The sequence below is a fragment of the Erythrolamprus reginae genome, chromosome 1 (assembly GCF_031021105.1).
Source record: "Erythrolamprus reginae isolate rEryReg1 chromosome 1, rEryReg1.hap1, whole genome shotgun sequence".
Taxonomy (NCBI): Eukaryota; Metazoa; Chordata; class Lepidosauria; order Squamata; family Dipsadidae; genus Erythrolamprus; species Erythrolamprus reginae.
Genome location: NC_091950.1, coordinates 382113885 through 382258063, shown reverse-complemented (window position 1 = coordinate 382258063; position 144179 = coordinate 382113885). Strand labels below are relative to the sequence as shown.

Here is a 144179-nt window from a genome sequence, read left to right as displayed (position 1 = left end):
AAATTCACTTAGGGATAATTTCTCAGTGTCTAATCTCTATGTGGAAGATAGGGTTTTCCTATCTACCAAATGCATAAAATTGAAACTGCCCAGTAAAAAGTTTTTAGGACCTTTCTCAATAGTAAAAGTAATTAACCCAGTTACAGTTCAGCTTAACACATACTAAGGAAAGTGCATCCTGTCTTTCACTGCAGTCTAGTAAAACAGGCAAACAGATGGAGATTAAGGCTACAGGACTGACTGGCACCCAAGCCTATAGTGCAGTGATGGCGAACCTATGGCACATATACCACAGGTGGCACATGGAGCCATATCTGCTGGCACATGAGTCGTTGCCCTAGTTCAGTTCCAACATGCATGTGTGTGCCAGCCAGCTGATTTTTTGCTCACACAGAAGCTCTGGGAGGGCATTTTTAGCTTCCAGAGAGCCTCTGGGGGTATGGAGGAGGGCGCTTTTACCCTCCCCTGGTTCCAGGGAAGTCTTGGGAGCCTGGGGAGGGTGAGACATGAGCCTACTAGGCCCACCAGAAGTTGGGAAACAGGCTGTTTCCGGCCTCCAGAGGGCCTCCGAGGGGCAGGGGAAGCTGTTTTTGCCCTCTCCATGCATTGAGTTATGGATGTGGCACTCGCACATGTGCGATAGCACACATGCACACTCTTTCGGCACCTGAGGAAAAAAATGTTTGCCATCACTGCTATAGTGGCACAAGGGGAGACTCATTATTAGATTTAGAGAACCCTTGTATAAAGGGCAATTACGATATTTAATTCATTGGAAAGGGTACCCTTTGTCTGAAGCTACTTGGGTCAAGAGCTGGGATGTGAAGGTAGAAACAATTTCATGATAAATTCCCTAATAAGCCAAAGGGTCTCCCCCTGGGGGTGGAGGTGGTTAGGGAATATGGTATCAACCCCCTATGTGTCTGGATATATGCAGAGTAATGCAGGATGACTAGATAAGATACCAGAATATATTGTGGCAATTAATGAACCAGATAAATGATGAAGAAGTACAAGTAATTACTCAACCAATCCAGGTTACAAGTAGATACTAAACCAAGCCAGGTTTCTAGTAGATACTAAACCAAGTCAGGTTTATTTGTATCACCATTCTACTCAATATTTAACTCACCTCAAACTGCTCCAGCCAGCCACCTAACAATCACCATCAGCAGCAAACAGCAGATATGGCTCTGGGTGCCACCTATGGCACCCATGCCATAGGTTCACCATCGCTACTCTAGGCCTTTCTTGATCCATTGTAAACCTTCTGTAACTCTCTATGGGCCTCCCTGCAAGGGGCAACCAATGCTAACAATCCCAGAGCAGCAGGATTGTGGGAGGAACAGGTGCTCTAGTTGGTTTCTGCTGGGTCTCCTGTTGTGTAAAGAGCTTAAGTGGCACTGCTGATACTTCCCCAACAATCTTTAATCAAGTCACCTACTTCTTGAAGTTTGACTCTTGGATTCTCTTATGACTGTGGGCTTGGTTTTACATTCTGGGAATATTATGTACCTTCAAATAAGGTTGAAAGGCCACTTATAAGAGTTTAATCCCATTGCTAATATGATTTATGTATGTTATGATTGAGTTGTATGGTTATTTTAATGATATGGGCTTTTAAATGTCTTTTTAAGCATTGGATTTGTTACATTGTTTATTATTATTGTCAGCTGCTCCGAGTCTTTGGAGAAGGGCGGCATACAAATCTAATATATTATTATTATTATTATTATTGTTGTTGTTGTTGTTGTTGTTGTTGTTGTTAATTTTGCTAGTGTTGCTCAAGGAACAATGCCATGTTCCCCACTCAGGAATCAGTAGTGCATGTCAATATTCATATAGTGTATTAATCTTTCGCAAAGCTTCTTCTGAGATTCAACACTTTTAGCAGCAAAGGCAAACTGAGCTGTTGAATAATCCTTCATTCTAAAAGAAACTCCTTACATAAGGAAAAATAACATTTTGGAGGAAAAGGTATTATGAATAGAAAACCCCACCCTCCCGGAAAGGCAAGTTGAAGTCATCTTAGGTCAGAACTGTCAAACCCATGGCCCGCAGGCCAGATGCATTATGTGCTAGCCACATCCATGCCCAATTTAATGAAGGGGGGAAAGCCCCAATACATCGTATGATGCTGCCATGATGCCACAAGTTTGACACCCCTGTCCTAGGTGATGGACCTGGAAACGCCAACACCAACCCAGCTATTGAGTCAAGGACCTCAGACAGGAAGTTTGCTGGAGTAGCAACAGTTCCAAATGATCCTTAGCTTAATAATTATAGAATCATGACCCAGAAGGAGTATGGTGGCATAGTGGTTAGAATGCGGTATTGCAGGCTAACTCTGACCACAGCCAGGAGTTCAGTGCATTTCTTGAGAATAGGCAAACTCCTGTCTTCTATTATATCTCACACTACCTAGCACAATAAAGATAGGTAAGATTAGATATGAATATCGCCTCCTGCTCCCTTCCAGAGACATCTTTTCTTCCTTGCTCCAATTGGTTCATATCCAGGCCCACACTAAATTTATTTATTTATTTATCTATCTATCTATCTATCTATCTATCCATCCATCCATCTATCTATCTATTTGTATGCCGCTCCTCTCCGTAGACTCGGGGCTGCTCACAGCAATAACAAAGACAATATAAAAACAAATCTAATAATTTAAAAAACACTAAAAAACCCATTATTAAAAGCAAACACACACACAAACATACCATGTATAAACTGTATGGGCCTGGGGGAGATGTCTCAGTTCCCCCATGCCTGATGGCAGAGATGGGTCTTAAGAAGTTTACGAAAGGCAAGGAGGGTGGGGGCAGTTCTAATCTCCAGGGGGAGCTGGTTCCAGAGGGTCGGGGCCGCCCCAGAGAAGGCTCTTCCCCTGAGTCCCCCCAAACGACATTGTTTAGTCGACGGGACCCAGAGAAGGCCAACTCTGTGAGACCTAACCGGTCGCTGGGATTCGTTTACTCATGCAAGCAACAATCAATCATAGGGCTCCCTAAGATCTGAGTCACTTCTGCAAATCACTCAGTGTTACAAGCTGACCAGAGGCCTTCCCTCTAACTCAATCTTTCATACAATGTCTTCAATAAATTTCCTCTCACTGGTAGATATCCAATCAGGCTCAACTCCAGGATATCTTAATTCTTAAAAGGATTGCATTCACAAGTGCTACTCTTCATAAGGTTAAGTGATTTTGAATGACTAAGAACAAATGTAGCAATTAATAAACTGTAGTGACCATTTGCAATCTAGTTCTATTTAGCCACATAGTCATAGGAGAAAAATTTTATATTCATGGAGCTACATGTTCCATATTTGGGTATTATAATCAATAGCATAACAGGGAGGACAAAGAAATAATATTTTTGTGCTTTCATTTGCAACTAATCAAAAATCTTGGATTAAATTTGAGTGGGCTGTGTTCCTTTATGAAGTTATTAAGGAAAATATGACTGTATAGAAAAATTGCTGGTCAAGCTAGCATAGATTTGAATGCATTCTAAAAAAATGTTTCCTATCCAAGTTGCTACGATCTTCTTACAGGGTCACATTGTGGCTGTAGTCTTGATTCCTCTGTCTCTGTGCATATGAACATACAGTAAACATATTTACAGCAGGCTTTCAAAACCCATATTCTCATCTTTTGTCCACTCTGGGATGAGCTGAGCTTGTCTGTTCCCATTACAATCACAAATGTGCCTTTAGGCATTTGCAGAGGCCCTTCCGTGTCTCACTCAGGGTAACTTGGCAACCTATTCTGCCCTAGGCTCAAAAACATTTCTCAGTGTTGACTTCTTCTGAAGTTTCTGAGAAGAAGAGCTATCAGATCACCTTAAAAACAGTACTATGCATTAGAAATTATTTGCGCCGGATGTGGAGTGAGAACACAGAGACCATAGCTAGATTTAAAATGGGTCACTTTATTAAGTTGAATAAAAACTTAATTAACAACAAATAACTGGGACCAGCAAAGGTCACTAAAACTTTTGGGGTGGAAATGATTTAATAAAACATGACTTAGCAACTATGGGCGTAGCTCCTTACTAATCCAGGTGAAGGGGACCATGCCCCCACCTGGATCCTAGCCATGCTATGCATGTGGGGAGACTCGTCATCCAATCCACATCCGGTTATTGGATAGGGTGAGACCCCTCCCCAATCGCTCAGGCCAGTGAGACACAATGAGCTCCTGCCCATCATCTTCAAAGATGCCCAAAGGAGAACATGCAGTTGCTAACCACCGCCCAATTTCCACCCCTAACCTGCCAGGAGGGGGGCCAGATATCTATCTTGGCACCCTGACTCCCCACTCAACCTGTGCCAGCTCCTGCAGGCACCTCTGCACGTCTTGCAGGAAGATGGCTTTGCCTTCTTCAAACAGGTGAACGCCATCGGCACAATAAAGCCATGGCTTGTCAATGCTAATATGGGGATGTGGAACAATAATGCCCACTAACTCTAAAACAATTTTGCCTATTGCCTTATTCACCTTCCTTCTAACCTTGTGAATAGCCCTCGGGGAGATGGCGTCCTTCCAAACAATCCTAGGTAGGATTTCAGATCATACCACTTGCGTGGATGACCAGACATCACAGAGAGCCTGCAGGTCTTCACGGGCCTGGAATCTCTGCCCCCGGAATCTCTTCATGGGAAGGATTCCCCAGCTCCTTCAAAGGGACGTTTTTTCATGTAATTTTTTTTTTTTTTTTACAAAAAAAGGACGCAGCAGCGGTGCCGCAAGCAAAGGGAGGTCTTTTCATGTAAAAATAAAAGTTTTTATTTTCACGTGAAAGGACCTCCCTTTGCTTCCGGCATCGCTGCGGTGTCCTTTTTTATAAAAATTAAAAAAAATTTAAAATCCATAAAAATAAAAAATGATGGGATTCCAGGGGTGGAGCTTTGGTGCCACGAACCGTTCGGGTTCGGCCGAATTTTGTGCAAAGTTCATCCAAACTTGCCGAACCTGAATACCATTGGGTTCACCCATCACTACTCGGGGCAGCTTACAACATTTTATAGTCAAAAGACCTCGAGGGGTTCTTGGTGCTGTCTAAACTTGTTGGGTTTTTTTGCAGATGTTTCATTACCCAAACTAGGTAACATCATCAGTGCTAGTAAGGAGTGGGATTTGCTCTCAGTTTAAATTCTTGTGTCTTGCCCTGCCGGAGTTGGTTGTGGTGGTCTCAGTTCTTTTGTTGGGCTGTTTACTTATTGGCTTGTTTGGCAGTTCTTTGATTTGAGTATCATTTACTTGGGAGCAAACTCCACTCCTTACTGATGATGTTACCTAGTTGGGGTAAAAGAAATATGTGCAACAAAATAACCAAGCTCAGAGAGAACCAAGGGCCCCTAGTTTCAACCCTGAGCTACAAATACTGTATTACCTTTTATTGGTAACAGCAACCTCACCAGAGAAATTGACTTGAGAGAGTGACTAATCCAAAGACTCCCAGTGAACTTCCATAACTGAGGAGTCTAAACCTGAGTCTCCTGTTCCTACTGTCAAACTTTTACCACAATATTCTACTAACTTGCTAAGTTTTAGCTTACTAAACTTAAGTGAATTCAGACAATGAGGTTTACAAGCCATCATTCATAATTTAGTGCAAGCTTGAACACTGTGAATTTACTAACCAAAATGGCTTCTATTACATACACTAAGTCCCATTTTATGAAAAAAAAAATTGTGAACACTCAATTCTTCCAGTTAGGGCATTATGCCACTTTTAGGGAGGACTTTCAATAATTGCTTTATCTGAATATTTGAAACCACGTTTTCTTCTAAGACCACAAGAAGCTATCAAAAAAAATTCTTCTAAATTGCTTATTTGCCAGATTCAACAGTGCAAGCAGATAGTCCTTCACCTTCAACCTTCATTTTCCTGACAAACTTTCTAAAACTTACAGGGGGGAAAATGGATTTTTTGTATATTTTTGAAGAATTGCTATTCACTTTGTAGTGGTGAGAGTGGGAAAGAATATGTTGTTGAACAAGCTATAATTCAAATAGCAAGATTCTTTTTTAGAAATATTTTGATTGTATACATTTCAATATTTTTAAAATAAGATTTTGGGGGAATTACTTTTACCTTACATTTGGTTATTCTAAATGAAAAGCCAAAGTTTGCTCAGAAATATACTGCCCTTTTGTCCTGTTTTCTTTCCAGTATTTTGGGAGTCAGGCACTTATCCTTTCTTAGAGTCAGTCACTGAACTGCCTCTTGCAATGCGATAAAGTAACTTCTATTCACTCCCTTCTGTTTAGCAGATTGCAGACCAGAACAAGGGGCAGGGGAGGATCCCGAAGCTTTGACAGATGGCCCTGAGTGCTTGACTCCTGCTGGGCCCAGCAGGGCCTGAGCTTTAGGATGGTCGGAAGGAGTTCTGCTTATGAAGTGAATAACAAATGTAGTCCGCCAGACTTTTTCATATAGAAAGCCTTGCATTGGACATGTCACTCCTGAGGTTTCTTCTGTGTAATTGGAAGAGCTTAGGAAACTTCCAAAAGCATCCGGCTGCCCTACACAGTGGCCAGAGGCTTTGCTGCCAGAGAAATAAGTAGGAAATTGAAAAAAAGGAAGCCAGTGTGCTTAGAAATAATAAAGGTTTGCTCTTTGGTAAGCACCTGGGAGTGAAGACTACAGAGGATTCCATTTCAGCGAAAACCTACTAGCAAAATAGCTGTTGTCTAGTTTTTCATTTTTATTTTGGGGAATGGCCTTACCAAAAGCTAGCATTTTGACTATAAAATGCCACAGGTGAATTTTTCCTCTTTACTTCTCAGCTGGAAACCTATTGATATTTTTCCCTTTCTCTATAAGCCATGCTCCCTCCACTGCCCCCCCCACCTGTTAATCCATGGCTACATTTGAATCCAAGAGCATTACAAACAAATCTTTTCCGGTAAGTGTAACACTTTTTGTTATCTGCTAATAATTATTTGTAAACCACTGGCAGTTATTTTTGTAATTTTGTAAATGCTGATTGCACTATGCTTGAAAGTATGAGCTGTTGGTCCCAAATGTGTGTTATATTTGGCATCCAACAAACAGGGAAGTTTGTACAGATTTGAGAATGCTGGCAATCCCAACTGACTCAATGAGGCTGCCTACAGATTTGATGGGTTGTGTGTATGCATGCACACACATCTGCACGCTCACTGAATGGGGGGGAGATACTAAGAACTGTTATTAATCTCAGATATATGTAACATTTGGAACATTCACAAGATTCATCAAGGATTGCCAACACATTTGACAATTAGAACATTAAAGACCAAATTACATAATGCTAACTCATGAGAAAAATATTACTTTGCTTACTCTCTTAATTTTTGTTCGGCTTTACTGGTATTTCTTTTACTTCCGTGTCTACAGGTTTAGCAAAAAAAGATGACAAACTGCTTAAATTAAACAAAAGTTTAAATACTGTACAGTGAATGAGAACTGTGTCATTGAAAACAAAGAGAAAAACTAATTTAAAGTTGATATACAACCCCACCGGTTTCAATGGGACTATTCTAAGTAAGCTAAATTCCAATCAACAATTCATAGCTTGTTTTATTAATTTCAACAAATGTATTGTAGCGTTTAAGATGAGATGTAATTTAGCATATGTTATGTAGGAATGGAGTCAATGGAGGAATGAAGACATCATTTCTTGAATTTTTCTTATTCAAGAGTTTTAAAACAGAATCAAAATAAAATAGTAGCAGTGAAAAACAAATGATAATTAGGCCTTAGAATTCTTATGGAATTAAAAAAAAAACAAATATGAAAATTCAATGTGTAAAAGGCAAGAACTATTTCTACAACTGTTTCTACAATATGTCATTTATTGACATTAATTTTAAAGTTAATTTTTAAAAAGCAATATTATATACCAAATGTAGAATCCTTCAACAATTAAATGCTCCATGGAGGCCATCTGGTGGCAGCAGGGCAAGTTTAAGAGGGGGGGGTGGGTTCTCTCTTTTATGCAAGAGATCAGCCTTAGTAGTTTTGTGATGAAACTCAAGGGTTCCCAAACTTAGCAACTTTAAGACTTATGGACTTCAATTCCCATAATTCTCTAGACAGCTAAGCCCACCAGTCTTAAAGTTGCCAAGTTTGAAGATCTTTGCTCTTGTGGATAGCAAGCTCAAGTTTGATTTGCAGCTTTGTCTGATGAAAAAAAAGTTCCTGGCAGCCAGGGAGAAAACTATTTTTTCTTTGAGATTCTGCTGAAGACTGAAAAGGGCTTCTGCATCATTTCGGATTCTGTTGGAAAGATCGTGATGTCTAATAATTGCATTGTTACTGCTTAAAACTTTTTAATGTATAAACCTTTTTGTAAAATGATTGATTATGGATATTTTAATTAATGTGGAGTAATCAGAAAGTCTTTTAATTTATCTATCAAAAACCAGAGACACGATTGACGGAAAGATGGGAAAAGTCTTTTGGCTGGCTATTCCCTAGGGCTGCAAATTCAGAAATGTTATTGATTTGATGCTCTGAGTCAAATTGGGTGCATTTGAATTGATTCCCCAGTTTGATGAGCTTCTGTATATGTGCTCTTTACGTTTCTTTGTCAAATCATCTATCAAATCAGTGATTGAAACTGGCAAATAGTGATTTGAGTCAGATTTCGTTACCATTCTCATAACCCCAGGAAAATAAGTTTTCCTACATCAGCCCTCTATTGGTTCCTTCTTAATCAATAGGTACCCAAATATTCTAGTCTTTGACATCAGACTGTCTTGTATGAGGGGTGACTTCCTCCCCATTCAGACCGGATCTCCTGAATCATTAGTGACCCACTGGTGATATCATGATGGCATCACGGATCCATTTTGTTCGGTGCCAGTCTGTGGGCGTCACCATATTTTTGGAGAGGGGATCTATTGGAAGTTTTTTCCTCTGCTACTACTTGAAGAAGGGTCTTCTCACCCGCCCCCAGATTTATACTTACCTTTATTCCTTCGCCCAAGACACAGCTGATCAACTCAGCTGTGTTTTGATCTGATTGTAGTTACTGAGCATGTGCAGAAGCAGAATTGCACAAGGGGATGTGCAGATATGCATGAGTGTATGGAGTGCATGCACCTGAAATGTCAAGATGCGAAGCGGTGGCAAAGGTAACGTGGAACCCATCTCTGTCTTGTACATAGGCTTCAAAAATAGTTGATGAGGTTTGGAATTAGCACATGTGTGAAACACAGAGGATCATATCACTGTCTGCTAATTATTGAAGGGTGGTTTTTTCCAGGCTTCCATGCAGCTGGTTTAAAAATGTGATTTAGAATTACTGTAATTCTTTAAAAAGTTGCATCTTCTTTCAGATTCCCAGAGGAGGCTGAAAAAGATACCCTTCTTCAATAAATAAAAGAGAGGTGTTAAAGTTGGCCAAGTTTTGAAGCAATGTTAGCAAATCATTGTCAAAGAATGGACTTCCTGTTGCTCTGTCTTATATCCAGACAACATCAAATCCATGTAAACTCACAGAGTTTAACAAGTTTATGAAAGCCTATCTGTATTCTAGATCACAGGTGAGTCCTTCCCAGTTCAGACCGCTGGTGATATCACAATGATGTTGTGGTTCGGTTGATGCTGGTCCATGGGCATCGCCATCTTTTTTTTAGGATTTGTTTTTTAATTCCCAGGGTTTTTTTCCCTTCTGTGCATACACAGAAGCCAAGTTTCTGACACTGTGCATGCATTGCCATCTTGGTTTTGGCTTTGGGCGGGGGATTTGGGGGGATTTTTTTGCCACTGTGCATGCATGGCCCTCGGAGAGGGATGGCATACAAATAAAATATAAAATAAAATAAAATAAAATAAAATATAAAAAATAAAATAAAATAAAATAAAATAAAATAAAATAAAAAATAAAATAAAATAAAATAAAATAAAATAAATAAAATAAAATAAAATAAAATAAAATAAAATAAAATAAAATAAAATAAAATAAAATAAAATAAAATAAAATAAAATAAAATAAAATAAAATAAAATAAAATAAAATAAAATAAAATAAAATAAAATAAAATAAAATAAAATAAAATAAAATAAAATAAAATAAAATAAAATAAAATAAAATAAAATAAAATAAAATAATAGAATAGAATAGAATAGAATAGAATAGAATAAAATAAAATAAAATAGTGCACGCACTCATGTGGTGCAGGAGAAACCAAAGCAGCAGCAAGGTAAGTTAGAATCCATCCCTGTTTTAGATCCAATTGAGGCTGTGATTTGGATATCAAAAACATGTATGGCCTGCACCCTGAAGGATCTTAAGGAAGACATTCAAGAATCTTCGGAGTCTTCGGAGAGGGGCAGCATACAAATCTAATATATTATTATTATTATTATTATTATTATTATTATTATTATTATTAGTATTAGTATTATTATTATTAATCTCAGCATTAAAAAAAACCCTAAAGCTAGCTCAATTCCCAAGAAAGCCAAGATCTGTTCTCCACTGGCTTTTTTTTAAGGATAGATGACAAGTTTTTAAGCCAGTGGGATATATGAGAACCAGAGACTTTCCTTATCATGTAGCCTAAAATACTCAAATTTTTGTTGCTATAATCTTTTCTGTTTATAGTTTAAGTTACAGGAAATTACCGGATAAATTTCAATTGGAAAAGTAGTGGTGCATAAATATAAATATTGTCAATATTGTAATTAATAACAACCCTCAATGCTGGAAAATATTTTTGCTTTATGTTACTTTTAGCTTATTGCAACCTTATGCACCAAGACAAATTCCTTGTATGTCCAATCACACTTGGCCAATAAAATTCTATTCTATTCTATTCTATTCTACTCTATTCTATTCTATTCTAATATTTGTTGTATAATTGAACACCTATGGTTGTAGAAGATTGTGGTTTCAGGTTGTAGAAAGTTGATTTTGATAATAATGGTACATATGAATATAAATTAATCAAATTATTCTTGAGTTCAACTTCACTTTTATTTGAGAATAAATAGCAGGTACATGGAGTTATAAGGGAACATATATTTATAATAGTTCGTAACTGACCAACTCCCCATTACTCTTCATTTTATAATATTATTGAATTTATATTGGTTTAACAATATATCCATTTTTGGGAGGAATGGATCAATTTTCATTGTTGTTAAGAAATAAACAATTTTAATAAATAGTGACCAATGAGATATATTTATTTTATTTTATTTTATTTTATTTGTTTTGTTTTGTCAAGTACGTAAACATACCTGAAAAAAAGATTGGAAGAACATTAGAAATAATAGCATTCATATACATGGTGATAGTAAGATAGAGGCAACATTAGGACAGGGGACGGAAGGCACGTTGGTGCACTTATGCACGCCCCTTACTGGCCTCTTAGGAATCTGGAGAGGTCAACAGTGGACAGTCTAAGGGTAAAGTTTTGGGGGTTAGGAGATGATACAACAGAGTCAGGTAGTGAGTTCCAAGCTTCAACAACTTGATTACTAAAGTCATACTTTTTGCAGTCGAGTTTGGAGCGGTTTACATTAAGTTTGAATCTGTTGTGTGCTCGTGTGTTGTTGAGGTTGAAGGTGAAGTAGTCATTGACCGGAAGGATGTTGTAGCATATAATTTTATGGGAGTTGCTTAGGTAATGTTTGAGGTGATGAAATCTAAGCTCTCAAGACCCAGGATTGTGAGTCTAGTCTCGTATTTATTCATTTATTTAATTAGATTTCTATGCCGCCCTTCTCTAAGCGACTCAGGGTGGCGTATGGTATTCTGTTGCGAGTGGAGGAGTGAAGGGTAAAAAAATCTTCTGTTAAAAAATCTTTGGACATTTTCAAGGGTGTTTATGTCCCAGATGCGATGAGGGTTCCAGACTAAAGAGCTGTATTCAAGAATAGGTCTAGCGAAAGTTTTGTGACCTCTGGTTAGACCATTCAGTAACACAGTCTAGGTCTTTTTGGAGAGTAGCTGTGTTATCTGTAGTGTTGAAGAGTTTTACATCATCAGCAAAGAGAACACAGTTGCTTGTAATGTGATCACAAAGGTCATCAATGTAGAGTATGAAGAGTGTTGGGCCGAGTATCCTGTCTTGGGAGACGCTGCTCTTGACAGGAACAGGGTTGGATATGGCACTCCCTAATTTGACAACTTGTTGTCTGTTAGATAGGAACGCTTTAATCAAGCTATGGAGGTATTCTGAGCTGTAATCCAGCTGTGGAGGTATCCTGAGATGCCATAAGATTTGAGTTTTAGAAGAAGCTTGTCATGAACCACTGAGTGCTTTTGACCATAGCTTAGGTAGTGAGTTAGTTCTAAAGCATTTTCAAAGATTATGCTCAGTGATTCAGCTATAAATGTGGAGAGCTTTTTTAGGAAGTAAGCACATAAACCATCTGGTCCAATTGATAGAGAGGGTTTGAGGTCTCATAATGCTTTTTCAACACGGTTTTCAGTGAGGTCTATTTGGGTTAGGTCAATTGAGGTGCGACTTGGAAATTTAGGGGTCAGTTCATGCGTGCCACCATCTTTTAAAAATAATTATCAGCAATTTTTGTGGGCTTTGGGTGGTTTCTCCTCATCCTGTGAAAAAAGCCCCCCCACTCACCCACGGGTTAATACCGACCTCTATTTCATCGCCTGAGCAGCTCCTCAGCTGTGTTTTGGGCTGAAACCACCTTCTAAGCATGCACAGAAGTGCATTTGCACCAAGAAACATCACAATGTGAACCAGTGGCAAATGTAAGTGGAATCCACCCCTAATATGTGTTGTAGTTGGCTCTGGCCCAGCTCCTGCCCCAAGGAATGTGGAGGTGGATGCAGGGGAAACATCAACATGTTATAGGCCTGTTTTATTGCCGACAGAGTCAGGTAGTGCAGTTTCCCCAGACGAAGAAGAAGGTGGGGTAACTTGGAAGAGGGGGGGTTGGCACACAGCCCAGGAAGCCAATCTCCATTATCTTCGGTCGATTCAGATGAGGAAGTGTTAGACCCACGCATGCGCAGAATTATGCATAGAAGAGACCAATTGAAGAAATATTACAGGAGATAAGGGAGGCCACCTGTGTTTAGATGGGGCTACAGTAATTAGAGCTGCTTATATAAATAGCAGCGTGCTGGCTTGGCCATTGTGGAAGATTATCTGATCGTTGTTTCTTCAGGACCGTGCCTTGCTGTTTCCGAACTTTGTTTGTTGATTTTTCATGACTTGGAAACCAAAGCAGAGCAAAGTGTGTGTGTCTCACTTCGTGGAAGAAGGAGGGCTGTGATGTTTCTTCACAGCTGTTACCTAAGTACTTAAGGACTGATTAAGGGGATTGTACAGCCTACAAGTTTGTTTTGGGACTATTGCTCTTTGCAATACAAAAAGGGTGCTTTGTTTCTTTTGAATTTTGTGATAAAGAACATTGTTTTTGAACTTTCAAGTGTGTGTGTGTGTGTGTGTGTGTGTGTGTGTGTGTGTGTGTGTGTCTGAAATTTTTACCTTTGAATTTTCAGGAAACTCATACCATAGAGCCTGGCAGAACAATATGAATGGGTCACTTGCCTTTAGACTCTATCAAAGAATCCTCTATAAAATATAAATGCTTTTTTCTGAGCAGTTTAACTTTTTTAGTTTAAAAAAACCTTGTTTTACTTCCAACATTAAGCTACAGTTTTCTCCTACAGAAAAAAGGAAAAGTTAGCTTTATGGGAAGATTTGTGTACAAGTTACACAAATGGTAGTATTGCTCAACAGTATGAGCAAATACTTGCATTTTTCATCTTCTTTGGGAAGTTCTGTCTGTCTTTCTGAGCTACTTTCAGACAATGCAGCTCTGGATTTAGCAAGAAACAATGAAAAATCCCTAAATCTAAAGTTTGTTGACCATTCTTGAAGTCTATAATGAGCTTTTCTCAGATATTGTAAAAGAATAAATGAATTCCTCAAACTGGACAGCAGGAGACGCTGTCTACTCACTTCAATATTGTATGAGTTACCTTCCTATGTCTTTCTGTTAACAATAATCTTATAACCTAGCACATTTTCCACCATAGTGAGTTCAAAGCAGATCACAGAACAGTTAATTTTTTTTAAATTTATTTATTCTTTGTCCAATTTAAATAAATTAGTTGACTGTGACAAATAAAATTTTACTACAATATGCCAGCATCTGTTTTCATGCTATACTTAATCATGTTAGATAAATACTTAGATTTATTTTCACAACAAGCTATGCTTTGATAAGATTAATTTTGATTAGTTTTGCTTATATTTTAGCATTTTCTGCCAATCAGGGCCATTTGATAAGTTTATGGTTCAAAGTATTGCATGAATCCAGAAAAGAATTAATTCAGTAACTGAGTTAAATATATTATGCACCTGAGCCATTAGATTTCAGTATTTATATTTGAAACCTACCCAGTATAGTATAGAATAGAATAGAATAGAATTTTATTGGCCAAGGATGATTGGACACACAAGGAATTTGTCTTGGTGCATATGCTCTCAGCGTACATAAAAGAAAAAGATACATTTGTCAAGAATCATGTGGTACAACACTTAATGATTGTCATAGGGGTCAAATAAGCAATGAAGAAACTATCAATATTAATAAAAATCTTAGGATACAAGATTTTTGAATGAATGAACCATTTCAATGGGATCTAGGGATGCTCAGTTTCAAACACTTCTGCATTATAGCCACACTAAGGTAGTGACTGGGCAATTCATATGAAGAGACCCAGCAGTAAAAGAGCTGAGCCACACCAAAGCATCACAAAAGAGGACCAGATTCCATCATTACCTACAACCTAGGTGAAAGGTCCCGTTAAAGTCTTTTTTGCCAGAAAAGACTGGTCCAACTCTACGGTGAGTGAGTGAAATAGCTTCTTCATGTAATTGGTTTGAGTCAGGGACTCAGGGGTAAAATGCTGCTGGTTCGCTCATTGTTGGTGGTCAAAGAGCCAGTTGTGAAGGGAGCGTGATCATCTCCTCAAATGATTCTGGAACTCACGTCAGGACCTAAGGAGATTGTTTTTAAAATCTGGAGAGCAGAGTATTTAAAACTTGTGGCAATCAGAGTATTTGGCAGCTTTAAGATGTACGGACTTTAATTCCCAGAATGCTGGTTGGGGAATTCTGGGAGTTGAAGTCCATAAATTTTAAAGCCAGTGAAAGGCTACCAAAAATTTTATTATCACACTGTGGGCGTGGCTTATGCAAGACGCCCTGCATTTTCTTTCAACATCTTTCAGTGCAAATTGGGTGCTCTAGGGTGGAGCTCCTTTTTCACTACCCCACTGCGTTCCTCCCACCCCCCACCCTCCCACCTTGCTCCGGGCAGTAGCCTTCCTCTGTTTACAGCTGTCACATTTGAAAAACACTGATGCAAAGTCTTACAAATGTACTTTAAAGGGGGAGGAGACTTGACTGTTCATCCCAGTATTTGTCCAAGAGTGAAAAATAACTGAAAAATAAACGGTGAATCCTGTAATTTATAAATTACTATCATTAGGATGGCAGTGTTACTCTTGTCATCTTATTGGTACCAATAGATCATGATAAATTTACTTTACTAAACATGGTAGTAACAGTTTACTTTACTAAACTTTACTGCAGCTTTTCAATTCTCAGTTTGCTATTTTGTTTTGGTTTCCATGTTATTGATGTTAGAAGTTTTTAAAATGAAATTGCAATATGCATAGACACAGCTGGAAAAACATAAATAATTATTTTGAAAATGATTTGCAATAGTTATGATCATGAAATGTAAAAGTTCCACTGTTTGAAAATGTGGATATGATGGCAATAAAAGTGACTTCCCAGCCTCTCTTATCATGAAATAGCCTAGTCTTGTGTATCACTTTTTGTTGAATTGTGACCAATTACTTTCAAAAGAGATTCCAACTATGCGCTGCAGCTGTCTCCTCAGTGACTTATAGTAAGAATTGCTTAATCGGTTTGGGAAAAAAAGAAAATGTTTTTGTCCCCCAATTTGTTGCAACATCTGAAAAGATCACGAGGTTATGACCCCTCTTTGCGAACGGCCTCCCACCATTTGCAAATACCCCAGGAAAAACAGTGGAACAATCGAACACGTGCTGACTCACTGTTGCCAAAGCAACGGTTATGGTTCACCCCGAGGTGGTCTTCAGCTCCACCACAGCTCTGTCAGAAAAGAACACGAGCCAGCTGTTACCAAATAGCCGTTGTGGAAAATACTGTGACATAATGGTTGTAAGTTCACAGAGAAACTCTCCACCCCACCCAATTCCCCCCCCCCAATACAAAAAGAGCTGTTTCATGTAAAAACTCCTTTTTTGTATACCACGCAGAATAATAAATAATTCATTTAGTAGAATGGAACTCTGATTCACCATGAGTTATTTAAGGCTACTTTTATTGGTGTACAAATTATAGCAATACATTAAGACCTCACCTATCGCTGGTGTTACGTTCCAGACCCGGCCGCGATAGGTGAAATCCGTGATGGAGAATTTATCGACTGATAGTACTTATTTAAGTATTTATATTGTAATTGTTTGGTAAGTTTTCATTGTTTTAAGTGTTTATAAACCCTTCCCACACAGTATTTATTTTAGATACAGTATTTAAATACAGTATTTACAATTTTAGATATATATTTTTTGAAAAACCTGCCGATCGAGTTCCGCGGGCTGTTTAAATCTGCCGATCGACTTCCTCAGAAACCCGCGAACCAGCGAAGATCCGCGAATGATTTTTCTCATTAATATTTCTTGAAAACCCGCGATGAAGTGAAGCCGCAGTAGGTGAAGCGCGGTATAGCGAGGGACTACTGTATGCATTTCTGCAGTCCCTTTTCAGTAATGTTGGAGAGGAAGGCCCACTTCACCTCCATGATTGTCCTCTCTGGAAACTGGGTAGTAGGAAGGAGATAAGTTCCCAACTGTTCCTGAGCTCTACCCCAGTGATGGCAAACTTTTTTTCCCTTGGGTGCCAAAAGAGTGTGCGTACGTATTATCACGCAGGCGCGAGTGCCAACACTTATAATTCAATGCTTGGGAAGGGCAAAAACAGCTTCCCCCACCTCTCAGAGGTTCTCTGGAGGCCAGAAGTGGCCTGTTTCCTAGTTTCTGGTGGACCCAGTTGGCTCGTGTTTCAGCCTCCCCAGGCTCCAAAGGATTCCCTGGAGATGGGGGGGGTAAAAATGCCCTCCCTCACCTCCCTGGAGGTTCTCTGGAAGCTAAAGATGCCCTCCCTGAGCTTCTGTGTGAGCTAAAAATCAGCTGGTGGGCACACACATGTATGTTGGAGTTGAGCTAAGGCAACAGCTCATGTGCCAGCAGATATGGCTCCGTGTGCCACCTGTGGCACCCGTGCCAGAGGTTCGCCATCACTGCTCTACCCATTCAACTAATAATAAGGGTCTCTGTTTCATAGAGAAAATGTATTTGTAGAAAACTCTTGTGCATTTGATGAAATGAAGTTACTGATCATGCCTCCCAACAGCACAGTAGCTTAGGAGTTTTAGTACTGTATGTCTTGTTTTTGAAAATTGACATATAATTCCTTTGGTGAAGGAAAAATACTGAAATGCCAGGAAAAGCTTATTTGGCTTACAATGAATACATTAATAAATTAAAACATCTCTCAGACTAGATATCAGTCCCAGATTGAGAAATCTCTGCAGGCAAATGTGATGTCAAGATTGCAGTTTCACAGTTACCAGTAGAGGTTCTGCAATCTGGAACGCTACCACACTGGTGGCAGAAGCCGCCTATGGAAATTCTTACTTTATTTCTGATGAAACTTCAAGGATGGCATTGTTAACTTCCTGTTGACTCCAGGAACTTCCTGTTGACTCCAGGAAAGAGTATAGAGTTTTCCATCCCTTCCTTGCTGTCTCAACTTGAAGAACTTCCTTCTCCCAGACTTCAAGGTTGTCATCAGCAGCGTCCCTTACCTTTCCTTCTTTCCCAGTTATGTAGAGTAGGAATACAGGTTGCACTGAAGTGAGGCACTCAAAACGTAGAGGTGACTTTAGACAAGTGAATGTTGGCAGAAAAAAGTTGCTTGGTCGTATACTGATGGCAAGCAGTTGAATCATGCTTTTCTGGTGTCGCATCACCCCATCTTAATTTGGAAGATACTTTTTTCCATCAATAAAAGCTCATGCGAAATGGCAAAAATTTTATAGCACAATCTATGAGCACATGCCGCACTTACATGCCGTTTACACAGAGAATTGAAAAGAAGTTGAGGCTAGACTTGTGCAAAACCCTTGAAAGAAGTGTTTATTCTTTTTTTTTAATAATATTTTTTATTGAATGTTTGACATTTTAAAAATATTACATTTTGATTTATGGACAATTGTCCCACTTTCATTTACAATCTTTGCTTATTCATTTGTCTCTCTTTGGTATTTGTAACAAACAAGCATAATGTATTTACACATAATATATACATATATACATAGTTCCACATTACCTTACAATAAAAAGAAGTGTTTATTCAAGTGTGCTAGCTTTAGCAATGATTGTACGGTGCCTTCATAGAATGATCTGCAAACAGAAAATTTGTGCAAAAAATAAATTAATATGGCAGCATAATGATTTTGGATACAAGGGTTGGGCAGGATTTTTTATTTGATTTTCAAAGGACCTTTCTGGAATGCAAGTACCTAGGAGCCTCGCAAAATTTGTTTTTCAAAATGGGTCTCCAACCTTGGCAGCTTTAAGACATGGGGACTTCAACTCTGAGGAATTCTGGGAGTTGAGTCCAAAGACAGGCTACAAAAACGGTGGAAGGTCTGAAGCATAAAATGTATCAGGAAAGACGTAATGAACTCAATCTGTATAGTCTGGAGGACAGAAGGGAAAGGGGGGACATGATTGAAACATTTAAATATGTTAAAGGGTTAAATAAGGTTCAGGAGGGAAGTGTTTTTAAAAGGAAAGTGAACACAAGAACAAGGTGGCACAATCTGAGGTTAGTTGGGGGAAAGATCAGAAGCAACGTGAGAAAATATTATTTTACTAAAAGAGTAGTAGATGCTTGGAACAAACTTCCAGCAGACATGGTTGGTAAATCCACAGTAACTGAATTTAAACATGCCTGGGATAAACATACATCCATCCTAAGACAAAATACAGGAAATAGTATAAAGGCAGACTAGATGGACCATGAGGTTTTTTCTGCCGTCAATCTTCTATGTTTCTTTGAGTTGAAGTCCCAAGTCTTAAAGCTGCCAAGGTTAGAGCCCCCTGTTTTAAAAAGCCAAAGTGACAAAGGTCAAAACTCTGCACATTTTGATACAGGTAGTCCTTGACAGACAGACAGACAGAAAGAAAGAAAGAAAGAAAGAAAGAAAGAAAGAAAGAAAGAAAGAAAGAAAGAAAGAGCTGAAAAGAGCAACAAATATGTTTATTTATTTTTTTATATCATGTTTTTATTATTTTTCTTCAAGACAAACAATACATACAACATTTAACATTTAAGGAGCTACCATCGCTCCGCTAATCATAGAAGTCTAAATAATACAGAAAAAAAACTGGCTATGTTCAGATCAGTACAGAAATACAGTTTATAATACTATGCTATTTTCCAAAGCACCTGAGGGTAGAACAAGAAACAATGGGTGGATACTAATCAAGGAGAGAAGCAACTTAAAACTATGGAGAAATTTCATGACAAAGCAATTAATCAGTGGAACAACTTGCCTCCAGAAGTTGTGAATGCTCCAACACTGAAAATTTTAAAGAAAATGTTGGATAACCATTTGTCTGAAGTAGTGAAGGGTTTCCTGCCTAAGCAGGAGGTTGGACTAGGAAGACCTCCAAGGTCCCTTCCAACTCTGTTGTTGTTGTTAAATGTAACTATTGCCTATAACACCTTGACACAATTGTGGTTCCAGGATCACCCACTGTGGCCAGCTGCTTGCCCCACAATACTGGAAAAAAGCACAGATGCTTTATGAAGTTGCAGTCTTTGTCCTTCTGCACCTGCCAAATTTCTAGTGATCAAATCTGAACTGCTGCCCAGCCCTGCTGATATAATCTTTAATTAGTGGGGGAAATTATTTTGGTGTTGAATGTTGAACCCTCAGTCTTATATTACCATGTTAATTTTGTGCTGCATTTCTGATCTATCCTGTGCTTAAAATAAGCATATCTTTATCAATTAGGAAAAGGATAAAAAATGGTGCCATCCACCCTTCAGCAAGTAATCAGTAGATATGTGAATAGCCAGCTTCCTGCAGCAATATTACTATATGTATAATTTAATTATGTTAATGTGGACATTAAATTTACACAAACATTTCTTCCAGTTGTGAACAAAAATGATTGTACTAAATAAGGAACAAAAGCCCATGTGGTATGGTTAGCTTTGACTATGATCATCTTATGCGAATCCAGCTATTTTGCCTTGAACAAATCAGGATCAAGGAAACCATGTTTTAATATAACAGACAAAGTAAATTTATTTCTTCTTTATTTCTCTGTTTTGTTTTGCTGACATCGTTACTGTAGTTGCCTTCATTCTCTAGGGCTGTTAAGTCTTTAAAAAAAACAAGAAAACACCACCATCCCAAATTGGCTTGAAGACCTAAATAGGAGGATTCAGTTCTGTTGATTTTGTCACATAAAACTGAAATATCCAAATGAATTACAAACATTTGGCACTAAGCTGTAAATAAAAATCCCTCATATTACTCAGGGTTGCTAAAAAGGCATAACTGTCTTTGGCAATGTGCACCATATTGATGTAGTAAAGCTAAGGATGTGGAACCAAAAAAATAATCCTATTTTTATGTTCCTTGCCCTCCCAGGTTGAAGTTCAGGGGAACAGCTGGAGATATTTGTTCACGCCAGCTCTGGTGCTGGAGCACAGCTGTGGCTTGTCCAGCATTTAAACTCCTTCCATTAAACTCTTGTAGCCTTCAAGCAACACATATTTTCTGCCAGAAATTACTAATGGTAGGATTCAAGAAGACATTTTGAAAGCCGTTATCAAATCTCAAAATCTAATAATACAATAAAAAGATACAGAGTTGCATGTTACCCTGCCATTTACACATCTGTGGAAGTGAACTCCCTTTCGCTGGATATAATCAAATGGAAGCTGGATGAACATCTGTTGAGGGTGCTGTAATTTGCACAGAGCAGAGTTGGATTGGATCATCTAAATGTCCCCTTCCAAGCTTGATGATTCTATTGAGCCAGCACTGACTTTAATTTGACAAAGCCCTCAGAAAAGGGTCTTCTGGAGGCCATATCATTTAACTGCTCGAGGGCAAGGGGAGGGAACCCTGGTAACGTGTTAATGCAAAACCTATGTAGAAATATCAGGCCTTTATTATGTTTTTCTTCAAACTCATTATGTTTTTCTTCAAACACTGGACAAAGTCTAGGTTTTACTATAGGAGTGAGTTATTGGCAGGGAGAGCTACCATAAATGTTCTATTTAATTTTATATGTGAGGAGTATCCAGTAACTCCTGGACACACTTATGGACAGTAGTCTGTCCATGGACAATGTTATTGGTACTTCCTAGGTTCTTTTATTTTTATCTCAAAAATTGCTTTAGTTGAAACAAATAGAAAATTACCAGGATATAAAGCTATGTATAGTCTGAAATTCCTGCAATGCCTCCAGTCATACCCTGTTTTCCCGAAAATAAGTCACCCCGAAAGTAAGACGTAGGAGACGTTTCGTGTTGCAGCATTCCCGAACAGAACATATATAACACTGCTGTCCATAAATTGCATCCCAAAACACTGCATCAATCAGATTTAAAACACATCCAACATGCAGCTGTGTGTTTGGATGCATTTTTGCTGCAGCAGGATACAGGATACAATCCATTGAAAAAACAATAAGACATCCCCTGAAAAAAAGACTTAGCACATCTTTGGGAGCAAAAATGAATATAAGACGCTGTCTTATTTTCAGGAAAACACGGTATGTAGACTCACAGATATTATTTTTTGAAACAGTTGCAGCCCAAGGCTTTGTTCGGAAATATGCCTGCCTATACACCAAAAAAGAGGCAAACTGAGGCAAGGACAAACATCTTAGGTGTTTTAGAGATCTGGTAGTGGATGACTTCACCATGAACTTAAAGATTGCAACTTGTAGCAGCCAACAGCCTCTTGTGAAATGGGCAGATCTCTGAGAGGGGATGATTGTTTTGTATTGCAGCCTGCACCGAAAGCACCATCAGCCCTAACTAGGCTCTTAATTAGTTCGATTCAATTGGCAAAGCCTCTTGATGGCTTACTCAACTATAACTCTGTTCTAATGGAATGAATAAGAGAATAACAGAATTGGAAGGAACCTTAGAGGTCTTCTAGTCCAACCCCTGCACAAGTATGAAGTCCTATATTATTCCAGACAAGTGTCTGTCCAGTCTCTTTTTGAAAACCTTCAGTAATTGAGCACCCACAACTTCTGAAGTGAAGAGATGGGTGTTTCTCAGATAAATTTGCCAGAGGGCCTTGCAATTGTACTATATCAGAACCATTGGAGAAAAAATGATAGCTGAGCACTACAAAAAGAAAGATTTCAAGGAAGGGTGTTAGAGCTCCATAGCTGTACAAAGAGATAACATGCCAAGTGAACTGATCTAGTTTTGTCTGTATGTCAGTGATTTACTTTTTAAAATATCTGATGCATAAAAAGAGGCTGAAATTTAGCCTGATCTGATATTTGCATTTAAGATGAAATGAAGTTCTTCATCCCTCGGTTGCCAACCAGATAATAGCCTGAAAATCCCTGTGAACAGAAAATATGCTCTCTCTAATTAGCCATACCCACAGCAGTGATGGGTTCTAAATTCCATTGCTACTGGTTTGCGCATGCACAGAAGTGTCCGGGGAGGGTGGGTGGAACCTACCACCACCACTAGTAGTTTGTAGAATCGGACTGGATCGGCTGACCAGACTATTGCCTTCTGCTAATATGATACCCGGTACTAAATAAATCTCACTGGGTGAGATCATTCAATGTCATGAGATGAGGTATCATTAGTATGCTGATGATACCCAGTTATACATCTCTACCCCATGCCAATTCAGTGAAGCGGTTGATGTGATGTGCCGGTGCCTGGAAGCTGTAAGGGTCTGGATGGGAGCTAACAGGCTCAAGCTCAACCCATATAAAGACCGAGTGGCTCTGCACATTTCCTCCAAAGAACCACTCATCTGTCTGTCCATTGTTCTGGGGAGGACTTTGACCCCCTCAGACAAATTCCACAACTTGGGTGTCTTGCTGGATCCACAACTGAGCCTTGATTACCATCTCTCAGCTGTGGCCAGGGGGACTTTTGGCCAGGTTTGCCTGGTATACCAGTTGCGGCCCTATTTGGACCAGGAGGCTTTGCTCACAGTCCCTCAGGCCCTCACCACCTCCCGCCTTGATTACTGCAATGTGTTCTACATAGGGCTACCCTTGAAGAATGTGTTCTACATTGCAATGTGTTCTACATGGGGCTACCCTTGAAGAATGTTCATAGACTGCAGATAGTCCAGAATGCAGCCACACATGCCGTCATGGGTGTACCAAGGTACACCCATATAACACTGGCTACCAATTAAGTCTCCGATCACAATTCAAGGTGTTGGTTATCACCTATAAAGCCCTACATTGCTTAGGACCAGACTATTTACAGGACCGTATCCTGCCACATAGCTCCCAGAGACCAATAAGATCACACAGGATTGGCCTTCTCCAGGTCCTGTCGATGCAGGTTGGCGGGACCACAGGGGAGAGTCTTCTCTGTGGCTGCCCTGGCTCTATATAACCAATTCATCCGTACTGCTCCCACCCTACTGGCCTTCTGAAAGGCTGTGAAGGCTTGGCTTTGCAGGCAGACCTGGGGGCTGTGAATATTTACATCTGTCATGGCCAAATTGTGTTTGACTGGTATGCATGTGTCTTTTGATTGGACTGCTTGCTTTTTGACTTTTTATAATAGGGTTTTTATTGTTTTAGTATTTAATATTTGACTTATTTTCATTATTGTACTGTATTATTTATATTTGCTGTAAGCTGCCCTTAGTCCCATTGGGATTGGACGGCATAGAAGTCAAAATAAATAAATAAATAAATTAATTAATAAATACATGCATACATACATACATACATACTGTACATACTGACTTTGAATCAACATACCATATAGCATATTTAGTTTTGCTAAAACTTTCCAAAGAAAAACATAGAACTGCAGGTGTATGAATGGATTCTGCTATTAAAATGATGTTCAAGCTGCCAGAACAGAAAGCAGAACTAAGGCACTACTGAAAGTTATACACTAATAAATGATTGCACTGCAATCATTTGGAAGTGGGGATAGAGATTAGATTTTTCTGAACCAATCCCAAATTGTCTTTGTTCGGCTTTGCTTTTTGTTTTTCCCTTCATATTTGCTCTGTTCATTTTGTTCCTTGAACTTTAGCCTGCCCACCCATCTTACACAAGATAATAGCAATTTGGGATTAATTAAAGTGAAATGTAACAGGAACCACGGCTATTGTCCCTTTTCCATTCATGTAAACCTTTTCCAATATCTCTAGTTCAATATTTTGCTCAATGTTGCATTTCATTGCATTCCTTATTACCCAAGATGAACTAAATATGCCATTAGGGAGGAACAAGTTATTCTTTTAGCAGTTTTACTGCTCCATATATGCCAAGTATCACTGGAAGTTAAATTTCAGCACTGCAAAGGGAGATGTTTGACATTCACAACAACCTCTGCTTTCCATCTTCACAATTTATTTTCTTCTTTTTCATGAAATGCTCTTCTTATTGACATCAGCTGTTCTGAATACTAAAATTGGCTGCTCTGAGCCCCGCAAGAAGGCTTTCACCTCTCAGTGTGAGGTTTAAAGATCTAAAAGAGCCAAGGTAGTGGATGTGTTCAGATATAGCATCTTAAGGCATTGTTTAATTTAATGATAATATCCATCTGTGGACATTGGCTTCGCCTGTCCTTGATGGGTTGACAGAGTTCCACTGAACAATTTAGAAACTTCAGCTTCTGTTTTAGACTAACCATGTTTTCCTTTATCATTCAAATGTGTGGTTTTTTAAAAATTCATGATGCTTGAAAGTTAAATCAGTTTCAATTAATAATTAACTAATTTGTATTACTGGTTGATTACAGTTTTGTGACTAAATATTAAGTTATATTTAATCTAAAGTGGAATCAGAGGGAAAGTAGGGAGATCCTAAAGTTTGTCCTGGGACATCTTCAAAAATAAAACAAAAGCAAAGCGGTAGCTAAATTTGACAAGTAAACAGAAGCAAGCAACCATATCACACATGTAGAGTTGAAAAGAACTATTATATTGTATTCTACCTGTAATATAGGAATCTCACCAGACTTCTTCCCTTGCTTTGAGAAGAGACAGATAAGGTTCCATGGAACCTAGGGGGGAGGGGGAGATCAGTCCTATATCTCTTGCAGCTGCACAATGATTTAAGACTAATTCCCCATATGAGTCCTCCTCCCTTTGTTTGACTGGGCGTTTTCCAACAGTCTACATACTGGTAACATCTAGAAGGAGGGATATAAAAGTGAACTAAAGCTGTGAAATTAATATTGAGCAATTCATTGGCAAATTTAATATCATAAACAAAACTATTACAAAAGTTATAGGGAACATGTGTTTTTGGCATGAATACTTTTACAATGCTTGCTTCTGCCAAAGTAGTTTATTTTTGTGCAAATATTATAAAGTCTCCTGTCACCCCAAAACTCAGTGGATTACATTAGACAAGTCTTTATTTTCCTAAGCGTAACCTGTATATAAGGTTGCTGCATATAAATTTGAAGGTCAAGATGTTATCAGTTGTCCTAGAACTCCTTGAAGGAAAAATAAGATCAAAACGTAATGATATCCTCACACTGATTTGGCCTGATCTCATCCAGAACATCTTCAGGATGTCATATTATATGCATTTGGGGGGAAAGGAAAGCCATATAGCACTAGCAGTGACCCTCAAGCAATATAAATCCAATCCTAGGTCTTCCATAGATGGCTGTGAATTGGTTTAATCTCAGCTGGCAACTGTGAGCAGTTAATAAATCCTCTCACAGTGGTATCTGGGATTATGCTAAACACAGCAATTTCCGTGCTTTTATGGATCAATGCACCTGCCAAAATCACAGTGCCAAAGAGAGTCTCTTGCATGAAAACTGCTTCTCATAAATGCACACTTTAACCGCTGACCTTACTGACTGTTGCACATTATAAAGCGTTCTGTATAAACATGGCAGCTACCACAGATAATAATTCATTCCATTCTTACAGCATATTGGAAATGTATTTAGTCAACTCAGCTGGTACATACTCAGCAGTTTGTGTTGTCCAAAGAATCCCCTTGAGAACAGAGAGCTCCATTCCACAGAGAACAAAGCATGACCAGGTTCTCACACAATAGTAAGCCATAAAGTAGTTTCTCTGCTTTCAGTTTAGCAAGTTACGTGAATCCATCCACAGTCATCTAACTTCAGGCATAAACTGGGCTACTATGACTTGCTCAACAAACCATGGAGTAAAATATTTTATTCATTTGACTTGACTTATTTTTATTTTGATTTATGATTAGTGCATCCAGCCATCTTATAAATTGCTGGCTGGCTGACATTAGTTGTATATGTTATGTTACACAACATACAGTGGTACCTCTACCTACACACACCTCTACTTACAAACTTTTCTAGATAAGAACCGGGTGTTCCAAGATTTTTTTGCCTCTACACAAGAACCATTTTCCACGAACCTCCAAAACTGTAACCAGAAAAGGCAGGGAGAAGCCTCCGTGAGGCCTCTCTAGGAATTTCCTGGGAGGAAACAGGACCAGAAAAGGCGGGGAGAAGCTTCTGTGGGACCTCTCTAGGAATCTCCTGGGAGGAAACAGGGCTGGAATAGGCAGGGAGAAGCCTCTGTGGGGCCTCTCTAGCAATCTCCTGGGAGGAAACAGGGTCTCCACCCTCCCTGTGGTTTCCCCAATCACACACATTATTTGCTTTTACATTGATTCCTACGGGAAAAATTGCTTCTTCTTACAAACGTTTCTACTGGTCATGGAATGAATTAAGTTCGTAAGTAGAGGTACCACTGTGTAGGTTGTGTATGTTTTGTATATGTTTATGAAAACCTCCTTTAGAGGCTCACATGTTATATGAAGGTGTGTAAGTATTCCTTGCTGAGGAAGGATGGATGAGGAAGGTTTCATAATAAAATGGGGGTGGGTTTACTGAAAAAGGCAAAACCTAGTACCTGCCTATTTATATTGTATCAGGAAATCAGTCCATATGCTTCATGCACAGATGCCAGGGAAGAAAGACAGAAAGATATTACCTCAGATTAGCAACCTTTAGACATACAGATTCTTGAACAAATTCCCATTTCAAATACTCGTTTCATATCTCACGTCATTCCATTTCAACCACAGGCCCTGAACGAAATTTTATATCTTGTTGTAGAAGTTTATTAAATCCCCTTATGTAATCCCCAATAAAATGAGTAGACTTTTTAATAGTTTTTCACAGAAGCTATATCTGCTAAATTTAGTAAATTACTAAATATCATGTAAATTTTCTTGTCTATTAGGCTATGTTGTACTAGAGAAGAGGTTCCAATCCAAATTAATAGTGCAACAGCATACATTATTCCCAAAAGGAACAATCACCACAAAGTAGCTCCTAAGTCTAGATCATGATGAAAATGTAATGCTTTAATCTATTCTTCAAGGGATAGAGGGATACATTCATAAACAGTATGCCAAGCTTGAGCCATACATTTTCCAGTTAAAAGGCAAAAGTCTGTGAAATTGTTTGGGGATGTTTTGAAGTAGGGCAGGGGAAGAGAAAGAGAAAGGAGAAGAAAAATAAGTTATAGAAAAAAGAAGAAAAGGGAGAAGGAGAGAGACAGACAAAGAGAAAGAAAAGAGAGAGAGAGAAAGAGAGAAAGAAAGAAAGAAAGAAAGAAAGAAAACAATGTAACAAAGAAAGAGAGAGAGATTTGGATTCTTGAGAATGGGACAGAGATTATCATTATCATTCTATGTCATGGGTGTCAAATTCAAGGCCCACGGGGTGTTTAGATCTGGCCCACAGGGCTACCCTGGAAACAGTGAAGGACTGGCCCACAGTGACAACAAAAACAGCAAAGGCAAGAAGACATCACAGCTGAAAACAGAGCTCACAAGGGCTGCAGGCGGCACTCCCAAGCTCCATTTTCCACTGGCACAGAGTCAACCTTGAACTGGTGGTGAGATTTGAACTGCTGAACTATAGCTAACAGTTAACTGAAGTAGCCTGCAGTACTACACACTAACCACTGCGCCACCCCGGCTCTATTGCCACTTTCTACGATATTTTGGATATACCCTGCCTTCAATTTTGCTGTTGTACTTTTTGTATTTCCAATCTAAAGCTCTGAACACTTTCTAGTGTTGCTCAAGCAAATGCCATTCAAAGTCTATAGTGTTTTCAGATTCTCCCACAACTGGCTGTTAACTATTGGCATGGCTGAAGTAGCCTTGATCCCTTTGTCAGTGAAATACAATATCCATAGATACTGTACTTCAGTATCTATACTGGAAAATATAGATATCCATAGATGTTCCACTACTCTTTTATGAAGTCCCTTAACAGAACTCGCCTACCACAATTTGATAAGGGCTGATATTCAGGACATTTAAGAATTAGTCATAAAGATGTACAGGCATTTAAATCGTTCAACTGACTTTTTAACTGGAGTGGTCACTTCACTGTCTTAAAATTAATAGTACAGGTGTGCCCACTGTAATTGCTGCAGTTGGGACCTGAAAATTCTCTGCTTAAATCCAGGGAGCTGGTTTTTTTCAAATAACTGAAATGGCATGAATGAAATGCTAGATGTTTTCATATTACATATCTGTTTTACTTTACCAGCATAACATTGTCCTTCAGCCAAAAAATAATAAACTTTTTCTTGTTGAAATGTACAATGTTGCTTTCTTCTATCAAAAATTATTTTGGAGCAGTCTTTCATGAGAAGAATTTCTATCCCTATTCCTTCAAAAGATTTCCAGGTATTGCCCAGCTGGTACAGCCATGTCCTGAATCTCTCGATTTCTGAAGTAAACCCAAAGCAAACCAGAATGCCAATTACTGTTGTACTGTATTTATCAGAAGAATGTTTTTAAGGTAAAGAAATTATAAAACGCATTCTGTTTCCTGCAGAAGGTTTTGAGGAGGCTTGGCAATTGGATAGGTCTGTGATCTAAAAAAAAAGAGTCTTAATATTTTTGAGGTTGCATATGTAGGTGGTGTTCACATGTTTTATTAGATCAGACAAAGAATTAGCAGCTGAATTCACATGAACTTGGTTATTAGTAATCTTCTAAAGTTTTCTTTTGGATTAACTTGTTGCTCAAATCTAGTTTGTTGTAGGAAAATAAGTTTCTTCTATAATCAGATTAAACATAGTACATGAACATAATCACATCCCACACTCCATCCAGAAATGCCCCCTTTTACTTCAAGGTTTTACTTCCAAACTTTGCAAATTAAGTTTTACTTCTTGCAATAAATATGATCATTTTTGCTCTCAAACAGAGCTAGCATGGCTGGAGTATAAAAATCCGGGCAAACACTAGATGTCTGCAAAGAGGTACAGATAACTCTTTTTTTCCCCTCCCTTTGGCAAAAGTACTTTGTTGTAAATCAGAATCATTTTTTCTTTGATTAAACCTCTCATACACTCTCTTTCTTTCCATCTCTGTTTCTGTCACACTTCAAGCATTCCTAGGATTTGCAAACACACCCTGCAGATACGAACATCATTTCCTGTCTTTCGGTAACTACATTTGAAAGAAGCTGAACATTTGCTGACTAATATGCCCCAGTTCATTTATTCCACCCACATACACACATTCAGTGAGAACTCAACAGAGCTGCTAGAAATCTTTAGCCAGGGAGATTGTTCCAACAACAAAATTAAGTTACTGCATTGTTTTAAAGATGGGATGATCTTATGTTTTGGCATGCATTTATGCAGGCAATAGACTGAGAAAGTAATGAGTATTAGAGATATGTATGCATCCCTTTCTTTTCCCCAAAAAGTTCAAGAGTTCTCATGAGAACTCAAAACAATAAAATTTTCCTAGTAGATTCCTGCAAAATTCATTACCTTTTTTTATCAGTGACCTCTAAGAACCTCAAAATATATCTGGGGCATAAAGAGAAGGAGGCAGAATAACAGAGTTTGAAGGAACCTTGGAGGTCTTCTAATCTAACCCCATAGTCAAGCAGAAAACCATATACCATTTCAGACAAATAGTTGTCCAATCTCATCTTAAAAACTTCCAGTGTTGGAGCACCCAAAACGTCTGGAGGCAAGTCTTTCCACTTATTAATTGTTTTAACTGCCAGGAAATTTCTCCTTAGTTTTACATTGGTTCCCTCCTTGATTAGTTCCCATCCATTGTTTAGGTTTGATTTGATTTGATTTGATTTGATTTGATTTGATTTGATTTGATTTGATTTGATTTGATTTGATTTGATTTGATTTGATTTGATTTGATTTGATTTGATTTGATTTGATTTGATTTGATTTGATTTGATTTGATTTGATTTGATTTCCGCCCCTCTCTGAGGATTCGGGGCGGCTCACAACATAATAAAAACAGTATACCATATCAAGTCTCAAATCCAATTAATATAATTAACTACTCTAAAAACCTGGAACGATTAAAAAAATCATTCATTCACTTTCAACAACAAGCATACTTCGCACTCGTCGGCCAGAAGCTAGCGTCTAGTGACCCCAAGCCTGGTGGTATAGATGGGTTTTCACGTTCTTATGGAAGGCAAGGAGGGTGGGGACAGTACGAATCTCTTGGGGGGAGCTGATTCCAGAGGGCCGGGTCCCCCACAGAGAAGGCTCTTCCCCTAGGCCCCACCAAGCAACATTGTCTAGTTGACAGGACCTGGAGAAGGCCGACTCTGTGGGACCTAACTGGTCGCTGGGACTCATGCGGCCTTCTGGTACTTTGGAAAATAGGTTGATCCCTTCTTTGTGGCAGTAATTAGATATTGGATCTAGTGACCCATAGTCCTTCTTTTCATTAAAAACTGCTGCCTACAGGAAATTTGAATATTTCAATGTCATTCTCCCCTTCGCATCTATTGAAAAAAATCCCCACCCCACCCCAATTCGCTACTTACAGTTAATTTGAAGAATTTCGGGAGGAGATTTTTACTCACTTAATGTGTATGCCTCAAGAATGGTGAAGTTTGTTTTATTTTTCAATGGGGGATGGGGGAAATGAATGCAGAACAGACATATACATGCATTTCAATAGTTGGGGGCAAACATTTCAAAATGGAAAGCAATCCTCACCATTCTTTACACAATCAATAATCAGAAAAGAAAAACAACATGATAAAATGTGCAGTGCAATTAATTTAAAACATACATACTGTATATCTGCGTTGAGCTGCTGAATTTTTGATGTCGCAGATACTGCATCAGGAACTGATTGGATAATAATCATGCACCATCAGTTCTTAATGCATTGCCTTCAGCATCTAAACAAGCTTCAGTGAAATGCTCATATTGATCCATTTGTATATGCTTGTTTTTAAGTTTCTGCAGCCAGCTGCAAAATCAATCTGTTCAAGGACCTCATAGTATTGTCTTCACTACCAGAAAATGATAAGCATCTAAATATTTCTACATGTTTTTGTCCCATTATAATAAGAATGCTGACAAACTGCATCATTTATAGAAGAATGTGTTGTTACGTATTGGGTTATTATTAAGCTTGTCTGTGATCTTGTATTATTAATTCATTATCTTAGACTGCCTAAATATATTATTATTCTTGTTGGCTTCCCGAAGGGTGTTGGCTTTTTTAATTTTATTTTTTTATTTTGAGGTTTTAGTAAAGCAAGGAATAGAAAAACTTACAATGTTGTTTATTTGATTAGTAAAAAGGATACTGATGAAAAGAAATTATCAATAATCAGCATTTTTAAAAGAATCAAAAGCTAAAGGAATCAAGAATCTTAGAATATTAGGAATATGAATGTTTGATGGTGTTCAGATGCCTGACATGATATAAAAGAATCATTAATATTTTTTTGAGCCAGGCTTCTAAAAAAGAGAGCTGTTTTATTATTTTATTTATTTAGCTTTATGGGTAGCCTTGATCAAGATGCAAATTAAAACCAAATTATTACATGACAATAGAAAGAGAGGTGGATCTGGACTTCCTCACTGGGAAATCTATTATTGAGCTGCTGCATTAAATCAGATAAGGGATTGGATTACACTTTAAAATAAAAGGGTTTTAACAATAGAAAGTTTTGACCTCCAAATTGGCTGGCATGCCTTTATATGGGAGGGGGATACAAAACACATGTTTATTTTCAAAGGCATTATATAAGAGGATCCCTGTTAGAATTTGGCTTAAAATCAAAAATGAGCATTATAGAAAAATTCCCAAATGGTTATTTTTGGTAAAAGCAATCATTTACCTGAATTTACTGGATGGGAAAAAAAATAGTAACATACAAACAACTCCTGGATTACCAAGAAAAGCTCAAAATAAAACAAGAATTCAAATCAATGGGAATAGAACTGGATTGGTGGCATTATTTACAAATACAGTGATCCCTCAAGTATCGCGAGGGTTACGTTCCAAGACCCCTCGCGATACTCGGTTTTTCGCAATGTAGTGGTGCGGAAGTAAAAACACCATCTGCGCATGCGCGCCCCTTTTTCCATGGCCGCGCATGCGCAGATGGTGTTTTTACTTCTGCACCTGGGAAGACCCAGGGAAGGTTCCTTCCGCCGCCCAGCAGCTGAGGAGCCGCCTGCCTGCCCGCCTGCCCACCGCTTTTCCGCCCGCCGCTTGGCCGCCCGCCGCTTGGCCGCCCGCCGCTTGGCCGCCGCTTGTCCGGCCACCGCTTTTCCGCCCGCCGCTTGTCCGCCGCTTGTCCGCCCGCCGCTTGTCTGCCGTTTGTCCAGCCGCCGCTTGTCCGCCGCTTTCCCGGCCGCCGCTTTTCCGCCTGCCGCTTGACCGGCCGCCGCTTGTCCGCCGCTCGGTGCACGATCGGGGTTTCCCCTTTGCGTGGGCGGCGGGGAATTCTGGGAGTTGAAGACCCAGGGAAGGTTCCTTCAGCCGCCCAGCAGCTGATCTGCTCGGCAGCGCAGTAGCAGCGAGGAGCCGAAGATGGGGTTTCCCCGTTGCCCACGCAAAGGGGAAACCCCATCTTCGGCTCCTCACTGCTACTGCGCTGCCGAGCAGATCAGCTGCTGGGCGGCCGAAGGAACCTTCCCTGGGTGCCGCCCGCCGCTCGAGAGCAAGAGGGGGAGAGATAGAGAAAGAGAGAGAAGGAAAGAAAGAGATGAGAGAGGGAGGAAGAGAGTGTGAAAGAGGAAGAAGCAAGATAGAGAAAGAGAGAGAGAAAGAAAGATGAGAAAGGAAGGGAGTGACGTCATCGGGTGGAAAAATTGCGATATAGCCTTTCGCAAAGATAGAGATCGCGAAACTCGAGGGATCACTATACAATCATTGTATAAGAAAGATGCAATACAATTCGGATTTGAAAATGAACAAGGATTAGATAAAATTTTGTTTGGCCCGGAAGAAAAAATGATAGCAAAACTATATAATTTTCAATTACAATTCAAATTGGAGGAAGAAGTTGTTAAGGGGGAAATGATCACATGGGCACAAAATTTTGGATATGCAACGAATTTGGCAAAATGGGACGAAATTTGGGAGGTAAACTAGACATTGACCCTGGCAGCATCATATAAGGAAAATATTTATAAAATGTTTTATTGTTGGCATCTACCCCTGGCATGATTGGCAAAGATGTTCCCGACTGTGTCCTCAAAATGTTGGAAGTGCAAGGAGCAAGGGACCTATTATCATCTCTGGTGGACGTGCCCTAAAAGTATTCTGGAACAAAATAAGAAATCGATTGGAAGAAATTACACACTAGACTAGACAATAGGTTTGAAGCTGGAGCTGTTTTTGCTGGGAATTTTCAGAGGACAGTTTTAAAAAGAGGATTGTTATATAATGCTTTATATAACTACTGCTGCTAGGATTGCTTACGTTCAGAGTTGGAAAACGGATACCATCCCCATATCCTCTATGGTTGTTAGAAAATTGTTTAGAATGTTCTAAGATGTGTAAATTAACAATGAAAGTACATGAGAAGGAAGATACAGAATTTTATGAAGCATGGAGCAAATGGTATAAGTGGTTAAAACAAAATAAAAAAACTTCAAATTTTATTATTGAATGAGGGTCACCTCTGAAGAAATTGTAGATGTTCTTATTTTCTTTGCCTATAAAAACAATTAGACATGTGATTAAAGTGGAAGGAATAGATGTGGAAAACATTTTAGGAGACTCAATCCATTAAAGATTAACTAGATAAATAATACCAACTGTTAAAATGAAAATAGCAATATTGTAATGTGTAAATATATTTGGAAATATGATGAAAAAGCTGTAAAAATGGTTAGTTATTTTTATGAGGGGTTTTTGTTGTGTATTTTTGTGTTTTTATATGTTGTTTTTTAATGAAAAAACTCAATAAAAAATCTTTTAAAAAGAAGCCTTAGAATATTAGGAATGTTTGATGGTGTCCAGATGCTTGACATTATATAAAAGAATCGTGAATATTTTTTTTTGTGCCAGGCTTCTAAAAAGGGAGGTTATCTGTTTTATTTAGCTTTATGGGTGGCCTTGATCATCCACAACTGCTGTCAAACTTCAGTCCACAAAAAAAGTTTCTGGTTACAGCCACTGATTGAGTGCTTTATTTCTAGGAGAGAGAGATCAAATATAGAACTGGAAAGGACATACAGTGGAGGAAGTGAAGATAGAGTACTTGTCTACCTCTATAAGAGTCTGAAAAATTTCTTTGACTCTGTGACTTCTTTCACAGAGAACCTTCCCACCATAGCTGAAATCATTCAACGAGGCATTAGGAGACACCCCAATACAAGTTCAACTCTACTACAATCATGTACAGGAAGTATCTGTCAATGGACTATCAACAGCACCAAGATAAACAAATGCTTCACAATGGTTGAATGGGGTGTTGGTCTTACCTGATACACTCCTTCTCATTCATTGGGTGAAGATACCATTCAGGAATGGGTTGACTTCGTCTGTTCAGTTGATTGGACTGAGTCTGTCAAAGTTGAAATGCCATGCCGCTGATGCTAGGGCTTCCCAGCTTTCGATAAAGATGAACTGATAGACTTGACATGTCGTTATCGAAGATCTACCTTACTGATCAAGGAACTGACAGTCTTCAGAGCAGGAATAGTTGCTATCTCCACCGCACAAGAAGGAACGTATCAGGTAAGACCAATGCCCCTTTTTCATAGTGGGTGGAGATAGCATCAAGGAATGGAATGGAATATATCAAAGCTGTCCTATGGTTGGAGTACATTCTGGCCTGAGGTTTTCCCTTCCATATGGATACGCTGGAGGACCAGTGGCCAAATATCACCTCCCCCGAGGCATAGATGTCAAGTTTATAATTCCTAATAAATGGAGAAGGGGATGAACAAGTGACCACTCTGCAGACCTCCTCCAGCAAAGCCTGTGTTGCCCATGCTGCTATCAGAGCTGTGCTTCGAGTTGAGTGCACCATCACTTGTGTAGTTCTAGGAAAGGACTGCAGCTTTTATGTCTTGGCAATGCTCAATGTCAGCCATCCTCCTACTGTAGACATGTGACCCTGTTACCTAATGTAGTTGGCTGAAAGGAAATAAACAGGGCCTCTGTTTTCCTTATGCTGGCATCATAGATATGAAGGGTCCTCCTCATATCCAGAGTATGCCACCTCTTTTCCACGGGATAGACCAGATTAGAGTAGACGTTGGGTATAATGAGCTCCTATGCCCTGTGAAACCAAGTGTTTATTTTTGGGATAAAGGAGAGAGGTCCAATCACAGGAACACTCTATCTGTGAGTGAAAGACAGGTCCCTTCTCATTAATAGGGCAGCTAAGTCACAGATCTGCCTGGTGGATGTAATGGCCACCAGGAAAACCACCTTACACGTAAGGAGGCATAGGCTGGCTGATCTCAAAGGTTCATATGGGGCCACAGTGAGTGACCTCAGCACCTTGGACAGGTGCCAGATGGGGTACCTGTGCACCACCGGGGGGGGACATAGGTTAGTCACTCCCCAGATAAATCTCCAAATGGAGGGGTGCTTTGCAAGGGATTTGAAAAGACTAGGAAGAAAAAGGCTGGTAAAAGCAAGCTGGTCAGATACTAGGCCTTATCCTCCGATAACTCTAATTTCCTATGCTTAATTTCCTCTGAAAGCGACGGTTGGCTATCCAGAGAAGGAGACGGGAAACCTGGGTCTTTCAGGGGAAGAGATCCCTCATAAAATGGTTCTGAACATTTGGCTAAGAAGGTAGAGATTTCGGAAAATGTCCCTCTAGGCTGCTGCAGACCAACAGAAATACCCTGTTTGATGACCTTTGTGATAATCTCCTGAGTGTTATCAGGCAGTCTTTGGCTATCTCTGAGCCCAGGCCTACAGCAATTGGAGTGAAGGTGGCCAAAGAGGCTGTTTTGGACCTTTTACTGGTCCTTGCACTGCCCAATGTTGATGTAGCAGGTCTGAGGAAGTTCCCCATAACCCTGCATTGGAGATAGTTATAGGGAAGTTTTGTAGGGAAAGTTGATCTACATCTCCCTCTGGTGGCAGATAATATAAGCTTGGCCTTTAGCAACACAGGACCCACTTTGCCTATCTGAAGCCTGACCTCCATCCATGTTTGCCCTCTCACAGATCCTTTGAAGGGCCTGGTCTCTGCACTTTTGATCTTTTAGATCTACCTCGGATGGTTTCCTAGGCTTAGATGCCCTGCTATGAACTTTAGGTTTCTGCTCTGGGGCTCTGTGAGACTTTGTGACAGCTGCCTCAGTGCAGCTGTCAACTGCCGTTCTGTCTGCCATTTTGGATTTCTTCAATTTGGCACCCTTTTGTAATTTCAGTTGGGACTAATTAAAGCTATCGGCTTGGAGGGAGAGCCCTGGCTCGGCTGATATTTGCGAAGTTCAGCCCAAGAATGCTGATCTGGCCTGAGGCGAGGCTGTTAGCTGCCATAAATGGTGCGCTAAACCCTTGTAACGGCTGGCAGCTATTTGTAGATTGTAAAGCTCCTGCTCAATTAGCGGCTACTCTTCACTCTGGATAGAAGAACAAAGCTCCTCTAACGCCAGGGCGCCTGTTATAAATGGAGCACCAGGCTCCTAGAATGGCTGGCCGCTATCTGTGGTGCGCGAAGCTCCTGTTTAGCTATTGGTGGCTGCTGGCTTCAAGTGGAAGCTTGAAGCTCCTCTAACACCGCGGCCCCTGTAGCAGGGAGGTGATGGGGCAATAGCGAGGAGTCGCTCATCTGGATGATTGGGAGCATGAAGCTCCACTGGTACTTAAAAAGGTACCAATAGCTTTTGGGAGGGAGCTTTGAGGGTGTAAGGAACAAAACAGGTACCTTAAGTCTTGCAAAATCTTTAAAAAGCCTTTTTGCTCCTTAAAACTTTTCTTAAACATGGAAAACTAGACTTTAATTAAGAGTCTGGGAATATTTGAGGGGAAAATAATTCTGCAAAATGTATTGCTTATATTTTGCCCTTTAAAGTCCTCTAGAATTCTCTGCAATATAAATAAAAAACAAAACAAAAAGTCCTCTGCACATCAGGGATACATGGTGAATATATCCCTGGGAGTCATGAAAGTAATATTAACTCTGGAGTGCATTGGTTTGAATAAATGTCCATCTGTCCCGGGAGGGGGGGGGTTAAGATGTTAAGGTGTATTATGAAAGGCCAAAAGCAGCATCAGCTTTAGATAATGACCTTTCCATTTGCTACTCCTGCTGTTTGTTTGTTGAATTCATAGGCCATCCTTCTCCTTGCAGACTCAGGGTGGCTTACAACAGTACAAAACATGATAAAAATTTAAAATAACCCAATAACTAAGAACAAGTAAAAATTTAACCCAATAAAGCAGCACAAAGTCATCACTCATACATAGTAATGGCCAGAGCGGAGAACTCAATGACCCCAGGCCTGCCAACATAAATGTGTTTTAAGCATTTTTCGAAAGGCGAGGAGAGGGAGGGTGGTACAAATCTCTGGGGGAAGTTGGTTCCAGAGGGCTGGGACTACAACAGAGAAGGCTCTGCCCCACAGTCCCACCAGCTGGCATTGTTTGGCTGATGGGACCTGGAGGAGGCCGACTCTGTGCAACCTAATCAGTCACTAAGACATGTGAGGCAAAAGATGGTCCTGTAAATAATCTGGTCCTAAGCCATTTAGGGCTTTATAGGTGATAACCAACACCTTGAATTGCATTCAGAAACCAATCAGAAGCCAGTGCAGCTGACAGAGTGTTGGACTGATATGGGTGTATCTAGGTACACCCATCACAGCTCACATGGCTGCACACTGGACAAGTTGCAGTCTTCGAACATTCTTCAAGGGTAGCCCTAAGTAGAGCACATTGCAATAATTGAGCCTCAAAGTGATGAGAGCATGAGTGAGGAGACACACCCTATCCAAATAGGGCCGCAACTGGCGCACCAGGCGAACCTATATGAAAGACCCCCTAACCCTTCACAAGTGAGTCAAAAGAAAGATATAACCAGGGGTGGGCAGCAGGCAGGACGGGGTGGAACACAGTTCCACCGGCAGAAATGAAGATGTGTGCACAGCTCCAGCTGATCGGTGGCTGTCACTTCCTGAATTACTGGTCTCGGCTCAGCTCTCCTTATTTCCCCTGCTGCTGCTGCTTCGTTTGCGCTCCTTGCTTTTTTCTTCTTTCCTCCTTCTTCACTTCAGATGAGCTTCCCTCTCTCCTGCTCAGCTCCCCTCCAGCCTCACGTGGCCACCTCCTGCCTGAGGTGTAAGCAGAAGTGGCGCTGGCAGCATTAATGCTTTTGGCAGCACCCGTTCGCCTAGCTACCCAGCCTGAGGCGGGAGGCCAACACAGGAAGGAGAGTGCGGGAAGCATGAAGCAAATTGTCACCCCAGCGAGCGACACTGGTAAGGTTGTAAGTCGAGGTCTTAACAGTTCACTTGAGCGATGATTGTTCAAGCCACTCCCACCTGATCACATGGCTGGCAAGCCACTCCTACCCAGTCACATGACCATTAAGCCACACCCACAAAATAAGCCACACCCGCAGTGTGGCAGTAATAATAATAATTAATAATAATTTATTGGATTTGTATGCCACCCCTCTCCGTAGACTCGGAGTAAAAATTTTGGCTGCCCATTACTGGGTATAACCAATGAGGCAGTCTGCTCAGTAATATTTTTGTGCTTCTTTTCTCAGAAAAACCATTTTCCTTGTGGGATTTAGAAAAACGGAATAGAGGCAACCCCAAAGCCATACCACATCACAGTTGGCCTCTTTACACATTACCCATTGGACAATGCTTGCCTGCAACTACATATTCCAATCACAGTGTGAAATAAGTTACACCCAAGAAAATGTTTGCTTGGGATGCCCTACCAGAGCTGGTTGTTGATGAGTAACTAGCATGAAAACCCGAAGACCTCCCTGGTTCTGCTGAAACTGTGTTTAATTTAGTCCTGGGTGGCTCAGTGTTGGAGCAGATGTACAGCTCTTTCTTCTACCTCTGAAATCCAGCCCTTTGGGGAAACACAGTTTGTTGCCTAAACCAGAGCTAGTAAAAAAAGTGCATTGCTAAATGCTGACTCATATGGACCACTCTGAGTGCAGTATCTCTCAAGAGATTTACTTCTCATAATGTTTCTCATACTGCTGAACATAAAACCCAAAATATCTGCCCTCCAAGTCAACAAGTGTCTTTAAATCCAAATGGCTTCTAGCTTGAAAACCCTCTCTCAACCCTGTTTTGGGGCTCTTAAGAGCCACATGATTGTCAACTGCTGAAATTTCTGTGCTAGATTATATGAATTCGTTACTTTTATGGACTCTGTAGAGACAGAATTGAATGTTTACCATCATTCTATGATAGCATAGGAAGAACAAAGACTTTAGTCAATGGGGAAGTCATGCAATTCTGCCCAAATCTCACTTTTTGTTTTAAAAAGATTTACCCTCTTTTAAATCTCATAATAATCTAAAAAAGAAATATAACTGATGAGTAGCCATAGTGGTGAGGCACAATTTCTGCCATTTTCTACGCTTGTTCTCTATGTTATACTGACTATAATAAAGATGATAGAATATTGGACTTTACCCGGAAAAAACAATTTGGCTTGTTTTGGTTTGGTTTTTGGATAAGAAAAATCAAAGATAACGTTTTATCCATGAGATAAATGGTTACTGGTCAATTTCCTACTTAGCTGGGATTCACACTTTCTTAAAATATTTTTCTGTGAAGTATGAATCTATCCGTCACAGTGTATGGTATTTACTCAGCCAAATGTGATTTCTTTCATAAAACATGGTTTAACCATCCCTACCTTAATGTGATGTGTGACTTCTGTCAAAACATTTGCATCAATTTTGGATTATATGGTTCTTTCCTTTCAATGTTATTAATATGAACATGTGGATTACATGAAAAGAATTTTGATGCAGGTATGTAGACATTAGCATCAACACTCCATCTTTAATGGTGGCAACTGGAGAACACCAGAAATTAACAAAGCATACTATAAATAAAGGAACATAAAGGGAAAATGGTTTTTTGATTGCATAATATTCTACATAGAACTTTTTTTAAAAAATAAAAAGAGGTACAATGGAAAATCTCAAATACATTGGTTGATTTAAGGAATAATACTGCTGGCTGCTTCAGAATTTATTTTATGTTATTTGTTTATTTGTTTATTTGTTTATTTAGAAGTAGTTTGTATAAACATAACATTAGTAAAAAGTAACAATAAAAGAGGACAATAGGACAGTAGGTCTGGGACGGTAGGCACAGTGGTGCACTTATGCACACCCCTTACAGACCTCTTAGAAATGGGGAGAGGTCGACTGTAGACAGTCTAAGGTTAAAGTTTTTGGGGTTTGGGGAAGAAACCACAGTCAGGTAGTGTATTTCAGGCATTGACCATTCTATTGCTGAAGTCGTGTTTTCTGCAGTCAAGTTTGGAGTGGTTTACATTTAGTTTGAATCTATTACGCGCTTGTGTACTGCTCCAATTGAAGATGAAGTAGTCATTGACAGGAAGGACATTTTCCGCAACCGAATAGAAATTTAAAAAGATTCTCCTTAATTTGTCCTTAGTTGAACAAAATTTAACCAGGGCTCCTCTTCTGAATGCCTTTGCTGTTTCACTCTTTTCAAAAGTCCTCTTAAAGATAAAGGTTTCCCAGGTCCAATTGTGTTCGACTTTCACCAAATAAAGAACTAATTTTTGGTGCTCCTCATTAGGTTGCCAAACAGTGTCGTTCACATGGTGCTGAGGCCACATCACAAGATCTGAGGAAAATCCAGGTTGGGAGAACTGGGTAGGCAAAAATCCTGTAGACTTTTTTTCATGTTAAAAGAAGAAAATACCAGAGAATAAAATCAGACATATTTGGACATATTTAAAACTTGACTTTCTTCTCAGAAGAAATAACATTAATCCTCAAAACAAGAGTACCAAGAAAGGAGAATATTTGTAGCCCAAGGTTGATATGAGAGGTGCTTGGTGTTCTCTGAGCTTGTCTGTTTTTTTGCAAACATTTCAACACCCGGCCTAACCTTAGACTACCCCCACCAACACTGAGTGGGAAAACTATAAGAATATAAACTAAGAGCAAACCCTACTCATTTCTCAAACAACCAAGCTCAGAGAGCATCAAGGACCCACGAAGAGTGATGGGGACAAGATTTATGAACAGAATAGAATAAAAGGAAAACGAATCCTGCATTTATGACAATGAAACTTTCTTTACAAACAAGGCTCAAGTGAAAAGATTCCTTCTTGTTATCCCTCATGCTATTAATTATCTAACTTATTGACCTAATTTGGCATAAGTAGAACTTGCCTCTGAGTAAATAAAGCTCTTATACTAATGCACTTACAGTAAACTCCACTAAACACAATAGGCTTATTTCTAAATACTGTTCTGTCATAAATCTGATAATCTGCTCTCTAGATTACATCTGAGAACTTGTTCATGTTAATATAGATGGGGATCCTTTCATAATTCACTAAAACAGTTTTAATCTACTAAACTTAAAGTAAACAGGCCTGGTTTACAAGTATACCTTCTTCAAATCAGTTCATAATCCAATAAAAGAAGAATTAAATTTTTGTTGTTATTGTTGCTGTTGTTGTTTTGAAGGAGCAAAAACATAAGGAAATTGTTATTCATCTCTAATGATGACAAAGTTGACTTTTAGCATTATTCACATTAGTTCCAGTTTTCATAACACAAGGGACTCTCCTTCTCATTCTTTCCAGAAAATTCCACCCATTCACTAATTACAAACAAGAGATAAAGATTGCCAGCAATAAATTAATGAAGAAGATACATCACTGCCAATTGACTTTACTACTAAGTTAATGGGAAAAATATGTATAAAAAGAGCCACCCAAAAGAGAGGGATGGTTCCTATGCTCAGAGGAATACTATTTCAGAAGATACATTTATGACATTAATATACAATGAGCTAAATCTAATTTTTAAAAGAGAAAGAGTTGATATAAGTAAAACTCAATACTTGAAAAATGGTATTGCTGCATTTGGTTTTCTGAAAGAAATGTAAGTGCAAGGTTATGTAGATTCTTGCCTAAAACAAAGTTTAAATGAGTGCAGAATGTAGAATACCAGGTTTCTAGTTTTTGTAGCTTGTAAGAAGGGCTTAAATTGAAAATATATGAGTTCCTGGAAGCAGTGGGGCTCTAACACTGCCATTAATCTTTGTTTTCTTCTATCATACCAAATCTAATTTTATAAAATAAAGCCATTGTATGACATCACATTTAATATTTCCTGCCCTCTGAAAATGATGACCAGTCAATTGCAACCAGAACAAAGAAAGCTTGAATATTATAAAATATAAATATATAAAATTACAGAGAAAATTCATGATGTGTAGAGAAGGCTGTATAACTGGGCCAGAAAGAAGGAAGAACTATTTGTTTTGTAGTAGAGAGATGTGGAGGACCTTTCTACATTAATAACTTATTTTTCTCTTCAGTATAATTAGCCAAAGCAGCAGGATACAACCAAATTAAGGAATTATGAACTTTCTCAATATCTTTGGACATGGTTGTTCAGAGCAGTGGTTCTCAAGGATTGATACAGTACTTTGATTCTGAGGTCCCCCAGGCCCTTTTATGAGATCAATGAGGTCAAATCTATTTTCATAATATTAACATGTTATTTGTCTTTTTCATGCTTAATCTCAAATAATTAAATCATAAAGGTCAGCAATTAACTTACTTTTTAAATACTTATACTGTACTCTTATTAGCAATCTTCAATGATATGTGCTGTAATCTCTGTAACTTCATTATCTTCCAATAAATCATTAATTGGCCTAGAAAGTTTAGAACTAAGATGCCTTAAACAAGATCTAAGTATTGCTCACAAGATCATATGCTGCAACGTCCTGCCTGTCGGCGACTACTTCAGCTTCAACCACAACAACACAAGAGCACACAACAGATTTAAACTTAATATTAACCGCTCCAAACTTGACTGTAAAAAATATGACTTCAGTAACCGAGTTGTCGAAGTGTGGAACTCATTACTGGACTCCATAGTGTCATCCCCAAACCCCCAACACTTTACCCTTAGATTATCTATGGTTGACCTATCCAGATTCCTAAGAGGTCAGTAAGGGGCGAGTACAAGTGCACTAGAGTGCCTTCCGTCCCCTGTCCTATTGCTCTCCTATATCTCCTATACCTTTCTTCAATTCCTATATCTCTTCTTCTATTCTTTCATTGATACGTTCTATTACTATACCTTCTTTTCTATTATTTCTTAGATATATTTTACTATGAGTATCTCCTCTATAACCTTCATCATGTATTTTACTATGTGTATATAGATATATACCCACTAAAACCCTCATTGTGTATTGGACAAAATAAATAAATAAAATAAATAAATAATTGAAATTCCCAAATCATGCATGGATAAAAAGATTCATTCAAAGTGCAAGATAGACCAATGGGTTTTAATTCAAAGGAGTACAGTTATTTGAAAAGATTGTTAAAATATGCCTCACTTTTCTAACTAGTTATCTGTGTGAGGCCAGGTTTTCTTTATATGCTTCAACCAATACAACAGATTGCAACAGATTTAATGCAGAAACAGATATAAGGGTCCAGCTGTCTTCTATTAAGTCAAACATTAAAGAGATTTGCAAAAATGTAAAACAATGCCACTCTTCTATTTTTGTTGTTGTTGTTGTTTGGAAATTTTTCATTTTCTTTCATTAACAATATGTAATTTATGTTAATGTGTGATGAGTTTATTACCATTACTTTTAAATGAATGAATTAATATTTTAAACATTTCTCAGTTTTAATTTCTATGAGGATTATAGCCATCAATAATTGATGGTTATAAACCTCATAAACAAAAACTCCTCAGGGTCCTCAATAATTTTTAAGAATGTAAAAGAGTCTTGAGGCCAACATGTTTAAGAACTGGTGATTTAGTATATGTCGCAATGGGTAGAACAATTTCTTATAAACAAGGTTTAGTGATGATTAATTTATATGTATTCAGTGATCCGGTATTCTCCAGAATGCTGCTCAGCAAGTCACAATTTCTTCCATAACAATTTATATAATAATGTGAATATGTTCATCTTTTGATTCTTAATTGCCTTTTTTAGCTATAGTTTGTCAATTAGCAGTCAAGTTCAGTATTGGGAAAGAATGCTCAAGTATATTCATAGAAACCAAGCACATCAACAACTATTGGCCTTTACAATTAAATAGAATCTTTCTGTTTAGATATAATAACCTTTCGATTCCAGCTGCTAGAGAAAACTACTACCTTCAATTTCTGCACCTAGGCTTCCCAAAGTCATTTTGGTGGCCACCACTGGAAGTAAGATTATGAATTGACTGTCATTTGCACCTTTTTAATTGTCTGGTTTAGCACTGCAACCAAAAAAGATAGAGACTGATTTCAATAGATAATTAGAACTGCAGAAAATTAATTGCTACCAGCCTACCTTCCATTGAAGACCTGTATGCTGCACAAGCCAGAAAGACGGCTGTGAAAATATCTAGAGACCCTTCACATCCTAGACATAAACTGTTTCAACTTCTATCCTCAAGATGATGGTACAGGGCATTAATAATAATAATAATTTATTAGATTTATATGCCGCCACAACAAAACAACTAGACCTAAGGACAGTATTTTGCCCCATGCCATCACTCTGCTAACCAACTAATTTTCACAACACTGTCATAATACCTAGTAGGGCTGAATTATTATTATTCTCATCTTTTCTTTACCTATTTTCTTATCTTCTTATGACTATGACTTTTTTGCTTGTGTCTTATGATTTATATTAATTGTTTTATTTAATATAATTTATGTTGATTGCTCATTTAGTATCCTATGACTATCACTAAGTGTTATGATTTATGTGAATGTATTTTATGAGTATCATCATGATTTATCATTTGTTATTTGTGTGTACACTGAGAGCTTATACACCAGAGACAAATTCAATGTGTGTCCAATCACACTTAGCCAAAAAGAATTCCATTCTATTCTGTTCTGTTCTTTTTAAAGGCTGTGATTTACTCAGCTCTTATGATCAAGTGCATGGAGGGATATTTGCACAGCCCTATCATAGCACACACTAAGGAGATTTGACAAGAGAAAAGAGAAAGTTACAATTCAATCAATAAAATACTCCTTCACACTTGCAGAAAAAATTAGATTGAATCAAGACTATATACACTTCAATGAATTTTCCTATAAATCAATCTGGTAGAGTTGAACGGCCCTTATGTATGAATATATAAACATAAGATTGTTCCATTAACCTTTAAATTGTAAACGAACCTTTGGAATTGATTTCTGTGAAACCTAATTTCAGGTAAGCATTTGAAATACATTTGACTTCGGACAAGTCAAATGTTCTAAAACTGATGGTTCTTGTCTCCTATATCAATTTGATTCAATCTTCCATTTTTTTAAATTTATTTCTTTGCTTCGTTGCTTATTTAAGTGTGCATTTTTTTCTCTCCTAAGGATTCTTTTTGTTGATTTTGAGCAGTTTCAACCAGCCCCAGCCCCTCAGCTTGTCATCATAAAGCCCCACCAACAATTCTGCTCCTCCCAAACAAATTCCCTTTTGCTTTGCTCCGAGGGATCCTGAAATATTTGTTATTCCCAGAACCTGAAACTTAAGACAAATTGCTGAACTCAACAACTCTTTGCCTTGCCAGTTTGGGAAGGATCCAGATTCATCTTTCCCCGAATCACTTAGCATACCAAACCTCCTGCTTAAACAAACTCAGCAGGAAAAAAAAGCATTTAACTCAATACACACATACCCCAGCATAGCTTCAGGCAACATAAATATAAAAGATATTTCAAGGTATGCAGTTACTGGGTTAAAATGCTTAGTCCCTAAATACATGTCACTGTGCTTGGGGACCTGAATATGTGACACGGCTTATGAAATACAGTGATCCCCCGAGTTTCGCGATCTCGATCTTTGCGAAAGGCTATATCGCGATTTTTCCACCCGATGATGTCACTCCCTTCCTTTCTCATCTTTCTTTCTCTCTCTCTTTCTCTATCTTGCTTCTTCCTCTCTCACACTCTCTTCCTCCCTCTCTCATCTCTTTCTTTCCTTCTCTCTCTTTCTCTATCTCTCCCCCTCTTGCTCTCGAGTGGCAAGCGAGCGGCCGGGCGGGCGGGTGAACGGGCAAGCGAAGCGGGCGGGCGGGCGAACGGGGTGAACGGGCAAGCGAAGCGGCCGGGCGGGCAGCTGAACGGGCAAGCGGCAAGCGATCTTGGGGTTTCCCCTTTGCCTGGGCGGCGGGAAGACCCAGGGAAGGTTCCTTCGGCCGCCCAACAGCTGATCTGCTCCGCAGCGCAGCAGCAGCGAGGAGCCGAAGATGGGGTTTCCCCATTGCCTGGGCAACGGGGAAACCCCATCTTCAGCTCCTCGCTGCTGCCGCGCTGCAGAGCAGATCAGCTGTTGGGCGGCCGAAGGAACCTTCCCTGGATCTTCCCCACCGCCCACACGCAAACTCCACCATCTGCGCATGTGCGGCCATGGAAAAAGGGGCGCGCATGCACAGATGGTGTTTTTACTTCCGCACCACTACATCCCGAAAAATCGATTATTGCGAAGGGTCTTGGAACGGAACCCTCGCGATAATCGGGGGATCACTGTAGTTATGATTTCTCTGTTGCTTGTTGAAGAGGGGGGTTTTTTCGTCTCAGTTACCAATTGTGTGTACAGTAATACCTCGTCTTACGAACTTAATTGGTTCCAGGACGAGGTTCGTAAGGTGAAAAGTTTGTAAGATGAAACAATGTTTCCCATAGGAATCAATGGAAAAGCCAATAATGCGTGCAAGCCGATTAGGAAAATCCAAAACATTAAGGCTTTAAAAACAAAAAAAAGCTGCCGGCAGACGAAGCTGAGGCGAACGGAGTGGTGGGAGGGACAGCGAGAGGTGGCAAGAGGTGGCAGGTCCCAACGAAGCAAGGCGAAAAGAGCCTCTCTTGATCACCATGAGTCCCTCCCGTTTTTTCCCACCCTGTCCTGCACCTTTCTCCTCTCTTGAACTCCATGGGTCCCTCCCATTTTTGCCCACCCTGTCTTGCTCATTTTCCCCACATCTTTCTCCTCTCTTAAGCTCCATGAGTCTTTTCTTCCCATTTTTTCCCACCCCACTTTGCTCATCTCCCCCACACCTTTCTCCTCCCTTGAGCTCCATGAGTCTTTTCTTCCTGTTTTTGTCCCCCCTACTCTGCCTGTTTTTTCGATCCTGGGATTACCCTCCTGGGATTTCCCTACAGCATCGCGTTTTTGCGGAAGTCAGGAGGTGGGGTTTCCCATGGAGGGGAGCCTCGGGATCCCAGGATCGCAAAAACTGGGGCTTGGCTTACAACGAAAGTCTGGAGGTGGGGCATCCCAGCGGCGGCAGCAGGTTCGTAAGGTGAAAAAAGTTCGTAAGAAGAGGCAAAAAATTTCCGAACCCTGGGTTCGTATCTCGAAAAGTTCGTATGACGAGGGGTTCGTATCACGAGGTACCACTGTATTGTTTTTATTGCTTTGGTTATTTTATGTTGTTTTTACTTTTACCTTTTTTATCTACCCAGTGTCATGAAGCTAAAGAGATTGGTCATATAAATTAAAATACAGAAAGAAAAGCGTAAAGTTTTCTGCTACCTACCTTAAAAGTACTAACTCCAGGGAGTCTGCAAGAATTGCAATGTCTACAGGTAGCCAGGTTCAAGACCACAGGCATGTTTCATCAATCTATAACAAAAAATAATGTTGCACCTACCAAAATGAAATCTCGATTATATTTACAAATCTAGACACTGCGATGGCTCTCTTATATAAATGACACAACATCTGCAGTCATATTGAAGGATCTTCGGGGTGCCAAAGATTTTTTGGCTATCAATGCATTAACTCTAAAGTTCTGAGAATCAATCACTCCAATTTAATAACAGAATCCAATTCTTTTTTTATGTTGTCCTCTTACACTTCCCTCTAATAACCTGTTAGAACAGACTGCTTGACTGAAAAATCTTAATATTTTAATGTGAAAAGATTGCTCACTTTGGTCTATTGGTTCTGAACACCTCTCCATAAATTAGATCTGAAAAGGGTCAATCATGAACATAAAGTGCAATTTAACAACAATATTTTTGACATCTGATCTGGAGACAGTACTGGGTCTCTCTTAGTTTCTCTGACAATTATCTCAACCATGTAGAGCAAAAGACTCCCAGAAATGAGCAAGATGCATTGCACAAGCAAATAGGACTGAAATATTATTTAAGTCCTAAGATGAAAAACAATATTCAGAAGTTAGGCAGGCTCCTCCCTGATTCACTAGAACAGTGATGCCGAACTGTTTTTCCCTTGGGTGCCAAAAGAGCATGCACATGCACTATCACACATGCACAACTGCCCACACCCAAAATTCAATGCCTGGGGAGGGGGAAACAGCTTCCCTCACCCCCCAGAGGTCCTCTGGAGGCCGGAAACGGCCTGTCTCCCAACTTTGGTGGGCCAGTAGGCTCATGTTTCACCCTCCTCAGGCTCCAAAGGCTCCTCTGGAGCCATGGGAGGGTAAAAATGCCCTCCCCCATTCCCCCAGAGGCTCTCTGGAAGCCAAACATCCTTCCCGAGCATCTTTGCAAGCCAAAAACGAGCTGGCCAGCACACACATGCATCCTGAAGCTGAGCTAGGGCAAGGGCTCACATGCCAGCAGATATCGCTCTGCGTGCCACCTGTGGCACCCATGCCATAGTTTCACCATCACTGCACTAGAACATAAGAAGGAGGGCATGTAAACCATAATCATGTTTTCAAGATTCTGTTATTGCCGAACTATTTCAATAAAAATATATTCCTCACCTTCCTATGGATTTGATTATTACTGTATTATTATTTTGCCTCATCTATGCAGAAGGGCTGACAACTGTGATGGGAAGTCTGTCTATCTCTCTGCTAAAAAAAAATTACCATCCAACTAAATGACAATCTCCTAAATTATCCCACTAAGTAGTATTTAAATCGAAAGTTGACATAGGCATTCTTCGGAGAGGGGCGGCGTACAAATCTAATAAATTATTATTGTTGTTGTTGTTGTTGTTGTTATTTTATCCTGTATACAAAATAATCTGCTCACATTTATGTTGTTGTTTACTTTTGAATTCTGTTTAGTAACTGTGCCCTTCAAAGAACAAATCTTAATGACCAGTTGTTCCAAGTAGAATCCCCTTTTGTTGACTAAAGTTTGACAGTATATCTGAATCTGTTAACATGATGTCACCTAGTTGAAACATCTGCAAGAAAATAATCAAGCCAGGACCACAAAGTTAGACATGTGTTGGGCAATTGGCGATAAAGGTTAAAAGTTTTTTGCCAAAAAGCAGACATGGTGATTCCCTCTCTATTTAAGAGTGATTCTTTCCTGCAGCTGTGAAATAACATAATGAAAAGCTTATAATGGATTCACTGCCACCTTTCAGTGTGATTCAGATAACTGTGGAATACCCTGTTATGAGGCATCATAGACCCACTTAATTCATAATATGGTAATTTTATGTATCATCCTCTACTGTCATAAAAACTACAGTAAAGGGGGGGAAAAGAGAAAAACTACTTATTATTATTTTTAAAAAACTAAGGGCATTTTTAAATTTAAACTTTGACAATGCAAAATAGTTATTTCCATTACTTTGATTAAAAAAAACTCATAAGCAGAGTGAATACTTTTGATCCATACAAGGCAATAAATCGGTGAGGCGATAGTGTTTTCGTTGTAAAAGAGAAATGTTTTTTTTCTTTTACCTCAACGCTCAATTAATTCTTCATACAGAGAATGGCAGAGTTGGAAGGGACTTTGGAGATCTTTTAATCTAACTCCCTTCTCAAGCAGAAAATCTTATACTATTTCAGACAAATAATTGTCCAAACTGTTCTTTAAAATCTCCATTGTTGGAGCACTCCACTGATTAATTGTTCTGTCAATAAATTTGTCCTTAATTGTAGGTTGGTTCTCTCCTTGATTAATTTCCATCTATTGCTTCTTGTCCTGCCTTAAGATGCTTTGGAGAATAGATTGCCCACCCCCCACTTCGTTTTGGCAATCTCTTACATATTGGAACACTGCTATCATGTCTCCCCTTCTTCCATCAGCTTGATATAAGAGTTTAAAAATATTAACATGGGAATCCTGACATATATATGTATGCAGTAATGGACAACCAATTTTTTTACTGCCACACTGCAGGTGTGGCTTATTTTGTGGGTGTGACTTAATGGTCATGTGACTGGGTAGGAGTGACTTGCCGGTCATATGACCAGGTGGGAGTGGCTTGAACAATTATCATCATTCAAGTGAATTGTTAAGTCCTCAACTTACAACCTTACCAGTGTCGCTCACTGGGGTGACAATTTGCTTCGTGTTTCGCGCTCCTTCCTTCCTGGGTCGGCCCTCCGCCTCAGGCTGGGTAGCTAGGTGAAGGGGTGCTGCCAGAAGCATAAATGCTGCCAGCACCGCTTCTACCTACCCCTTCTGCTTGCACCTCAGGCAGGAGGTGGCCGCGTGAGGCTGGAAGGGAACTGGGCAGGAGAGAGGGAAGCTCGTCCAAGGCCAGGAAGGTGGAAAGAGGAAAAAAGTAAGGAGCGCAAAAAAAGCAGCAGCAGCAGGGGGGGAAAGGAGAGCCAAGCTGAGACCAGTAATCCAGGAAGTGACAGCTGTCGATCAGCTGGAGCTGCGCATGCATCTTCATTTCCACCAGTGGAACTGCGTTCCACCCCGTTCTGCTTGCTGCCCACCCCTGTATGTGTGAGATCAAACAGTTACCTTACCTAGGTCTTACCTAGGCCTTACATAGCTGCTTAATATGCACCCATTAAGATGACTTCAGGATATAAATCAGATCCTTAACAGGTAGATGAACAGGACAGATCTATTTCTAATCATTGGGATTCCTAAACAAGGTTTGAAGGCCAGGTTATAATTTATATTTGCTTCCTTTCTTTCAGGATGATTGAGAATGACACTGCCCTACTAGAAGAACCGTTGTTAAGTCAGGGCAGCTGGAGAGGAACACACCCTCTGTAATACCCTTCTCCCAAAAGATGCCTCAGCTGAAGCATAGGCATCCAGTCTATAATGTCTAGTAAACGTAGAAGGTGTCGTCCAAGTTGCAGCCCGGCATATGTCCTCGATCGAGGCTTGAGTTCTCCAAGCTGCTGACGTGGCTGCACTGCAAGTGGAGTGCGCCGTGACACCTTGAGGAGGATTCTGAGCTCTAGCTTTATACGCCTCCCCTATGCAGTCTCGGATCCATCGACTGATTGAACTGGGAGAGACGCCCAGGCCCATTCTTGGTTCTGCAAAAGCAATAAACAACGATTCAGACTTCCTAAAGGACTCAGTTCTTCTAATGTAGATTTTAACCACACGTCTAACATCTAGTTTGTGCCACCTAAGTTCTGTGGGGTGGCTCCCGTGCGAGCAAAAGTCCGGCAAGATCAGCTCTTGTTTCCTGTGGAATAAGGAGTTGACCTTAGGAAGGAAGGTTGGATCCAAACGTAGGACCACCCGGTCCGGGTAAAAGATACAAAGGTCTGGCCTGATGGATAAAGCAGACAGATCCGATACACGTCTGGCTGATGTGATGGCCACTAGAAAGGCCGTCTTGATGGAAAGAAATTTGATCTGTATGGACCTCAAAGGCTCAAAGGGTGGACCAGTCAGAGCCTTCAACACCAGGGATAAGTCCCACGTTGGAAATCTATGCAGAGGTGGAGGGTGTTTGTTCATAGCACCCCTGAGAAAGTCCTGTATCCAAGGGTGAATAGCCAAAGAGCGGTATTCTGGTAACCGAATAACGGTTGCCAATGCCGCCACCTGCCTCCTCAGTGTGCTTGGAGTTAGTCCTTTTTCGAGGTCCAATTGCAAAAATTCTAGCACAGTAATTATTTGAGCCCTTTCCGGTTCCATATCTTTTCCGTTGCAGAACTTACAAAAGGCCGACCACGTTGCCTGATAAATCCTGGACGTGGATGGCCGGCGGGCAGCCTGCATTGTGGCAATGATACTGTCTGGTAAAGATTGCTCTCTCAGCTTGTTTCTTTCAAATGCCAAACGGCTAATTGAAACCATTGCGGGTCCGAGTGATAAACTGACCCTTGGCTGAGTGTGATTATCTTCATTTCATTTCATTTCATTTATTGGATTTATATGCCGCCCCTCTCCGAAAACTCGGGGCGGCTAACAACAATCATGAACAATGTACAGTAAAAAAAATCCAATACTAAAAAAACTAACTTAAAACCCCTTAATATATAAAACCAGCATACATACAGTTGTATCAGCCTAGGGGGAGAAGAAGTCTTAATTCCCCCATGCCTGGCGGCAGAGGTGGGTTGTGAGTAGCTTACGAAAGGCAAGGAGAGTAGGGGCAATTCTAATCTCTGGGGGGAGTTGGTTCCAGAGGGCCGGGGCCGCCACAGAGAAGGCTCTTCTCCTGGGTCCCGCCAAGTGGCATTGTTTTGTTGACGGGACCCGGAGAAGACCCACTCTGTGGGACCTAACTGGCCGCTGGGATTCGTGCGGCAGAAGGCGGTTCCTGAGATAATCTGGTCCGGTGCCATGAAGGGCTTTATAGGTCATAACCAACACTTTGAATTGTGACCGGAAACTGATCGGCAACCAATGCAGACTGCGGAGTGTTGGTGTGACATGGGCATATTTGGGGAAGCCCATGATTGCTCTCGCAGCTGCATTCTGCACGATCTGAAGTTTCCGAACACTTTTCAAAGGTAGCCCCATGTAGAGAGCGTTACAGTAGTCGAGCCTCGAGGTGATGAGGGCATGAGTGACTGTGAGCAGTGACTCCCGGTCCAAATAGGGTCGCAACTGATGCACCAGGCGAACCTGGGCGAACGCCCCCCTCGCCACAGCTGAAAGATGTTTCTCTAATGTGAGCTGTGGATCGAGGAGGACGCCCAAGTTGCGAACCCTCTCTGAGGGGGTCAATGTTTCTCCCCCCAGGGTAATGGACAGACAGATGGAATTGTCCTTGGGAGGCAAGACCCACAGCCACTCCGTCTTGTCTGGATTGAGTTTGAGTTTGTTGACACCCATCCAGGTCCCAACAGCCTCCAGGCACCGGCACATCACTTCCGCTGCTTCGTTGACTGGACATGGGGTGGAGATGTAAAGCTGGGTATCATCGGCGTATTGATGATACCTCACCCCATGCCCTTGGATGATCTCGCCCAGCGGTTTCATGTAGATGTTAAATAGCAGGGGGGAGAGGACCGACCCCTGAGGCACCCCACAAGGGAGAAACCTAGAGGTCGACCTCTGACCCCCCCACTAACACCAACTGCGACCGACCGGAGAGGTAGGAGGAGAACCACTGGAGAACAGTGCCTCCCACTCCCAAACCCTCCAGCCGGCGCAGAAGGATACCATGGTCGATGGTATCAAAAGCCGCTGAGAGGTCAAGAAGCACCAGGACAGAGGACAAGCCCCTGTCCCGGGCCCGCCAGAGATCATCCATCAACGCGACCAAAGCAGTTTCCGTGCTGTAACCGGGCCTGAAACCCGACTGCTGGGAACCTAGATAATCGGCTTCTTCCAAGGACCGCTGGAGCTGGAGTGCCACCACCTTCTCGACAACCTTCCCCATGAAGGGAAGGTTGGAGACTGGACGGTAGTTGTTGAGTACGGCTGGGTCCAGGGAGGGCTTCTTGAGGAGGGGGCGCACGAGCGCTTCTTTATAGAGTGTTGGAAAAACTCCTCTCCCCAAGGAAGCGTTGGTAATCTCCTGGGCCCAGCTCCGTGTCACCTCTCGACTGGCCGAAACCAACCAAGAGGGACACGGATCCAGTGAACAGGTGGCAGAACTCACAGCTCCAATGGCCTTGTCCACTTCATCAGGTGTCACCAAGTCAAACTCCTCCCAGACAGATGGACAAAGATGTTTAGCCCCAGTCACCTCGACTGACTCGTTGTCAGTCGACTCTGTTTTACAATTGGAGTCGAGATCGGCCCGGATCCGAGCGATTTTATCAGCGAAAAACGTGTTAAAGTCCTCGGCACTACTCTGTAAGGGCTCCCCAACTCCCCCCTAATTAAGAAGGGAGCGGGTTACCCTAAACAGAGCGGCCGGGCGGGATTCCGCTGATGCAATCAAGGCGGAATGATACGCGCATCTTGCCGCCTTGAGCGCCACTTTGTAAGTCTTAATAAAAGCTCTTACAAGTGTTCGATCGGATTCGGACTTACTCTTCCTCCATCGCTTCTCTAGACGTCTCTTCTGGCGCTTCAACTCCCGGAGCTCCTCGTTGAACCATGTAGCTCTACGGGGTCTAGCGCCACGGAGAGGTCGCAGCGGCGCAATTCGGTCAAGGGCCTCCGCTGCAGCCTTGTTCCAGGCCTCAGCCAGAGACTCTGCCGGACTGCGGACGAGTGTATCTGGAAAAACCCCAAGCGCCTTCTGAAAACCTTCTGGATCCATCAGGCGTCTGGGGCGGAACATCTTAATTGGTTCCGCCTCCCTGTGGGGGAGGATTGGAGCCAGGAAGTCAAGCCGCAGTAGAAAATGGTCTGACCATGACAAAGGCAGCACTTCTAAGCCCCTTAGTCTCAGACCATTACTCAGTTGCTCAGAGAGGAATACCATGTCGGGTGAGTGCCCCCCCTCATGAGTCGGACCCTGAACTACTTGAGTCAGATCCATGGCTGCCATGGTGGCCATGAACTCCTGTGCCAGTCCAGAGGATTCGCCGAGCGACAGCAGGTTGAGGTCCCCCAAGACAATAAGTCTAGGGAACCCCACCGCCAGCCCGGCTACCTCCTCGAGCAGCACAGGCAGGGCTTGTGCCACGCAGCTGGGAGGCAGGTACGTGAGAAACAAGCCCACCTGAACCCTAAGTCCAACTTCACCAGGAGGGACTCACAACCCGCAATCTCCGGAGCAACGAGTCTACGCAGGCAAAGGCTCTCCCTGGCTATAATAGCCACTCCTCCCTCCCTTCCCCGTGATCGAGGTTGGTGCCATATCTGAAACCCGGCTGGGCAAATTTCAGAGAGAGGAACTCCTCCCTCTGGGCCCAGCCAGGTTTCAGTTACACATGCCAGGTTGGCCTCCTCATCCAGGATCAGATCCCGGATGAGGAGAGCTTTATTTACCACCGACCTGGCATTGAGTAGCAGCAACCTGATCCCAGGGCCAGATTTACACTCATCACCAGTATTCTGGGTTGAGCTCACGGAGCCGGAACAAGGGATTGTTATTAAGCAACGATCCCTCCTTCCCCTGGAACGGCTAGCTCCGTGGCTCCCGCCATATCTGCCTCTCCCCAGCAGCACTGAGATATCCTGACCCTCTGTCACCCCAGAGATAGCCGCCCCTCCCCCTCCTGCCTCTCCAGCGCCAGGTTGGCCAAGTATATTATTTACATCACTCTCATTCATCCCACCCATCCCACCCGTCCCATCCATACCAGCCAGTTGCTCCATACATCCTATGCCCACCCCAGTTATCCATCACTAAAACCTCCCCCCAATAATTTAGTTAAAATATGAATCAATTTATAATTAAAAATACTAAAGGTTAAAATACTAATAAAAAAGAAATAAATACAAATAGAAAATGTAGAATATATAAAATATAGGTAATAGTGTAGCAATTCAGTTGGTTAAAGTGAACCCAGTCAGCAGCAAATAACAACAGCAGTAAATAGCGACAGGTCTCAGATGGTAAAGTCACAAATTGCTCAGAGTCAAGAGTCATTCTATATCTCCCCCGCTCCTCAGAGAAGGGGCGGCAGAATGTCCTTATCCCGAGTATGCTGGTTATTGAATTAATTTCCCTGTCTCTCAGACTCCTTAATGACAATGATTTCATATCTTCCTTCTCTCTTGTCCCATCCACTGGTTGGCCTTCCGTTGATTCCCAGTAGTTTTGCAGCAGTATCTCATTACTATAGTTCTCATAAATTGACATGTCCAGTTTGTTGTGTTCCCAGCAATAGCCAAAGTGGCATTCCAAACCTCCATACAGCCACAGTATGTTCTTTTGATAGTCATAATAGTACTCTCCTCCTTGGCCTCTTTGTTTTCCCGTAGCCCTCTGACTCCTCTTTCTCTCCTCCTGCAGTTCCCCACCTAGTTGGTCTCTTGACGCCGAACACCCCCACCATTCGGTGTTCCCGCGTCTCAGGATCGTTTAGTGTGTCTGGTGGGTCTGGCTGTTTCGATTTGGCTGGCTCAATAGCTCAGCTCAGCCTCTCAGTCTCTAAGGTCATAACTCAGTGAAGAAAAAAGAGGAAAGGGCTACAGGTAATTTCGATCTAATTGGCGGCCGCCATTTTCCGCGCCCCAGCTGATTCCTCAGCAAATTCCGTGGTGATGACAGTCTAAAGCAGACGCCGCGGAGCCGGGGGCAACGGGATCTTCCTAGGCAAGGCACAGGCTGGGCACAGGTTCCTTCTGAAGCTCTAAGCCCCCCCTATCCTCGACAAAGTCGCTGCGGCCAGAATGTTGCAAAATAAATGCCGCGGAGCAGGGGGGGAACGGAAACGCCGTGGAACAGGAGGGCAGCAAAGACCCCCCTGAGCTGGGACGAGTCGACTCCTTTTGGGATTTCAAATTCCCCTCTGTCCTCCAAAATAGGTAGTAGTAAGCAGAGGCAGGAAGCAGTACGTTGTAGGCAACAAACAACACGCTGCAGCGCCGGTGCAAAAAACAAGCAACTCAGCGCTGTTTTGTGGTCGCCATATTTTGTCCGGAATCCTCCAAGGTGGGGAGATCGACAGAGCTATTAAGTCCGAGAACCACGGGCGGCGTGGCCAATGTGGTGCGACAAGCAACACTTCCGCCTCCTCCAGTAGAATTTTGTCTATCACTCTTTGAATCAAATTCGTTGGAGGGAATGCGTATAAGAGGCCACGTGGCCAGCTCGACCTCAGGGCATTGATTTTCTCCGCCATGGATGAATGGAACCGAGAATAGAACCTGGGGAGCTGTGCATTGGTGTGAGAGGCGAACAAGTCCACCAGCGGAGTCCCGAATCGAAGCGTGATCTTGTGGAACAACTGTGGATCCAGTCTCCACTCCGTGGGGTCCAAGGTGGTTCGGCTCAGCCAATCGGCCTGGACATTGTTGACGCCTGCTACGTGCTCCGCAGATAGAGAAGCCAAGTTGTATTCGGCCCAATTGAAAAGAGCCATGGCCTCCCTCATGAGGCGTGGTGATCTCGTGCCTCCCTGGTGGTTGAGGTAGGTCTTTGTTGCCACATTGTCCATTAAGACTAACACGTGTTTCCCCTGAACCAAAGCCGCAAAGTGTTGGCGCGCTAAGAACACAGCCCGGAGCTCCAGAAGGTTGATGTTTACCGGGCTGAGATCCTCCTTGGTCCAAAGTCCTTGTGCCACTTGGAGGTCTATGTGCGCGCCCCAACCCGACAAACTGGCGTCTGTAGTCATGACAACCTGATTGTGGGTTTGGAACGAACACCCCTGAAACAGGGCTGGCGAAGTCCACCAGGCCAAAGATTTCCTGTCCCTCTGTGGGAGCCTGATTTGCTTGCATGACTGGCCCAGTTTTGCTCTCTGGGCCGGAAGCAGAAACCTTGCAACGGGCGGATGTGATGCCTGGCCCACGGCACGATCCCTATACACGAGACCATGGTCCCCAGCAGCCTGGACAATGAGGCTAGGAGACTTTCTGTTGTCTCTGGATGGAGGTTATCAAGGCTATGATGTTGTCCTGCCTGTCCGGTGAAAGTGACACTATGCTCGTAGTTGTGTCTATTATCGAGCCCAGATGCACGAGCCTTGTAGATGGTTCCAGTTGGCTCTTGGGGATATTGATTGTAAAGCCGTGTTCCTCCAGAATCTTCATCGTAAGGTGGAGGTCGCGGTGTGCCCCTGCCTGGGACTTGGACAAAACGATTATATCATCCAAGTATGCCATCAGGCGGACGGACTGCGCACGCAGATGCGCTGTAAGCACATCCAGCAACTTCGTGAAGGTGCGAGGGGCCGATGACAGGCCGAATGGCATGGCCCTGTACTGATAATGTGTCCCCTCTACACAGAATCGTATATACCTGCGATGTGGTGGAAAGATCGGCATGTGCAGATAAGCCTCCTTCAGGTCTAAGGAGGTAAGGAAGTCCCGAGGGCGCACTGCCGCTAGGATAGTATGCAGAGTGTGCATCCTGAATCTTCGGTAAAGAATGTATAGATTCAACTGTTTCAGATTCAGAATTAAGCGACACCCCCCCCCCCCGTTGCCTTGGGGACTATGAACACCATAGAATAAAATCCCGTGCCCTCTGCGTGTTTGGGCACAGGTTCTATAGCCTGGATCTCCAGGAGGTGGCTTATTTCTTGGTGTAGTTCCTTCCTTTTGGTGGGGTTCCGTGGTCTTGGACAGTGCAGGAATCAGTTGGGTGGGGGCTGAATGAACTCCAACCGCAGTCCCTGTGTTACTGTAGATAGTGCCCATTTGTCTGAGGATGTGGCACACCAGGAGGTACTGTAAAGGTGGAGCTTCCCTCCTACTGGCTGTGTCATGGTAAAGTCATTTGGGGCGTTTAAAACACCTCTGGCTGGAACCACGAAATGGGCGCCTAGTAGGTTGATATCCTCTTGTCCTGTCTTGAAAGGGCGCTCGGTCATTCCTGTAGGCATTTTGGTTGAAAGTGCCTTGAGAGAAGGGCCTAAACGTTTGGCTTGACCGTGAAGTGTCCCAGCGAAAGGACTGGCGCCGGTTGTAAGGATTCTGGCAGCGATCTTGTCCCCTCTTGAACCTGGGAAGTATCTTCCGTTTGTCCTTGTCCTCTATGAGGACTTTTTCCAATATGTCTCCAAAGAGTTGAGACGCCTGGAAAGGCGATGAGGCCAGGCGCCATTTTGATTTAGTGTCTGCTTGCCAGCTGCGCAGAAACAGCAGTCGACACGATGCAAGGGTGGCGGACATCCCTCTGCCCGCGAATTTGGCAACGTGTAAGGTGGCATCGGCTGAAAATTCTGCCGCTGCCAACAACTTACTAAGATCCTGGCGCATTCTCCCCTCCTCTGGCCCCAGGCGAGACAGGATATCCTCAATCCATACTATGGAGGCTCTGTTAAAAAAAGATGCAGCCGCTGCTGACTGGAACCCCCATCCGGCCATCATATGTGTCTTCCTCAGAAGTACCTCGGCCTTCTTGTCCTCTGGCTTCAAATTATCTCCCATCTCAGCAGGAACCAGAGCGTTGGAAACCAGAGTTACAACTGGCTGGTCTATAGGGGGGAACTGAAGCAGGGCCTCCACTTCATCGTCAAACGTGTAGAATTTTCTTTCTACCACTGATGGTCCCTGGGCCACCGCCGGATACTGCCACGGTCTTTTAATGCTTTGTACAAAGATCTCTGATGCCGGGACATGGTCTGTTTCAGGCTTAGGCTCCTTCAATAGAGTAGAGGATCTGGATGGTATGGCTTGTGAAGGTTGAGTCTGATCCTTTAACTCCATTGTCTGCTTTGCCTTATACAATAGTGTCCTGAACGAGGATTGTTTAAACAGACCCGCTACCAGCGGCTGTTCTGGAGGTGTTTCATCCTCTGACATATCATAGTCCTTGTCACTATCCTCCATTAACACTGGCTCTTCAGTCACAGATCCTAAACCTAAAAGGGGCGGTGCAGACCAGAGATCCCGGCTTGTGGCTTGCCTTGGCTGTTGAGGCCCTTGTTGTGCTCCAACTGCTATGCCCTGTGAGTAGGCATTAGTAATTAACTCCTGAAGGGCTGGTGACATATCCTGCCACGTATCAGGTTGAGCCCTGAGTCCCGCAGCTGTAGGAGTGAAGGTAGCTGCTGGAATCACTTTGGGCTGAGGGGAGCATCCCCACACTGATCTCTCCTGGCCCGCTGAGCCTGGCCTACTTCGAGGGGCATGTAGCTGAGGCAATACTTGGTGGTCTGGAGACCAATCAATCTCGGTTCTGGCCTCCCCATGAGCTCTTGGGGTGGTTATGGCAGCCTGCCCAAGACCCAACGATGGTCCAGCCCTGGCCAAAGGAACCATATTAAGGGCTGCCTCCAACTTCTGCTCAAGGGCTTGAATCCGCCTCTCGGCCTCCTTGATGGCTGAGGAAGAGGACTGCGAGGATTTGGCCTTTATCTTCCCCTTATCCTTGGGCTTGGGCACCTGGGTAGTAGAGAGACTTTGCTCTCCATTGGCATTCGTCTCCATAGTACTCACAATAAGCAAGCAATCTCCGTGAAAGAAGGAACGGAGCAGCACGGAACGCAGCTGTCACTTTTTATTCACTGACAACCGTCCTCAAAATGGCCCCCCGGGCCTCAGTGTAGTGCGCATGCGCCTCACGGCCCTTTCAGCCATTCCTCGCACCTTTTTTTGACAGTTGCCGAGGAAGAATACAGGAGGGGGGGAGGAGTTCCCGCCAACCGCCAAAATGGCGGGCGCGGTGCACCAACTGTTTTTATATGGGGACTGACAGGCATACTGCCCTTGTAGTCCCCTCCGCCAGCCTTGATAGTAAGGGGATCATGCTTCCGCATTCCCCAGCGCTCCGGCGGCCACCGAACATATGGGAGGTCGCAAGCCTCCTCCACTGACATCAGCGTTCCTTCGCTTGTCAGATCGGCTCGGCTCTGCTGGGAATCAATTGCTGACTCAGGCGGCGGCAGTAAAACGGCTTGCAGCTTAGCCGCCGAACATATGGGAGTCGGATCCCTTTGAAGCTTGCCGCGTTCATTCCTGATTGACGGCTGCGGGGGCTGCGAGCGGCTTGAAGACAGCCGCCAAGCATATGATGAGCCCCAGCCTCACTTTCCCTCGACGCTGAGGCAAGTAATGTTGTTTTCGGGGGACTCCGAGTCCCCAAGCCTCCCAGTGGGGGGGGCGGAACCCCCCCCCCCCCCACCTTTGGCTTCCAGCCGAATTTGGCCACGGAGGCCAGTGACTCCAGGCTGACACCCCTTTTGGGACGGTACCTTCTGAGGGAAGAGGTCTCCTGGGGTAATTCAATGGGGGATGCTGCCCTCGGAGGGCAGAAACCCCTCCTGGTCTTCTGCAGCATCTGTAAAACAGTAAGAATAAGAAGAGAAACAGGTTAAACAAATTCAAAAACAATTTAAAACAATTTAAAACAATTTCTTTATTACTAGCTAAACTCATACGTCTCGTTACATGGACTGAGTTTTTAAAACTGAGCTCACTGGGGGCAGGCAAGGGGCGGTGCCTAATATTATGTTAATTTTAAACTCAGTCTCGACCAATAGGATTGAGAATAACCCATATTGGACTCTCCTTCCAGATGCAATGGAGAATGCTTGCATACTAGCTAGATATAAAACAATTTGTGCATTAAATGTTAACACTCTGAAGAAAATTTAGAGTTCAGGATAGGTTTTGCCCTTGATCTTTCATGCAAGTTATAAGGAGTGATTAATAATAATACATCTTTTCATTTGAAAACTCTTACATCCTAATACATGGTATTTTTAATAGGCTGAACATTTTGGCAAATTTCATGTTTCACTCTTCTTGACATCTTCATAATTCCAAAGCTTGCTATGCTGCCAGTGTAACTTGTTCAATAAAAGATAATATACAGCCCCTCTTAGGCACCATGGTGTTTTTCACAGCTTTTGATTCAATCAATTTCAACATGACAAATTTCACTCTGGATATGAGAAATTATCCCTTTGTGTCTGTATATAATTAACTCCCATGCAGAACTTGACTAATGCTCTTGAAGAGATCTGTACATTAAATTCCTTTCACGAAACATCAGAATTTTCTCTCAGATCATTAATAAACAGAAATGCAACTTGCTAGCAGCATTCTGAGTTAAACTTTAAATCGTAAGCCAATCTCAAATATATGAGTTGTGTCCTGACATTCTGTCACAGAAGTAGATTTATAGGGTGAGGCTTCCCCAAATGCTCATATATCTCACTCTTACATATGTGCAAAGTTTGATAAATATGTACTTGGATAGTTGAGGCCCCAGATTTTGAAAAGCTGGGAGAATCGCTTCTAACACTGAATATTCTTGCCAGATCACTCACTGGTTCATAGCTCTGCCAAGCACTACAGATAACAGATGCTGATGAAGGACTAGAACCTGAAAACAAAAGTGAAAAATGTTACTCATTTGAACAAGTTTGCAACTTGAAAATAGAACTGACAATGCATTGATTAATGTAACCATGAACACATGAAGGACTTTACTTGCTGCCTGAAAATTTCATCTGTAAAGAATAAAGCCTACATTTGCACAAAACTTACACAACTCTGGTTTCTTTACCTGGTAGAGGCTTCTGTGTTTTGCAACATGCATGCAGGCTGCATGTAACCATATGCTCCTTATTTATACATATTGCCATAAGTTTTGCTGCACGTAATATTATCAGCATCAGGAAAAGTCCAGATTGTTTTGGGACTTTTAGTTGGAATCATATTCAAGCTGATTATCCAGAGCATCACTAACCATTAAGACTGAAAATAATATTGAATGTACTTCCATTCAAAGATACTTGTTGCATTGCTTTCCACCACAGCCATAGAAGTAGAATAGTACAGTCAGGTTCTACAGCTGAATTTCAGTTTGAATCAGAGATTCAGAACAGCCATGGAGTGGGATTATATACCAGGAGTATGCTGTTCTAGAATATGTTGGAAGTAAGCCATGCAGCAAGAATGATTTTTGTTGCAAGCTAAGCTTATGATTTATCTATCTACTATGTGGCCTTTTATGATGTACAAGAACAAAGGTCTCTGTTCCAATAAGTTTATAATCCAAAATAGGGTTCATTAACCTAATCTGTGCACTATGATAAATTATAGTTTTGTAGACGAAACATAGTTGCCTGGATTCACACACTATAATCCAAAACCAATGAAATTGTCCTTTTGGGGTCTAGACAAACAGTTCATCCCTCAACAAGAATAGACTAATCATAATACTAGCAAATACTAACAAACAAACCTTATATTAAGTCAATGGTTGGATTCCTACAATATACTGAATCGCAAATTATTCACCCATGTTAGCCGATAATATAAGCCAAGTGATCCAAGAAGCTCAATATCAAACAAAATAATCAAAACTGGTTATGATTTCCTTCTTCTACCATGTTTTTCCTCTCTCTTTCTCTCTTTACTGCTTTTTTTCTCAGCATGTTAATAGTTGCTATTGTACTGCAAAAACCTCCATATATATTAGTTGAAAAATCAAACTCTGTTAAAGAGTTATTTTAATGATAAATATTCAAGGGCATAGTAGGAAGAAATAGAAAAGAAATAAATTTTTAAATGGTTTTAGTTTATTTTTGGATACTTTAGTGCATCATATACAGTGATTTATATTAATACTTGCTGTCTTATCAATGATTGTTATGTTGTTTTGAACTCCCTTTCCAACTTCGAGTAGCCACAGAATCTGTCTTTATATTATTTGCTACAGAATTAGAATAACACTTCTTTAAGTTTTGAAAGTAGGCATACCAAAACACAACTAAAGGGATAGGCTGATGCTGCTATGGCCAGTTGACTAAAATGTTATGCAAGTATTACATAAAATTACATTAATATGCAACCTTGTCTTCTTTTTTGAATGTGAGATCCAGTAGCCATGTGCAGTTTAAAGTCCTCCATGGTCTTCCAGTGAAAAATCATCCAGTTCAAATATGTTTGGAAGATAAATAATCATAAAATGGTAAGCAAGGAGCTGAAGTATTCCATTACCAGTAGCATTTGGAACATCAGGTAAAGCATTTATATAAGTCTCATCCCATATCCCTCTAACCCCCTGGCTCCCAACATGGGGCCCATGCCCCACAGGGGGGGCAATTTCATTTTTAATGGGGGCAATTGGAACCTTATTTAAACCTAGTTAATGGCCTGTTAGGCTTCCTCCGCATGAGTAGTTCACTTTTTGAATAATAAGAATTATATATCACGGGGGGGGGGGGGGTAGCAGGCCTCAGCAGTGGAAGTGATGTGCCGGTGCCTGGAGGCTGTTGGGGTCTGGATGGATGTCAACAGACTCAAACTCAACCCTGATAAGATGGAGTGGCTGTGGGTTTTGCCTCCCAAGGACAATTCCATCTGTCCATCCATCACCCTGGGGGGGAAGTTATTGACCCCCTCAGAGAGGGTCTGCAACTTGGGCGTCCTCCTTGATCCACAGCTCACATTAGAGAAACATCTTTCAGCTGTGGCGAGGGTGGTGTTTGCCCAGGTTCGCCTGGTGCACCAGTTGCAGCCCTATTTGGACCAGGGGTCACTGCTCACAGTCACTCATGCCCTCATCACCTTGAGGTTCGACTACTGTAACGCTCTCTACATGGGACTACCTTTGAAGAGTGTTCGGAAACTTCAGATCGTTCAGAATGCAGCTGCGAGAGCAATCATGGGCTTTCCCAAATATGCCCATGTTACTCCAACACTCCGCAGTCTGCATTAGTTGCCGATCAGTTTCCGGTCACAATTCAAAGTGTTGGTTATGACCTATAAAGCCCTTCATGGCACCGGACCAGGATATCTGCAAGACTGCCTTCTGCCGCACGAATCCCAGCGACCGGTTAGGTCCCACAGAGTTGGTCTTCTCTGGGTCCCGTCGACTAAACAATGTCATCTGGCGGGACCCAGGGGAAGAGCCTTCTCTGTGGTGGCTCCAACCCTCTGGAATCAGCTCCCTCCAGAGATTAGAACTGCCCCTACCCTCCTTGCCTTTTGTAAACTCCTTAAAACCCACCTCTATCGTCAAGCGTGGGGGAACTGAGACATCTCCCCCTGCCTATGTAGTTTTTGTGCATGATATGATTGTATGTATGTTTTTTATATTGGGGTTCCTTGCTTTTTAGATTTTTTAAATGTACTATTATTGTTTTAGATTCTAATTATTAGATTTGTCATTATATATTGTTTTTATCACTGTTGTGAGCCGCCCCGAGTCTGCGGAGAGGGGCGATATACAAATCTAATAAATAATAATAATAATAAATAATTTTAGAGATGCTTAGGTGGGGCATGGCCAAAAAAGGGTTGGGAACCACTGCTCTAACCTCGACACAAAGATTCATTACCATGTCACCTTATTGATGGATGGTGGATGATGCATCAAGCTGGCATCTGCCTAGCTGTCATTGGACACTTCAAGCTACGTGGGCAGGGGGGGGCTACAGTCCGGATGGGGAGGAACGTAGTGGGGTACTGAAAATGGAGCTCCACCCCAGAGCACCCAATTTGCACTGAAAGATGTTGAAAGAAAATGCATAAAGCACGCCCACAGTGTGGTAGTGAAAATTTTGGTAGCCCTTCACTGTATGTGGGTATATCCTTCCTCTCCAGTTGCTCAGAAATAGCTTCCATGGTCATTTTGATTTGGGCATGAAGTTAGGATACTAGTTGTAGTGGGTGGACGAGAAGAAGCTTTGAAAGAATTCCTTAGGAAACTATTGCAACTCAATCCATCTTTTCCTGCATCCAGGTTCCAACCTCTGGGCACAGCATCTTTCCTTTTGTAGCAAAAATCTCTCTTCCATGAGCACTGTCTTCTTCAGCACCTATCACCATCAGCACCTTGATCAGCACCTGCTGATGAACTTAATTTATGTCTCCTGCCAGAATTAGTAATTTTTTTCTTTATTTCTGTTGATTGTCTCCAGAGAGATTTATCTTAAACATGAATTTAGTGGTGTTTTAGAATAGAATGGATGGCTAAACCAACCATTTTAGCCCTTCATCAAAACTAAGCCAGGAATGATTTACAGTGGTACCTCTACCTAAGAATACCTCTACTTATGAACCTTTCTAGATAAAAACTGGGTGTTCAAGATTTTTTTGCCTCTTTTCAAGAACCATTTTCCACTTACAAACCCAAGCCTCTGAAACTGTAACCAGAAAAGGCAGGGAGAAGCCTCTGTAGGGCCTCTCTAGGAATCTTCTGGGAGGAAAGAGGGCTGGAAAAGGCAGAGAGAAGCCTCTGTGGAGACTCTCTAGGAATTTCCTGGGAGGAAAGATGGCCTCTACCCTCCCTGTGGTTTCCCCAATTGCATGCATTATTTGCTTTTACACTGATTCCTATGGGAAAAATTGCTTTTTTCTACTTAAGAACCTGGTCACAGGATGGATTAAGTTCGTAAGTAGAGGTACCAATGTACATGCTAAATAAGAAAGTACTATTAAATGCTGCTAGAATAAATATATGTGACGCAGTAAATACAGTGCATAAAAATAATTCTTGTATATAATCCGAGTCTTCGGAGAGGGGCAGCATACAAATCTAATTAATAATAATAATAATAATGATGATAATAATAATAATTTTAATTATGTCTGTAAACACTGTCATATCTATGTATATTACCAATAGGTACTTGACAAACTAAATAAATAAATAAAATAAAGCACAGGCCCACGAGGCCAACATTTCACCTCTACCAGCGACAGAAGTTTTTCCAACCCCCTTTTTTCCCAACTTCTCAACAGAAAGGGTTAACTCAAAAAAAAGAAGATCGGTAGGGGGCGTTAAACGGATGCTGACAGTAGCTGGAACTTTTTAAAGTCGGTCCAAAATATCCAGAGGGAGGGGAAGCGGGGGGGGGTGCGAGGAGGGGGGAGAGCGCGCTTTCCCCGCCGTGACTCGAGGAGCGCGGGGTTAACCTGCAACTGCGCCTCTTCGGGAGGGAGTTGCTGCCGCTCGCTCTCCCCAGCCGCCTCTCTTGGCAGCTCTGCCTTGCGCTGGAAGGGAATCCCTTCCCCACCTCGCCGCACGCCCGTTGTTGGAGCGACGCAGGTAAGACTGCTGCGGAGTCTCCTGCTCTCACCGGCCCTTGCGGGAACGCGCGGGGGGGGGGGGGGCAGAGAAGAAAAACAAGGCAACGCAGCGCGCTCAGCGGGGCGATGCAAAGTTTGTACAGGTTGCACGGGCTGCTCCCCCACGCTTGGCGAACGCGTGGGGTGATCTGTCAGGGCGTTGCGTCGCGGGAGTGCGGTTTTGAATTGGGGGGGGGGTGTTTTTTCCTCACGGGTGTGCGTGGAAGGGCGTCGGAGGAATTGCATGGATGAGTTGCTGATTCTTGTGCAGGGAGGAGAAAAGAAAATGTAGGACCATCCGAGGAAAAGTCCATGCAGACGATGCGGATTGAGAAGGGAAACTCTGCATTTTTTTTTTAATCGCGTAATGCAAACTCTGCTGGTGTGAACTGGGAATTTAGCGAATTACCGACTGCAGAACTAACTCGAGTCCGCTGAAGGTGAATCCCTTTAAAATGAGCAAATCTTCCTTTGTGACTTAGTGTGGGCCGCTTAGAAACAGGTTTCTGGGATGCAGAAGATGGGACAGGATGCAAAAGATTGAGTTCTCCGAGAGGGGCAGCATACAAATCTAATTTTTTTATTATTATTATTATTATTATTATTATTATTATTATTATTATTATTATTATTATTATTATTATTATTAATGTGTCTGTTGTGTCCGTGTTCTGGCCCCCACATATCTACAAAATAGGTAAAATCATGAACCACATTTCGGGAGTTGAAGACCGATCGGCCACCTTATTCTGAGCTCATCCATTTATGCTGCCAGAGAGAAGTGGTCCAGTTGAGCCAAGTATTGGCTATTTTGAGCCTGGCAGCCATTCTCCGAGTTCTTGGGAGAAATCTTGCCAGGCTTTGTTATTTGAGATCCTCTTAAAGAGAGATTTAGTCAAGGATGGTGCCTTAGATCAGGCTGCTGGAGTAGCTCCTCTGATGGCAGGCAGGAGATTCTCACATCACTTGGTGCTTTTAACTGAAGAGGTCACAACTTGAACATACATCGCCAGCTTGTATATATTTCTAGGGCTGTCAGGCTTACACAATCTAGTCTGCTCTGGCCAAAAGTTAGTTGAGGAGACTATTAAGGAACACAATTTTCCTGTGAACTGTTGGACAATATTACTCGGTTTGTCATGTAGATGGTTGAGTGGTTCAGGGTGGGGAATTTGTAGTGGGTGGGACATTTATTCTATTTTTTATTCTATTTTTAAATTTAACTATTCTGATTTTATGTATGGTGGGACTGGTCTCTGGGTGTCACACGACTTTCGTTGCCAATGACAATTCGTTGTTTTGACAATGACAATAAATTTATTATTATTATTCCTTCACAGGAAAAAAAGTGGGAAGTAACACAAATTAATAAGTAAAACACCCAAGATTAAAATCTCAAGACACTTAATTATCACCAGCTGTTCCCCTAGTCACCCAATAGGCAAGCAAGAGGGAATTGGGGAGACGCAGTTGGACAGTTGGAGAGTTCTTTTTTAGATATAAAACTGGTTGGTTAAGGTTTGGTAGGGAAGGTTTGCCGATGACTCTAAAGTGTGCAATAGGGTTGATATTCCTGGAGGCGTCTGCAATATGACAAATGATTTAGCTTTACTAGGTAAGTGGTCAAAGCAATGGAAACTGCAGTTTAATGTTTCCAAATGTAAAATAATGCACTTGGGCAAAAGGAATCCTCAATCTGAGTATTGTATTGGCAGTTCTGCGCTAGCAAAAACTTCAGAAGAGAAGGATTTAGGGATAGTGATTTCTGACAGTCTCAACATGGGTGAACAGTGCAGTCAGGCAGTAGGGAAAGCAAGTAGAATGCTTGGCTGCATAGCTACAGGTATAACAAGCAGGAAGAGGGAGATTGTGATTCCGCTGTATAGAGCGCTGGTGAGACCACATTTGGAATACTGTGTTCAGTTCTGGAGACCTCATCTACAAAAAGATATTGATAAAATTGAACGGGTCCAAAGACGGGCTACAAAAATGGTGGAAGGTCTGAAGCATAAAACTTATCAGAAAAGACTTAATGAACTCAATCTGTATAGTCTGGAGCAGCGTTTCCCAACCGGTGTGCCGCGGCACACTAGTGTGCCGCAAGACACAGTCAGGTGTGCCGCCAAGCTCCTAGGGAAGCTCCAGCTGGGCGGGGCGCTGCCAGTGCCTCCGAGCTCCCACTCGCAGCTGTCCCCCGGTTCCTGCCCATTGCCGCGGTTTCTGGCGCTCTCCTGCTGGGCCCCAAAGAAGGAAGGCGGGAAAAAGGAGAGCGAGTGGGAGCTCAGAGGCACCGGCAGCGCCCCGCCCAGCTGGAGTTTCCTGGCGTCGGCGGCAAGTGTCCTTTGGGCCCGACGGGAGGGCACTGGCGGTGGGAGCGGGAGCGGGCCGGCTGCAGCGGCCCCAGGCGGTCGCGGGGAGATAGAGGCGGCGAGAGGGAGCATCAGCGCCACCCCTCTATGAGCAGCAAGAGCCTCAGCGACGGGGCACGCCGTTTGCCTTTCGGCTCCGTCGCTGAGGCTTTTGCTGCTCGTGGAGGGGGGGTTGGCGGTGCCGATGCCAAATGCTTTCCCTCCGTGGTGGGGGGTGGAGGGCAGGCGCAGTCAGCCCCAGGAGACAAAGAGGGAATGAGAGAAAGGAAAGAGACAGAAAGGGAGGGAGAGAAAGAACAGGTGAGAGATAGAAAGGATAGAGAGAAAGGGAATGAGAGAAAGGAAAGAGAGAGAAAGAGAGGGAGAGAAGGAATGAGGGAAAAAGGGAGGAAGAGAGAGAAATGAGAAACATGAGAGAGAGAAGGGGGAAAGACAGGAGAAGTACCCAGAAATGAGACAGTGGTATAAATTTCAGGAGGGATGATTGATGATTGACTGTACAGGTTAAGGGGATGTTACATGGGATTGTATATATGAGGGGGTTATGTATGTATGTATGTATGTATGCATGCATGCATGCATCTATCTATCTATCTATCTATTTATCTATCTATCTATCTATCTATCTATCTATCTATCTATTAGATTTGTGTCATTTTGGTTGGTGGTGTGCCCCAGAATTTTGTAAATGTAAAAAATGTGCCACGGCTCAAAAAACGTTGAAAATCACTGGTCTGGAGGACAGAAGGGAAAGGGGGGACATGATCAAAACATTCAAATATGTTAAAGGGTTAAATAAGGTTCAGGAGAGAAGTGTTTTTAACAGGAAAGTGAACACAAGAACAAGGGGGCACAATCTGAGGTTAGTTGGGGGAAAGATTAGAAGTAACGTGAGAAAATATTATTTTACTGAAAGAGTAAGATAAAATACAAGAAATAGTATAAGGGCAGACTAGATGGACCATGAGGTCTTTTTCTGCCGTCAATCTTCTATGTTTCTATGATTGGTTTTGGTACTTTCAAGACAGCTTGCAGCTAACTTGGTAAGACTGGCTTGCTAAGAAGTGGCAAAAGTGGTTTGTCATTGCCTCCTTGCTAGAGCTGAAAGGGAGAGAGATTGGCCCAAGGTGGCCAGTTTCTTGCCTGGGATGGGACTAGAATTTAGATTCCCAGATTCTAGCCTGGTTCTTTAACTACTTAGCTACTTCATATAGGCAAAACTCCACCCTGTGACATAAACCCTAAATTTCTTTGCAATTCATTTATGAAATTTCTGATAGAAATGAAAATCACTCCTGTAACAGCTGTTGGGAAAATTACTTCCAAAGATCCTGGGAGGGTCCTATTGATCAGAATTGGAGATACAGTATGTTTCCTACATGGGTCTCCTCATATTAGTTTTCATCCCCCCCCCCCCCCCGTGATTTTACTTTTATTCTTTCAATTTAAAATTGGTGATCTCTTTCAAGTGCCAATATGTTCCCCCTCCCCCACAAAAAAATTAATACTGGTCACTTTCCCTGGCCTGTATAGATTTCTGTTCTGTTCAAATAATGGGCTACATAGATATTTTTCTGCAAGGCTGTCTTTGAGCTATTCCACTCCCAGATTTTTGGGAGTGAATAAAAGTTTGGCTTCACCATGCAGTAATCTAAGAACAGAAGCTACACAGGCTTTCCCGTATAGCACAGCAAAGAGACCTGAGTAAGACATGTTAGAAATAGGAGATGCCTGAGCTGACCCATGTGATACAGATTCTGAGAGACTCTAGAATTCAGTTGAGTTTGAAATAAAAAGCACAGCCAATAAACTAAACTTTATGCAACTTGATTTTGCTGGATTTATGTAGGTCCTTCCGTTCCCTTAAAACTGTTTTCATTTACTGTACTAATATTTTGCAAATTACACAAATAACAGAATAACAGAGTTAGAAAGGACCTTGGAAGTCTTCTAGTCCAATCCCCTGCTCAGGAAGGAAACCCTATACAATTTCAAACAAATGGTTGTCCAATCTCTTTTTAAAAACCTCCAGTGTTGGAGCATCCACAACTTCTGGAAACAAGCCGTTCCACTGATTAATTGGTCTAACTGTCAGGAAACTTCTCCTTAGTTCTGGGTTGCTCCTCTGCTTGATTAGTTTCCACCCATTGTTGGTCCTGTCTTCAGGTACTTTGGAGAATAGGTTGACACCCTGTTTTTGGGGCAGCCTCTGAGATATTGGAACACTGCTATAGCAATAACACTTAGACTTATATACAGCTTCATAATACTTTACAGCCCTCTCTAAGCAGTTTACAGTATCAGCATATTGCCCCCAACAATCTGGGTCCTCATTTCTTTTCATTAAAGTGGAGATATTCAGTTCCTGCAACCATTCTTCATATGTTTTAGCCTCCATAGAAAGGGCAAAGGAATTTTGGAGGGGGGGATTTTCAGGATTTGGGGTGCTGGTCTTAGTTTACTAGAAGTCCAAACTCATTTGTTTCTTTAAAGGAACCATTACAGGAACAGGCAGTATATAACATTTCTGGATTAATAAGGCAAATCTGGAGATCTTCAAGGAGGGAAAAACTAGGGACTATATGAACATACATAGTATGATCTTCCTTGCTTTTTGATAGTGTAGCAAGCTGTAATGAGATTTGATGTTGAATTTCCTGCCCATTTTTTCCTTTTAATGTATTTACACGCAAAATATTTGAATCATCATCTCTAGCTCAACAGTTTTCAAATGGAGTTGTTTATATCATAGCCTCAATCCCTTCATTAATGAGACAATGATAAAGATGAGTAGGATTCAACCTTCCCTCAATGGTCTCAAGTGAAGTTAGATAGAATTGCAAATGCCATTGTATTGTACATTGTACAGTTACTACCATGTAATGGAGTTGAGCATTGTCTTAAGCATAAAACTTATCAGGAAAGACTTAATGAACTCAATCTGTATAGTCTGGAGGACAGAAGGAAAAGGGGGGACATGATAGAAACATTTGTTTTTAATAGGAAAATGTACCCAAGAACAAGGGGACACAATCTGAGGTTAGTTGTGGGAAAGATCAGAAGCAACATGAGAAAATATTATTTTACTGAAAGAGTAGCAGATCCTTGGAACAAACTTCCAGCAGACATAGTTGGTAAATCCACAGTAACTGAATTTAAACATGCCTGGGATAAACATATATCCATGCTAAGATAAAATACAGGAAATAGTATAAGGGCAGACTATATGAACCATGAGGTCTTTTTCTGCTGTCAATATTCTATGTTTCTGTGTTGACAAGAGGAAAAAATGTAGCCTTCATTATTAATATTGTTGTTGTTGTTATTATTATTATTATTATTATTATTTATTAGATTTGTATGCCACCCCTCTCCGTAGACTCGGGGTGGCTCACAACAATAATAAAACAATGTATGACAAATCTAATATTTAAAATAACTAAAAAACCCTTATTAAAAAGCAAAACATACACACAAACATAACATGCATAAATTGTATAGGCCTGGGGGAGGGGGATATCTCAATTCCCCCATGCCTGATGACAGAGGTGGGTTTTAAGGAGCTTACAAAAGGCAAGGAGGGTGGGGGCAATTCTGATCTCTGGGGGGAGCTGGTTCCAGAGGGTCGGCGCCGCCACAGAGAAGGCTCTTCCCCTGGCTCCCGCCAAACAACGTTGTTTAGTTGACAAGGCCAACTTTGTGGGACCTAATTGGTCTCTGGGATTTGTGCGGCAGAAGGCGGTCCCAGAGATATTCTGGTCCAATGCCATGAAGGGCTTTTTAGGTCATAACCAACACTTTGAATTGTGATTAATTAATCTGATTCCTTTTCCTCAAATTCCCATCTCACATAGCTAATCTCTCTAATGAGTAACAATTATAGGTGTTTGTATTTCCAATAAATGTACAAGGGAAATTTTGCCTTATTATATCAGTACTGTAATTATATCCTAAGATTTTTATTAATATTGCTTCTTCATTGCTTATTTGACCCCTATGACAATCATTAAGTGTTGTACCACATGATTCTTGACAAATGTATATTTTATTTTATGTACGTTGAAAGCATATGCACCAAGACAAATTCCTTGTGTGTCCAATCACACTTGGCCAATAAAAATTCTATTCTATTCTATTCTAATTGATATTTTAAGGAAATGTCCAGATTCTGTTTTTTTCTTGTCCATTGGAGCCATTGCACACATGCCACAAGATTTTATTTGTCACTTTATTTATTTATTTATTTATTATTTATTTATCTATCTATCTATCTATTTATTTATTAGATTTGTATGCCCCCCCTCTCCAAAGACTCTGAGGTGTCATTGTCTGTCAGCTCTTTGAGGTAGACAAGGCCAAAGCAAGTTTCAGGAATATTCTTCATTGTATAGAATAGAATAATGGCATCTGGAAAGCCTGTCAAAGTCTCTCTGCATCGCATTTTATACTAAACAAAATGAGAATGAGATTAGTTTGAATTTAATTTCTTATTGCCAAGCTAAGAACTATATTCCTTCACAACCCCATTGTCAAGTGTAACTGTAACCATCTGAAACTGGTTCTATGCCTCCAGTGCCAGAGGGATTAAAATCAGGAATGAAATTCAGCAGGTTCTGACAGGTTCTAGAGAGCCGGTGGCAGAAATTTTGAGTAGTTTGGAGATCTGGAAAATACCACCTCTGGCTGGGCCCAGAGTGGAGAGGGAATGGGGATTGTGCAGTATCCTTTTCCTGCCAATCTGCCAAGCCACAGCCACAGAACTGGTAGGGGAAAAAATTAAATTTCACCCCTGATTAAAATGTAGTTGGGACTAGTAGCTGCCATTTTAATTCCCTGCAATTCCTCCAAATCGATGTTATGGCGGGGGCCTTAAGGGATATAAGGATCCTTACGGGTTACTTATGGGACCGTCTTCTGCCTCACCTATCCCAGCGGCCGGTCAGGTCCCACAGTCAGCCTTCCCCAGGTCCTGTCAGCTAAGTAATGCCGGCCGGTGGGACCTAGGAAAAGAGCCTTGTCTGTGGGAGCCCCAACCCTCTGGAATCAACTCCCTCCAGAGATTCACACCACTCCCACCCTCCTGGCCACCCTCCTGGCCTTTCACAAGGGCCTCAAAATCCATCTTTTAAGTAGGCCTGGGGGCATTGATCATTAACATCTTGCTCCAGCCTGATGATATGAATGTAGGACTGTGGTTGAATGAATATGAATGTTTAGTTTTAAATAACGTTGGGGTTTCAGCACTAGTTTTATATTTGGGTTTCTCTTTGTTGTATTTTATTCCTATTTTTGCAAGCCGCCCTGAGTCTACAGAGAAGAACGGCATAGAAATCCAAACAAACAAACAAATAAATAAATAAATAAATAAATAAATATTCAGAGCATTGTTGCTCCTTTCCTCTGCCCACTATTGGCTGGTATATCAAACATGAAAAATAAGGGAAGTAAAGTTTTCCTTCATAATTCTCAAGTACTGGTTATTGGGTGATCTGGATGCACCAACAAAAAAAAAGCTAGTTGGCCTCCAACAAGCTTTCTAGGTCAGAAGTTTAAGAGGAAAGTTCATAAGGAGTTTCCAAATCTACTGCAGTTTGGAGAAACCTGAACAAGAGAGGGACAGCTGTAGTTAAAAAGATAAATGTCCCTCTCTTCCTACAAATCAGAGTGTAACAAAGAAATATTATAAGGTAAAGAGAGAATAGATAAAGAACTCATCTGATGGTTGGGCAACTCTTGCTCTTTAGAAGCACTTGCTGTCTTATGTCCATCCAGTAGTGGGAGGTATATACCATCCCAAGTCTAGGAGACTTTCTGTCAATCTTTAGAGAACCTGAAGATAACTTTACCTGTCCTATGGCAAGACATATAAACAGTAATTCTTAAGCAAGAGTCCCTTGTTGATTATAGCAGAAGCAATATGCCAAAATGTTTGCATGTTGTTTGCTACAATTAGGCAGTTTCTCCTTTCTTCTCTGGTGAGAAAAGATTCTTTGTGGTCATGTTTAATCATGTGAAGATTATATGATGGTTTCCTCCAGTCCTTATTGAATCTGTAAGCAGAAAATTCTTCCCCTTTCCATAAGTCTGCCTCCCAATAGGCTCAATAGAGATTTGTAATCAAGATATTGGATTAATGTGCTTCAAGACCAGGGGAAGAAAAGTATGTACAGTGGTACCTCTACTTACGAACTTAATTTGTTCCGTGACCAGGTTCTTAAGTAGAAAAGTTTGTAAGAAGAAGCAATTTTTCCCGTAGGAATCTGTGTAAAAGCAAATGATGCATGCGATTGGGGAAACCACAGGGAGGGTGGAGGCCCTGTTTCCTCCCAGGAGATTCCTAGAGAAACCCCATGGAGGCTTCTCCCCGCCTTTTCCGGCCCCCTTTCCTCCCAGGAGATTCTTAAAGAGGCCCCACGGAGGCTTCTCCTTGCCTTTTCCGATTACAGTTTTGGAGGCTCGGGTTTATAAGTGGATATGGTTCTTGAGAAGAGACAAAAAAGTCTTGAACACCCGGTTCTTATCTAGAAAAGTTCATAAGTAGAGGCGTTCGTAGGTAGAGGTACCACTGTATTATGGTTCATTACAATCAGCCAAATGTTTAGACTGGATCTGGCATTTTTATCCACCCATCAAGTCCTTCCCTTGGACCTGGGATAGACATTGCAGAAGGTAAGCTATTACAAATAAAGCTGTCTTTTGTAATTGATGGAGTGATTTTATCAATGCTGATGGCATCCAAGGCATCTTATTGATGCAATCTTTGTTTTCTTTTTCCACAATCATTCTACTTCTGTTTCTAGGTCTTTGCATTTTATGATTTTCTCCAGTTCTGTCTCCTATTCTGCTATTTCCAGGTACTGCAATGTCACTAGCCTGATATTTTGTCTTTCTTATCATCAGATATTAAGTCTGGAGTGTTATGTGATAGATGCCTGTCTGTTGGAATTCGCTTTCTAGCTTCTTCATTTTCTGTTACTTTCTCTATTTTGTGATCCCACTTGCACAAGTGGGTTGCTCCCGGTCTGGACCAGTTTTTAGAACAGAGAGAGTGGGAGGCTCCGATCACCTGCCTGGGATGCTTCTGCACATGCTCACAAGCATCGCGTGCATGCATGTGCAAAACGATAGCAAAATGATTTACAATCCACCACTGCCCACTAGTTCTTGCTTGCCTGCAAATGATATTTCTTGCAGATCTTCCAATGTGCTGTTGTTGCTACTTTGTTATGCCATTATTATTTATGGTCAATCTGTACAGTCTTCTTGCAGCAGCTAACTACTGTAGGTGGTCTATAGTTTCTTCAGCTTCATCGGAGAGGTGGCATTTGCTGTCTATGCTGTCTTCTCAAGTCTGGCTTTATATGCACTTAAGGTTTTTTCTTGGCAGCTAGAATTAGCCCCTCTGTCTCTTTGTTCAACTTTCCTGCTCTTAGCTATTTCCAGGTCTTATCGCTATCAGTTTTGCCTGCTATTTTTTCTTCGTGATATACTAGTTTCAGTGCATCTTGTTCACTTTCCTTCAGATGTTCTTCCAATGCCCTTTTTTTCTTCTTACCAATTGCCTGGTGTACTTGCAACATTCTAGCCCCCCTATTCTTGGTAAGTAGCGTCTGTCAACCTGATGAAGCACATGATTTATTTTCATTATTTTTCTATTTTAGTTCTGCTTGTATCCAATCCACTATTCCAGCTGCGTATTTAATGACTGGAATTACCTAACTATTAATTGCGTTGATGATATTTTCTCTAGCATCGCGTCTGAATGATCACAGAAAGGCATCAGTAAAACAAAACTTTTTGCAACCCTTATATAATAGCTCTAGTTCATCACACACACACACACACACACACACACACACACACACAAACACCCTCCCTCTCAAATCTCATTCACCTACTGTATGTTTTGTTTTACATATCTTTCATTATATGATCCATGCATGGTCTGTATTTGTAAACAACTCTTTCATAATTATGAGTATCAACTTTTCAGTTTATTGAGTAATTAAGCAATTGAAGGCCATAAGTTTATCTTTCCAGTATTGAAGTTTCATAGAAGTAAGAGGCTGAAACTTTACACTGTAGCATGCCAGCTTCCCATTTCTAGTGGTGTTTGGCTCCTGGCGTAATTTCCTTTATTGGATCCCCTGCTGCAAATGATATTTCTTATTTCAGTTAAAATTTGGAGCAAGGGGAATGAATGTACTCTAAGTATTTTTAAACTAGATGACTTTCCCCATTTGTGGTTGCCAATCATTTGTGTTCTGTCCAGTGTTGTTCAGGGAGATGATAAAAATACCAAGATGGTGCCTGTGGGGATTGAAACCCCTTTTATATGCAGGAAGGACTTCAACTCCATCTTGTTCTTATTCTGTCCTGGAAAAAAGATGCCCATGAATGATGCCAACAATGTTTCTACATATCAACTCTAGAAGGGCCATAAAAGCAATACATTTTTTAACACTTCTTCTTCTCCCTGATTCTCACTTCTCACTCATCAATAATTAAAAGTTTCCAAATAATAATAATAATTATTGTTGTTGTTGTTGTTTATTAGATTTGTATGCCGCCCCTCTCCGGAGACTCGGGGCGGCATACAAATATTAAATATTTCCTTAAATATTTCCTACAGTTTTTCTTGCATATGGGAGTTTATATATGTAAGAATCAGAATTTATTTTTTTTGCCAGAGGGCCTGTTGCTATTTACAAACAATTATTTGGCAGTGGCTCAACTTGGATGGTAGAAAGTGGCTGAAATAAATGAGAAATGACCTTCGGATGAAAAAACTGTTTTGAAATCACAAAGTAAATCCCTAAGGCCTGAAATGACACCACTTTCCAATCTTGGGCTGTTGCCTGTTCTTGTAACAGGACCAAAACATCTGTATATATCAAACAGTTAATATTTGAGTCATTTAGAAACAGGCTTGTTCCAACATCTGCCTGAATGATCAATGATATATAAATGGGGGGAAAGCAAAAGGGTGGATCCCCCCCTTAGTTTTACACATCCTTCTTTTTAAAAACCCTTAGTTTTGTTTCCAATTCTATGTTACATCTGAAGAGTTGGTATGGAGATGTGATGGTGAGATCATATGTTTTTTAATCCAATTCCATAGCAATTCAGAAGTTCAGGCTTTCATTCCAGATGGTGTAAAATACTTTGAAGCTCATGAACAGGAAAAAAAAACCCACCATTTTTTCATGAAGTTTTATTTAAATGTGTTGCTTGAAATCTCCATCACTTCTTTTTTTCCAGAGGGAAAAGCAGTTTGGTACACTTTGTATAGTTAATTCAAACCAGAGGTTGGTTCCTGCCACTTTGGACCGGTTCTATAGAACCAGTAGCGAGAATGTCCCCTCGCTCGCTGAACCAGCAATGACCCAGGCCTGCCACGCTCCAATACTGGCTCTCTCGACTGCAGCGGCATAGGCAATCAATCTTGTCTTTTGCTTCTGCGCATGTGGAGAAGTTGGGTTTTTAGCACTGCATATGCATGCCCACACAGCACATCAATAAGCAAACCAGCAGCGAAGGAAACCAGAACCCACCCCTGATTCAAACCACTGCACACAGTGACGGAATGTGCTCATGCAGAGTAGCTCTGCCATCACTGCTACTATGCACCCTGCTAACCAATTTTTAGAAAGTAATGTTTAGTTTAGTTTAGTTTATTTAGATTTGTATGCCGCCCCTCTCCGAAGACTCGGGGCGGCTAACAACAATAAAAAACAATGTAACAAATCTAATATTAAAAAGTAATCTTAAAAACCCCAATTTAAGAGACCAATCATACCAACAAACATACCATGTATAAATTCTATAAGCCTAGGGGGAAGGGAGAAAAAAATTTCAATTCCCCCATGCCTGACGACAGAGGTGGGTTTTAAGGAGCTTGCGAAAGGCAGGGAGGGTGGGGGCAACTCTGATATCTGGGGGAGCTGGTTCCAGAGGGTCGGGGCTGCCACAGAGAAGGCTCTTCTCCTGGGTCCCGCCAAATGACATTGTTTAGTTGATGGGACCTGGAGAAGGCCAACTCTGTTTGGACCTAACCAGTTGCTGGGATTTGTGCGGCAGAAAGCGGTCCCGGAGATATTCTGGTCCGGTGCCATGAAGGGCTTTATAGGTCATAACCAACACTTTGAATTGTGAACGGAAACTGATCGGCAACCAATGCAGACTGCGGAGTGTTGGTGTAACATGGGCATGCCTTGGGAAGCCCATGATTGCTCTCGCAGCTGTATTCAGCACGATCTGAAGTTTCCGAACACTTTTCAAAGATAGCCCCATTACAGTAGTCGAGCCTCGAGGTGATGAGGGCATGAGTGACTGTGAGCAGTGAGTCCTGGTCCAGATAGGGCCGCAACTGGTCCACCAGGCAAACCTGGGCAAACGCCCCCCTCGCCACAGCTGAAAGATGTTTCTCTAATGTGAGCTGTGGATCGAGGAGGACGCCCAGGTTGTGGACCCTCTCTGAGGGGATCAGTAATCCCCCCCCCAGGGTTATGGACGGACAGATGGCATTGTCCTTGGGAGGCAGAACCCACAGCCACTCCGTCTTATCCGGGTTGATGTGTTTTTATTGCTTTATCTTTTCATAATATTTCTCAATCTTAACAACTCGAAGATCCATGAACTACAATTCCCAGAATTTCACAGCCAGCACATTTTCAGAAGAATTCTGGGAGTTGAATTCCACACATCTTCAAATTCTTGTGACTGAGAAAAACATCCTTCCATGCTTAGTCCCTTAGCTGCTACGGTAGTTATTTCATGTACAGTTACAGGAGACACTCGAGCAAATAAATATTTCTTCATTAAGGGATATTCGCAGTAGTAACTTCCTACTAAGAAGTCAGGTTAGTCTTGCTCAGGTCAATGGTTTTTGCTCTCAGAAAGTCAAGTATGGAATCACTACCTATCATTTTAATCCACACCTTTATTTCAAAATAACACAGTCAGTACATTGTAAGAACCAAATGTAAAAACTGTTCTTATTGTTAGTGCATATCCAGATCACTTTCTTAATATTTTAATCAGTTTTTCTGTGAGTCAAGGCAATTTAAAGTACAGTGGTACCTCTACTTACAAACCTAATTTGTTCCATGACCAGGTTCTTAAGTAGAAAAGTTTGTAAGAAGAAGCAATTTTTTTCCATAGGAATCAATGTAAAAGCAAACAATGCGTGCGATTGGGGAAACCACAGGGAGGGCGGAGGCCCCGTTTCCTCCCAGGAGATTCCTAGAGAGGCCCCACAGAGGCTTCTTCCTGCCTTTTCCGGTTACAGTTTCGGAGGCTCGGCTTTGTAAGTGGAAAATGGTTCTTGAGAAGACGCAAAAAAATCTTGAACACCAGGTTCTTTTCTAGAAAAGTTCTTAAGTAGAGGCGTTTGTAGGTAGAAGTACCACTGTAATTATAACTAGGTTGATTGTGGCAAAAGCAGTACTATGGTTTGTTTGTTTGTTTGTTTGTTAGAGTTGGAAGAGTATATTTGGAAGGGTATATATTGATAGAGTTGTGTGAAATGATGTTTGTTGATCGCAAAAGCAATCTCTGCATCTGTGGGAAAGCACTAGGATAGGGAGAAGAAAACTGGATGTGATGATAAAGATTTATTTATTCGATTTTTATGCCGCCCTTCTCCTTAGACTCAGGGCAGCTTACAACATGTTAGCAATAGCACTTTTTTAACAGAGCCAGCATATTGCCCCCACAATCCAGGTCCTCATTTTACCCACCTCGGAAGGATGGAAGGCTGAGTCAATCTTGAGCAAGTGATGAGATTTGAACCGCTGACCTGCAGATCTACAGTCAGCTTCAGTGGCCTGCAGTACAGCACTCTACCAGCCACTGATTTTAAAAAGATCCTATCTAACCTTGCTATGTCCTAGAAATGAAAGAAAATGAGATTGATGGCAGGAAAGCCAGTATTGTATCTGCCCGCAAAGCCAAACGTGAGCTTTTTAACTGAGTTGGAAGGATGGATTGTCAGTGGAAAAGAAGCTTCAAAGAGCAGAAGCAGCTAAATGGCTCTGTATAGTATTCACAACATGCTGAAATTTGCCTCAAAGGGCAAACTTAGTGTGTCCTGTAAAGTGACAGAGCCAGGCCAATGGGGGGGTCGGGTCTGTGAAGGTGTTATTAATTAAATATTTATTAAAAACATTAAGGAGACTCTTAAGGAAACTCTTTTACTGTACTTCTTGACTTTTTGTCATCCCTGCCATGCACACACCATGGCACTTCGGTCTTCTTTGGTAATGCCAGTAAGAAGCAGGGAAATTTGCATAGTTCTGTTACATCCTGAAGCCCCAATGCCAGCTGGGTGGTATTGATTTAAAATGTATGTTTCCTGTGTCTCTTTTCTTATGAAAGCCACTTTACTTATTCTTGACTTTCAACTTTCAATTGCCAATGAAGCCACAAACAAATGAAGTAGTGTAGGGTTTCCTGCCTAAGCAGGAGATTGGACTTCCAACTCTGTTGTTGTTGTTGTTGTTGTTGTTGTTGTTGTTGTTGTTGTTGTTTAAATTCAAAGAGAATTCAAAGGTGCTGTTTGAGTAAATACAGATCTTGATTTTTCAAAGCTATTAGTCCTCACAAAGTTATAGTTTTCTCTCCAATGAGACCTTTTTTAAGCACTTCTACACTGCAATCCTATAACATATTTATTGGGAAGTAAGTCCCAATGTGATCAGTGGAAAGGCATTTTATTTTATTTTCATTATTTTATTTTATTTTATATCCTACTTTACATTTAGGTGTTTAAGGTGTTACCTCTTCTTAATTTTTTCTGCAACCACAACCATGTGAGCTACTTTGGACTGACTCAAAGTCATCAATTGAGCTATTGTGGCTTAAATTAAAACCCAGAGAGTTTTCTTAAATTAAAACCCAGAGAGTTAGCTTTTGGCTAACAAAAGATTAAATGACTGATTTCATTTTTGTTTTTTGGATTGTTATTTTGTGTTTTTATATTTAATTACAGCATTTATTCTACCACATTTAGAATGATTCCAGGCATAGTTCCCTCTAAGCTGAGCAGTGAGCAATGGCTCACTTAAAAATCATCATCAACTCAGAGTTTTTCAAACCTGCCCAGAAGCCGAGAGGGAAAGAGTGAGAGGGAAAGAGTGCCGCCCAGTCCCAAAGGGACTGCCGCTCAGACACTATACTTTTCTGCCCACCCCAAAAAAAAAATTAGAGGGAACACTGATTCCAGGTGTTTAATTTGTTTCCATATTTTAAAAAATAAAAAATAAACTGTTTCAAATATCTGGATTTCACCAAAGTGCTTTGTGGTTACATAAATAATGTTGCTTTAAATAATATAGTGGGCACAATCTATTTTGATTTATTATGATACTCATGTTTTTATTTCCAGTTCTGGAAATAAGCTAATGCCAACTTCCTTTAGGGCTATATACTTTGGGACCCTTCCCCTTAATTTATTCAAGTAGATTTGCTCTGTCCTCCATCTTGGGGGAAGTTTCATAAAATCTCCCAATATTTGAGCAACAGAATAACAGAGTCAGAAGGTACCTTGGAGGTTATCTAGTCCAACCCCCTGCTCAAGCAGGAGACCCTATAGCAGTGGTGGCAAACCTTTTTTTCCTCAGGTGCCGAAAGAGCATGTGCGTGTGCTATCGTGCATGTGCGAGTGTCCACACCCATAATTCAATGCCTGGGGTGGGTGAAAAGAGCTTCTCTTGCCTCTCAGAGAACCCTCTGCAGACTGGAAATGGCCTGTTTCCCAACTTCTGGTGGGCCCAGTAGGTTCATGTTTCACCCTCCCCAAGCTCCAAATGCTTCCCTGGAGCTGGGGGGAGGGTAAAAACGCCCTCCCCCTGCCCCCCATAGACTCTCTGGAAGCCAAAAATACCCTACCAGAGCCTCTGTGCAAGCCAAAAATCAGCTGGACGGCACACACATGCACGTTGGAGCTGATCTAGGGCAACAGTTCGTGTGCCAGCAGATATGGTTATGTGTGCCACCTGTGGCAACTGTGCCATAGATTCACCATCACTGCCCTACAGCATTCCAGACAGTTGGCTGTCCAATCTCTTTGAAAAAGCCTCCAGTGATGGAGCATATCATATTTGATGGAGCAGGTCATTTGAATATTATATCTCTGTGTGTATTTTAGTAAAGTTAACAAAGTAGAACAGTCGTCTTTTAATTTTAATTTGTTTAGAAAATGGATGCTACTTTGTAGAAACATTGTGAATATTATGCACTTAAATATAATTAGTAGATAGAGTGGGGGTTCTTTTGCTTGTGACTGTACATCCAATAAGCTAGCTGAAGTGTGTGTTTTTTTCTTTCCAAAACCTGAATTTAGATGGGTGTTTTTAGCCATGCTTTTCTTCTTCTGACATAGTTCTTAGTGGTAAAATCTTGTCTGGGGAAATTGCACGAATGAATGGATTTTTGTTCTGATAATTAGCTGTATGTGGAAAACTAAAACTTTCTCCTTGAGTCTTGTTTTTCATTTTAGGTAGAGGGGTATAATTTTATACAAAGGGTAGTTCAATCCTGAAATATCCTTCTCAGTTTAATTGGAAACGCTACAGCCTAATTGTTTTATTGAATAGTAGGGTACTTGTAGCCAAGCACAACAGGGAACAGGTATTCAGATTTTGTTTGTATGAGTTTATATCAAATATTTGTTTTTAAATTGTTATTATTTCTTGTTAGATTCATCATGGTCATCTTTGCAGTCCTTGCTGCTCTGCTCCTTGCTACAGGACACTCACAAGAAGCAGATGAAACTATCACATACACGGTAAAGATGATATTTTAAAGGGAGAGAGGAAAAGAGAGAAAAAACATAGTGTCTTAGAGAATTTTCAAAAATACACTGCTCAAAAAAATAAAGGGAACACTCAAAGAACACATCCTAGATCTGAATGAATGAAATATTCTCATTGAATACTTTGTTCTGTACAAAGTTGAACGTGTGACAACAAAATGAAATTGATTGTCAGCCAGTGTTGCTTCTTAAGTGGACAGTTTCATTTCACAAAAGTTTGACTTACTTTGATTTATATTCTGTTGTTTAAGTGTTCTCTTTATTTTTGAGCAGTATATTATTTTCTATTCATTCAGAGAATCTGTGTTTTTGAAGGAGAGGATGTAGAAAGCCTTGATAGCAAATAACTCTGTATCTAAATCTCAGTTTTATTAGACAATTATTATTTCAGTAGCCAGCCAGTTCCAGAAATAATTCAGAAGGTTGGTTTCAACTTTAAGTGCAATACATCTTACAGCAGATTCCTTGTGTCCTCCAGAAATTTGCACTGCAGCTCCAATGTATCAAAGGATAAGAAGGACTGCAATCTAGTTTATTAATGGCACATTAATAAGCTACTTTAAGGCAATACTCTTTTAAAACATTTGTTTTATAAAGCAGAAAGCAAATTCTGTATACATTCTGGGATGAAATATAAATCAATGATAACACCAAATCTATCCAAGGTAGACCAAGGAAAGTTAGTTGGAAGTTCTGACAGGGACTTAAAAATGTGCTTATTCTTCTAAGCCAGTTTTTGCAGTCTGCTGCTATCTTAGTATATGGAGTATAATTCTTATTAGTTTTATTACTTGATAATTATAAGATACTTATTATAAATACATGATTACTAATACTAATATGGCAATTTGGAAAGTTGCCATTCAAAACTTCAGGAGGGTGCCAGGTGGGAGAAGTCTGTTATAATATATTGCAGTCTCTGACATCTTTAAAATGGAGAAAGCAAAAATTGAAACCTCGATAAAAAATCTAGATCTAGATTAAGTGCTGACACAAAACTGACATGGTTCTGATTGAGATGGGAGGTTTAAGTAAGAAATAAAATAGTAGAAAATGATTAAAATACTGAACTATCTAAGAAATAATTGTGGGACGCATTAATGATAGATTAATATTTTATTCTTCAAATAAATGTATAAAAAGTCTTATGAGTATTATCAACAAAATTTCAGCAAGATCATGCAGCAGCCTAGATGCTATAGAGATTCGTGGAGTATAAAAAGATTGAATTCAAAATTCTGCAGTGATAATTGTTAATTGTTTTGCTAACTACTGTGAAATTATTCTTTCAAAATCTGGGGCCACTCCTATGTAGCAGTAATATATAGTTGTGATGAATGGAAATATGCCAGTTCATCAATCATTTTGTGGCTTAACACCTCTGCATTTAATAGATTTTTCTTCTTGTTGTTGTTTTTTGTTTTCTATGCAGCAATGCACAGATGGTTATGAATGGGACCCCATCATGCAGCGATGCAAAGGTACATTTGGGTGTGCATTAATATTTTCATACCTGTCATACTTAGAAGCCAAATCTTGCATAGAAAATTTTTACTCCATAGTTTCCCCAGTGGAAGTTTTTTGTGGAGGAGACAATGGGGGAAATGTAAAAGTTTTCATATATGCAAATTTACTTATATCTTTAATGGCAGTAGTTGTCCCAATTGTCTGTGTTTTGCATCACTTCCTGATATGTTTTTTTAAATTTTTGATACAGTAAGAATGATCCACATGGGCTGTTCTCTTTGCATCGTGCAAGTGTAAAATTTTATAAAATATATGCACATGGCTGAACAGTTCATCAGTCCCATCATATTTGATATGAATGATTTATTTAAATAATTTATATGGCTGCCCAACTGTTGAATTTATTTTTATTTTATTTATTTATTAGATTTGTATGCCACCCCACTCCGTATACTCGGGGCGGCTAACAACAATAATAAAACAACACATAACAAATCTAATATTTAAAATAACTAAAAACCCTTATTAAAAACCAAACATACACACAAATATACCATGCATAAATTGTATAGGCCTGGGGGGAATGAATATCTCAATTCCCTCATGCCTGACGACAGAGGTGGGTTTTAAGGAGCTTATGAAAGGTAAGGAGGGGGGGGCAATTCTGATCTCTAGGGGGAGTTGATTCCAGAGGGTCGGGGCCACCACAGAGAAGGCTCTTCCCCTGGGTCCCGCCAAACGACATTGTTTAGTCGACAGGACCCGGAGAAGGCCAACTCTGTGGGACCTAACTGGTCGCTGGGATTCGTGCGGCAGAAGGTGGTCCCGTAGATATTCTGGTCCGATGCCATGAAGGCCTTTATAGGTCATAACCAACACTTTGAATTGTGATCATAAACTGATCGGCAACCAATGCAGACAGCGGAGTGTTGGTGTAACATGGGCATACCTAGGGAAGCCCATGATTGCTCTCGCAGCTGCATTTCCGAACACTCTTCAAATGTAGAGAGCGTTACAGTAGTCAAGCCTCGAGGTAATGAGGGCATGAGTGACTGTGAGCAGTGACTCCCGCTCCAAATAGGGCTGCAACTGGTGCACCAGGCGAACCTGGGCAAACGGAACTTGTTATCTAAGGGAGGATTAAGAACATTTAAAGAAAATATAATAAAACAAAAAGAGAAGCAGAACCGAGACCACAACTTCAAATATATTCCAAATCATTACAAAATGTGCTTATACGGAAGAAGCCAGGTTTTCAAGGTCTTATGAAAGACTGACAGGGTTTGGACCATCTTAATCTCAGAGCATATTCTGTTCCAAAGGAAAAGCACTTGATAGAGATGATCTGCTTCTTGGATCCCACAACGTGACTTGTCTCCTAGAAGGGATACAAAACATATCCATCTTGCCAATTTAATGGGACAAAGACAAATTGAAGCACCTGAACTGAATCTGAAAGCTTATAAGGAGTCAGTGTTACATGAGCCACCTCTGACCCATGCCAGGCAGATTAAAGTCACTCAGTACCATCATTCTGGGACTCCTTTGCTTTGACAAGGAGGCTACTATGTGGCAGGAAAGTTGGTGCAGCAGCAACATCTCAGCTGATCCTTCCTGATAAAAGCTGCTATACCAGTTTTCCTGCCTCATAGTAGCTTCCTTGTCGAAGCAAAGGAGTCCAAGACTGATGGTACTGAGTGACTTTAATCTGCCTGGCATGGGTCACAGGTGGCTCTTGTAACACTTCTAATTTTGCAAGCCCAACTGACTCCTTATAAGCTTTCAAATTCAGTTCAGGTGCTTGCAACCATCTTTTAAGCTATTTGTGGTACAGGTCTGGTTATCTGCAGAACCTTCTCCACCCCCACCCTGCCTGGTCTCTCCATTTGCTCTGTCCCACTAAACTTGGCAAGATGGGTATATTTTGGATCCCTTCTATGAGACAAGTCACCTTGTGGGATCCAAGGAGCAGATCATCTCTTATCAAGTGCTTTTTCCTTTGGAACAGTATATGCTCAGAGATTAAGACTGATCCTGTCAGTCTTTCCTAAGACCTTGAAAACCTGGTTTCTATCATATAAGTGTGTTTCGTAATGATTTATAAAATGTGTTCCAGGATTCCATGTCACCTTCTTTCGTTGGAAAAAGTAATTAGAAATGTTCCAATAATTAAATACATCTATTTTTTTTTCCAGAGGAGAGTTCATCTTCCTCTATACTGTAGTTGGAGTAACACTTATTTACAAAATCAAATATATATTTTAAGAGTGCACTCCAAATCATTGCCTGTCTACTGTATTGCACTATATGCAGGGCTTGTTATACTACCTGTTCAAAACCATACACATCTCTCTAAATAGAGAATGTGAACTTGTCATCTGATGCTAGCTTAATTTTATACTGGTGCTGTTTTGTACTGTCTGCATACATGGTTTCACCCAAGTCTAGCATTTGAGCGGGAGAATGCTCAAATGCTATTGGTTGATGCATATGACAGCTCTCTATAAAAGGGCTAGCTGTCAGCTTGCAAGTTGCTGGTTATACAGAGAAGTTGCCAAGTAAAGAAGTTCCTTTTGAAGTCTGTCTCCTGTTGTTATTCCCACAACTCAATAGTGGTGACGAGGGGTTGGGAGTAGAAGAATGAAGACGATCTACTCAAGCACTAGCAACCAGCCAGGCACACCTCACCAGCATCTTTCAATCTGACTAAAAAGAAATGGGAGTCGTATATGAGAAGGTTTGAGTGGTTGTTGGAAGCAATTGACCTGTTGGGCCTATCAGATAACCAAAAAAGAGCACTTTCCTTGAGTCATTGTGGCCCAAAGGTGTTTGACACTGCTGAGTCACTGTCAGACCCAACCCCAGTACACACCATGTCTTGGCAGGTCCTGCAAGCAGTTTTGAAGACCCACTATGCTCCCACTCCATCTAAAGTCGTTCAGCACAATGAATTTCAGCATAGATTGAAGCAGAAGGGTGAGACCATAAATTAGTACATCGCTGCCCTCCATAAAGCCAAATTCAGAGACCTCAATGACATCCTGCTCAATCAGTTGATTTGTGGCATTCAGGATATTCACCTTCAGTGCCGTTTCTTAGCGAGACCCAATTTGACTCTGGCTGCCGCTCTAGGTGAAGCTCGGCTAGCTAAATATTCAACTAAAGCCATGAAATTGCTGCACAAATTTGCCGCCTCCGGGGTTCATGCCAAACCACCCGCCTTGGTGCACAAAGGCACATTTGAGGATTCAGCTAGCAGCGATGAAGATGTCTGCTGTACCAACCGCAGGTGGCAACCCAACAAACAGGACAGTAGAGCTGACTGTGCCAGCTATAGAGGGCAGCATCTGAGAGCATTGTACCCTTTCCACCACATCATTTGCCAATGGTACTAAAATTTGGCTAAAGTTTGCCATGCCAGTTTGTCCGCCAATCATGCGCATGCACCTGACGCAGCACATCAAGAACTATCAAAACCCTTTCAGTGGGAATCTTGGAAACCACAATTGAAGAAAAGCCTGACACAAATCAGATGCGAGTTGCCAATGTTCATCTGTCCACTTTTTACTAACTATTTATATTTTCCTGAACACTTCTGTTTATTTCAGATTATTATTCATAACACAGCACTCATTCTGATTAATAACTCCTTTTATTTTTGTCATTACTAATCACAGATATTGATGAATGTGAAATTGTGCACGAAGCGTGTAAAGGTGGAATGAAATGTGTCAATCACTTTGGAGGATACCTCTGCCTGCCCAGAACAGCCCAGATCATTGTCAACAATGGACAAGAAGAAACAGTATCGGACACCGGTAGCAGAAATGGTAATCCCATCATCCGCCGTACACCTGTGGATCAGGTACCTCGGATACAGTGTGCAGCTGGGTATGAGGCAAACGATCATAATGTGTGCCAAGGTAAGGAAGCTGTTACACAGCTCGGTGAAAGAAAACTGGAGCATAATAAATGTAGCCAAAGTGTATAATGAATTTAGATTATATAAATGAATGTAGGATGACATTAATCAGAAGTGGTACAAAGAAAAACAATATGATTGGTATTGTAGGATATAGTTGAAACATTTCCCTGCATTTTAATACTGTAGCTCAAGACACTATATAGTGAGGCAGTGATGGTGAACCTATGGCACAGGTATCACAAGTGGCACACGGAGCCATATCTGCTGGCATGCAAGCCGTTGTCCTAGCTCAGCTCCAACATGCATGTGTGTGTGGGCCAGCTGATTTTTGGCTTGCACAGAGGCTCCGGGGAAATTGGGAAGCGCAATTTTACCTTCCCTGGCTCCAGTGAAGCCTTTGGAGCCAGGGGAGGACAAACCACAAGCCTACTGGGCCCACCAGAAGTTGGGAAACAGTCCATTTCCGACCTCCAAAGGGCCTTGGGGGGTAGGGGAAGCTGTTTTTGCCCTCCCCGGGCATTGAATTATGGGTGTGGGCACTCGCACATGTGCAATAGCACACAGGCATGCTCTTGTGGCACCATCACTGTACTAAGGTATTCCAAAATCTAGAACCCAGCTAACATCCTCACTGATTAATAGTCTGCCACCTAGAAGATAGATGGCACTGATCAAAGTATCTCCTCTATATTACAGAAAAAGATAAGTAGTGTGGGAAAAGTGGGAGATTTCAAATACAAAAAGAGCTGTAGTTCATATACTAAAAGAATTGTGGTGATACGGTGATTAGAATGCAGTATTGCAGCTGATTCTGCCCACTGTCGGGAGTTCAATCCTAATGGATTGATTCAGCCTTTCAGCCTTCCAAGATCAATAAAATTAGGTTCCAGATTGTTGGGTGTAATATGCTAACTCTGTAAACTGCTTAGAGAGGACTATAAAGCACTATGAGGCTTTATATAAGGTGAAGTGCTGTTGTTAAGAAGGTGAGTAGTGATGGGCGAACCCAACGGTGTTCGGGTTTGGCAAGTTCGGACGAACTTTACGCAAAATTCGGTCGAACCCGAACCTGAACGGGGAATCCCACCAAAAGATTCCAGGGGCAAAGCTTTGACGTCATGTATACTGGCAGGTTGCTAAGGACACCAAGGACACCTTGGCGTCCTTAGCAACCTGCCAGTGACGTCAAAATTCCAAACACCGAACGCAACCCCAAACTTTGCCTGAAGTTTCAAAAAAAATCGGGTTCAGGTTCGGCATACCGAACACCGCAAAATTCGGTACGGACCCAAATTGTGCAGGTTCGGTTCGCCCATCGCTAAAGCTGAGTTATCCAATGAAATGATTGGATAGTTCAATCAATATGGGATTAATTTCCACTGCGATCAATATAGAATTAGTTTCCATGATGACCATAGATTGAGATAGTTTTAAAAGTGGGTTGCAAAAATTCACAAGGAAGGAATGTGTCAGTTGTCAGTCAAGCTAGCCAAAAGGAAACTACAAGGCCAAACTCAATATAATATTATCCAGAAGATGGGACAAAGAGTGGTGATGGTATTGATGGGTTTTCTGAAGATATTTGACACAATCCACTGGGAATTTCTCACATCGAATCTATAGAAATTTCTTCTGGGCAACCTCTGTGTTGATAAGCATGAAAATGAAAAATAAAAAATCATAATTCAGACAATACATTTAAAAAGCAAATAATTATTTATTGATAATATATTGTATATCACACTCTCCTGTTTTAGAATATCAGCAAATTAATAGTAATAAATCCTTAATTATGGTAATTGATTAATAGGAGTATTGTAAATAATCTTTAGTCTCTGCAACAAATAAAGGCTAGGAGTTCAGAAGTGGAGAATTATAGCATAGAGATATGGAACCAAAATGGGAAAAGGAGGCTGGCCCACGGAAGCAGCTCAGAAATAATGCCATGAGTTCAGATTTGAGTCAGTTAGTTCCATTGATCCTTAATTTATAGTATGCAGTATCTCCAACCAGATTGGCTGTAATATGAGCAATGTCAGTCAAATTATGATCAACCTCTATGGATGGTAGGCAATATTTACTTTGTATATTCATAGGTCATACAGGCCTACCGTTCTCATTTAACTATGGTCATAGTTGTGTTGGTTTTAAGATGTGTTAATGCACTCAGTTTGGGCCTCAGTTTAAATCATATTTAAAGGCAAAAGCTTGAGATTTGTGAAAAATAACTGTGAAAATGTTAACTGCAACTTTATTTTAGCCAAACAATCTCTTTAAAAATTTTAATTTCTGCTTAATTTAGAAAAGTGTAAATTAATTTGAAAATGACTTTTTGCTAAATAAGACTGGCACTGTAAATAAAGGTAGAGGGAACAAAACTGCAGCAATATAGTTATATTGCATTAGATAACCACTACCCACTATAATTAGATGGGGAGATATTGCGTTTTGAATTTTGTTTTTCTCCATTGAAGCCAAAGAATGAAAATGAATAGCCTGAGATTTGGATGGGTTTGCTGACGTTTGCTTGGATCCCCATTGGCTTTTCTTCAACAAGTGTTTATGAATCAAAAATGGAATTTGGCTCTAGGTCTTTTCTTTCACAAAATGATACACACACTGAGGGAACAGATGTTGCACTATTTATACTAACAATAAAATGGGAAACAGCTTCCAGAGTTTCCAACAATGTTGCAACCCTTATTCCTAATTGTGCAACCAAAAAAAATGCTAACGTCCTGGGAATTTTGCAAAGAAAAGTGATAAAAATAGATTTATGTACTAAATACACTAATGAATGTTGTTCATTGGTTACCTTTTTAAAAAATGATTGCAAGTTTTAATCTGGGTCCAAATGCATAGATATGAACAAAAGGTTAGGGCCAAAGAACAATAGCAGAATAGGATTGCTAATACCAGAGGTCAGAGTACATGATCTAAATTCAATCGTAGAACCTCTGCTTAAAAGTTTAGGAAATGGGAATGATTGTCCTCTGAGCCTCTAGCATTGCTTGTCACTGGGCTGGATAAATTTATTTATTTATTATTTATTAATTGGATTTGTATGCCAACCCTCTCCAAGGACTCGGGGCAGCTCACAACATATCAAAACAACATAACAATACATCTAAAAATCCAATTAATATAGCTAAAAAAGACTGAAATGGATAGATAATGGATAAATTGTCTGACTGAGGTCCAGAAAATATCAGAAAATACGTTTGGAAGAGTCTACAATGTAGACAATTTAGATTCAGCCAGTGAGGAAAGCCTAGGCCACATAGTTCAATATAATAAAAGGTAGTTACACATATCATAGTGTCGGAATCATTTTCTTTTTAAAAAGCTAGCTGAAGATTTAAAAATACAGCTTTCCTTTCCCTTTCCTTCTATCCCCTTTCATTCCTATCCAAAGCTTGTAGACTTTTATTGATTTCTAATTAATTGAACAGTAATGCCCTCCCAATACACTCTCCTCAAAAAAGTATCCTTTGGAACTTATGTTAGCAGGGATCAGGAGACAGGCTCCTACTCAAACACTCTAGGAAAAGAAGGAATAATTGCTAAAGTAGTTGAAATGTGTGACGTTATCATATTAATGGATATTTTTCTTAATTGCTTTGCAATATGAACATGAAACTTCAGCATTATCTGCATTATCAACTAGAACTCTATGCCATAGTACCCATACATGAATAACCTCCAATGAGAGGTCATACAATTATAAGCCATGGTGGTATAGTGGTTACAATGCAGTATTGCAGGCTAATTCTGCTCACTGCCAGGGGTTTGATCCTCACCGGCTCAAAGTTGACTCAGCCTTCCATCCTTCTGAGGTTGGTAAAATGAGGACCCAGAGTCAGCAAGATCTTACTCTGTAAACTGCTTAGAGAGGGCTGTAAACCACTATTAAGCGGTATATAAGTCTAAGTGCTATTGCTATATAATGCTCTTCACGTGGGCTGGTCTTGACATTCTTTGAAAGCTTCAAGTAGCTAAAATCCAGCTGCAAGACTTCTGAGTGATTGCTTCAGGTGATGTATTACATCTGTCGAGAACTTGAATTGACTGCCTGTTTTTTAACAAATTATGTTCAAACTGTTGGTGTTTATATTTGAAGCTGTACAGACAAATCCGCTGCCATACCAATCGTAGGGGATGTGGTGGGGTGGGGAGAAAAAGGCTGACAGGATTGAAGTGAGGACAAGGGGGAAATCTAATTGGAGAGGAAGTGAGCTATTTTCAGGAAAGGGGTCTTTGGCATATTTATTTATTTAGTAAATCTATAGGTGACCCATTTCATATACATGACTCTGAATAGCTCACAATTATAACAAAATAAAAACAAAAAGAAGCAGAATGAAAATCAACAAAAATTACATTAGAATAGCAGCCAAGAACACTCATAAGTCAAGAACACTCACTCCGCCCCGAGTCTTCGGAGAGGGACGGCATGCAAATCTAATAAATTAAATTAAATTACATTAAATTAATAAGCGTTCATAATAGCTTCACCTGTGTTATCAAGACTCTTAGATTGTTGATAAAAATAGGGAAATTTATGGTAAAAATAAAAGGGCAAATGTTAATAAAAAGTAATGATAGGTGAATGTATGCTGAAAGAAGCAGAAATGTCTATGTATTATTTTCTTGTTGATAAGTGAGAATTGGATATGTCAGAGAAAAATAGAGTACTTAAATCCATGTGGTAAAAGAAGAAACAGTCAAGAATGAATGGGTACCAAATGAATATAGGTTCATTTAAATATACATTTAATTAGGTTCATTTAATTATAAATTTAAATATAAAAGGGAGTGAATAGTGGGACTCAAATGCATTGAAGCATAATGAGGTCTTAACTTTTGTTAAGAACTCTTAATGTTAAGAACATGAAATGTATAAAAAACATATAAATAACAGGCTAACAGTTGTTAATAATCCATTCACATACAAGAAGCAAAATACTGTAGTAGAAAATGTTGAAGTTACAAAAGTCCTTGAAAGCTTAAGTAATTGTTTGTATAACAAAATTACTGCTACAAACAATTACAACTTTTTTCAATTACAAAAAAATCACACTGATGGAAAATACTAGTAACATTAAAAACACTGTAATCATTGTATAAGAAATGAGAGAATAAATATGAACACTTATGGAACCAACTCATAAAATTATGATTTTAACCAATGGTTAGAAATCTTTTTTGATTTCCTGCTGCAGATAATATCTCTCAAAGTTCAAATATTAAAATCCTAAAATCCTTTTAAAGACTCATTTGCAACTGATGTATAGTATGTTCTAATAATTAGAATGGATAAACAAAAAATTGGGTGCCTATTTGAGAAAGATATGTACCATGAAGAGTTACATTTTACCTTATCCAGTATAGGCTTGTGCAAACTAAAAATACAAAAGGGATTTGCAAATTATAGAGTGATTGGGCAGCTTAATCTACATGTGGTAATTATGAAATTGCTTCTATACTAATTAACATTTTTGTGTTTCGTTTTTGTTGCTCTCAAACTATAGTAAAAGCATTCTCCTCTTGTAAGTCCATTTTTTGTTATGTGTAATTAGATAATAGTATGCATGAAACTAAAACTCAAAAAAGATGCCATGGAAAACAAATTGAGCCAGTCACTTATTTTTATAAATTATAGTGATCCAATAATACTGTATCTTTGAGCAATTGGAAAGCTTTTCTCCTTATAACAAAAGCTCTAATGAAGTAGTGAATTGAGCAGCGCTAAAAGGATACCATAATTAAATTAAGGTGTAGTCAGTTCATAATATTGCATTTGGTTTTTTATGCCTACTATGATCAGGCTATGTTCAACTGCCCAGGGTACTGTATTTGGATTTTGGGTTTTTTGTTTCTTTGTTTTTATAATTTGGCACAATTTATTGATTCCCCAGGCCTGCCTATCTTTCTGTAAGAAGGGCACTTTTTTTTGGATACATGAAATATGAAAAAGTGATATGATAACAAATCATACTTAATTTACTTTACATAATATGCTTGCTTTGTTTTTGACCTAAGGCAGACCTGGGCAAAGGGCAGCCCGTGGGCCGCATCCGGCCCACCCGCTGTCTGTGACCAGCCTGCCCGCTAACTGTGACCGATCTGTGGAGGTCGGGTGTCCGCTCCAGTGCAAGGATGAAAGAGCTCACCGCGTCTGCCGGGACTCCTCCAGTTCCTGCTTTCCTGATGAATCATGTCTCGGCAGACGCAATGAGCTCTTTCATGCTCACACTGGAGCGGACCCCAACCTCCTACCAAGAGTGGCCGAGCACAGAAACCACGCAAACACTCCGGTGCAGTGACTGTGGTGCACCGTGTTACCGTAAAGTAAACAATTAGGGGTCTCTAGAGTGGGTCTGGGTGTTTAGGTCAGGCCAGGGTCTGGGTCTTTACAGTATTGGGTAGAACTGAGTTAAGTCTTCAGAGAGGGGCGGCATACAAATCTAATAAATAATAATAATTATTATTATTATTATTATTATTATTATTATTATTATTATTATTAATTATATTAGTCCGTCCCTCTAAAACCATCCTAATTTCTCATGTGGCCCCATCACGGCACTATAATAAAGAAGGGTGTACTTATTCTGTAAATCCACTTGGACTCCCTGGTTAATTGTCCATAAATTGCATGGTATTGGGAAAAGCAAGTTTTTAAGTACTTGGCTTTCAAGACTGTTTATGTTTGTGTATATGCTTCTGAGAGAGTGTTAATCCCTTGTCATACCTTGGACTGGTCCCTGCAGTCTTCTTGATTTATTTTTCAGAAATAGTTTTCCGTTGACTTCTTCTTCATAGAGCTCTGAGAACATGCAGTTGATTTCATATCTAAAGATTAGAACCCACAGTCTCCTGATTTCTAGCTGGTACTTTAACCACTATCCTAAAATGGCCCTTTTTCAAGACTAATAGAAGTATACTAAAGATAAGAAGTCCCAATCTTACCTTTGGGACATTACAGTAAGCAATAAAGTAGAAAGATCTCTTGTGACCTGCATTGTACAGCATACAGTTGGAGAATGTGAGGTGCTGGTGATCTACCGGTCCCAATCAGTTGACATGAATTAAAATTAGAGATTGGTTATTACATTATTTTCCATAGTGTGAATATCTTGTATACTAAATCATATAGTCCAAGTCAAATGCTTATAAATTTCAGGTGTTATAGTTTCTTCCCCCATTTTAATATTTAAGATAAAATGAAGATATTAAGTGGAATACTAAAATGTATTAGGTGGAATAATAAACCTGGAATACCTTCTATGCAATGTATGCATAAAGGTCTCTTATTCCTCTTATGCTCATTCCGGTGTAGATTTTAATAATAACAGTAGTAGTTCCACAAGCAGCCACATTAATTATTTGGTTGCAAAAATATTGAACCACAACTCTTTGATTATGGCATGAACCTATTTTTTAAAAATAATTCTTGAAAGACTCTTCTAGGATTGACTTATAGTGGCTCTATTTTTCTGCTGATCAAAGCTGTCCTTTCATAAGACTTTGGAGCTGCATTGCACAATGGTGGTGAATTTCTCTTTGCTTGTGTTGGCAACCAGTTTACATTGGTCCCAGTTAATAAAATTACAGAACTAACATTTAAAGTTTATGTTTGTCTCTTGTGTTATTCGAACCAAAGCTTTTTAGTAGGTTTCACTTAGGAAAGGTAGTATCAGACTTAAAGTCAACTGTGAGGTGATTTTATTTATTTATTTAAGTATTCTAAGTGAAGTACTCACTGATAGGTCCATCTTCGGAAACTCTTGATGTGGCTGCAATACCATGCTTATTTTATTCAGGAAAAAGTCCCTTTAAAACTTTACCTGAAAGACAGTTCTGTTAAATTCAAAGGAGCTATCCTTTAGGTCAGTGATTTTCAACCTTTTTTGAGCCACGGCACATTTTTTACATTTACAAAACCCTGGGGCACATTGAGTTGGAGGGTGGGGCTAAAAAAAGTTTGGACAAAATTTTTTTCTCTCTTCCTCCCTTTCACTCTATTTCTCTCTCCCTCCTTCTTTCTCTCCCTTCTTTTTCTCTCTATCTCCATCTCTCTTTCTTTCCCCCTTCCTTCCTCTTTTTTGCTCTCTTTCTCCCTCCTTCCCTCTCTCTATGTCTTTCTCTCTCCCACTTTCCCTCCCTCTCTTTCTCTCTTTCTTTCTCTCTCTCTCTTGCTCTCTCCCTTGCTTTCTTTCTCTCTCTTTTCTTTTTCTCTCTCTCTCTTTCTTTCTCTTTCTTTCTTTCTCTCTCTTTCTTTCTCTCTCTTGTTTTCTTTCTCTCTCTCTTGTTTTCTTTTTCTCTCTTTCTTTCTCTCTCTCTCTCTTTCTCTTGTTTTCTCTCTCTCTTTCTCTCTCGTTCTTTCTCTCTCTTGCTTTCTCTCTCTCTCTTGTTTTCTTTCTCTCTCTGAGCTTTGCGGCACACCTGATCATGTCTCACGGCACACTAGTGTGCGACGGCACACTGGTTGAAAAACACTGCTTTAGGTAAATGAGCAGAGGGTTACAACCAAATCCTTTCAACAAATGTCACTGACATGTTTGTGGAAAATATTTAATTTAATAGAATTGTCTTCTAAGTAAATAACTATGTGAAAGCCGTGGTCATTTCTACATCTTTTGGGAGAAAAACGCATTTAACTGCATTTTTCTTGAAGAAATACTTACTTGTCCTGTGTTTAAATTACTGCCAATTTGTTTTCACTGGATCATCCAGAGTTCACTTATTGCAGATAACAGAAAAAAGATCTAATCTAACCATTCACAACTTTCTATTAAAGTCACTTAAAAAATCTTTAAGGCTTAAACTTTTTTGACATTTATTTCTACATTTACCAAGCCAGAATATAATATCATTGCCTTACTTTAGAGAGATGGGTGAAAAAAAAACCAAATAGCTTCCAAGTTCTTTGAACTTTAACTTAATAATCCCAACCAGCATGACTGGTGATGTTTTGAGGAATGAAGTTATTTCCCATTAAGAAGTCTTTGCCAGTCTTTTTCTAATCTTATTCATTTGAGTTAAAGTTCATAAATGGAACAAGTATTTTTCAATTTTTTGGGCTTATCCAAAATATGTAGCCTTTAAATAATGGCTATGTTTCACTTTCATGTAAGCTTTTCCCACAAAATGCCCCCCCAACACCCTCCCAGTACCCCTGAAGACACCAAACATTCCTATGGTGAATGAATCAAGTAAACATTATAGACAAGTAAGCTCTCATTTGTGACCTGGGCTATTTACAGCAGAAGACTGGTAAAGCATAATATTTTACAGAATTGTTTTAAGAATTGATGTGCTAATGTAGTGCAGTGGTCCCTATTTCCTTTTTGTGGACCCCAGAATTTCAGTGCCAAAAATCAGTGTTGTCTTTTGGGGAGAGAAACAAGCCTGCAATCAATATGGGCTGAATTTAGTTACAATTAAAGAACATCTTCTCACATTACAGTAATACCTCATAATACAAACTTAATTGGTGCAAGGAGGAGGTTCGTAAGACGAAAGGTTCGTAAGACGAAACATTGTTTCCCATAGGAAACAATGTAAAGTCAATTAATCCGTGCAACAACAAAAAAAACCCGCAAAAAACCGCTGCTGCCCGGCTGTCACCTTTTAAAACAGCCGGGGGGCTTCGGCGTTGGGAGGCTGCTGAGAAGCCCCCCGGCTGTTTTAAAAGGTGACAGCCAGGCGGCGGGGCTTCTCAGCGAAAGTTCGGGTTTGGGAGGCTGCTTTGAGGAGGCGGGGAAGCCTGTTGCAGCAGCTGCCACAGTCGCCGGCTTCCCCGCCGCTCGCCCGCCGAGGATGCTGACCTGCTGCCTCGCGGGGAAGCCGGGCAAGAGCGATCTTCTGCCGGTCCTGACAGCACCCCCCAATGCGAGCGGCGGGGAGTCGCCCATGGCTGGCAGAAAATCGCTCTTGCCCGGCTTCCCCGCGAGGCAGCAGGTCAGCAAGAGCGATCTTCTGCCGGCCATGGGTGACTCCCTGCCGCTCGCATTGGGGGGTGCTGTCAGGACACCCCCCCACCCCAGCACTTTGCATCCCGCCGGCTAAGAGCAATCCGGAAGCAGCTTCTGCCGGACACGGGTAATGAGCGGGACAGAGAAGCAGGGAGAATCAGGAGGCTCCTTTGGCAGCTGGAGGCTGCCTGGCTTTGTGTTTTTGGCTGGGGGAGGAAGCAGTAGGACCTTCCTAACTCCCTCCCCCACAGCCAAAACCCCAAAGCCTGTTTGCTGCCACACGATTTAGCCAGGACAGGAGCGAAGTGACGTGGAGGAATGGGGAGCTGAAACCGGGCAGTTTCAGCTTTCCATCCCTTCACGTCACTTCGCCGCTAAATCGTGTGGCAGCAAACATGCTTTGGGGGTTTGGCTGGGGGGGAGGGAGTTAGGAAGGTCCTACTTCTCCCCCCCAGCCAAATCCCCAAAGCATGTTTGCTGCCACACGATTTAGCGGCGAAGGGACGTGAAGGGATGGAAAGCTGAAACAGCCCGGTTTCAGCTTTCCATCCATCCACGTCACTTCGCCGCTAAATCGTGTGGCAGCAAACATGCTTTGGGGGTTTGGCTGGGGGGGAGGGAGTTAGGAAGGTCCTACTTCTTCTCCCCCCCAGCCAAATCCCCAAAGCATGTTTGCTGCCACACAATTTAGCGGCGAAGGGACGTGAAGGAATGGAAAGCTGAAACAGCCCAGTTTCAGCTTTCCATCCATCCACGTCACTTCGCCGCTAAATCGTGTGGCAGCAAACATGCTTTGGGGGTTTGGCTGGGGGGGAGGGAGTTAGGAAGGTCCTACTTCTTCTCCCCCCCAGCCAAATCCCCAAAGCATGTTTGCTGCCACACAATTTAGCGGCGAAGGGACGTGAAGGGATGGAAAGCGGAAACAGCCCGGTTTCAGCTTTCTATCCATCCACGTCACTTTGCCGCTAAATCGTGTGGCAGGAAACATGCTTTGGGGGTTTGGCTGGGGGGGAGGGAGTTAGGAAGGTCCTACTTCTCCCCCCCAGCCAAAACCCCAAAGCATGTTTGCTGCCACACGATTTAGCGGCGAAGTGACGTGAAGGGATAGAAAGCTGAAACAGCCCGGTTTCAGCTCCCCATTCCTCCATGTCACTTCGCTCCTGTCCTGGCTAAATCGTGTGGCAGCAAACAGGCTTTGGGGTTTTGGCTGGGGGGGAGAAGTAGGACTTTCCAGCAGCCTCCGAACGCCGAACGTAGAAGTTCGGGTTTGTTCGGCTTCGGGAGGCTGCTGGAAAGCCGCCCGGCTGTTTTAAAAGGTGACCGCCAGGCTGGGGGGCTTCCCAGCAACCTCCCGAACCCCGAACCCGGGTTCGGGGGGTGCTGGCAAGCCCCCCAGGCCGGCTGCGACCTTTTAAAACAGCCGCGCCGCTTCCCATCTGTCTCCTGAAGCCGAACGCTGAAGTTCGGCTTTGCCGTTCGGCTTCAGGAGACAGATGGGAAGCGGCGCGACTCTTTTAAAAGGTCGCAGCCGGCCTGGGGGGCTTCCCAGCACCCCCCCGAACCCCGAACGTGTGCCGAACGTCTGGGTTCGGGGTTCGGGGGGGTGCTGGGAAGCCCCGCCGCCCGGCTGTCACCTTTTAAAACAGCCGCGCGGCTTCCCAGCAGTCTCCAAACATCGGTTCGTAACTCGAAAAAAGTTCGTAAGAAGAGGCAAAAATTTTCTGAACCCCGGGTTCGTATCACGAGTTGTTCGTAAGACGAGGGGTTCGTATCTTGAGGTATCACTGTATAAGACTATTATTGAGGCATAATGTAGGATGATCATGCTAGCTCTAAATTTCTTTAATACATCTCATGCTAAACCGACTTAGTAAATATCCTGACATGTTCTGAAATGCTCCCTATTTGTGCACACTGTTCACATTGTCAGCTCGCTACATGAATAAACCTACATTCCTTATCTAACCAAGGACATGCCTACCTCTGTGCTAGAAGTGTGCTAGAGGATTACATAGACATCTTTGATGGGGGGGAAATCACCCTGGCTTGTTCCTGGCTGAGCCCTTCAAAGGCATATTTTAAAGCTGGAACAGCATCAGGAATCTACTTATTTACTCAGGGAGTTGTAGAGAAAGGAACCTGCTGCCAAGAGATAGCACGATTGCAGATGGAAAACAATATCCTGGTTCAGATAAGTCTTCCTCTTTTGATAGCTGTTACTGAACTTAGCTTGAACTTGAACTGCATTTGCAGCCTGTAAACCACGAGCCTCAAAAGGGCTAGGGGACTTCTTCAGAGGGAAAGTTAGGGGCTTGAGGATAAAATTAACTTGACTGGGTAGACAAATTATGGTGGTACCTATGCTAGAGCTCCAGGTAAAAATAACCTTTTGGGTGGGCAGTAAGAAGAAAGTCCAAAGTCCCTGAAAAAGTGCTACCAGGTTTGGGAACATGGGCCAGAGGGACAGAGTAAGGGCTGAAAGGTAGCTTCTTATATAAAACAGTTTACTCAGCTAACACAGGAAGAAGTTTTAATCACAGCTATATCTCCATAGTAAATTCTCCCCTTTCCTCTTTATCCCATCATGAATCACCAGTCACTAATGCAGACAGCCTCTGAGTCATGGCTCTTAACATTAGTACTTTTGGCACATTCATGCTACAGGTTTAAACAAGCACAACTTTATTACCTCTTCTGGGGGAATTCTAAGAATTTTATTCCATGGGATAAGAAAACAAAGATTTCTGAGCGCAAATTCTCTGCATCAATTCTCTGGATTCTTTAGGGAAAGCTGAAGCAACAAAGGAAATCAAAGCATAACTCTGAAATAGGTTTGCATTACAGATGGAGATATAATATAAGTGGCCTTAGCCATTTTGTACATGCAGCCTGCAGCCAAGCTGAGGCAAATTTGTCCATCATTTCAGTTCTTGATCTGGAAATGTTTTGCAGATGGTATCTGTAATGGACAATAGGAACAACCTTGAGAAGCAAGATGAAGAGCCACAACCAAGACAATAGTCAGATAAAAAATAGTTAAACCCCAGGCGAAAATGAAATTTGAGAAAATGTCTCAGGCTTGATCTCCCTAGTTCACTTTAAGGTAAACTATTCAGATTTACGATATTCTGTTACTGTAACCATATACAGTGATCCCCCGAGTTTCGCGATCCCGATCATTGCGAATCGCTATATCGCGATTTTATCACCCGGAAGTAAAAACACCATCTGCACATGCGCGCCCCTTTTTTCTATGGCCCCGCATGCGTAGATGGTGGAGTTTGCGTTCCCCCGGCAGATCAGCTGCTGGGCGGCTTCCCTGGGTCTTCCCCCTCTTGCTGGCGGGAGGGCGAGCGGCGGGCATCAGCGAGGAGCCGGGGTTTCCCCTTTGCGTGGGCGGCCGGTAAGACCCCAGCGCCGCTTCCCAGCTGAGTCCCGAAGCCAAACGCGGAAGTTCGCCTTTGCCTTCTGGCTTCAGGACTCAGCTGGGAAGCGGCGCGAGCGAACGGCGTGGGCGAGCGGGCAGGCAGGCGGCGGACAAGCGGCGGGCGGACAAGCGGCGGGCGCGGCAGCAGCGAGGAGTTTGCGTGGGCGGCGGGGAAACCCCAATCTTCGGCTCCTCGCTGCTGCGGCGGAAGTAAAAACACCATCTGCGCATGCGCAGATGGTGTTTTTACTTCCGCACCGCTACTTCGCGAAAAATCGATCATCGCGAGGGGTCCTGGAACGGAACCCTCGCGATAATCGGGGGACCACTGTAATAAAAATAATATTAGCATTCATAGCTTTAATTTTCTAGTCTGTTCTACATCAAAGGGTTGACAACATCAGAGGAACAAGAAGAAAAGCAACTTTAAGAAAAGTGACTGCTAAATGTAGGGTTGTCATTCTGCCATTGCAGAAACATAGCAATGACCAATGGATGAAAATAACAGATAAATAAAAATTCACCTCGGTTGCCTGAAAATTAGCACTGCAGTTTATACATAATATTATGTAACTAGCATACATAATAACTATGTAATTAACATTCTCCTTTTTATTCAAATGGCAAATCACCATCCATACTGTTGCTTTCATTGTTCCTGTTTTTCTCTGGTTGGAATAAAAGGAAACAGTTTTCAGTGTTTTGAAGACCTTCAGGGAGAATATTTTAGTGATTCTTCTAGCCTTGAGGAGGAACATTTGATTTTCCTGGATACTAATTGAAAATTTGAAATGGCAGTAAGGAGTGCTTTTGTGGTTTGGCAAATGTTTAATCCTGCTACCCTTCAGTTTGATTGTCAAACTGATAGGCCAAAATCCATAACTTAAATAAGTCACAATTTGTGCAAGTTTTACTTGCTAAATTTCCTAGAAGTGAAATAAGCAGTGAAATAAGAAAATAAGAAGTGGAAAAAATGTTTTGCAACCTGGAAATATTTTCAAAAATGAGCATTTAAGATTTTTTAAAATGCATATAATTAGAGAGCCAGTTTGGTCTGATGGTTAAGAGCAAAAAGCAGGAGATTGTGACTTCTACTCATTTTCTCACAACCCAACCCACCACTTGTTGTGGAGAAAATAAGAAAATAAAAATGTGTTGAATATATTTGCTGCCTTTAGTTATGTGTAAAAATAATACAAATAGGATAAAAATAAACAAATAATAATTCTTGACATGAGATTTTTCTATTCCTTTTCAAGAAAGAAAGCAGCTTCATATCCAATACATACTTATTTAATTTATCTTTCCTTTTATTTATTTATTCTTTGTCCAATATACAATACATATGGAAGGGAATAGACATTAAGTAATATATATAAATATATATACATTAAGTAATATATATAAAGATAGAAAGTAAAAAAGAAGAGAATATATATGATATAAGAGATATGGAGAGAATATATATGATATACAGTGATCCCCCGATTATCGCGAGGGTTCCGTTCCAAGACCCCTTGCGATAATCGTAAACTCGCGATGGAGCGGCACGGAAGTAAAAACACCATCTGCGCATGCGTGTCCTGTTTTCCATGGCCGCACATGCGCAGATGGTGGAGTTTGCGTGTGGGCGGCGGGGAAGACCCCTTCGGCCGCCCAACAGCTGATCTGCTCCGCAGCGCGGCAGCAGCGAGGAGCCGAAGATGGGGTTTCCCCGTTGCCCAGGCAACGGGGAAACCCCAAGATCGCTTGCCCGTTCGCCCGCCCGCCCGGCTCCTCGCTGCTGCGGCGCTGCAAGCGAGCAGCCGGGCGGGCGAACGGGCAAGCGATCTTGGGGTTTCCCCTTTGCCTGGGCAACGGGGAAACCCCAAGATCGCTTGCCGCTTGCCCGTTCACCCGCCCGGCTGCTCGCTTGCAGCAGCTGAGTCCTGAAGCCAGAAGGCAAAGGCGAACTTCCGCGTTTGGCTTCGGGACTCAGCTGGGAAGCGGCGCTGGGGTCTTACTGGCCGCCCACGCAAAGGGGAAACCCCGGCTCCTCGCTGATGCCCGCCGCTCACCCTCCCGCCAGCAAGAGGGGGAAGACCCAGGGAAGCCGCCCAGCAGCTGATCTGCCCGGGGAACGCAAACTCCACCATCTACGCATGCGTGGCCATAGAAAAAAGGGGTGCGCATGCACAGATGGTGTTTTTACTTCCGGGTGGAAAAATCGCGATATAGCGATTAGCAATGATCGAGAGCGCGAAACTCGGGGGATCACTGTATATATATTATTTATAGATAGATAGATAGATAGATAGATAGATAGATAGATAGATAGATAGATAGATAGATAAGGAGAGAATATGTATGATATATGAGATAAGGAAAGACAATTGGACAGGGGACGATAGGCACATCTCTTGATTTCTTTTTACAGTTGTTGAGGTGATGAACCAGAAGGTTAATTTAGTTATTTTATTTTATTTGACTGTCCTTTTGTTTCTTTGTTTCAAAAACATTTTTAAAACTGCAGAAAATTGTAATGAAGAGAATAAATGAAATGTATACATGGAATGAAGAGAATACATGGAACAATTCTATAATAATTCTGAAAAATGATGTGCCAGGGAAGGAAAAACACTTCCTTTTATCTGTACTTATATTTTTAAATCCTTCAAATTTCATTGGTCATCTTCCGTGGATTATTGCCATTCATGTGTTGCATTAGTTTCATGTTTGCTTGATATGGAACAGGAACATTTTTAAGGAGGTGGGAAATTCCAGGGGCGGAGCTTTGACGTCACTGAGACGTCCTTTCTGGAGTCCCTGTTTCAGCTGGCCTGGAAGGACATCTCAGTGACGTCCAAGCTCCACCCCTGGAATCTCCTCGTGGGATCCCCCGCCTCCCGACTGGCCAACAGCTTCCCGGCTGTTTCGGAAGGTGACAGCTGGGCGGTGGCACTTCCTGGCGTTCTCCCAAACCCAAACTTTTGCCGAACTTTTGCAAAAATTCGGGTTCGGTATACCGAACCACGTAAAGTTCGGTACAAACCCGAACTTTGCAGGTTCGGTTCGGCCAACACTAATTGTGACTTAAGCAAGTCTCACTCCTAGAATGGGGATGAAATAAGGGAAATCATGGGGACAAGATAGAAAATAATGTTGCCAGAGCATGATTGTACCATGATTGATGTTGGTGACCTGTGATTCAATCATGCTTTAAATGCCATTGTTAAAACATTAGATCCTGGGCAATAAGGTCTATCTATGCCACCAGACATGGGGGAACTAATCCTCTCCTTCCCCCACCCCCCCATCTTTCTGACTCTAGCATTTGACAATGGTGTGATTGTGTAGAATTGAATGTTTTTTAGTAATAATGGGTTTTTAAATTAGTTTTAATATTGGATTTGTATCATATTGTATTTTGTTGCTGTTGTGAGCCGCTCCGAGTCCTCGGAGAGGGGTGCCGTACAAATTTAATAAATTATTATTATTATTATTATTATTATTATTATTATTATTATTATTATTACTATTATTACTATTATTGGATTGTTCCAACCTTGCAACCAGCAACCAAGAGTAACAAGTTCCTAGCAGATGCTTGGCTAGCTAGGACACAATGCTCTGTAACCATGGATCTCAGATTGTCAAAAGTTTAAAACGACATCAAGACAGCTTATGGCTTGTTACATAAGAGGAGCTGTTGTAAAGGAACAATTGCACTGAAGTGTAAAGGACTGGTGGGAACCACACTGAAATGCCAAGCATGGCTATGATTATCTTGTTGTAGGAAGTGAAGTGAAGAGATTAGAATGTTACATAAGAAAACAAATGAGCTGAGTGAGTCAGGGGTTTGGGGGAAGAATGAGTCACAGTCAGAGGGAACCAAGCCAGGCATGCAAGTGGAGAACGGAAGGATCAAGGGAAAAAGAGAGATCCTAAGCCCCCTGACTTGGAGTCACTTCCAATGAAATCTGTGAGGCTGGAATTCACAAGCCAGTCAGGTTTGTTTTTAGGTTTCACAGGAAATCCAGTGGTCACAGGCAAGGAGGGGAAGCTGCAGCAGATGCCTTAAAAGAACAGTTTGCTTCAAGAAAGGGTCGTTTGGGACCTCAAAGCAGCTCACCCAGCAGCATTTTAGCACAGAACAACAAGCATTCTGCCAAAGTCAGCATCCGAAGGGACAAAACAGTATAAATAACTTTTCAAAGAAGCACTTGGTACATTTTTTGGCAAATGCAGAGAAATCACTGGCAATTAATGAACCTGACGGGAATGAGGACAATGAAATGCAAATTGATCTGTATTCAGCAGAGGGGAAAGGCAACAGGCTCCCTTCCCCAAATACCTTTTATATTCCTTTTGGCTAACTCATAAATCTTAGCACATAACCAAGCCATTCCAAGAGTACTTTTGAAACCTGTTCTTCGTTATTACATTTTTAAAAAGTTTGCTAAGGTTTGCGTGGTGGATGCATCTCAAGCCTTGCCTTATTATAATAAAGCAGTGGGTTTTTTTGCAGTGGGTGGTGAAATAATAGTACTAAATGACCCTAAGGTTATATGGGGCTAAGCAGTTAAATATCTCTGGCTTGCATTAGCTGAGCTGATAACATTTATAACGTTTTATAAAGGTATTAAAAATCTTGGAAAGATATAAGGAAAGAATTAGAAAATGTAGAGCTGTAAAGAAGGAAGGATAAAAGGGAGACACGTGCTGAGAAAAATAGAAGTTAGGAAGGGAAGATACAGGATGGCTGTATCACTGAGATGGGCAGGATAAAAATATAATAAAAGATACAAGAGGGGAAGAAAAGACAAAAAGAACAAAGAAAACAGCATAGGGACAGGGAAGAATTAGGGATGTGGAGGGAGTGGACTTGTCTGAGCTCATGATATTGTGTGTTTGATTATTAAAGCCATTCGTTTTTATTCTGTTCCAGAATACATACTGAAAATTATAGCAGATCTGATATTTTCTATTTTAGGTCTGTATAGGTGTCTACAGCTCTGCATAATTAGTTAATGGCTCATTTTCCTAATGCTTTCTTATTCATTTTCCTTGCTCAAACCAGCCATTATTTTTTTACTCCCTCCTCTCCATCCTGAGTTTCAGCAACTTTATTTATCTCTCTCATTAATCCATAGCATCCAGAAAACAAGGTTAAAACCATTAGAGAAAATGTAAGGCTCATCACCTACCGTTTTTCATTTTTAGAGTCCTTTAAATGCAAGACAGGAATGAGCACCTTGTATGGAAGAAGCTTCTCTTCGTAGCAGTTGGAAGGGAAGAATATAAGCAAACAAATTTATATAATATGTACTGGAAAATGTCAAACAGAAATTAGCAATGCATTTCTTTTCATTTTATCTGGGGAGAGGATCTTATAGAATAACTATTTTATTGGCCAAGTGTGATTGGACACACAAGGAAGTGCACATGCTTCACTTCTATCTGGTTTTGGTCTACTTACCATTGATTCTGGTTCCTAACAATTTTACCTCAAACCCAGTTAATTCTGTAATTATTTAGCCTGTGTGGAAAAAATATTTCTTAATTGTCAATAAAATTCTAGTCTAGGATTTTTTTAAAAAATTCTTCAATTAAAAAGAATAATGTTTGCCTTGGCACTTTACTTGATTAAATTATTAGAAGTCAATTCTTAGATAAGTTAGGGGATAAGCATTTATTTGCCTTACAATCATATTATAAGAATTATTGATACAATGGATGTTGATTTATATTTTATTGTAACACTTGAAATAGCTAACATTAATAAGAGTAAAATAAAGTAAGACAATTAATAAATGGATCCAGCAACCTGCGGACGTATCAGTCTGACATCAATACTTGGGAAGATTCTAGAAAATATAATCAAGCAACGAATCTGCGAACATCTAGAGGCAACCATGTCATAACCAGTAGCCAACATGTGTTGGTCAAAATTAGATCATGCCATACAAATCGTTTTCATTCTTTGATAAAGTGCCAAAAATAGTAGACTAGCGAAATGCTGTGGATATAATTTACTTGGACTTCAGTAAAGCATTTGATAAAGTAGACCACAACCTACTTGATAAGATAAAAAATTAAAACATTGTTAAAAGTACTATTAAATGCACATTAATAACATAAATATTACCCATACAACTGAATAATTAAATCAGTTTTTTATGAATTAAAACCTGCCTGGATTAAAACACATTCTGACAGGAAAAAGAAAAACAGTGATGGAAATAATCTAGCCTTTCTTCCCAAAGAATTCCACATCATTTGTTTCTCTTTTCTTTCTGAACATTTGAGATTTTCTATGCAGCAGTACTACCATAATATCTTCTTTATGATAGACTTATAATATTATAATATGTGACCTCCCTACCGTTTCATTTGAATAATGATAAATATACCATCTTAGTTTTTAATACATAAACCCAATAAAACAGTTGCAGAACCTTGCGACTTATCAGATATTTCATTGAAAATGAGAAAAAACCAAAACTCATAATTTTAAATCACATTTTCAATAAGAGATATGAGCTTGCTTACTTCTACTCAAATCCTAAAATCTGGATTTCACTTTGGGGACAGTCAAGATCCAGTCATTCATTGAAATCAAAAAAAGGAGAGACTTTTTTCTGATCTGAAATCAGTTTCTCTTAAACTGCTGGAGCTTGTGAAACACTAACTGTGCTCCTGTTGCTCTTTTGTTCCTTCTTAGTGTCATTTCTTTTCATTACAGTTTACTGCTTGTAACACAGAGACACAGATCCTTGGCACTTCGTTCCTCATAACCCTGCTCCCTTTATGTGTGTGTGTTTTCAAGTCAATATTGACTCCTGGACAAAATTTGGGGAGTTACCTGCCATCACCTTCTTGGCTCATGGATCTAGTCTGATGCCTGAACCACTGCACCAAACTGGCTCTCAATTGAAATCTACCTTCTTGGAAACCATCCAAGTTAGAAAACACACAACTCCTTCAGTTATTTTCTTTTATCTCATTTAGGAAGGCTATTTAAACAGCATCCTTAGGAGACCTCAGGGCCAGGCTATTACAGGACCGCCTCTTGCCACATACCTCCCAGGGACCTATGGGAGCACACAGAGCTGGCCTCCTCCAGGTCCCGTTGACTAAGCAATGCAAGTTGGCAGGGCTGCGGGGGAGGGCCTTCTCTGTTGCTGCCCCAGCTCTATGGAATCAACTCCCCCCCCCCGAAGTCCGTACTGCTCCCATCCTAATGGCTTTCCATAAGACCACGAAGACCTGGTTTTGCCGGCAGGTCTGGAGGCCATGAATTAACAAACATCATGTCCAAATTGTATGAATGCTACGCTTGCATGTTAACTGTTTAGTTTATTGAGTTTTATTCTGGGTTTTATAGTTAGAATTGTATATTTGACTTCTTTAAAATTGTTTTTTGTATTTTATATTGTTGTAAGCCACTCTGAGTCCTTCGAGATTGGGCAGCATAGAAGTCGAATTAAATAACAAATAATAAATAATAAATAGCCTCTGTCTTAGAGTTAATAATATTCATACTGCTAAGAATGGGGTTGATTTCCCTTTTTTACTGTTAGATTTTTTTAAATGAACTTATGAGTTTTGAAAGTGTTTTGACTGAACGGTTTCAGCAAAAGCTTCACAAGACAATGCAATACAATTAATATCATCTGCCTTGAGAAATTTGAGATGTGATTTATGGAAAATAGAAATATGCATGGTTTTGAATGAGTGCTATCAATAGATCATTTTAAAGAGGTTGGAGGAAAGGAGGGCCAAGCCTTACCCTGCCATAAAATGCTGGCAGGCATCTTTTCTCTTTCTAAGGTTGTTTCTCCATCCTTTTATTCCTGCCTTCTCTCTTGTGTGGTGTTTCTCCATTTGGATCTCTCTGCCAAAACTGGGGTGGGCAAAGAACACATGCTTAGGAACAACTGCAATGTGTGGGATTTTATTCCTTTTATATTTGCAAAAACAGATGATTCAGAAGGACAGGGTGGCATGAAAGCAGAAAGAGGTTTGTGTGTGAGAAAGGGGAAGGGTGATAGAAAGAGAAAGACTTTTTACTAACCTTTCTCCTTTTCTCATGTTAACTTGCTGGAGATTCTTATCTGTTCTACTCTCATGCACCATGCATTACTAGATTTCTGGGAATTATAAAAAAATAGTGTTGGCTGTATATGAGAAATCACTACTATGTTGTTTAATGTTTTATTTAATTTAATTTAATTTATTAGATTTCTATGCCGCCCCACTCCGGAGACTCGGAGCGGTTGTTATTAATGTTTTTATTAATGTTCCCCTACATTTAAAAAAACATGCATTTTGTTTGAAAACAAGCATAATGGTAGGTTAAGCTAAAACCTGAATAAGAGCCAATTTGGTGTAGTGGTTAAAGCACCAGGCTAGAAACCAGGAGATTTTGAGTTCTAGTCCCACTTTAGACATGAAGTCAGTTTAGTGCCTTTGAGTCAGTCAATAGCTCCCAGTCCTAAGAAGAAGGCTATAGCCCAGTGATGGTGAACTTTTTTGTTGTTGCCGGCTGAAAATGGCACGATATGCACATGCACGCTGCCATTTTCAGCCTGCAACAACCAATCCCATAATGCAAAACACCCTTCGTGCACATGCAACCTCCCCGCACACATGTCACACTACGCATGCGCCTCATTCAGAATTTGCTTGCAGAGGTGTTTCTTCTGTCCTAGGCTTCCTGATTAAATAAAACAGCACAAACGGTGTCTCACAAACCTCTTTTATTTGTAACGGCTGCTAAATATTTTCATTATTTTCATTCATCCAAACAAAGTAAAACAAGTCCAACTAAAGTCTTTCAGGGAAAAACAGATAACACACACGACCTTTGGTCTTTGGCAAGGGGTGGGGTTTCAGTGAAGGTGTCCGAAAACCCAAGCAGGAAAAGGGAGAAAAGAAGCCCAAGCCAAGCTTCCCAATAAGGAGAGCGAGATCTGAAACATAGGCATGCCTGGCCATAGCCTTCCCTTTCTCCATCAGCACCAGGTTGTCAGCGCTCCAAATAGCACCTGAGAAATAAATCAAGTCCCAGTCCAATTCTCTCAATCAGAGCTTGATTTATTAACAGAGCCATGTTGGTTACACCATTCCGATTCTGAATACAGTGATACCTCGTCTTACAAACCCCTCGTCGTACAAACTTTTCGAGATACAAACCCGGGGTTTTAAGATTTTTTTGCCTCTTCTTCCAAACGATTTTCACCTTACAAACCCAAGCCGCCCCCACTGGGATGCCCCGCCTCCGGACTTCTGTTGCCAGCAAAGCGGAAGTCCAGAGGTGGGGTTTCCCAGCGAGGGGAGCCTCAGTGAAATCTCAGCATCACAAAAACACGGAAGTCTGAAGGTGGGGTTTCGAGGACTTCCGTGGTTTTGCGATGCTGCAATTTCGCTGAGGCTCCCCTCGCTGGGAAACCCCACCGCCTGACTTCCATTGCCAGTGAAGCACCTGTTTTTGCACTGCTGGGATTCCCTTGCAGCATCACAAAAACACGGACGTCCAGAGGTGGGGTTTCCCATGGAAGGGAGCCTCAGGGGAATCCCAGCAGTACAAAAATGGGCACTTCGGCTGGCAAAAGAGGTGAGTTTTGGGCTTGCACACATTAATCACTTTTCCATTGATTCCTATGGGAAGCATTGTTTCATCTTACAAGCTTTTCACCTTACAAACCTCGTCCTGGAACCAATTAAGTTCATAAGACAAGGTATCACTGTACTTCTCAGAATCCCACCTAGGTTAAGGTTCATCTTACATCCCCACACCCACAAGTTCATCACGAGAGCCAGTCCGTGTGCAGGGGTTTATCAACTTCCCCATCTCTTCAGTTGTGGCAGAACAAATGGTGACCTTGGCTCGGAGAAAGGAATCTTTGGTTGTGTAGTAATTTTCCCACTGACTACTCACTGCCCCTCCAAACCCCCCTTATGCTGTATTACTGTGGCAGGCCAAAATCTCTAACTCCACATGATGGCTTTGGCCTGACACAGGTGCTATACGGAGCCTTTTGGATCTCATTCTCCTTGTGACAACTGGGGTGTAGATAGATGGGGATTGGGTGGGGATGCCATGTGGCTTACGGTTGGGCCTATCACCCGCCGCTGCAGCCACACAGAGGCTAGCCGCTGATGCTTCCTTCCTGGAGTGGCAGGGCTACACAGGAGGAACACTGGAAGACAACTCGGGGTAGCATTTGTTGGCTGGGTGACCACCTGCCACACCCTCTTATCCTTCCCTGGCTCGGCTCTTTGTACCTCCACCGTTTTTATTAAGCTCCCCCACCCAAAAAATGCCAGACCCCAACGAACACCCATTGTTTCAGCAAAATGTAATTTGCCTGTCACTCCCTCACAGACCGACTGCAGCCTTGTTCACATGCAAACATACTAACTATATAGTACTTGCTTGCAAGATACATTCTCTCCCCTTTCTCTCACTGTTTATCTCATACTCAACCCACCTGAGATATGATAGGCATTTTGCATGTTAATAAAAAATCTGCATTCCCCCATCTGTCATCTTTGTATTTTTTTAAAAAACAGTACACCAGCTTTTAAGAACTGATAACAGCTATCAGTTCAAAGACCAAGGCAGGTCGGAAGAAAATTTATATCGAGCTGTCAGTTAGAAAGGAAGCATGTTGGAAAGTATTTGGGTATTTGAAGTGAGAACTAGAGGGGGGAGCAAGTTTGAAGAATAAGGTCAAAACAGTTCAATTTGTGATTTGAGTCTTGTGGTCAACATTGTTTTCATTTTGCATGAGAAAGAATCATTTTTTTCTTTTCCATGGCTCCACCCGGAATCTGCCACTGGTCCCAGTTCCTGAACAAATACAAAGAATTCAACTGGGATTTGTAAACTAGTTTTAAGGAATGTGTTTATTCAGCTTAGAAACTTCCAGTTGGTTTTGAATGTCAGAAGGAAGTCATGTCATAGTACTGCGTTAGACTGTAGGAGGCATAAAACTGGGAAATCACCTGCAACCCACTACAGAGATACAGTCTGCTATAAGAGGAAGAGGAGGAAAACGTTTTAATCCTTTAAAGTGATACTACTCCAAAGGGAGGATGAACCTCCAAAATGCTTCAGTAATCCAACAAACCTGTACCTGCACTTTCAGGGAATAGTTATATTTTATCCATTTCCATAACAATCTTCAAACATTGATCTGTCTTGGAGAAGAATAAAAACAAACGTGCCATTATACCTCCTTTCCAGTGAAGGGCTATCAAAATTTTTACTACCACACTGTGGGGTGGAGCTCCATTTTTGCTATCCCACTGCATTCCCCCACCCCTTCTGGGCAGTAGTCCACCCCTGTTTCTTTCCCTCAAATCTGCACACATTGGACTATAAAGATAGCCAACATTCTATGTTCAGGTATGACTGTAGAGAACATCAGCCACATCTATCAAATGGGATCCCTTGATTAGTATGATCTGAATAAAATTGCTTGGACTGTTTCATTAAGACATATAATGATACCTTGTCTTACAAACTTAATTGGTTCCGGGACCAGGTTCTCTTCGGAGAGGGGCGGCATACAAATCCAAGTAATAAATAAAAGTTTGTAAGACGAAACAATGTTTCCCATAGGAATCAATGGAAAAGCAATTAATGCGTGCAAGCCCAAAATTCACCCCTTTTGCCAGCTGAAGTGCCCGTTTTTGCACTGCTGGGATTCCCCTGCAGCATCACAAAAACATGGAAGTCCGGAGGGGAGGCTCAGGGGAATGCCAGCAGCGCAAAATCTGGTGCTTCATTGGCAATGGAAGTCCGGAGGCGGGGCCTCCCAGCAGTGGCGATGGGTTTGTAAGATGAAAATAGTTTGTAAGAAGAGGCAAAAAAATCTTAAACCCCGGGTTTGTATCTCGAAAAGTTTGTATGACGAGGCGTTTGTAAGACGAGGTATCACTGTATACTGTATTTTTTGGAGTATAAGATGTACCTTTTTATCCCCCAAAAGAGGGTGAAAAGTTGGGTACATCTTATATACCAAATGTAGCCCCACCCAACCATCCTACCCTTTGGCCTCTGCCTCCCAGAAATTTACCTCCTTGCAGAAAACAACGCAGAGCCTGATTAGCACAAGCAATTGATTATCAGCCTCCTGACCCACAGCCGATTCAGCAAAGGCAGGCCATGTGCTAGAACTGAAAGTGAAACTAACTACAAAGAGGCAAATTGCTGGGAGGTGGACTGCTGGCAATGTTGGATTGCTGAACTATAAATGTCTATAGAATATTCACATTATTAGACTTATTTTTTTAGGACTGCTTTATTATTGTTCTAGACCAGTGGTCCCCAACGTTTTTTCCACCAGGGACCAGTTTCAGCAAGACAATTTTTCTATGGCCCAGTGGGGGCGGAAAGGGGCGTGGTTGGGGGCAGGATTAAGCATGGGGGTGCTGGTCCTCCCCGCCTCTCTTTCCCGCCATCGTCCTGTGGCCGGCAGAACCTGCCTCCCAAGCCCTCTTGCCCAGTGGGAGCTAAGCGCTGGAGAGAGGAGGTCAGGCTGGCCCTCCTGCCTCCCCCCAGCCAAAAACGCAAAAGCGCCCCGCGGCAGAAGCCAAAAGAGGCTTGAGCCTCTCGGTCCTTCCCGCCCCTCTGTCCCATCCATCGTCCTGTGGCCGGCAGAACCTGCCTCCCGAGGCCTCTTGCCCGGCGGGAGGCGAAGCGCTGGAGGGAGGGGGTGGCGGCATGAGGGCCGGCAGCTGCTGACTCCACGGACCGGTGCAACATGCCCCGCGGCCCGGTACTGGTCCGCGGCCCGGTGGTTGGGGACCCCTGTTCTAGACAACTTAACAAAATGAAGAAGCCTTTTAAAAGAAGTATTGACCTGAAGAGGCCCAGTGCTATTGTATCTTCTTTTAAATAGCAGAGAATAACTATACTTCCAGAAAGCCACATCAAATTTAAAGATCTCTAAAAGTATAATCTGAAATGTAACAGTGTTCTGTTTAGTATTAAGATAGGACAGTTAAACCCTGACTTAGTCATGTTTGGAGTAGGTCTATTTAAATAATTGGGAGGAGTTAGTGTGACTACATTTAAGAAAAATCTCTGGCATTAATATACTGTCTTAATGTACATTTCTCCAATTCTTTGCTATTTCTTTGGGTCAGACACACATGCACAGAAATACACAACAAACATCTGTACTGTTTGCAACTACACAACAAACATCTGTACTGTTTGCAAATTGCTGGGAGGCAGAGACCTTTTTTCCTTGATTTCCTCCCCCAAAACTAAGGTCCGTCTTATACTCCGGTGAGTCTTATACTCTGAAAAATATGGTAGTTATTATTTCTGATAGATTTCATATATACCATATTGTTTTATGTGGGACGTCTTAGCTACTTTGAATGATCAATAATTGGCAGGTAAGCTGGCAAGTTATTACCCCAAGAAATCTTCGTAGAAATCTCTGCCTACATCATCATTTTTCATAAGGTACATCTTATACTCCAAAAAATAAAGTGTATGTCTCAATGAAAAGGGGAAAACTGAGAAAGACTACAAAAGATCTAGCAATGCCAGGGAGACAGAAATAGTCTGAGGAATGATTTATTCAGGGTGACAGCTATGATTTTCTTCCACTAACATTGGAACCAGACCTTGGTAGTAACATCTTTATATTTTGAAGAGAAATACAAACATTATGATGACCTTTCATAACATGTCATTTTCTTTCTTTCTTTTTAAAAGATATTGATGAATGTATCACCAGTGCCCACTCCTGTAGGTCAGATCAGGTCTGTGTCAACCTAAGGGGATCATTCACCTGCCAGTGCCGAAGTGGGTATCAAAAACGAGGAGAGCAGTGCTTTGGTAAGTACTACACTGCAAAATGCATTTTGTCAGGTATGTGGATAGGCTGAAGCAGAAGTGGCTCAGCAATATTGAAGCAGCCACAATTCCCTTGGGAGCAAGAAGTCCCAGTATTCTGTAAGTTATAAGGATCATTTGTTTAAAAAGTGAAAAGTTACAGACATGGGAGTTTTAGTAGTACAGTGGTACCTCATCATACGAACTTAATTGGTTCCAGGAGGAGGTTCGTAAGGTGAAAAGTTCGTAAGATGAAACAATGTTTTCCATAGGAATCAATGTAAAAGCAAATAATGCGTGCAAATCCTTCAGGAAAATCCCAAACTTTAGAAGGGAGGCGAACAGAGGGCAGAGAGGAGCAGCTAAAGGGGGTGGGTGGAAGAAGCAAGGCTAGGCTAAAGGGTGAGTTGGAAGGAAGAAAGGCAAGGGGGGCGCCCTCCCTTTTATTTCTTCAAAAGACACCATTTCAGTTCCTTTGCAAGCATGTTGTTCTCTGCAAAAAATTTCCTCCCCCAAGCTGCCCCTCCCTCCTCCCTTTTCTTTCTTAAAAAGACACCCTTTCAGTTCCTTTGCAAGCATGTTGTTCTCTGCAAAAAATTTCCTCCTCCAAGCTGCCCCTCCCTCTTTTCTTTCTTAAAAAGGCACCCTTTCAGTTCCTTTGCAAGCATGTTGTTCTCTGCAAAATCTTTCCTCCCCCAAGCTGCCCCTCCCTCCTCCCTTTCCTTTCTAAAAAAGACACCCTTTCAGTTCCTTTGCAAGCACGTTGTTCTCTGCAAAATGTTTCCTACTCCAAGCAGCCCCTCCCTTTTCTTTCTTCAAAAAAGGGGGGGGGGGAAGAAACCCCTTCATCCTAGCAGCAGCTGCTTGGGTTCATAAGGTAAAAATAGTTCGGAGGAAGAGGCAAAAAAATCTTAAACACCGGGTTCGTATCTTGAAAAGTTCGTTAGAAGAGGCGTTCGTAAGATGAGGTATCACTGTATATAGTATAGGTGACCATATATAAATTTTTGCAGTGAAATAAATAAATAAATGGACACACGTGGGAAACAACAAATTTGCTATTACTCATCTGCTGCAGCCAGCAATGTAGTTGCTTTCATGAGGATGATGAACGTTGTGATTATCACACGTGAAGGATAGGTAGCTGTGAAAAGCTACTATGAGGTTTAAGATGTGGAAAGCTTTTAAGAAGACTGTGCATTGAAACATTTGGGGGGGGGGGATAAGTTCAACATGTAGAAGTACCTATTTTCAAATAATTAAAGCAGTCACGGGGAGCTGTTTAGTGCCTTTAACAGGACATGTTTATGCCTGTACATAAGAGGGTAGCTGCTAAACCAGCACACTGACTTTGCAAATAGATGCTTTATTTGCTACCTCATTTTTGTCAAGCATGTATATGATTACAGGCAAAGTATAAACATTAATATGAGTATATAATAAGTACAAACGTGGTTTGGAGAACATTACATTTTTTTAATACATGGGGACTGTCGATCTTGACAAGGACGGTAGGCACTCTGGTACTCTTATGCACGCCCCTTACAAACCTCTTAGGAATGGGGTGAGGTCAACGGTAGACAATTTAAAGTTAAAGATTTGGAGGTTTGGAGAAGAAACTATAGAGTTGGGTAATATGTTCCAGGTCTTGATCACTCTGTTGCTGAAGTCACATTTTTTTGCAATGACGTTTGGAGCAGTTTACATTAAGTTTCTATCTATTGTGAGCTCATTGTTTTGGTTGAAGCTGCAGTAGTCATTGACAGGTAGGATTTTGTGTGATACATTTAGGTCAGATCGAAGGTGGCATAGGTCTAAATTTTCTAGGCCTAAAACTTTGGGTCTGGTGCCATAAGGTATTCTGTTGCGAACGGAGGAGTGTAATACTTGTCTTGTGAAATATCTTTGGACATTCCTAATTGTATTAATGCCCAATATGTATTGTGGATTCCAGGCAGATGAATTGTATTCGAGAATTGGTCTAACAAATGTTTTATATGCTCTAGTTAGAAATGCAATATTACTAGAGAAGAAGCTACGCAAGATTAAGTTAACCATTTTTAATGTCTTCTTACTAATGCTATTGCAGTGGGCTCTGGCACTTAGATCATTAGAGATGAGTATTCCAAAGCCCTTTGCTTTGAGTGAGGATCGTCAACAAGGTCGTGATCATCTATTTTGTGTTCTGATTATTTTTGCCACTGTGTAAGACTGAATATTTGTTGATTGAGATTTGAAGTTGCCAGTTGATTCATAGATAAGGTATTTTTGAAGGGTAGTTGGTAGTATTGAATAGTTTTACATCATCTGCAAAGAGGACACAGTTGCTGTTTATATTGCCCCAAAAAGTCATTTATGTAAAGAATAAAGAGAGTTGGTCCTAAAATGCTTCCGTGGGGAACATTGTTGTTAACAGGAACAGGGTTTGATAAAGTGCTTTCTCTTTTGACCACTTGTTGTCTGTTTGACAGGAACACAGTAATTCATTTGTGCAGGGGTCCAGAAGAGCCGTAAGATTTTCATTTTAGAAGTAGTTTGTCATGTACCACTGAGTCAAAGGCTTTGCAAAAGTCTATGTAAATTGTGTCTGTTGCTTTAACCCTGATTGAGTTGTGTAGTCCATATGTTTTTACAGTGTAGGATTTGTAGATTGTAGGATAATTTTTTCCTGAAACCAAATTGTTTCTGACAGAGTAGGTTGTTTGTCTCTAAGTGGAGACTCACTTTGAATCAATGAGAATCAAATTGCTGGCAGTTGGCAGAGTCACTTCTTCTCTTCTAAGTTGTAAATCTGTTATAAGTCGAGGATTACCTGTATATGAAAATTAGTCTCCACTAAGAATGCCAGATGTAAGGGGCGTACATAAGTGCACTGGTGTGCCTTTCATCCCCTGTCCAATTGTCTTTCCTTTCTCTCACTTATCATATATATTTTCTTTCTTTCATATATCCTCTCCTCTAAGTTCACTTTTACCCTTGTATATATTACTACATATATATTACTACATGTCTACTTTTCTTCCTATGTATTTGTGTATTGGACAAATGAATAAATAAAAAATAAATAAATGTATTCTTAAAATGAAAGAGGGCGTTACACTTTGATATTTTTCTTTGCAATATGCTACTTTTCTATAAAATTTTGTTTTAATGAAAAATACATAAAAGGAAATTAAAAAGGAAAGTGAGGGGCACAAAGGGTTGTTTGCAGATATTGCTGCTCATCAGCTCCATGTATACAATTCCTATGATATTAAAATTGTATGTGGCAGTTCATTTTTTTTGTAACTTCATTTTTGGAATTATTTTTTAAAATACTTCTGTTCTAATGGCAACATAGACATTGATGAATGCACGTTCCCTTCCTTTTGCCACCATCGGTGTGTGAACAGTGCTGGTTCCTACCACTGCCATTGCAATGCTGGCTTTCAGTTAACTTCTGACAACCGCACATGTGCCGGTAAGCACACTTCAAGACATTTCTGTAAAAATTGTCATGTTTAATTTATTTTACTGTCATATTTTCTGGTTATATAAATGCAAGATGCATGGAATGCAATGATGATAGCTATTTATGTGGTATATAAAATGGCCAGTCACTTCAAGAAATGCAATCATCAATCATTCAAAGTACCTCTAGTATGTGATTTCATTTTTGTTCTTTTATAGAATAATAATAAAAATAAAAGGTGTTCTATATCAATAATAGTGATTTAGATTTAATAGTGATTTAGATTAGTGTGGTTATAAAGTATTGCTCTGATCCTGCCTTTGTATGTGTATGATGCATTTCTTATTTCAGTTTCAAATATCTTTCAGTTAAGGATATTTTAACTGATTTTGTTATGAACTTTTAGGGAACTGATTGAAGAATACTTATAGAATTATAAAAGTAATTGCTAAAATCCCCCTCCCCCATATCTTCACCAAAGTGGTGTTGTAATATTAATTGTCCCAGAGTTCATAGAATTATTTCTGAAAAACCAAAAGTCTCCAATATAGGGGAGGGGTGGCAATGGGTACATTTGAAATGTTGAAAGTCTATTGGGGGGCATTTAAATAAATGACGGGGTGGCTTTCCTATTCCAAAAAAGGCAAACACAGAAGGCGGAGGGTTGCTCAGCACAAAACACCCAGGTACACTAATTACCTTGAGGTGTTGGGCGGCATATTAGGTAGGTAGGTAGGTAGGTAGGTAGGTAGGTAGGTAGGTAGGTAGATAGATAGATAGATAGATAGATAGATAGATAGATAGATAGATAGATAGATAGATAGATAGATAAAGTCCTGCATCTCAGTCTAGTAATTATTTCAGCTAATCACAGTCTTAAACTGCCCCTTTACCTATCAATGGATGACTTTAGAGCAGTGGTCTTCAAACTTGGCAACTTTTAAGATTTGCGGACTTCAATTCCAAGAATTCTCCAGCCAGCATAGCTTAAAGTTGCTAAATTTGGGTACTCCTGCTTTAGAGAATAAGTATAAGAATTCCCGTAACTTATGAGTAAATTTAAAATTCTTGGGAAGCTCTGTGTCATACAGTATTAGAGTCAAATATTGGGAATGTTTTGGATTGGATATAATGGATATATAGAGCCAACTTGATGTCATGATTAAGACATCAGGCTGGGAACCAGGAGACTCTGAGTTCTATTCCTGCCTTGAGCACAAAGCCAGTTGAGTGACCTTAGGCCAGTCACTTTCTTTGAACCCCTTGAAGGAAGCAATAGCAAATCATTTCTGAAAAATCTTGCCAAGAAAATTGTAGGGACTTGTCCAGGCAGCCTTCAAGAGTTGGCCATGATTGAATGGAAGGGAAAAATGGATATAATCACGTTTAATATGAATGTAATATGAATAAAAGTTTGCATATGTATAAAAACATTTCTATAGAAAGGAGCCTGCTTTCTTTATGTCTGAATAAGGTATGTTGTTTTAGGGGGAAAAAATTCTGTCCCAGTTCTATTCAGAGGCTTGGATTTCAAGTCCGAACCTGTTAAAAATGCAATTATTGGAATTGAAATCGTAGGGAATGACTCAAGACTTTCATTGAAATGTAACACTCATCTACATGTTTATAAGCACTAATGTTAAAACTTACAGATTTTTGTGGGCAAATCTTCTGTTCTTTTAAGTAGAAGTTACTTTCTAGTCTTTGCATTGATTAAAAGTTGCATCTTTAATGAAAGTTGAATAAGAATAAAAGGGCAAGTTCTGATATATCAAATGTTGAGTTTGAGAGCTCAGTGCCAAAAACTTTGATTTGACTGAATTAATAATTTGGTTTTGTTGAATGATTGGTCTATTGTCAGTGGTGATTTCTGAACAGACTTAATAAACCTGTGTGAAAGAACCACTATTTTGTGTGCAAAATGTTCCATGTTCATTCCTGGGATCTCACCTACCAGGATAAGATATGATGAAAGGAGGGCTACCCGTTCTCTGCAAAACCAGTGGCAATCTGAGCAGGCAGCATAGGCTGGTAGCATAGTATAATTAAGCTTTTTATGTCATAGAGAAGGGGTCTGTTATGTATGCAAATGTTGTGTATGTAAATATCCTAAATGTAAATATAGCAATATACATACCGGCTGCGGATTGGTTGAATCCGCAGGTGGGGAATTCTAACGGCTGTCTAAGCCATGCCTCTGCAAGGGAAAAGAGTTTAAAAGAGGCAGTTCGACCACGCACCTCTCAGTCTTAACCATTACTCGATCATTCAGATTCGGATAGCTGTTTCTTTCCAGCCAGATCTGAATAAACAAAGATTTAGGCTACAACGAGTCAGACCTTATTTCAATCTTAACATGGTCCCCAACGCCCAGGCCACAACCATTACTTAATTTTTATTACATTCTTCTTCACTATCCAATACTATATTTTGGCTAAAATCCAAATGTCTTAAACACTTAAAACTAGATTACAGCTTAATCACCACTCTTAAACATAGCAATTAAATTAATTAGTTTGATTAACATTTTTATTTGATTATATTGAGATGGCAATTAATTCCAAAACCAAATCACAGATTAAAGTAAAAAAAAACTGATCATGACCAATTTCTAGTTCTCGGAGTTCATAATAATCTTAGAAAATCTTAGGAAACAAAACAAGATTATATGGATTTTTGAGTTCTCAATTTTGTAGTTATGCCATATCTCATAGAGAAATTTGGATGAAATTGGAGAAGATGATCCCCAGTACACCTGAGGTTCCCATTTAGAATGCTATATCCCAACAAATTCTCATTTCAAAACATTTTTTGAAGTAGAAGTTATAATATTTGCACTTCTTATTCTCAAAATCTGCTTTATCTTAGCTCAAATATAGAAGTAGAATAGAATAATAGAAATGGAAGAGACCTTGGAGGTCTTTTAATCCAACCCCCTGTTCAAGCTTTAGTTGTTTTTGTCATAAAATAGATATAAGGATACAAAAACTTAACAATAGAAAAACTAAGAAACCACCACAAATGAATACCAAGGATTGGTGTGTCACTTATTTATTGGAGTTTTATGCACAAATTCATAGCATAACAAATAACCTGCAGAATTCAATTTAAAATAAAAGCAAAAACATGTTTGTGGTTGTGTAGGTATATATAAAGTAGCCATAGTAAATAATGAAGATTAAAAAAAACTAATCCTAACAATGAAAAGAAATTAAAATGCACATAACATTTAATTATCTACCTACCTAATGTTATTACCATATTTTTGGAGTATAAGGTACACCACAATATAAGACACACCTAGATTTTAGTGGTGGAAAACAAAGAAAATAGTATTCTGTACCAAATGATGTAGTAATATATTATTTAATAAAATACCAGTGTAGCTTTATTTATTTATTTTATTTATTTATTAGATTTGTATGCCGCCCCTCTCCGTTAATACTTTTCACAAACATGTATACTTTTTTACAACCATGTATACTTTTTACAAACTGCAGACTTGACAGCTTTAAGACTTGTGGACTTCAACTCCCAGAATTCCTCCTCCAGTCATGCTAGCTCAGCAATGGAAGTTGAAGGTCACAACTTTAAACTTGTCAAGTTTGAAGACCCTTGCACCCCTAACCCATATTATTATTATTATTATTATTATTATTATTATTATTATTATTATTTATTAGATTTGTATGCCGCCCCTCTCCGAAGACCCATAACCCAAGGGTCTTCAATCTTGACAGCTTAAAAATTAGTGGACTTCAACTCCAAGAATTCCTCCTCCAATCATGCTAGATGGAGTAATTAGAAAGCACAAAACATCTCCGTTTTTTGCAAAAAAAAATGGGCCATTTTTTGCAAAAATGTAATGGGCAAAGGGTCTGGGAAGCCTGCAGAGAACTCCTGGGTGCTGGGGGGATAACAAAAATGCCCCAGTTTTGTAAAAAAAGGGGGGGGGTGTATTGTTTGCTCATTTTTTCACAAAAACAGAGACATTTTTGCCATCTCCCAGCCCACAGGAGTTCTCTACAGGCTTCTCAGACCCTCTGCCCACTCCATTTTTGCAAAACATGGACCCATTTTTCACAAAAATGGGATGTGGGAGCAGGCCTTCAGGACAGCAAAAATGCAAAAAAGACGCGCTGACATTTTCATCCTCTATTGGGGGGGAAGGTGCGTCTTATACTCCGAAAAATATGGCAAATACTATGGACATGATGTTCCATTATAACAACACTTCAGCAGCACTTCAGTAACTACATGCAAGATGCCATTAGGTTCTTACAGGCTCTCATAGGCCTTAATCACTACACCTATAACCAATCTGATTTATGACCTCCCACAGTAGCTTCATATAGATATTAAACAACAGGGAGATGACAAAATCCTGCTACAGTATAACACACAAGAAAAAAGCTATGTGCCACTTCCTCCTTTTACCACCGAGTAAAAGCGCCCACTGAAGAAAGAACAGAGCCATTACAAACCATTGCTCCAAAGCCCAAAGCTGGCAGGTGGCAAAAAAGATACAGTTCTCAGTAATATCAATGCCACTGAATACCCAGAAGGAATAGAGCAAAAACACTACTTACATTTAAATCCCAGAAAAAGATTGATCTAAGGGTAGCTAGTGCCATTTCCACTACATGGTGAGTCCTAACTAAAAAGCATTTGGCTAATCCTCTCCTACCATGGTGATTTGTAGATCAAGGGTCTCCAACCTTGGCAACTTTAAGCCAGGCAGACGTCAACTCTCTGAATTCCCCAATCAGTTTTGCTGGCTGGGGAATTCTGGGAGTTGAAGTCCACCAGGCATAAAGTTGCCAATGTTGGAGACTCCTGTTGTAGATTATGTTCCCACCATCTTTCAATAACTTTTCCCCAAAAGGTAATGTTGGAAACTAGTTTTTAATTATCCAAATTGGCTGCCTCCAGCAAGGGCCCCTAAAGGGAGGGACAAGTCACAGCTTACCTCAGGCTATAACAACCATCATGTTCTCTCCTGTCCCCTATAGCAGTGATTTTCAATCTTTTTTGAGCCGCGGCACATTTTTTACATTTACGAAACTCTGGGGCACATTGAGCAGGGGGGGGCGCAAAAAAAGTTTGGACAAAAAAATTCTCTCTCTCTCTCTCTCTTCCTCCCCTTCACTCTATTTCTTTCTCCCTCCCTCTTTCTTTCTCTCCCTTCCTTCCTCTTTCTCTCTCTCTCTCTCCATCCCTCTTTCTTGCTCTTCCTTCCTTCCTCTCTTTTTTGCTCTCTTTCTCTCTCCCTTCCTACCTCCCTCTATGTCTTTCTCTCTCTCTCCTTCCCTCCCTCTCTTTCTCTCTCTTGCTTTCTTTCTCTCTCTTGCTCTCTCTCTCTCTCTTTCTTTCTCTTGTTTTCTTTCTTTCTCTCTCTCTTGCTTTCTTTCTCTCTGAGCTTCGCGGCACACCTGACCATGTCTCGCGGCGCACTAGTGTGCCACGGCACACTGGTTGAAAAACACTGCCCTATAGGATCCCAATTAGGCACAGGTATAGTCATGAATGGCAGAGAGTATGCTACAGTGTCTTAGCCATTTTATCACAATCTACAGGCCAAAAAGAGTCCCAGCTAATGCCAGAGATGATATCTCAGTCTTTGTAGAAGAGTAAAAAAGAAGACTGACAAAAATATTAATGTATTTAGGCAAAAGAAACTGAAATATCTTTTTAAATCCAAACAACATAACATTTGGAAGCAGCTCAGAAACATGCCTCCTTAATTCAGTGGTGTATACGAAGAAGGATGAGGTAAAAAACTTTGTAAAGTTCTGTTATTCAATCTGCTATCCAATCTTAATCCAAGTAGTTTTAGTCTTCCTGTGATGTTCATTTTCTGGTGTGGTCTACTTAGTGTCACTCTTCATATAGACCCTGCCCAAGACGACTTTAAGATAGAGCAAATATAAGTAATTCTTTCAGCTAAATACTGTACTGGACAAATTGGTGATGGACTAGGCAAAAAGAAGAAGAAGGGAAGGTTTCCTCACTTTTTCTGACAAAGGAGCTCAAAAATCATAACAAAACTGTTGGTCAACCATTACAATAAAAGAGGAAAATGGAAAGATTTTGCCTCTTCTCCAATCACAGGGTAGGCATGAATAAGGGCTTGTAACTATGCTCAGTCAGGTTTGGGTCATTGCTTTAAATGTCGTATTTGGTGCTTCATCTCCAAGAAACCAAAGATAATTGGAGTGCAGTGAAAAACCACTGAGGTACACTCATCAGCCCTGGTTATTCTCTGTTACCAGTACAGTGGTACCTTAAGATACGAACTTAATTGGTGCCGGGAGGAGGTTCGTAAGGTGAAAAGTTCGTAAGATGAAACATTGTTTCCCATAGGAATCAATGGAAAAGCAATTAATGCGTGCAAGCCCAAAACTCAGAAACCGGGAAGCCGGCCGCCACCACCAAAGGAGGCTTGAGCCTCCCTTTGCCCCACGCTGCTTCGCCCTGCCTGTTGTCCTGGGTGAAGTGTTGGGGGGAGGGAGTCAGGAAGGTCCTCCTGCTCCCCTCCCCAGCCAAAAACACAAAGACATGCAGGGCGGAGCAGCGTGGAGCAAAGGGAGGCTGAAACCGCCGGTGGCTTCAGCTTCCCATTGCTCCGCGGGAGCGGCAGACCGCCTTTGTATTTTTGGCTGGGGGTGGGGGAAGCAGGAGGCGCAGGATCGGGCCAGCGGCGGGGGCGCCGCGAGGTAGCAGGTCAGCATCCTGGGCGGCTGGGCAGTGGGCGAGGAGGCGCGGCCAAGCAGACCTGGCTCCGGCTCCGGCTAAACCTCCAGCGAGGATGGGGCGGGCAGTGGGCGCAGCGGCAGCGGTAGCAGCGAGGGTGCGTCCGATTCGGGGCTGGCGGCCCCCAACGCAGTGGGGAACATCGGCGCGGGAGGCAGGAGAGGACCGGGCGACTGGAGCAGCAGCGCGGCTTTTTTTTGCCTGGGAGGGAAGGTGACATGCCGGCGGCTCTAGCAGCTGCTACGAGCGGCATTTCACTTTCCCTCCCAGGCAAAAAGATGCCGGCATTCTGGGATGATGAGGCCGGACTTCCCAGGCGGAAGGCGTGCCCCTCTCCCCGGCATCTTTTTGCCTGGGAGGGAAGGTGAAATGCCGCTCGTAGCAGCTGCTACGAGCGGCATTTCACTTTCCCTCCCAGGCAAAAAGATGCCGGCATTCTGGGATGATGGGGCCGGACTTCCCAGGCGGAAGGCGTGCCCCTCTTCCCGGCATCTTTTTGCCTGGGAGGGAAGGTGAAATGCCGCTCGTAGCAGCTGCTTCCACGTTCGGCTTCAGGAGACAGCTGGGAAGCGGCGCTGCTGTTTTAAAAGGTCGCAGCCGGCCTGGGGGGCTTCCCAGCACCCCCCCGAACCCGGGTTCGTGGTTTGGGGGGGTGCTGGGAAGCCCCCCAGGCCGGCTGCGACCTTTTAAAACAGCCGCGCCGCTTCCCAGCTGTCTCCTGAAGCCGAACGCCAAAGCCGAACTTCCACATTCGGCTTCAGGAGACAGCTGGGAAGCGGCACGGCTGTTTTAAAAGGTGACAGCCGGGCTGGGGGGCTTCCCAGCAACCTCCCGAACCAAACCCGGGGTTCAGAAAAATTTTCCCTCTTCTTACGAACTTTGTTCGAGTTACAAACCGGCGTTCGGGAGGCTTCTGGGAAGCCCCGCCGCCCGGCTGTCACCTTTTAAAACAGCCGCGCGGCTTCCCAGCAGTCTCCGAACGCCGGTTCGTAACTCGAAAAAAGTTTGTAAGAAGAGGCAAAATTTTTCTGAACCCCGGGTTCGTATCACGAGTTGTTCGTAAGACGAGGGGTTCGTATCTTGAGGTACCACTGTAATTCATTACCCAATGAAACTATCAAACTGCAGGGAAATCCTATGCTATGCTAAAAGCTATTCAGATCCATAAAGCACAGGGATCAACTTTACTTCTAATTATATAGGCCACTATTTATATGCATAAAATATCCAAGTGGGGGGAGGGGGTAATAGTCCACACTTGAGAGGTTGGAGTTTCATTCCCTGTCCATTTAAATTGATTCAAAGTGAACAAGCATTCACAAAGTGAACAAGGAATGTGGTGAATGTGCTTCAAAATGGTTCAAGAAAAGATGAAAATGCCACGTGTGTCTTGTTTTCTTCTCAGACATAAATGAATGTGAGACCGGCAACCCCTGTGCCCAACTGTGCTACAATATAGTGGGTTCTTTCTTGTGCCAGTGCAATCAAGGCTTTGAGTTAAGCCCAGATAGAATCAGCTGTGATGGTGAGTAGCTGTTCAGCTTGATGAAGTTCTCCAACAACAGAGATGGGAAAGAAACTTTTGAGTAGAACAACTTCACTGTTAGTAATATGCAAAGAAGGCATCTTGCAGGTCCATGTCATTTCCTTCCTAATCAGAAGATTTAATCTTTAATGCCTTCTTAAGGCAATAGTAATATTTCTTATCACACACAAGCAAATGTAAGCACACTGGAGTCTTATAACTTAATTTGTTCATGCTATGATTTCAATGGCCATGGAAGATAGACATTAAACTGGAAACTCCACAAATGTTGAAATTACACTTTCCAGAATTCCCAGGAATTGCCACTTGAGAAATTCTCCGAAATATAATTTTGGTGCATCTTGGAGTTTTCCCACTTCCTATCTCCCAGGGAAGAATAATTCTTCAATGGCAAAGAAATTATACCATGAGCAAAATGAGTTAGAAGCAAGTAGAAAAAAGTTAACTTCTGCATTTTGATTTTCCCACTAAAATTGTGCTGAGCTCCCACAACAACTGTATGTCAAAAATAGACAATCCATATTATGGCTTAAAATATTGTGTCAACCAGACTAATATATTAGGCTCACATTCTTTGGCAAACATTCACAATTTTAAAAAAAAGATTTAGAAGGCTGATTCTTTCACTGAAATCTTGCTCTCTTGCTCTTGGTAGTAGTGATTCTATTCCTGTTCATGCACCTCATTCTTGCAGGCAATTGTTTTGCATTTTCCCTTCAAAAACTGTCAGAAAGCAGAAAGGAAGGAAGAACTATTTGTATTTTGCAGCCCAAGTAATGAAGATAATAGGCAAGGAACAATTTCAGTGTAAAAGCAGATGCTGAACCTTCCATAACTGGCTTAGAAAATGCCTCTGTTTTGCAGATGTTGATGAATGTAGAGCTTCTAACTTCCTGTGCCAATATCAGTGTGTCAATGAGCCAGGAAGATTCTCCTGCGCGTGTCCAGATGGATATCAGCTGGTCAGAGGAAGAAACTGTCAAGGTAAGTTCACATATCTGCAAAAGTAATGATAATATTAATATTTTTAAAAAATCAAATCATACAAATCTTTGCTTAACCCAAAATGTTCTCTCTGTAATATAAAATCAAGGCTGTTAAACGTGTGGCCTGCAAGCCAGATGTGTCGCACGCTGCCCACGTCCAGTTTAGCGAGGCAGGGAAAAGTTGCAATATGTCACATGATGCTGCCATGATGACAATACGAGCTTCGCACCCCAGTATAAAATAAAACGCACCGAAGAGATGCCTAGTTTAAACCAGGCCTGGCAAAAGTGTCCAACCAACAAGGACCATTTATCTCCTACAGCATATAGCTTATTTGTTTTTTGTCTAAGACTGCAAAAGTCTGAGATGGGAGGGAGCAAGTAGAAATCAAGTATAGTATGACTGTTTAATTGGGGAATCCTACTTAAAAGTAGATTAAAGTATAGATGATAGAGATAGACATTTAGATGTAAATAAAAATAACTTTAAGAAACCTTGCATTTCTGAGATAGACTATAGTAGGTGAAGAATGGGGCAACCCTTAAATCTGTGAGCTCTATTTTGTTTTTATATGTAGTTCATGATCCACATAGAGAAGTTACAATATGTGCAAAAGAGGGACTAGGAAGATAGTTTGCAGACAGCAATAAATAATTAAGCTCTAACTACTAAGATATTTTGCAAATTCAAAGATGTTTTTCAAAAAACAATGGGACTTTCTTGGTTTTTTTTCCTTGAAAACATTTCGCTTCTCATGTAAGAAGTTTCTTCAGTTCTGATTAAATGGTGGGAAATAAAAAGAAAAAGAAATGGAGAGAAAAAAACAAGCAAGTCCAGTTGCCTTTTGAAAAGCAATTTTGAGACAACCATGATCTAGATGTTTGAGAATTTCCATAGACATTTGCACATTCAAATTTATGAATGTCCATGCACAAAGATTGCAAATAGAAGAATTGTAGAACTTTTGTCCTTTTCCCCCTAATATAGATATAAATGAATGTGAAACACGCAATGAATGTCGAGAAGATGAGATGTGTTCTAATTATCATGGTGGCTATCGCTGTTACCCAAGAAATCCTTGTCAGGAGCCTTACGCGCTTGCATCTGAAAAGTAAGAGAAACTATCAACAGAGTTCCAAACTGAATACTGTACCAGTTTGCAATGAAACGAGTATTTTTCAATCATTGTGCTTTCTTTTATAGTCGCTGTATTTGTCCAGTGTCTAATCCTCTTTGTCGGGACTTGCCATATTCCATTGTTCACAAATATATGAGCATCAATTCAGAGAGGACTGTGCCATCTGATATCTTCCAAATTCAGGCAACCACAATTATCCCCAATACAATTAACACCTTCCGGATTAAATCTGGAAATGACAACGGAGACTTCTTTCTTAGAGTAAGTATTCTGTATGTTCTTCTGAAGTTTCTTTGATGCTGAGGATGGAACTCAACAAATACAATACATGCCAAATTAAAGAGGCTAGAATCAACAGCTTCATTATGAAAAACTATTTTGTCCCATTGTGTCATCTGATCACTACTGAAGACATAATACATGTTTTATGTTCTTCCTTTTTTTTACACAAAATAACTCTGTTGTCAGATCTCAGAAATCAAAACATACAGTGATTCTTTAAAGCAGATTTCTTTATTGCTCCACACATATACACAGATCCTGCAAAACTGAAACAGATTTCTACCTACATGAAGCATATAGTTTGGGAGGTATTAGGGAGGTGCTGTTTTCACCCTTTTTCTCTTACATAAACTATCTGAACTGAGTTGCCTCTTACTCCTCTGGAATGCTCTCCCTCCCTCCTGTGAATCTAGACTACATTTCATCACACATCTGTGTTGGGCTGACCCAGAATTGCCCAGTGAACCTCCATGGCTGAGGGAGGGTTGAAACCTGCTATTGGTGGACCTACATTTAACACCTTTTACAATGACACTGGATGCAATAACCACTACAATACACTGGATATATCTTTGTGTGAATATCTATACACTTTGACAATGATTTGGAAGAAATGCTTCCAAGCGCATGCAAACATCTGTTATTAATTAAAGCCATATTTAGAGTCATTAAAATGACCTAAAGCAGTGACATTCAGGCATCTTTCACATTGAAGCCTGAAAAGGGATGTGATTGCTTTAATTAGTAAGGAAGAGAAAGTTGCACTCATAATTATGTGAGGTCTGAAATAGATGGGACAAGGTAAGACAATATATGGCGAGTAGGATCCGAGACCAAGCTATAAGAAACAAGTTGGAATCACTCTATAATATGTAAAGAAATATTTCACTCTTGGGTTTAAATGATTTATACAAGAAATACCCCCAACTGGTGGTGGGATATGATTGATTGTCTGGTGGTGGGATCACTGAGCACATGTTATATGTTGTGTGTGTGTTTTATATTATAAAAATCAATAAAAATATTAATTTTTTTAAAAGGTCTGAAATATATTTTCTAAATCATTTTCACATAAGCACATATCCTAGGAAATTATTTGTGGGTACATTGACTGTACATGAACATTTTTTCCTTCTTTCTTTCAGCAAACAAGCTCAGTGAGTGCAATGCTTCTGTTGGTCAAGCCATTAACAGGTCCACGAGAACATATCATCGACCTGGAGCTGTTGACAGTCAACAACATGAACTATCGGTCAAGTTCAGTATTGAGGTTAACACTTATTGTGGGACCTTATTCTTTTTAGTCACTGAAATTAAGTAATTTGCAAGCACCCAGAGCAACCAAAGAAGCTTTCTTTTGAATGAAGCACTTATGATTTTATTTATAGATTTTACATGATGTTTTTTAAAAGAAAAAACTTTATTAAGGAAATCAGTATATGCTATTACGCAATATAACCTGGATGTTGTCACCTTCTGTTGAGAAACTGCACCTCTATCATACTTACAATAACTTGTATTCATTGCCATGCTATGGCACAGCAGCTCTTTCCTGGGGAAAAATGCATAGAGGGAATGAGCCAAATTACATTCTTACTCAGCTCCTGCTTTGCTATGATTACTAGAATTTGTAATCAAAACATGAATACGCTGTGTACCTATGTGGGGGTGTGAGCAAGCAGAATTTCCAATTTCATAGAAACAACTTACAGAAGTTTACATACTCGTTCATACATTCAGCAATCATAGCCGTAAATATAGTTTATGTAATTTGAAAAGAAGCCTTCATACATTTTCAAAATAACTTGGAAACTAACCTTGTTTTCAGTTGTGATATTCAGGGCATATGTGCAAGCATTTAACCCAATACTACAATGGCACCACTTTTATCCAGTGAAATAGTGGGTATCCTAATCCAGTATGCCAATCCTTTGCTTGCAATAGCTCCATTTTATTTCAACATAGGAAAATCAATCCACATATGTATTTCTTCTCTTTAAGAGAATGAAATAAGCCAGCTGTTAAGAAAAAGGGCTTCACATGTTCTTCATGGGGGGCCCAGACCAAAAAAGGGCCATTTTATTATTCACTAACAGTAAACTCAATAGGACCTTGATAAGAACTACATCCACATGGAGGGAAGTAAATACTGGGGTACCCCAAGATTTTAGGTCCAGTACTCTTCAATATCTTCATACATGATCTAGACAAGGGAATTGAAGAGAAATTCATCAAATTTGCAGAGAATATTAGGCTGACAGGAATAGCCAAGACCCCAGAAAACAAGCTCAAAGTCCAAAAAGATTTTGACAGACTTGAATATTGGGCCCTATCCAACAAAATGAAATTCAACGTAGAAAAAGCTAAGGTAAGAAAACCCAACTGTATAGATACAGACTAGCTGAAACTTGGGGTTAATGCCAATAACTGCAAGAGAGATATTGGACTCTTAGTAAACAACCACTTAAATATGAGATAATATGATTTGGTGGCAATGAAAAAAAACCCAATGCAATCTTAAACTACAGTAATGATAGAATCAAGATTACAGGAAGTTTTACAAAGCCTTAGTAAGAGCACACCTGGAACACCACATCCCGTTCTATCACCATAATACAAAAAAAAGTTCAGAAAAGAGCAACAAAAATGATTAGGGTGCTAAAATGTACTAAGAACAGTTACAGAAATTGGATATGACTAGTATAATAAAAGGAAGAACTGGGGGGACATGATAGCATTATTCCAGTATTTAAAGGTCTCATACAAAGATGAGGGGGTCAAACTATTTTCAAAACACCAAAAGGCAAGACAAGAAACTGGTTAGAAACTAAGTAGAAAAGCAAGAACTAGAGTTAAGGAGAAATTTCCTAACGGTGAGAGCAATTAGCTGATCCAATAGCTTCCCCTGAGAAATTGTGGGTGCTCCATCACTGAAGGCTTTCAAAAAGAGACTGGACAGCCATTTATTTGAAATGATACTGTATACCGTAGGTTTTTGAGCAGGGGTTTGGACTACGAGACCTCCGAAGTGCCTCCCAAATCTATTTTAGGTACAGTGGTACCTCATCTTATGAACGCCTCTTCTAACGGATTTTTCGAGATTCGAACCCGGTGTTTAAGATTTTTTTGCCTCTTCTTCCAAACTACTTTTACCTTACGAACCCAAGCCGCTGCTGCTGGGATGAAGGGGTTTCTTTTTTTCCCCTTTTTTGAAGAAAGAAAAGGGAGGGGCAGCTTGGAGGGGGAAAGACTTTGCATTAACAAAAGTAGGAGAACAGCCTGCTTGCAGAGGCACTGAAAGGGTGTCTTTTGAAGAAAGAAAAGGGAGGGGCGGCTTGGAGGGGGAAAGACTGCATTAACAAAAGTAGGAGAACAGCCTGCTTGCAAAGGCACTGAAAGGGTGTCTTTTGAAGAAAGCCCCCCTTGCCTTTCCTCCTTCCCACTCATCCTTTAGCCTAGCCTTGCTTCTTCCACCCGCCCCCTTTAGCTGCTCCTCCCTGCCCTCTGTTCACCTCCCTTCTAAAGTTTGGGATTTTCCTGAAGGATTTGCACGCATTATTTGCTTTTACATTGATTCCTATGGGAAACATTGTTTCGTCTTACGAACTTTTCACCTTACAAACCTCCTCCTGGAACCAATTAAATTCGTATCATGAGGTACCACTGTAGTAACTAAATGTCTACTGAATTAACTACCATTGCCAGTAGTACATACCTATAAATGGATACACATACAGCCATCCAGTGCTCAAGGTTCTAGAGTCTATACTTTTCAATTCTCTCACGTAAATAAACTAGGAAAGAAACTCTGCCAGTGAAAATACGTATTGGGTTACATGAGCAAATTCCTGCTTTTTATGTGAAGGAGTCACATATTTTTCTAACATAAGTGAAACACAGCAAATCATGCCCAATAGGGGAAAGTAAAGTGCTTCTAGAGAGGGATTTTTGAAGTACTGTATTCCTTCCCAGCCTTATAGTGTAATATATAGACTCTTCTCTGAATATTAACCTGCATATTAAGGACATTTGAGTAATGTATATTAGATACATTCCTTGCTTTTGTTCTTTTAAAGTGCCTTAAGATTAAAGAAAAGAAAGAATTCTGCAGAGTTATTTGTTCTCATAGTGGACTTTGAAAAAAAACCAAAAAGATTAATAGGTGTGATAAAAAGGAAATAGTTTGCACTTGGTGTTTCCTGAGTAAAAGATACTGGGCAAATCTTTTCTACTTAAACATACCACTCATTGATATTTTAACTTTTCCAAGAAAAATAGTACATAAGGAGAAGTATTTGCCAAACATTAGTAAGCCTCTCATCCAAAACAATTAAAAAATCATTTGGATGGGGGAAAAAATCTTTAAAAATCATTTGGAGAAATAATTTTGTATAAGTATTATTATTTGTACAGGAGCAACCGTTCAAGTCTCCAACAAAAATATGGGGAGAAGTAGATACATGTTTGTATACTAAGATCTTCCAATCTTAAAAAAAAAAAACAGCTGTTTTTATGCTATTTCTTTTTTTAAATCATGTTTGGCTCTGGTTTTTCTATTTTTAAAATTTGAGGTCCAAGGGTTAGCTTCTCTTAATAAAGCTTTCTACAATATGTCATTAAACTTAGTCAACCGATATATCTGTTTTATAACTCAGAATTGTGATTCTAAATGTACGGTGTTTAGCAAAAGAAAAGTGTAATAGGACCTCAAGTTAAAAGCATTCTTTTGTATTATGTAAAGACTTCACTTGCTTCTTATCTAAAAATCATAACAAAGAACTCTTTGATGTACATTTTTCTAATAAATAAATAAAAGAACATATCTTTTAGTGGGTTCATTTTGTCTTTCAAGTTATTTTAAGTAAAGGACAGCTCAAAGAAACCAGATCAGTGGCTGGTGTATGTCATTAATTTTACAGGGATGCACACGTTCACACGGCTGTTCTCTAACTGTCATTTAGTAGCAGAATATATATTCTCATATAAAGTGAAAAGAAAGTTATAGGGAGCATGGTTAGAAGTATGTCTATCAAAACATTTTAATTAAAAGAATCATTAATACCGTTAGGTTAGTGGAAATAAAAGATTGTTTCCACTAACCTAGGATATGTTCTCAAACAGTTCGGATTTCTGCTCCAATTCAGTGATAGGAAGCATGAAGTCTATCACTTTAATGGGCTGGAAGCAATTCCAACAGTTGGCTTTGACAATTATCTAACTTTGGTTCCCTGTGTGAACCCCAGAAAAAATAAAGGTGGAGATCTACACATCATTATGTAATTACATAACATAAGGGAGAAAAGCAGGCTGAAGTGGGAGGAAAGGAGGAATAAGAAATGGATGGATCCAAATAGAAACATAGAAACATAGAAGTCTGACGGCAGAAAAAGACCTCATGGTCCATCTAGTCTGCCCTGTATTTTCTGTATTTTATCTTAGGATGGATATATGTTTATCCCAGGCATGATTAAATTCAGTTACTGTGGATTTATCTACCACGTCTGCTGGAAGTTTGTTCCAAGGATCTACTACTCTTTCAGTAAAATAATATTTTCTCATGTTGCTTTTGATCTTTCCCCCAACTAACTTCAGATTGTGTCCCCTTGTCCTTGTGTTCACTTTCCTATTAAAAACACTTCCCTCCTGGACCTTATTTAACCCTTTAATATATTTAAATGTTTCGATCATGTCCCCCCTTTTCCTTCTGTCCTCCAGACTATACAGATTGAGTTCATTAAGTCTTTCCTGATACGTTTTATGCTTAAGACCTTCCACCATTCTTGTAGCCCGTCTTTGGACCCATTCAATTTTGTCAATATCTTTTTGTAGGTGAGGTCTCCAGAACTGAACACAGTATTCCAAATGTGGTCTCACCAGCATTCTATATAGCGGGATCATAATCTCCCTCTTCCTGCTTGTTATACCTCTAGCTATGCAGCCAAGCATCCTACTTGCTTTCCCTACCGCCTGACTGCACTGTTCACCCATTTTGAGACTGTCAGAAATCACTACCCCTAAATCCTTTTCTTCTGAAGTATTTGCTAACACAGAACTGCCGATATAATATTCAGATTGAGGATTCCTTTTCCCCAAGTGCATTATTTTACATTTGGAAACATTAAACTGCAGTTTCCATTGCTTTGACCATTTATCTAGCAAAGCTAAATCATTTACCATATTACAGACACCTCCAGGAATATCAACCCTATTGCACACTTTAGAGTCATCGGCAAATAGGCAAACCTTCCCTACCAAACCTTCCCCTATGTCACTCACAAACATATTAAAAAGAATAGGACCCAGAACAGACCCTTGTGGCACACCGCTTGTAACCTGACTCTGCTCAGAATATTCGCCGTTAACAATAACTCTCTGATGTCTACGCTTCAGCCAGCTGCAAATAATAATAATAATAATTTATTAGATTTGTATGCCGCCCCTCTCCGAAGACTCGGGGCGGCTCACAACAAATCCATTTAACTATCCAGGGATTAAGTCCAATCTTCACTAATTTATCTATCAGCTCTTTATGTGGAACCGTATCAAAGGCTTTGCTGAAGTCCAGGTAGGCAATATCCACAGCACCACCTTCATCCAAATAGCAGGTCCTAGTGAAAGGAGAACACCAGACTCATCCAAGGGGAGAATTGGAGGTTGCTAAAGAAAGGATGAACACTAGGCTGGGGGACAGCTGCAGAAAACCAATAGCATCCACCAAAAAGAAAGTGGGCATTTGAGGGTCAGCCTCACATGAGGGGAAGGACCTGGGAAAGTCAAGACTAATATGAAGATAGCTGCAGAGATGGAAGGATGGAGGAGGAAAACATTGAAGGTACCCGTATATACTCGAGTATAAGTCGCTCCGACTATAAGTCGAGGCGCCTACTTTTGCCACAAAAACTGGGAAAATTTATAAACCCCTGTATAAGTCGAGGGTGGAAATTGCAGCGGCTACTGGTAACTTATAAAAATGGAAACCAATAAAATTACATCAATTGAGGCATCAGTAGATTAAATATTTTAGAATACAGTATTTATTTCAAAGAAAGCCAGTAAACTAGCTCTGTAAGTTTAAAAGAGGGTAAACAGGTATATATCCCCCAAGGCAGGTATAGGCAAAAAAAATGCAAGTACCTAGGTACTTACCTCAATCCCCTGCTCCTGCTGGTTTGGGTTAGGGTTAGGATACTTGACCTCTCCTTGCCTCAAAGAGATACAATTTCCCTCTATATTTACAATTACTGAACATCCAAAATATACTTAATTCTATGTATATATGCCATATGTGTAAATAAATATTACACACAGGCACACAAAAATATACTGTACATTATCTACTATATAAACTGTATGTGTATATACAGAGAGAGAAAGAGAGAGAGCTCTTGTAAAATTATATATGGTACATTCAACCTCATTTACTGTAATAGGAAAACAAACCCAGAGTCCACTTTCTGCCACACAGTTAACCATAACTAGAACATTACACATGTCTTCAGATGTACCGGTACTTCCCTAGCTTGCACATCACTGTTAGAGCTAGGAAATGTCATGGATTGAGTAAAATGTGGTGATTTTCACTTAACAATGCTTTTGCTTAACAACAAATTTTGAGCTCAATTGTGGTCATAGGTCTCTGTCTGTCTGTCTGTCTTCCTTTCCTGTCTGTCTGCGCCCCCCTCCTGTCCCCTCCCCGGGTAAATTACAGAGTCAATACTGTATTGTTTTTTTATTTAAGGTTACAAAGCAAATGAAGAATCATTTTGAGTATTCTTTAAAATTTCTTCAGTGAGATCCATAGCTAATCTGGCAAAAAAAAATTCACCTGGCAAAAATTTTTATTGTTGACATTAGGCACAGCCAGAGAGATGTCTTAAAAGGCAAACAAACTGTCAAAAAAGTATGTTTTTTAAAAATATAATATTTTGGTTGTTGAATTTAATTCTGCCTTGGCGCGGGGCAGCCCCCGCAGATGGGTGGCTGGCGAGGACCACGCATTTCCATCTTTGTGTCCGCTGGGGTTAAAGGAAAGTTTAGGGACCCCCGCCCCTTGGAGAAATGCCTCGTTGGTGACATTCTGAGCGTTTTTGCCTCCCCACTCCGAAAACCCCACTTCTCGGCAGCTTGCCGAGGCTGAGAGAAGAGTGATTTTAAAAGGCACTCTCAGCTTGGGGTTTTCTCCCTGCTGAAATGTTGCTCGCCCGCCGCCCTCAACACCCGCTTTGTCCTCGACCCGGCAGAAGAAAACCGCGTCCTTTCCTGTTGCTCTCTTCCCGAGAGGTGGGGTGAGGGGGTGTTGAGAAGACAAGCAAGAATCCACCCCCCACACACACACACCTCATCGGCTTTCCCCCCCTCTAGCGCGGCATTGGAGTGTTTGGCTGGCTCCTTTTCTTGCAGGGAGAGGGGGGAAAAGCTGGGGGGGGGGTGGATTCTTGCTTCTATCTTCTCGCCACCCCCCCACCACACCTCACCGGCTTAGGAATGTCGTTGCCTCCCACAGCCACTTCCCCACGCGCTTCGGATGTGCCTGCCTTTCCTACAGCAAAGACAGGCGGCACCTTCCCGAAGGGCTCAGTTAAGCGGGTGGGGGAAGGGCTGGCCATTTGCCGCCTCTCTCCGCTGTAGGAGGGAAGGCGCAAGCAAAGCAACGTTCCAAAACGGTCTCCGGGAAGCGACCGAGCGAAAGGCAATCGTCTGCCTTTCCTTCAGTTCAAAAGAGGAGGCAAATGCCCTGCCTTTCCCCAGCCGGTTAACCGAGCGCTTCAAGTTAACCGGCTGGGGGAAGGCGGGGCATTTGCCTCCTCTTTCGGGCTGAAGGAAAGGCAGACGATTGCCTTTCCCTCGGTCGCTTCCCGGACACCGCTTTGGGACATCGCTTTGGGAGAGGGGGCAACTGCTCCCGGTTTAAGAAGCAAGAATCCCCCCCCCAGCGAAACGGCTTTTTTCTTGTTTAGCGCGGCGTTCGAGTGGTTGGCAGGTTCCTTTGCTTGCATGCAAGAGCCAACCACTCGAACGCCGCGCTAAACAAGAAAAAAGCCGTTTGGCTAGGGGGGGGGTTTCTTGCTTCTTAACTGGGAGTAGTTGCCCCCTCTCCCAAAGCGATGTCCCAAAGCGGTGTCCGGGAAGCGACCGAGGGAAAGGCAATCGTCTGCCTTTCCTTCAGCCCGAAAGAGGAGGCAAATGCCCCGCCTTCCCCCAGCCGGTTAACTTGAAGCGCTCGGTTAACCGGCTGGGGGAAGGCGGGGCATTTGCCTCCTCTTTTGAACTGAAGGAAAGGCAGACGATTGCCTTTCGCTCGGTCGCTTCCCGGACACCGCTTTGGGACATCGCTTTGGGAGAGGGGGCAACTGCTCCCGGTTTAAGAAGCAAGAATCCCCCCCCCCAGCGAAACGGCTTTTTTCTTGTTTAGCGCGGCGTTCGAGTGGTTGGCAGGTTCCTTTGCTTGCACGCAAGAGCCAACCACTCGAACGCCGCGCTAAACAAGAAAAAAGCCGTTTCGCTGGGGGGGGGATTCTTGCTTCTTAACTGGGAGCAGTTGCCCCCTCTCCCAAAGCGATGTCCCAAAGCGGCCTCCGGGAAGCGACCGAGGAAAAGGCAATCGTCTGCCTTTGCTTCAGCTCCAAAGAAGCTCTGGGAGAGGGGGCAACTGCTCCCGGTTTAAGAAGCAAGAATCCCCCCCCCCTAGCCAAATGGCTTTTTTCTTGTTTAGCGCGGCGTTCGAGTGGTTGGCAGGTTCCTTTGCTTGCATGCAAGAGCCAACCACTCGAACGCCGCGCTAAACAAGAAAAAAGCCGTTTGGCTGGGGGGGGGGATTCTTGCTTCTTAACCGGGCAGTTGCCCCCTCCCCCAGAGCGATATCTTTAGCGGTCTCCAGGAAGCGGCTTAGGGAAAGACAGCCGTCTGCCTTTGCTTCAGCTCCAAAGAAGCTCTGGGAGAGGGGGCAACTGCCCGGTTAAGAAGCAAGAATCTACCCCCTAGCCAAACGGCTTTTTTCTTGTTTAGCGTGGCGTTCGAGTGGTTGGCTCTTGTGTGCAAGCAAAGGAACCTGCCAACCACTCGAACGCCGCGCTAAACAAGAAAAAAGCCGTTTGGCTAGGGGGTGGATTCTTGCTTCTTGACCGGGCAGTTGCCGCTTCTTTCTAGCTGAAGCAAAGGCAGACGGCTGTCTTTCCCTCAGCCGCTTGCGCCCCCTTGTGGTGACATGTCAGTCACCCGAGTATAAGTCGAGGTCGGGTTTTTCAGCCCATTTTTGGGCTAAAAAAACCCGACTTATACTCGAGTATATACGGTATATGATTGTGTAATATGGCAACTGATATACAAGGAATGAACATTTGGTAATGAATGTACAGTTTTTATTTCAGTAGATGTTTGGCTGCCTTTTGGTGTTATAATAGCTTGTCCACATCCCACCTCCCCAATATTCTATGAGACTTAACTGCAATTTTCAGTTTTTAAAAAGCCCATTCCCTTAGGCTATAACTCTGGTATTTTCAATGTGGCATTCCAAAACAGCCAGAGTTTTATTTCAGGAATGGTCCTTAGCCCCAAATGGTGCCTTGGACTTTCTTAGAAAATAAAAAATGTTGGGAGTACAGTGTTTGTTTAGAAATAACACAGAGAACATAGACAAAAAGCAGCACCAAATAAAAGCAGGGTGGGGTGGTGATATGGCTAGTGATTGTGAGTGACAACCAACACTAGTAATTTGGAGCTTTTAAACTCAATTCCCTTTGGCAGCCATTTTGTGAAGATGGCCACCCAGAAACTACAAAATTCCAGATTTGTGCTGTAGCCCAAAGGTTGAAGGCTTTCTACAAATCCTGGGGAGAAATGGTCTTTCTACCTTTGGTTCTATTTCTTTTCTGTTCTTATACTTCACCTGCTCCTCTGATAAACTGCAGCCGTAATACTATCTCTAAATTACTCTATCTCTGCAACATGTAGGAAAGGAGGAATAACAATGAAATATATAACACAACAGAGCAGGGAGTATAGTATTCATGTTACAAATTACTATAAGTGCCCTTATTGTTTGTGATTAGATTACAGCTCCAAAAATCCTTGTCCTTTGTGTTATGCTTGCTTTTGGGGGGTGTTGCCACTTAAAATCTGGGTGAGCCTTTTGGGCTTCCATCATGCCCAAAACCTATCTTTCAAAGGCAGTTTGAAGATTTATTTTATTTATTTATTTTATTTATTCTTTGTCCAATCTACAATACATATGAGAGAGAATAGACATTGAGTAATACAGTATATATAAAGATAGTAAGTAAAAAAAGAAGATAAATATATGAGAGGGAGAGAATATATATGATATATGAGATAAGGAAAGACAATTGGACAGGGGATGTTAGGCACACTAGTGCACTTATGTACGCCCCTTACTAGCCTCTTAGGAACTTGGAGAGGTCAATCGTGGATAGTCTAAGGGAGAAATGTTGGGGGTTGGGGGTTGACACTATTGACTCCGGTAATGAGTTCCACGCTTCGACAACTCGATTGTTAAAGTCATGTTTTTTACAGCCAAGTTTAGAGCGGTTAATATTAAGTTTGAATCTGTTGCGTGCTCTTGTGTTGTTGCGGTTGAAGCTGAAGTAGTCGTTGACTGGAAGGACGTTGCAGCATATGATCTTGTGGGCAATACTTAAATCGTGTTTTAGGCGCCGCAGTTCCAAGCTTTCAAGAATTTATTTATTTGGAAATAAATCAGTTTCATAAATATGGGCTCATTTACAGCACAGGTTCCTCAGATGAGTGTCATTGTGGTTCATATTCTAGGTTGGAATGGTACAATATGCAGCTTCAAGTAGCAGATAAAATCTGGCTCTGTGCTATTTACTCCTTTAAGTGATTTAAGGAGTACAGTATCTGCAATTGACTTGAAATCTGCTCTGTGCTTGCAACTGTTTTGAAATAACATAAAATTGTCCCTAAAGCATAGCATCTTCCCAGAAACCTGGATCGTGTCAGTAAAAATAAAACTCTTGAGTAAACAAGCCTGCTGTGGGCATAGTAACCAAGTTCATTCACTCTTCAGGACCACCTGAACATGAGTCCAGTGGGATTATTATGTTTGGACATCTTTAAAAACAGGAGTTTACTGTTGAAATCCATCACCATAGTAGCAGGCAGTTGCTTATGTTTTGAAAAGGCCAACCACGTTTCTAACTTTATAGCTCTTCAACTCAAATACAGAACAGCTGCTTGACTGATCATATGCTATGTGGGGCCCACTAGGGATAAAAGCAACTCTTCATCAAATAACATTTAACGCCCTCGCATTTCCATCAAAAACCATAAACTCTGCTAGATGGCAAATCTCCACATTTCCCAGGTGGGGGAACACCTGCCTGACACAAAATTAAAACTCACAGCATCTGGTTGTTGTGGAGGGGGAGGCAAATCTTATTTCATCTGGCCCACAGAACAAATTATGGTTGCTAGTGAAAGGAGAGGGGGTAAAAAGTCAAATGCTTTTTCTAGTTAGGCAAAAACAGATGTTAAATGGAGCTGTTTATCTTGTATATACTTTATATATATGTTAAAAAAAAGCAGACCCTTTTAATAAAATACCAGTTCAAACTGTCCACAGTTCAGAATAATATTCAGAGAATTTTACAGTTAATAATTTAGGTAATATATTTCCACCCACCATCACTCCTGTCCCAATCATTATTA

At 41.1% G+C, this 144179-nt stretch overlaps 1 protein-coding gene across 1 annotated transcript; it reads left to right on the top strand.

Moving 5' to 3' along the window:
* The first annotated feature begins 67280 nt into the window (after positions 1 to 67280).
* EFEMP1 (EGF containing fibulin extracellular matrix protein 1) lies at positions 67281 to 136329 on the top strand. The gene is made up of 11 exons (XM_070734768.1): positions 67281 to 67492; positions 84582 to 84669; positions 86129 to 86177; positions 89841 to 90086; positions 117219 to 117341; positions 120679 to 120798; positions 128948 to 129067; positions 129953 to 130072; positions 131063 to 131186; positions 131279 to 131474; positions 132641 to 136329. The coding sequence occupies exons 2-11, from the start codon at positions 84589 to 84591 to the stop codon at positions 132797 to 132799; spliced, it is 1338 nt and encodes a 445-aa protein (XP_070590869.1). The 5' UTR covers positions 67281 to 67492; positions 84582 to 84588; the 3' UTR covers positions 132800 to 136329.
* Positions 136330 to 144179: the final 7850 nt, after the last annotated feature.

What these genes read in the sequence shown, in the direction of transcription:
- EFEMP1 (XM_070734768.1), top strand. Translation starts at nt 84,589, where the DNA reads ATGGTCATCTTTGCAGTCCTTGCTGCTCTGCTCCTTGCTACAGGACAC. An exon ending in CGATCATAATGTGTGCCAAG is followed by an intron (nt 90,087 to 117,218) that starts GTAAGGAAGCTG and finishes TCTTTTTAAAAG; the next exon opens with ATATTGATGAATGTATCACC. An exon ending in TGACAACCGCACATGTGCCG is followed by an intron (nt 120,799 to 128,947) that starts GTAAGCACACTT and finishes TTTTCTTCTCAG; the next exon opens with ACATAAATGAATGTGAGACC.